The following is a 109,890-nucleotide window of genomic DNA, read 5'->3' as shown; positions in this document are numbered from 1 at the left end:
ACAGCAAAAAATTCTTAGAGCTATAGAGATAATCCTGTACCAGTGACGTTCACACCTGTTGGCAGAGCCCTAGAAGTCCCACAGGGGGGCAGAGAGTGTGTGCATCTGTGTTTGGGACAAGGAAGCAGGAGGGGAACGACACTGCTGGGCTGGCTTCAATCACAGCATCTCTGTTCCACAGGACATCTTTTCTGTTTCCCTCATGGGTCCCTCTGTAAGATTTTATTTGGAAGAAAAGAGGTTTACTGCTAGAAAGACACAAACCGAAAAGGAAAAGAAAACCATTTTTATCTCCACGTGAGGAAACTGAGGCTCAAAGAGGTATACCTAGTTGTCCAAGGAAACTAATGCCCCAACTGGAACCTGGGTTTCCAACTCCTAATCCAGAGAGCTATATTACTACCACGGGAGAAATGGGAGAGAACACCGAACACCATAATGCAAGCCAAAAGCAAAAACAGGACTCCATTCAGTCACGCTACATCTACCAGGGGCCAAGATCCCTGTGGGCTAAGGAAAGACCAGTCTTAGAACAAACTGGCATCTAAGACAGGGAAATTTCTGCAAACTCAGCACCCCGGAGTGAAGTCATTCTGGCATGAGGCAAGTGAGGAATTCACAGTGGCTGCCCACCTTCACAAGCTGCCAAGGGATGCACCAAACTCCCTAACATCAAAACAGGTGTGAAGTCCTCAAGTTAGGGAGGAAAGGGGACAGCTCTTCAGGGAGTAAGAGATTCATAATCAAGCCCAAACTCTCTCTCCCAGACCAACTGCAGACCTCACAAAGCTTTACAAAGGGGGTCCCGGAGGTTGACACTGTGGCTCCATTGCGGGGTCTGGAGCTCCCAACAAATGGCCAGCCCGGTCACAGAGCTGTAAGAGAGAGGAAGATAGACTCTCAAGCTCCCTGAAAGTCTCATCCTATTCCTGGCAGTGGGGCTGAGGGCCCCTCACTTGCACAGCAGCCTAAGACCCAGAAGCCAACAGAGTTCTCTAGCCCTGGTTTGAAGAGAGCTGATGAGGATGAGAATGGTGATGACAGTTTCCATCCATTCCATTTCCTGCCTAGTACCTCCCACTTGCAAGCAGTGCTTTTTGCATGCAGTTTACATTTAACCCTCCCAACTCAAGGTACAGTAGAGCTATTTCCATTTCACAGAGGAGAATGCAAGGCTCAGAAGGTTTTAAGTTACTTGCCTAAGGTCAAAGGTCAAGTTGGCGACAGAGCCAAAACTCAAATCCAAAGCCAGGCTTGCATTTTCTATCACAAGGACAAGCTGTTTAACCTCAGTCTTGCCATCGGACAAATGGTATCCTCTATCCCACCTCCCCTGGAGGGTTGTATTGAGGATCAAGTGAAATCACTAATCCTAACAGGATCTGAAGCTTCTGAGTCTACTACCTAAACTCAAAACAGCGTGGAGACCCCTGACCCCTGAGATGATGGAGCTCCAGAAGCCCAACCACCTCCCTTTGTTTGGTTAAAGCTAATGAGATTTTGTTGCCTAATAATGAGGTTTCTTTCTCCTAATCAGGCCCATCTTAGATATATGGAATATATACAATGGTGCCATTCTAAAGGCCATCCTGCGGGATGGTAAGGAGAAAACAGAAAGGATGCTCGGTTTCAGAACTGACACTCTCCTCATCCCCCTAGCCTCGAGTACTCACTAAGATCCAGCGTTCTCATCAACAAACCCTGCTCTGCCAACTCAGAGCTAGGGCAGCTGAACAAAGACACTAGGGGCAGACTACCCAAATCCAAAGGCATCTCAGGATCCTCTAAAGCTACCCAAAGGAAAAGGGGATCTTTCTCTCATGCTACAACTGCTCCTAAATTCACTTTCCCCAAAAAGCTCCTTCCCAATTACCCTGCCACTGTAGATGAAGACTTTTATACTGCTATGTTTGCTCTGGGCATTATATGGTGCTTCAACTTCAATTTCAGTATTGTAACTAGTCACATACATCTATTTTCACAAGATCTAAATGGCTAAGCACACAGGTTCCAGAATCAGACAGATAGATCTGAGTTCCAGCTCTGGCTGGAGACTTTAAGCAATTATGGAGTCTCAGAGTCCTTATCTATAAAATGAAGATACTTGTAGTACCAATCTCAACAGACTGTTGAGGGCTAGATAGGACAATACTGAGGGTTTAACATGGTGCAAAGCACATATTAAGTGCTCAATAAACACAGCTGTTCTTTCATCAGAGTGTGGACTGTTTCTTCACGATCCTCAGTAATTAGAACAGAGCCCTGAGTGTGATTAATGTTCTCTCCTTCTTTAGCTCACTCACTCATTTATAAGGGGCCCTTAAAAACTACCTTCTTTCATATTATACCTATCCCACAGCAGGGCTCCTGGGTCCGCCATCAACATGCCAGGTGTCTCCCATCTCTGTTCACATTCCCTCCACCCAGAAACCCACACTCATCCACCTGTCCCCACCCCACCCCATGTACCTCTGCATGCCCGTGCCAGATCTTTTAAAGTACAACTAAAATGTCACCGTTCTCAAGAAGCCTTTCCTGAGTTGCTTTCATCTGTCCCCCACCTCCCACCAACAATACACACCATGAGATGTAATTTTTCTTCCCTTCTGGTATATTCAGTTACCCTCCTTTACTTTCATTCTTACTAGAACCAACCTCACCTACCTTCCTATGTAACAGAGGGCCTCAGTACTAAACAAACGTCTGTTAAACTAACTTTACACAAAAGTCTTTGGGAGATTTGTGGTTCTTAACGTAATATGTCTTCCGAACATTTCTTATCCCTTGATGTTCACAAACTGGTTTGAACCAGCAAGACTCTCATGCTAGCTTCAGAGATTTGGCCAACCTAAAACACCAGTCCTGGTAACTCTGGGACACAGGGGAAACTGCACAGCTGACCTGCTCTTCAGAGGACTGTTGCCTTGCCTCCCAGATGTCCTAAAAAGACAAAGCAATTTCAGAGGTGAAGCATCTAGAGTTCTTTGGATACTACAAACTGTGCACATGAAGTACTTCTATAACATTAAAAAGCTTGGGAGAGACACCATCTCTGGCTCTTTTTTTTTTTAAAGTTTTTTTAAAACAAGTGAGTGAGCACACGTGCACGAGTGGGAGCAGCAGAGGGTCTTAGGTGCTTGTTGTTTATTTATTCGAGATAAAGAGAGAGACACGGGGAGGGGCAGACACACACACACACACACACAGAATCTGAAGCAGGCTCCAGGCTCCACCCTATCAGCAGAGAGCCTGATGCGGGGCTCAAATCCATAAACCATGAGATCATGACCTGAGCCAAAGTCAGATGCTTAACCAACTGAGCCACCCAGGCACCCCTGGGTCTTAGGTTCTTAAAGAAAGCTCTAAACTACCTTCAGCCCTAACACCCTAGTTCTATAAGTACTCAATCTACACCCCAAAATTTCTAAAACATAAAATCTCCAATATATACTCAGTAGCGTGTCAACAATGGTATCACACACAAGGTAAATTCTTCCCACTGCAATGCGAATCTGGTGGCTGTTAGTATTTTCACAGCACTTTTGCATTTACAAAATATGTTCACCTATATGATGATCTCATTTAATCCTCACATTCACCCCTGAGATGGATATTACCATTATTCCTAATTTACAGAGGAAGCAAATGGAGCTCAGAGGCATTCACACAGACTTCTCCAAGATCACATGGCTAGTAAGGCCAGAGTCAAGACTCAGGGCAATTATTCCCCTATAGTAGACACCATCCTGAATTTCAAATTCTGATTAAGTATCTCTCCTAGATAATTCAGAGTCTCCCCAAGTCCATCAGTGTACTGACTTGGCCCCTACTGCCTTCTGCCTCACCACCACCTCCCCACTCTTCCGCCATCTATCAAAACTCCATAATGGGTAGTGTCCAGGTATTAGGTAGAATGTACTGTAGATTCAACCACTAGAGTTTTAACTTAAGTCCACCACTAGGTGGAGCTAATCCCAACAATCCTGGAAGCTCCTGGGAAGAGCAGAGGGGCCAGAGTTAACAGCGGCTCCCAGCAAGTTGTTTATAAGACGCAAAAAATAGATGGCATGGTACCGGCACAAGCTCTCCCACCTTTTTGAGGCTATGATCAGGGAGTTAAAAAAGAACAGTGCTTATGGCTCAAAAGCACTGAGTATCTGCAAACCCCTCTCTAGTTCCTGCCCCTGAGAAGACGGGCCATGTGACTGCACCAATTTACAGCCCAACCACAAAACAAGACACAGAAACTAAGACCTTACCCAATCAAATGTCAATTCATTAATATCAAGCCAGAATACAAAGGGAGCAGCTAAAAATACCTGTTAAATCACTCAGACTTAGATCAATCCACCCGGAACTAAGCATTCACTGACAAAAGGGAGAAATAAAGCCACATTAACACTGACTCACATCCTGCCCCAAAAAAGGGTCTGACAAATAAGGCAGAAGGGGGTCGGACATGGGACATCTGCAGCAGAGCAGAGGAACAAAGTGACCCTGACCTTGTTTAGAAGTTAACAAGAGACTTTATTTATCTCCTGGAAGTCCAATTTCATCTGTTGGAATAACTTCAAATTCCATCAGTAACTTCAATACTCATTTCTAGTACTAACTTTACAGTATCTGGAATATGATCTAGTGTACTCTCTACAGATGAACTGGAATATTCCTGAGGAGAACAAAAAAGATATCAGTCTCCAGTGAAACTATACTTGCCTTGAACTTATCAGGGAAATACAGCCACCTACATTCTAGCTTTGAGTTAGAAAACCCTAACTGATCTCTACAACTCAAATCTCTGCTCTCACATTGCTGCCTAAGAACTTTAATTACTTAGGAGTCTGCCCCAAACTATCTCAGTGCCAGTTCACCAATAAATTACATAACTATGAACTCTGTACACGTTCTTTTCTGGTTAAGGAGTCAAGAACTGAATGCTAGTTGGAACCACAAGTTTGGAAAATCTCTTTCCTCAAAGAACAGATAAAACTGTAAAGGACTGTGGCCCAAAATTACTCTAAAATTCATGTCAGATATAAATAAACTTTAAGAGATCATTTAGTGACATCGTTCTCAAACCTGGTGGAACACTAAAACAATCTGGTGAGATTTAAAATATATAATTTGAAGAATTATAATCTGAAATATATATTTCAAATATATGTATCTCAAAATATAATTTGAAAAAAATGTTAAGTAATAAATTTAAGTGACCCTATCTCCAGAGATCACCTAAAATGGCTCCAGGCATTATTTTCCCTTAAAAAATTAGCTCCCTAACTGACATGCACACAGCCAGAGTTAAGAACCTCTGAGGTGTGCACTGGTCCTAACGTACCTAACCAAGGTTCTACACTGGAAGCTTTCAGAAACTAAATTGACCCCCAGACCCCCACTCCATAACTAGTTTCAGAATCTCAGAGGAATTTTGTTTAAGTTTTCCATTTATTGTTGACCAACCAGGCACCTGACTTGCATCTGAGACCCCAATGATAACTAAATGCATAATTATCTTACAGTTAAGAGGCCAGGAGAGTGGAAGCTACCTGCTGAAGGGCACGCTGGCTTAGGGCTGTCCCGCTCCAGTAACTTCTCTGATGGATGTGTGCCACGGGCACACGCACACAGGCAACACTTTCACTGTCTTGATAGCCATTCTAAGGGCAATGAGACCAAATGCTTATTCAAAACAAACAAAAAAGGGCAGCTATCAAATTTGCAAGGAAAATTCCAACTAGAAGTCAGGATCCCACATCTATTTTATTCTCTGCTATATATTCAAAACCTTATTAAGTGCTTTTTAAAAAACTATTTTTGAATTTACTATATATAAATGAATGAATATATCAATAAATGAATAAGTGGCACCGACTTTGGGTCTGGCTATATTGAATCATCTGCACAATGAAGTATGAGAAATTAAATGTGTTTGACCTTGCACCCCTTTCGCTTACCAGGCTCACCATGAGAAGTGCACTCTTAGGCAGCTACTGCTCTCTGGAGTCAGGCTCCAGCAGGAGAGGCATGGACCGAGCGGAGCCCAATCTGAAAATGAAGCCTGGAGGCAAAGCCCAATTGACCCATTAGTTAGAGAAAAATAAATTTGTGGTAAGCCAGAGAATTATGGTGGTTTGTAATGTAACATTAGCAAAAGCTAATAAAATGGAACTTCAAAAAAAAGGTAGGGCACTTTGGAAAAAACTCAAAGTAATATACTATGTAAACTTAGAAGTATTTAAACAGGGGCGTCTAGATGGCTCAGCTGGTTAAGTGTCTGCCTCTTGATTTCAGCTCAGGTCATGATCTCATGATCTGTGAAACTGAGCCCCGAGCTGGGCTCCTTGCTGACAGCATGGAGCCTACCTGGGATTCTCCCTCCCTCTCTGCCCCTTCCCCAAGCACACTCACACTCCCTCTCTCTCTCAAAATAAACTTTTAAAATAAGGGGGGGTGGCGCCCGGGTGGCTCAGTCAGTTAAGTCTCTGACTCTCGCTTTTGCCTCAGATCATGATCTGTTTCCTGAATTTGAGCCCCATGTCAGGCTCCACGTTGACAGTGCAGAGCCTGCTTGGGATTCATTCTCTCTCTCTCTCCCCCTCTCTCTCTCTCTTCCTTTCTTTCTCCCCCTGCCCTACTCACGCTCTCTCTCAAAATAAATAAGCAAACAAATAAGTAAAATTTTAAAATCTTTTTAAAAAATGAGGACAAATACATCTTAGAATAAAGGAAATATTGTAATTGGTGCTTTCATACCATTATCCTCTCTTCGCCCTTGGAATATGTACCCTTCCTGGCATAAAATCCAGCTCAAAGGGTACAATTTTAACAAACTACAGAACATATTTCTGACACCTTTGGTAAAATACTGATATTTTGGAAAACCAGTGATGTATTAGTGTCCTACTGGCCTAAATATTGTACACCTTGCCACAAGCTAAGTCTGCAAAGGACTGTTTTAGATAACCCTTTTCCAACATCTAGATCACACTCCCTGAGTAGTGTCAGTCACCAAAGATAACATAGCAGACAAGTCAAACAGAAAACAGTATTTAAATAGAAAACAATGTTAGCTTCATCCATTTGCCACCCATTTCTTCTGATACGTGAAAGCCAAATTAAAAATATTTAATTAGAAACCATGTTAGCTTCAATCAAACCCCTTGTCTTTTTTGTTTTGATGTACAGATATTTCACTGACACAACTACATGACCTGCTTTATTTCATTCACTCATTCATTTATGAAATCGTGTACCATCCAATGACTATTTTTAAAGCCATCTCTCATATGTCAAACACTACTCTCAGCCAGGGATACAGCAATTTTCAGGATGGATCTATATGCCACTGTACTAAGAACAAGAGACATACAGTCCCTGCTCCCTAGGGTCTCAGAGCACGATCCAGGTACCTCTCCCTAGCATGGTCGACATGGAATAAGTACGACACGTTGGTTAAAACAGTAAAGCTTAGACCTGCCTCTTCCTAGCCCTTCCCAGCCAACCCACCCAGCCTAGCTCCAGAAGAGCATGGAATCAAGCCAAACATGACTTCACTTAGAAGACTACCAAAACGAGGTTACACTTTACTAACAGCTCTTAGTTTCGAAGATTCTCATACAGTTCAGCAGAACGCCCTTAAAGTAATGAATCATTCCTATCACTTAAAGAAAATGTGTCCCATGTTAAGATTCACAGTACAGGGGCGCCTGGGTGGCTCAGTCGGTTGAGCGTCCGACTTTGGCTCAGGTCGTGGTCGTGATCTCACAGTTCTTGAGTTTGAGCCCCATGCCGGGCCCTGTGCTGACAGCTCAGAGCCTGGAGCCTGCTTCGGATTCTGTGTCTCCCTCTCTCTCTGCCCCTCCCTCACTTGCACTGTCTCTCTCTGTCTCTGTCTCTCTCTCAAAAATAAACATTAAAAATTAAAAAAAAAAAAAAGATTCACAGTACAGAATCTGGAATCTGATGGAAGCAGTTTGGGTAACAATCTAGGAGCAATGGGTTCTCCAACTCGGCCGCATTCTAGAAATACACGGAAGGCTTTTAAATACTCACTGCTCAAGGTGCACTCCAGTAAGTTAACAAGGTCTGAAAAGCACTAAAACGGAAAACTTGAGAAGAAAACTGGCTGCTTCCCAATTAACCGATGGATGAGAGACAGGTGTGCTGCCATTCCCTCCCGACAACATGAGCGGTGGGCTTCCTGAGCGTCACCCTCGCTAAGGACCGCTATGCACCCACTTGGTTTTATTTATTTTTTTTTTTTTAAATTTTTTTTTTCAACGTTTTTTATTTATTTTTGGGACAGAGAGAGACAGAGCATGAACGGGGGAGGGGCAGAGAGAGAGGGAGACACAGAATCGGAAACAGGCTCCAGGCTCCGAGCCATCAGCCCAGAGCCTGACGCGGGGCTCGAACTCACGGACCGCGAGATCGTGACCTGGCTGAAGTCGGACGCTTAACCGACTGCGCCACCCAGGCGCCCCATGCACCCACTTGGTTTTAAAGAGAAGGAGTCTGCAGGGCACCTGCCAAACTCAGGGAAGAAGGCACCGACCTGAAGGCCAGAAAGGAAATTTTTAAAAGTACATAAAAATCAATAAATAAAACTTTAAAATCTCATCCCATAATTTGTTAGAAACTGATGTTACTAAGAGTCCAGTTCCCGCTCCTAAGTATCTAAAAAGAGGCGGAGGGAAAAGAACAACCCCCAGGCTGGCTTGTGAAGGGTTTTTTGTTTGTTTAATACATCTGAAAAGAACGCATGTACAAAGAATTGAGACATGTGAAAGCATTGGTTCGACACTAATGAATCTACAAGAATTAGGATTTGGGGAAGGCGGAGAAGATTACCTAAACATTTTTAAAAATTGGGAACTGCAACCAAAATAAGCAGATAAAATCCCCATTAACACTTATGAAGAGTCTTCATAAGACTCCATGATTTTTTTTTTTTTTTTTTACTAAACTAGAGAGCCTTAACTAGCTACTCTAGGGTTCCTCGTATGCGAAAGAGAAATAAGGGGATTCCCCTGACTGGTCCCCACGTTGTTAAATGTCCTCCCCACCCCCACCCGCACCCCCAGCTTCTTCATGAAGCAGGTCTGTCTCCATCCTCCAACTTGAAAGAGGATGTGCATCATTCCACAGACATCTGTCTTCTAGCACCACCCCTCACACTTCCTCGATCTACCAGGTCTCCGGCTGTGTTCTAGGAACACCGTATCATACGCTATTAAGCTGGACATCTACGCTGAGCATGTAAGACAATGACTGACAGGGAAAAAAACGCTTTTTAATTAGGTACTCAATCCATTTGGTGTATTTCAAAAGGTGCAATACTTTTCTTCATTTATCAGTGAACGAAGTTAGAAATTAACTTCAAAAAAAAAAAAAATCAGCAAATGGCAAACAAATTTCCTTGAAAGTCACAGTCACATATAGAGTGCATCCTAGAAAAGAGGAGGGGCAAGACAGGTTCCACCCGCTTTCATGAGTTTCATCAAGTACTAGACCTACTCAAGGGTGGAGAGAAAGGCAACTTTCAAAAAGGAGTATGTTATTAAATGAGGCATTTACTATACTCCTTCCTAAGAGCACCAGGTGGGGGACAAGTGTTCTAAACTAGATCTAGGAAGTGGAATGTGGAGTCAATCCATCCTCCTCCCCTTAAGGGCTGTCCAATGGTTACTGAATTTAAAAAACATGACTAAATAAAAACAAACCCCACACACACTCCCCCCCCAAAAAAAGAAAAAAACAAAAACAAACAAAAACAAAAACAAAACCCCTAAATGTCCCGGATTATTCTCCAGAGTGGATGGAGCCCGGGAGCAGCTTCAACAGCCCAAATTAGTCTGTTACAGAGTCATCACAAGCATGCCTTGCTTTTAAACAAAAACAAAAACAAAAAAAAAATTTTTTTTTTTTTTTTTTTGAAACAACAGAACAAAAACTAGTACTAACCGCTTTTCTGACAATACACAATTACTCAAATTAACTAGTACTGAGAGGGGGACGGGGACCATACCTACGGGCCTTGTCTCACACGAGTGCATGTGGGTAGGTGCAGGGCATTTGTCATTATTGCAAAAACGAATTTTAATTTTCAATCTTTAGTTTGATTTAACATTGCTTTTAGTACGACGCTGACACCAGCTGTGCGGAAAGGGCTCTGGAGATGTTCATAGCAGCACACACCTGCGGGTCTTCTTCGGTTCTGGAGGCTCCAGGGCAGCCAATATCGCTTCGTCAAATACATTCTTTAGGCCTTTCTGAAAAGGGGCAGAAAGAAAAAAAAGGGGCAGTCTGATTTTCAGTATACTGAAGCCAAAGATCAAATTACAAACATTCAAAGCCCTGAGAGTTGGCAAAGAACGAAACGTTAAAAACAACCCTGAATCTCCACACAACCCCCCACTTCACCAAGTTTTGTCCAGGCAGGACACTGGAAGGATCCAGCAATTCAGGAACAGAGGAGCAGATATTCATGAATGAGACAGTGGTCCTTTGGGAAAGCTTTCTGCAGACCAATGTATGTCACGAGAAGCAAACAAGCCACATGTGTCATTTGCTCATTCAATGTGAGCTGTGTAATGTGCCGCTACAACATTTCACATAAACACGAGTGAAGCAGCTCTGCATCCCAATGAAACAGCGGAGCATGGACCAGGACCGCGAGGGCTGGCAGTGGGCAGTGGGCAGCGGCATCCTTGTTACATGGAGGGCGCAGGCAGGGATGGAGGGAGAGCGGCTACTGCGGCTGCGTCAAAGACATTCACTCTGAACTCCCTGTATCCCACCAATCGGACAGAGCCAGGGGGCTAAGGAAGCAAAATGTGGGCACCTGATACATATGTAAAACTAGAACCAGTCGGTGCAACAGGAATAAAGCTTCATCAGGCATTTATACAAACAATTGTATATTTTTAATTTCAAAATTTGAAGGCAACCACAATTGTATGTTTCCCTCACAACAATAAAATCAGAAGCAGGAAAATATAAAGGTGGCAGCTTTACATCTCAACATTAACAAACCTTAAGTCAACTGTTAAAATGGATGCTATTCTTAAAAGATAGTGTAACAAATGGTTTCATAAAGCAGTAGCAGATACATTAATACCTTTCCCACCCCAGACTGACAAATACTCCACTACAGCACAGACAGCCAAAGCGATAGCAACACAAAGTTTCACTGCACAAAGGAAAACCAGACGAGAATCCTCCCTTCCCCGTTACACTCTACTAGTAGGCCACCCTTTTTCCATAGTTTGTCATGCAAGTACAATTACAATTGATCATAAGAGTAAAATGTTTGTGTTATTTTCTCCATCTAGAACTAAGAAGTGTTAAAACTCTTCTTATTTTTTCCAAGAGAACATTCTTAATGCCAGACCAAGTTCCCTTTTGCAATAGTATTCCAAACCAAAAAGCTCTAAGCATCAGGCAACTCAAGAAGCAGAAAGTTAAGCAAGTCCAACTTGACTACTAATCACAAAAAATATTCTATAAGATATTGCATTCTTGATCAAAAACTAATACAGAGGTTGCTCTCAGGTGGTGAGTACAAAGACGCAGAGGCTTTCAAACAGGATGGTTTTATTCCTTTGTTTTTAAATGCTCTTTCTACAGTAGTGGGACAGGAAGCAGCAGCAAAGAGGGGAAGGAGAAAACAGTTTAGAATATACAGCACTTCCTTTTGGGTTGAGTTTCCGGAGGCTCGAGGGCAGCTAGGATAGCCTCATCAAACACATTCTTCAGACCTCTCTACAAGACAGAGGGGAGGAGAGAGAATAGCAGCCAGGTTAGAGGATTAGAAAGACTAGCAGATACAATAGCAGTCCGGATTAAATGGGCTGAATTCACAGAAGCAATGCGCCTTGAGAAAAATAACTGCCACGAAGCTAAACCTTAAGCCCATTAATAGGAGAGTAGGTAACTAAATGGGAACTCCTTACATTTTAAAAAAGGTTAACCAAGCAAGAAAGCAATTTTTATGGAAATGTTAGATGTTGACTTCTAAAACAATCACGCTTTGAAATCGAATCTTACAACGTGTTAATGAAAACGCCAGGAGAGAAAAACGCATATGTAAACAAAAGACGGGGCGCACTGGATAAGTAAGCCTTGTAGAATTCCCCAGTATTTCCAATGAAAAGAAGGACACACACATTCTGGAACCAAATCTAATACGGTTTCAGGCTTCTGTGAATTCAGCCCCTGAATAACTGAAGGACACGAACGGCAGATGCACAGGCATGCTACATGTTTCTAGATTCAATGATTTATCTGGATGGGATTAATCAGGATTTCAGAGTAAATCGGTTTCCCAGAACAGTAAGGTTCAGGCATTCAGAAAGAGCGTATTTAATTGTTCAACAGGACCAACTGGGAGAAATTTAAAGAACAGACTCTAGAAACAGCATACACCTCAGTTATTCAGTAATGTTATTAGAGCAAGTAACCACCACCCAAGTCATAGGAAAACAAAGAACGGGGTCTAGAATGAGTTTCAGCAAGCAGTCCAATGCTTTAAGATGTCTGCATGGGTATCAGAGCATAAAGCATGGAGTGAAAACAAAGAACACTTTCAGATATACAGGGATTAAGACGCAGAAATACACTTACACCTCAGGCAGAACTCCAACGTGACAGTGTGACTCAGCAGCAATGGTTGGTACCTTGGGCCCAGGTCTAGACTCACCTAAACTCACCTAAATCTGAAGCCACAGGTTTACCACCCAAAGAGGTTTCACGTGTTCTTTAAGTCGGTTCGATCCCAAATAAAAATTTCTCCAAACCCCGGAACACAGCTCCAATAACGAGTGCCAGCCCCAGCCTACCCCAGGTATTTCCACCCCACCCTAGGCATCCCAGAGGACTGGCACCCATACACTCCATGAGGTACAAAAAAAGAATGAGAACATGAAGTACTTAAAAAGAAGCAAAGAGGTTTAAAAGTGTTCTTCCAGGTCTTTGACAAAGTAGGCACAGTCAACAAAAGTAAAGTTCCTATGAAATTCTTTCTACATGTCTCAGAGCAAACTCTGACGGTCACATACAAAAGGAAACAGGGAGGGTAGGAAGGGCAACGCCTTTTATAAGGGAGAAAAGAGGAGGACATCCATGAGAAACTAGGGCACCCCTTCCCAAAAAGCAAATCCTTTCTTGCTTATTGACAACATCAACTAACCCCCTACAAAACAAAACTAATTTTTGCTTTACCCACTATCTGATTACATGAAGCGGTCAGTCTTAGAGGAACCAACAAATAGAATCTGGAGTCCTGAGCTCTTATCTCCCAAACACAACCAGACACCCCATTTTCTATCTTCTCTTTTGACTTCTCCAATCTTCAAAATCTGGTAAGAAAAATGGAGCTGCTAAGGCCTTTTCAAATTCCTACTGTCTGCAGACTTATTATATAAACTTGTTCATAGTGTAAAAAATGTTAGATGGAAGCATCCAATTCTTTAAAATAAACTTCACCAGTGACCTAGAGTGGAGTCCACATGGTCTATTTACCTCCATTTCTCCCCAAAAGCAACCCATATTTAGAGAACAGGGGTATGCAAATGATGCATATAGAGTTAGTTATAACCTGACACACATGTTCCACATAGATCCTTGCCCAACACACACACACACACACACACACACACACACACACACACACACACTTCTGATGGTATCAAAACACAGAAGCATCAGGCTTTTTTTGTTTTTTAAATTTCAGTCGGTGCTACATGTGTGAGGGAAGGTAAAATCTTCTGACTTTAAAAGAACTGAACCGCCAACGAAAACTGGGTTTGGGAGAATGATTTTTGACCTTGAAACTATCCTGTGGAACATCCAGCTAAGCGTAACAATTTTATCTTTAAATATGCAAACTAGCACTGAATTGGAGATTATTAAATTATGTCCAGGCCATCCATACTAAATGCCTAAGTACATGCATAATAAGCAATTCTATAGGTCATTTGCCTCAGTTACAGAGTGCTTTTTTAAAAACTTGACAGAAAGTACAATCACCTACAAATGTAAGCATGATAAACGTAACTGGACTTAACGTAATTACAATAAACCTCTTCAGCCCTGCCCTATTTTAATGAGACACATCTGCCCCCTGTTCCGATGTCAAAGCACCAGCACCACCAGAATTTAAGAGTTCTGTGCTATCTCCGGAACCTCTCCCTCTGCCTCCAGAACAGTACTCAGAAGGGACGGCTGGTCAGGCACACCTCAAAGGTGGAGAAGACAAAAGCGCACAGGCCAGTCGCAACTCTCACTCTAAATATTCTAGCACCACTCCCCACCCTCAGAATCTGATGCATCCCATCAAACTAGGAGAGTAGCTCCGGTTAAATTATTCAGACAGGGACAGCAGAGGGACCAAGAGGACCACATGAGGAAGGAATGTCTCTAAAAATCTAAGAACAACTAGGGCACCTGGGTGGCTCAGTTGGTTAAGCGTTTGGCTCTTGGTCTCGACTCAGGTCACGATCTCACGGTTCGCAGGATGGAGCCCCTCATCAGGCTCTGTGCTTGCGGCACAGAGCCTGCTAGGGATTCTCTCTCTCTCTCCTTCTCTCTCTCTCTCTGCCTCTTCCCCACTTGTTCTTTCTCTCTCTCTCAAAATCAATAAATAAACTAAAAAAAGGCACGGACTCCCTACAACACATGCTTGAAAAATAGCCAAGGCAGCTTTCTCTGACATGAAAGTCTCAATTATTATGATTAATTCCCTATGTCAGTTGAATTACCCCAGAAACTGTAGCGTCAATGGTCAGAATTGACGAGAAAAGATCAAATACATTTAGATAAAAATTTAAGTGTCTGGGGGGAAAAATCATTCATATCCTCTCTTGTAAGTCTGTGCTAACCTGAAACTTTCCCATAAAATTGTTTTTTTTAACACAATCCCTGACCACTACAAATGATTCAGTACAGTATGGAAGCTCACCACCACAAGAGTTTCACTGAGAGATTAACACTTCTCTCCATAAACACAGAACCTCTAGCAAAAGAACATGCACTGGGAAGCTGGTCCTAATGGGACCTGGGCAGCTTTCGTAAGCACCACAGACCACTGTTAAAAATAACCCCCAAATCCTAATGCTCAGAAACGACCCAACTGTACACAAACATGGGGATGGCACAGTCCTCACCTGTGTGAGTGCAGAACACTCCACATACTTGACCGCCTTCAGGTCACGGGCCAGCTTTTCAGCAGTCTCTGGAGTGATAGGCTTCTGTTTGTTCTTGGCAAGTTTCTCAATCGTAGAGGGGTCATCTCGGAGATCAATTTGGGTCCCAACAAGCAAGAAAGGAGTCTTTGGACAGTGGTGAGTTATCTCAGGCACCCACTAGAGGAAAGGTATTTTAAAAAATACACCTGCATTAATCCACAAGCCTGTAAAGCTATTCAGGACAACTCAACAGAAGTTCTGTGACCACCTTTTTCAGGGCAAGAAAATCTGACCAACTCACCTTCTCCTTCACATTTTCAAATGAGGATGGAGAGACCACTGAAAAACAGACTAGAAATACATCTGTTTGTGGATAACTCAGCGGTCGTAATCTGTCATAATCCTCTTGCCCTGGGTGGGGGAAATTGGAGAAGTCAGCAACTGAATCTTGGTGTCCTCATAATTTCAAAATCACAAGTCGGTCAAAAGATTAAGCATGTGGCTAACAGTACACTGACCATTACTGAGAAAGCAACTTACTGATCTAATAAAATGTATGGTTTTTGTAAAATAATATTTGGTGAACATTCTTACTCAGCTAATTCTATTTAATATTTCAAGCCCTGAGAACAACAATGAATTCATTATACATTAGGTGTGTTTATTACCAATCTGTAGTTTTCAGTCTATGAGTCCATTAGCAACCCAACAACGATGTAATAAAAAAAAAAAAAAAAAACTGTTGCTACAGGAATGGTTAAAATCAATCCTACTCAAATCTGGTTAAGAAATAATCACATTGAGGGGCGCCTGGGTGGCTCAGTCGGTTAAGCGTCCAACTCTTGGTTTCAGCTCTGGGCATGATCTCATGTTTTGTGGGTTCAAGCCCTGTGTCAGGCTCCATGCTGACAGTGCGGAGCCTACTTGGGATTCTCTCTCTCTCTCTCTCTCTCTCTCTCTCTCTCTCTGCCCATCCCCCACTCGCTTGCTCCCTCTCTCTCTCTCTCTCTCTCTCTCTCGAAATGAATAAACTTAAAAAAAAAGAAAAAAAGAAAAAGAATCACAGTGAAACCATCTAAGGAAACAAAAATCTCAGTGAAACCCAGAAGACAAAATTCACTGTCCATCATGATTACCAAAGCACGCTCACAGGCTTAGTTAACGTGTAAGACCATCATGTGAAACTGAGAACACCCAGAAAAGATAACTCAGCAAGAATCAGTGAAGGCAAAATCTACATGAGAAAAATCCAGTTGAAAAGAGATTATTTTTATGGTCTTAATCACTGCTGATAAACTGCAAGGGGAAAAAGAGAACTATCTTGTGAAGAAACTGGACATCACCTTGACTGAGTCATTAAAATTACCAACACCAATGAGTAGCAGATGAACACTGTGTGCCCCTAGATGTAGATCCTGAGAAAGACACATCACGAATGGACTATTCCAACCAAAACTGCATAATCTGAACCTAATCATGAGGAAACACAGACCAAACTCAAAAGTGAGGAACATTTTATAAGGGGAGGAGAGAGAGGGATGGGCCTGTATTCTATAAAAATAACGCCATTAAAGACCAAAAAGGCTGAAGAACTGATCCAAATTAAGAAACGAAAAAGACATGACAACTAAATGCAATACATGATCCATTACTGAAAGCAAAAAACACTGGACTCAGCTCAACTAACAAAGTTGGAATACAGATAGATGTTGGATTCAAGTACCGTATCAATGTTAAATTTCCAGGAGCTATTTACTATTATACAAGAATATCTCCGTTCTTAGGAAGTACATACTTATTCAAGACTAAATGGCTATGTGTATGCAACTTACTCTCAAAAAATTCAGGGAAAAACAATTCATGTGCATACTACATTGAAAGAGAATAATAAAGCAAATAGGGCAAAAAGCTAATTGTAAACCTGGTTAAAGGAGGCTCCTGGTACTATTTATACAACTGTTCTGCAGGCTTAAAAATTATTTCTAGATAAAAAGTTTTTAAAAACACCTATACACATTTCCAAAACTGAAGGGAGGGGAGGAGTTGCCAGACTGGGTTTAATATTCCAATTTCTAAAATGAGCTACAGCAGGGGCATCTGGGTGGCTCAGTGGGTTAAGCGTCCCACTTCGGCTCAGGTCATGATCTCACAGTTTGTGAGTTTGAGCCCCGCATCAGGCTCTGTACTGACAGCTTGGAGCCTGGAGCCTGCTTCGCATTCTGTGTCTGTCTCTCTCTCTCTCTCTCTCTCTCTCTCTGCTCCTTCCCTGTTCACATGCTGTCTTGCTGTGTCTCTCTCCGTCTCTCAAAAATAAATAAGTAAATAAATAAATTTTAAAATGAGCTACAGCAATCCTGTGTTGTTGTTGTTTTAATTTTTTTTTAACGTTTATTTATTTTTGTGAGAGAGACAGAGAATGAGTGCATGAGCAGGGGAGGGGCAGAGAGAGAGGGAGACACAGAATCCGAAGCAGGCTCCAGGCTCTGAACTGCCAGCACAGGGGCACACGGGGCTCAAACCCTCAAGCCATGAGGTCATGACCTAAGCTGAAATCAAAACACTTAACCGACTGGGCCACCCAGGTGCCCCAGCAATCCTGTGTATTAAAAGAACATTTAAGTACTTAGTGGCCAATGAACTTAAAAATGGTTAAAACAATAAATTCTATATTATGGATATTTTACCACAATAAAAACATTTTTAAGGGGAGGGAGGGGGGAAGGAAGTTAAATATTCTGTATGCCAGTAAAAACTTTTTTTTTTTGCCAGCATTAAGAGAGAAGACAAGAATTTAGGGTAGCTAAAACATAATAATTAAAGATATTACTGCTATTGCCACTTGAGAAAGCAATACACTGTGAGTAGACAATAAAGGTATCTTCAGGACAATACAGAGATTAAATGAAGCTTAAGCAAAAAGGGAAAAGGGAGGAGGTTACAAATAAATAAAATCACCATTAGCATGTCTAATATTTACTGAATACTGACTAACAATTTGCTAGGGTCAGAAGCAAAGGCTTTAAAGGTATGCACTTAGAAGTGTAATTTTCACTTCTTAAATTACAATGTATAATATAAAATTACAGACATGGAAACACTTTAAAAAGAAAAGAATGGGCTTAAAACAAAATCAGCAAACTCCTTAATTCTATCTAAACTGCCTGAGCTTTAACACTGGCTGGAGCTTTGACACATCGCATATCAAAGCTCCAATAAAACAACAAAACAAAAAATAAATTTAAAAAATAAGACAAAACAATTAGCCAAGTCTTGTTTAAAAAAAAAAAAAAAAGTACAGGGGCGCCTGGGTGGCTCGGTCGGTTAAGCATTCAACTTCAGCTCAGGTCATGATCTCGCGGTCCGTGAGTTCGAGCCCCGCGTCGGGCTCTGTGCTGACAGCTCGGAGCCTGGAGCCTGTTTCAGATTCTGTGTCTCCCTCGCTCTCTGCCCCTCCCCCGCTCATGCTCTGTCTCTCTCTGTGTCAAAAATAAACATTAAAAAATAAATAAACAAAAAAGTACAGCTATTCATCCACCTTTCCTTAGCTCTATTCCCTATTCAAATGGAATGAATATATTTCAAAAAAATTAAGTCTAGCAAAGACTAAAAACGGCTTCATTTTTAGTCATGCAGCCACTGCAATCAATCCGTGTAAGTTTGGATTAAAAAAAAAAAAAAAAAAAAAAAAAAAAGGTGCGCCTGGGTGGCTCAGTTAAGCATCTGACTCTTGATTTCACCTCAGGTCATGATCTCAGTTTGTGACATCAAGCCCCACATGTGGCTCTGCGCCGACAGTGGGGAGCCCATTTGGAATTCTCTCTCTCCCTCTCTCTCCGCCCCTCCCCTGCTCATGAACACTCTCTCTCTCAAAATAAATAAACATTAAAAAATATATAGATCCAACTCTATATTCCTGAGCACCAATAAGAGCATCTACATGAATTTCCAATGTGCTACACTACATGTGTTATGTGTAACCAACCTTCTGCGCAGATGGATTGTAACAAATATACCCATTCTTTTTGAATACTGGGTCCAAAGCAGTGTTGGTCAGTCCGTTTATTTGTGGTATGCCTTCAAAGCTACATATCTTTCTTTTCCCTTCCCCAAGAGCAAAAAAAAAAAAAAAATCAGAAATGAAACTGTCCAATAAACAAAAAGTAGGCTACCTTACCTCTATTTCTCCCACAAGTGCTACAATTAAGGAAACACAATGAATAGGATCCCTTAAGATGAGCAAGATCTTTCACTATCCAAGCATCATTTATCCAGCTAAAATGTATCCTGTATCCTCTCAGTATGTCACAAATAACTATAATGCACTCCACAGAGACAAAGTTATCATTCAGCATCCTTTAAGATACACAACATGATCAAGAAAATTTCACTCTTGGGGTGCACCTGGGGTGGCTCAGTCAGTTGAGCATCCAACTGTGGCTCAGGTCATGAACTTGCAGTTTGTGAGTTCAAGCCCTGCATCGGACTCTGTGCTGACAGCTCAGAGCCCGGAGCCTACTTCGGATTCTGTGTCTCTCTCTCCCTCTGTTCCCCTCTCTCTCCCTCTCTCCCTCTCTCTCTCTCTCTCTCTCTCTCGCTCTCAAAAATAAAGATCAAAAAAACATTTTTTAAAGAAAATTTCACTCTATGTGTAAGTCAGGTTCTGACTACAAGTCTTAAATTATACCTACTCTAACACCACACCAGCTCACTGCTTAATTTCCAACACTTGCCAAAAAGCAGGGATACATCTCACATGGATTGCTGATCTTTCTCTTGCTTAGAATCTCCTATTAAAATTTTAAATTCAAGAGAAATTAACTCGGTTTGCACTGAAGATTCTGACCTATATGAAAGTCTGAAAGAATCTCATGGTATGAAAAATAAGAATTTACTGCCAAAAGCAACATTTTTAGAGAGCTCCAGCAGGACACTATAAACACAAGAAAGCAAATTAAACATTTCACAGTATTCACCACTACAGATTCAAACCTCAACATTTTTTTCTCCAACTGATTATTCAAAATTTAATGACATTTAATGATCCTGCCTCATCTGTGACATGGGGCCCATTCCTAAATAATTTTAGAACATCTGCTGGAAAACAAAAAAAAAAATCTGAAAATAAATGGGGACACCCTGGAACCTGAGATTCCTACCATTTTATGTATATCATCTCCAAAAATCTAGACTATTGCATATTAATGCAAAATTTACTAAAAACTCAAATTTTAGTCAAAACGGCCCTCCAAAGATTCCGTAATGGCACTAAACTAGAGACCGAGAAGTCTATACAAAACTCTGTGGAGAGCAGAGTCTTCCTGCTGATGTAATTAATCAGTAAGTGCAGAAAGCTTTCAGATATTAGAAAATGCCTCAATGAAAGAAAGGAGTTTGTTTATATATATTTTTAAGTTTATTTATTTATTTTGAGAGAGAACGCATGCACACAGGAGAGAGGCAGAGAGAGAGGGAGACAGAATCCCAAGCAGGCTCCACCACTGTGAGCGCAGAGCCTGATTCAAGGCTCAAACTCATGAACTGTGAGATCATGACCTGAGCCGAAATCAAAAGTCAGACACTTAACCGACTGAGCCACCCAGGCGCCCTAGAAAGGAGTTTATTTAAAAACAAAACAAAACAAAACAAAACAAAACAAAACAAAAACACAGAATCAGCTAAACCAGATCAAACTACTCTGACTTGTTCTGAGTATTATTCATCTGCTAAACAAAGAGAAAAATATTAGCTCTGCTCCAAAAACATCCAAGTCACTATTCTGATTTTTTTAATATACAAAGTGTATGAACCATAAATATACAGCTCCTGAGTTTACATGTATATGTATACACTTTTTAAGTATTTTTTTAATGTTCATTTATTGAGAGGGAGGGAGAGGGAGAGAGAGAGAGAGAGAGAGAGAGAGAGAGAGCGCGCGCCGCACGAGCAGGGGAGGGGCAGAGAGAGAGAAAGAGACACAGCATCCAAAGCAGGCTCCAGGCTCTGGGCTGTCAGCACAGAACCCAACGCGGGGCTCGAACTCACGAACCGTGAGATCACGGCCTGAGCTGAAGTCGGACGCTTAACCACCTGAGCCACCCAGGTGCCCCTACACTTTTTAAAATTGATTATTTATCATTCAGTCTCACAGAACCTCTAAGAGGAAACTAATTTAAACATTTTACATTTCAAGGTAATTAAGATCCAGTCAAGAAACTTGCCAGCTGTCTAGCTAACTGCTCTATCTAGCATCAAAGCCCAAGCTTTCTCTTTTTCATGGTAATGCCTGAAATGACTATAATAGAATTACAATGATTAACGTTCAAAAGTGAAGAGATCTTCCTGAAAACTGAACCTAAGAAAACAATTATAAACATTGTATATAAAAATAAAATGAATGGGGATGTGGAAAAACGATGTAAAATTTAATGTAAAAATAAACAAATCAAACTGACAAAGGAATTCCAGATAACATAAGCACACTAAAGAGGGGCAGGGTACAAATCCAAGTAGCTTCTGAACAGAAAACTTTGTCTGCTATCAGAATAAGAAAAAAAGAACTGCAAGCAAATCCTGAACACTTGTTTTCCACAGTGGTGTGGTATACAGCAAGTCTGAAACTATTTTATGTGTAGTTTAGGACTGAAGATGAGAAAATATACTGAAACCCTTTCTAGGAACCAAGCTTCGGACTACAGAAGGAAAGGAGAGGAAAACAGGAAACCGGTGAAGGCCAAGAGGACTCCTAGAATCGGTCTGAACTGAGGGTGTCACCAAAAACTCCTCATCCAGCTGCAATACGCTGCTGTTTTCCCCCAGCGGACGACCGATTCTCGGGACCAGATTCTGCACCGCGTCACGTCTGCGTGCACCGCCTCCCCTCTGGCCAGACCGCCACAGCAAGGAACACACTTACACTCCCACTTTGCAACCACCGTAGGAAAAACTGGCTCTGGCAAGAATTGTCAATGATTATTAAATCTAGAGAGAGGCTCTTTAATAAGACCAGAATATTCACACGGTTTTCAAGTGTCTTCTCACCAATTACCAACTACAGAACGAAAAACTCTAAACATATGGTAGAAAAACTGGACACCTTGACCAAATGATCAAAATTACTTTTAACAAAAAAGTAATACTTTAGGACAGACACAACACTACTCATTTGGTATTCCAACCAAAAATGCATATTCTGAATCCACTCGTAAGGAAATGGGCAAACTCAAACTGAGAAACATTATATAAAAGAACCGGCCTGTTTCCTTAAAAAATGCCGATGGCGTGAAGGGCTGAAGTTCCACACTAAAGGGTACTAAAGAAAGTAACCACTACATGCAATATATGATGCTAGATCAGAACGTGCTATAAGGCCATTATTAGGCATTGACTGTTTATTAAAATTTTAAATGTTATATAGAATGTTACATTTCCTCAATTTGGTAAGTATACCATAAGAGAATATCCTTGCTCTTAAGAGATACGTACACTGAAGCATTGAAAAGCAAAAGGGCATGATGTATGCCACCTACTCTCAAATGGCTTAGAAATAAAAACAAGGGGCGCCTGGGTGGCTCAGCCGGTTGAACATCCGACTTCACTCGGTCATGATCTCATGGTTCATGAGTTTGAGTCCCATGTCAGGTTCGGTGCTGAAAGCTCAGAACCCGGAGCCTGCTTCAGATTCTGTGTATCCCTTTCTCTCTGCTCCTCTCCCGCTCATGCTCTATCTCTCTCAAAAATAAATAAACATAAAAAAAAAAAAAAAGAAGAAAGAAAAACATTATTCATAGAGGGAGAGAAAGTCACAAATCATTAAGAACTGCTGAAACTGGTAAAGGTGTTTTTGCTACTAGCAACTTTTCTGTAAGTCTAAAATTGAATTAGGAAAAAAGTGACAAAGAAGAATGGGTGTCAAAATACAAAAATGTTTGACCAGGAAAAGGCCTTAATATAAAATACTGCAAATGGATCGCAAACATAACAGAGAAACTAAACTGTGCTGTGATCTGCCACACAACAGACTACTGTGTCACCGTGAGGACTATGACATACAAGTACAACATTGAGAGATGTCACCATATTGTTGTAAGAGAAAAAGGAAGGTACAGAGAGGGAGAAAAAAATAATAGTATCCCTTTTCCTTATGTATAAATACAATGACTATGTAGGAAGAGCTCTGCTTAGGACATACACTAAGACGTGACTGTCTCTGAATACAGATGCTTTTTCATTTTCTCCTTTTGTTTGTCTATATTTTTATTATTTTTACCTATAATAAGTAAAGCCTGCATCTTTGTAATAAAGAGTAAAATGTTAAATGCTGACACAGAAAGGAAATGACAGTGGGGTGAGGATTATTCAACATGGGAAGGAGCATATGATATAAACACGTTAAGTAAAAAAAAGCTAACTATAGAACAAAATACACAACAGTACAACATGTGAAGAAAAAACAGGAGAAAACAACTGTGAGGGGAACTCATAAACAAGAATTTAGTGTTGTAACCACAGAGACAGAAATAAAAGCTGTGAGACAGAGAGAGAGACAGCTCTGTCTCTTATCTTTTTTTTTTTTTAAAGTAAGGCTCTACCCCAACCTGAGGCTTGAACTCACGACCCCGAGATCAAGAGTCACATGCTCCACCAACTAAGCTAGCCAGGCGTCCCCCTATCTCTAACCTCAGATGGTATTAAATATATCTGTAAGAGGTGCACCCCAGTACCTCCCAAGCCCCTTATACATCACCCATTAGCTTTGTTTACAGACTCTGTATGAGAACTACAGTTCTCCTTTGTCACTTTTTGTTTCACACTTAGAGAATTGTAGCCAGAGGTGAGATAGGAATGCTATTAAAAAAACTGAGAACAGGGGCGCCTGGGTGGCTCAGTCGGTTAAGCGGCCGACTTCAGCAGATTAAATGTAATCGAACAGTTAAAGGAAGTCAAAGGGCATCTCATGGTGATCAAAACTTTAGAAGAAAGAAAACTAAGTTAATGGCATGACTAGAATCAGGAACAGGGACTCTAAGATTAAGGCCTCTGCAGAAGAATAGCAAGTCTCCTCTTAAGTGTGTCAAAGACAGAGACTCATTGTGGATGCCTACAACCCCAGGTCTCCAATGTCTGTCCAAACACACACACACACACACACACACACACACACACACACACACACACACACTCCCTCCCTCCCTCTCTCTCTCTCTCTCTCTCTCTCTCTCTCTCTCTCTCTCTCTCTCCCTCCAGCTTAAAGTGACCTTAACAGTGAAGTTGGAAACCCACAACTTGCCTGGGATGGTAAAAATCATTTCCTTAGTGAATTTTTTTTAACCCCTAGAAAGACTCAGAATCTAATATAAAGATGAAATAAGTCAAATACTATTATTGTTAATTTTCAGTTACATTTAGGAATAATCTATATTTAACACCCAGTGCCTACAGTATGTAAAATAATCTGCCATATTAAAGGACATGATAGGACACCTGGGTGGCTCACTCGGCTAAGTGTCCGACTCTGGATCTCAACTCAGGTCTTGATCTCAGGGTTGTGAGTTCAAGCCCCGTGCCGGGTTCCATGCTGGACATGCAGCCTAATTAAAAATAAAGAAAGAACATGATAGATTTGTTCACTGATTCCTGTTTAAAGTGTATAATTGGTCTATAACTGGTCTTAACCTTGGGATTTTTTGGTTGAAAAATGTTGTTTATAAGGTTATAAATAATGCTGTTTATGGGATGCCTGAGTGGCTCAGTCTGTTAAGCGTCTGACTCTTGATTTCAGCTCAGGTCATGATCTCACAATCATGAGATCAAGCCTCACATGGCTTAAAGATTCTCTTTCCCTCTCCCCCTGTCCCTCCCCCACAGGCATGTGCATGCTCCCTGAGAGAAAGAGAAAGAGAAAGAGAGAGAGAGAGAGAGAGAGAGAGAGAGAGGGAGGGAGGGAGGGAGGGAGGGAGGGAGGGAAGGAAGGAGGGAGAGAGGAAGGGCAAGTGAGCTGTGATAAGCTAAAACATAAATACAGGAAATCACAAGTTATCAGGTTTATTGAAGTTATGTATGTAAAAACTTGGGAATGTTTCACTTGTCGGGTCAGGCAAATTAAACTGATTAAAAGATAGCTTAAAACTGGAACCCAGGGGCGCCTGGGTGGCGCAGTCGGTTAAGCGTCCGACTTCAGCCAGGTCACGATCTCGCAGTCCGTGAGTTCGAGCCCCGCGTCAGGCTCTGGGCTGATGGCTCAGAGCCTGGAGCCTGTTTCCAATTCTGTGTCTCCCTCTCTCTCTGCCCCTCCCCCGTTCATGCTCTGTCTCTCTCTGTCCCAAAAATAAATAAACGTTGAAAAAAAAAAAAATTTAAAAAAAAAAATAAAAAATAAATAAATAAATAAATAAATAAATAAAAACTGGAACCCAAACATCCATCAACTTGTAAATTGATAACCAAATTGTGCTATATTCACAATATGGATACTACTCAGCCAATTAAAAAAAAAATTGATACAGATAGATGAACCTCAAAAACATTATGCTAAGCAAAGAAGTCAAACACAAAAGACTACATATTACCCGAGTGACAGAAAGCAGATCTGTGGCTGCCTGGGGCCAGATCAAGAGGGGACTGACTGTTACAGAGCATAAGGAAATTTTGTAGGTGATGGACCTTGATTATGGTGGAGGTTACATAACTATACAGTCAGCAAAATTAATCAAACACTTAAAGTGACTGAATTCTATTGTATTACACTTCACTAAAGGTACAAACAAAAAAAAAATACTGATGTGAAATTTGAAAATAAAATTTTAAACTAATTTTCAACCCCAAGGAGCCAAAAATTATCTTTTTTCTGCATGCATATTGCCACCAACGGCAATATAAACAGAAAATTTCCTCACCTATCATGAGATATGGGTCATTATTTTATTTTTTCTATTATTTCCAAGTTTCCTCCAGTATACCATTACTCATACAATTTTTAATTTGTAAACATTTTAAAGGTCTAAAACACCACAGAAAGCCACTGATCTCGAAACTGAACTGCTTACTACGGTGTCTCCATTTCACCCTCCCAACTAAATCTAGACAGTCCCTCAAAGTGAGCAGTACAAGATACTGCTTAAGAGCAGTAGGTCAGCGGGCAGGCAGGGAGAGCGTAACTCAAAAAGCGAAGCACCGAGGGGCGCCTGGGTGGCTCAGTCGGCTGGGTGTCTGACTTCAGCTCAGGACATGATCTCACAGTTCCTGGGTTCGAGCCCTACATCGGGCTCTCTGCTGCCCGCACAGAGCCCACTTCGGATCCTCTGTCCCCTTCCCTGTCTGCCCCTCCCCCGCTTGCACACATGCTCTCTCAAAAATAAATAATTAAAACTTAAAAAAAAAAAAAAAAAAGCAAAGCACTCAAAATTCCTAAATGTAAGAAGGTTACCTTTCTGAAATTTCTCTTTGGCTAACTAAGCTGATAACAACAGAGACTACAGAGACAGAAGTCAGAAATTAAGATGCGCAGCTACTGTTGAAACAAAGAGGAAACAGGAGCTCCTGTGTGGCTCAGTTGGTTAAGCATCTGATTCTTGATTTGGCTCAGGTCATGATCTCACAGTTTGTGAGATCGAGCCCTACATGAGGCTCCAAGCTGAGCGTGGAGCCTGCTTGGGATTCTTTCTCTCTCCCTCTCTCTCTGCCCCTGGCCTGCTTGTGCTCTCTCAAAATAAACACATAAACGTAAAAAAAAAAATTAACATTAAAAAATACATGCAAAACATTTTAAAAATAAAATTAAAATAATAATTAAAAAAAAGAATAACACTGAGGAATTGGGTATACTAAAGAAAGAAAGCAATTTATTCCTTTAATTTAAAAAGCTAACCACGTCAATATCGTGAGCTACATATCGGCTCAACTTCAAAGTATTTTCAGATACAGTAAACAATAACAAGCTATCTCTATAAGAAGCTATCTTATCTGCATATTATACAGACAAAAATCCTAAATATGCCTTCAAATTTCAGAGGCTGATAATACAGCTTGCCTAATGTACCCTGCTCTTGCCCTACTCTCTCTCTCCACACCATCCACCCAGGGAACTCCAAACTCCTATTTGCCATTCCAGGTCTGGGACTGTCCCTTGAATCAAGCATCAACCATCACAATATTCAATCCTGCTAACTATTAACAAAAGGCAAGTGGTTTGCTAATAAGCTAGTTTCCAAAAATGTCCACCAAAAAAGATAGACAACCGGCAACCGTTAATAGTTACAGACCAAAACATAAAAGACATCAAGTTTTCACCTGCAGTATCAAAAAGTCCAAGAGTATATGGCTCTCCACCAATCATAACTGTGACTGCATAGTTGTCAAAAACCTAAAAACACAAAAATACAACATTGTTAGTATGCAAGAGGATGGTCAAAACGGGACAGGGCAACTCCTAAGTAAAGGCAGTATTTCCTTCCTGAGACTTCCCCTTCTCTTAGTCTATATGATCCTTAGGTAACCAATCTTGCCAACCAACCCCTTGCATGAACTAAACGGTTCTTGGAAAAAGTGACGGGATGTACTCTGGGATGTCTACTCTACCCCAGTAGCCTGGATTAAAAGTCACAGGAAGGCCAGAGGTGTCATAAAAACAGAGTCCTCTAGCTATACAAAACGATCCTGTTCAATTTGCAATTTTGAGACAGTAAGTTTAGAGTTTACCTTAATGTTTATTCTGATTTCTAAGAAATTAATTCTTATAGACTATTTCATTTTGATCTGGAATTTAAATATCCTAGATCCATGATAATCTTTTTTCCTCTCAGGGTTTAAGACAAGAAGCACGTTGTTGTAAATAAGCCCATTAGAGAGAAATAAAGGTTCCCTCAAGGTCAAGGAAAATGTCCAAGAAAGGGCTAGCAGATTATTTGTTGAGACTTCATGAATAAAACTTATGTTACTGGGTACAAACCACATGACCTAAGAGATCTTCTGTGACTAGATGTTTTTATTTGCAAACAGACTGTACAACCCATGACAAACTCCATATATACTAATATTGGTTGTACTAAATTATCTGTGAAAATGGGAGGTAATAGTGACAAATGGGAAAAGACCCAACACTAATTCATGGATTCCTCTGAATTGACAAATAAAAATCAATCTTTCCAACTAGAAGGATGTTATATTTTCAGATCACCCCTTCTTTTCTAACTCTTAACTTTCCAGTTCATGTTTTAATGGATTGTTGAAATGTAAAAAGGAGTGGAAGCAAGGGCATAGGGGAGGTGGTAGTTAAAGGAAAGTTGGTTCTTGATAACAAGAACTAGGAAATATAATGAATGTGGTTAAGCTCTCCAACAACACAGGTTATTTTTCTTAAGTCATACCTAACTCTCTTCCAGAGATCCAGAAACACATATATATGAAAGCCCCTCTTAAATAGAACACTTCATGACCAAAGTCATAACAGACTCAGAAACTGTGTTTACGAGAAAATAACTTTAATGGACACTGAAACACCAAAATTCTGATAGCTGCCCTCATTCTGAAACAAGAGGTATGTATCTCTGAAAGTCCCCTAAAAGTCTCCCTCAATCTCAGAATTTCTTTTACTTACCATGTCCCCAAATGGGCCAACCCCAAAGTATGATTTTTGTATTTAATTATACCTTCAAATTCTCCCATTCCAAGAAACCTAACATTTCTTCCTACAGCCTTGACCTACCTCAATCATTGTGTCTACCTCGGGACATTACAGATTGTTAATTCTATTAAACATAATTACCAAAACTTTAACCTGTATTCATTCACCCTCTTAACAATGCTCATGTCTCTCAAGATTAACCTGAAGTATTCAGACATTTTCTTCCCTTTTACTTCCAAACAAATCCCGTATTAATCATGCATAGGTTCTTTATAACCCCTAAAATAGCTCACTTAACAGAGGTGGTCACTGCCAAGCCAGGCCAACCCTCGCTCACCCCCACCACTGAAGGAAAATCTGTGTTTAACATAATTATACCACTGGGTTGGGTCACCCAACCTGGGACAAACACTGGATCCCCAAACACATTCTTTCACAAGTATTACTCTAACTCTTCTCTCTCACGTCATGATCTTTATTATTCCATTTTCCCTCTACTCTTCTAAGGAGCTGATAAAAAACATTTGTGGGAGAGGACCCCAAAGGCTTCTGTTAATGTCCTCATAACCAAAACAGTTCTCTGCCCTTAAATACCAGTTTGCAGCTACATTATTGCTAAGCCAACAGCTCCGTGAGATTCTCTTCTGTCCTCTAAGGAGAGTAAGTGGAGACACATACTACTTTCTCTGAAGTTACAAGACCCCAAAAAGCATCCCAGAAGACCTCCAAGCACTGACTACTCATTGGCCAAGTTATCAAAAAGAAAGTCACTTCATTCCAAGATACAGAGCATACTTCCCCAAACTGAGACCACCGCTCTTTAGAATCTTGTCTATTGGAGTTTTGCCTCCCAGAACTTCTTGCACACCCGTGTCACCTTTTCAGCATTTTCACTGATTTTTTCAGCTATTAATTTTAAAGTGTATATAACATACCCATCAGAAGATCTTTAAAAACAGGACACAAAGGCAGACAACAGAGAAATCTTGAGTACACACACAGTTTTCAAAAGATATCAAAAGGGAACGTATTTCACCAACAGATGATGGAAGCCTTTATACTTACAGTCGGTACATACTCCGATGGAAATTTATTTGTTGTGTAGGATATCAGGAGACAGGTTTTACCAACGGCACCATCGCCCACAACAACACACTTAATTGTCTGCATTGCTGAAACAGTTTCGTATCCACTTTAAATATTTCAAATTCAATGATGACCTACAAAAAAGAAGAAAAATATTTGTTTCATTTGTAGTTGTGTATTTTTTTTTTCTTCAACTAGCAACAGGTTTGCTCATTCGGAGCAAGAACAGAACCAGCACCCCAACTGCTATGGCCGAAAGAGCCTAAAAAGAGAAACAGTGACTAGCTCAAAATCACAGTAATAAGTAAGAGTCAAATTTCTAAGTCTCTGATCCCTTTGTTTTCCATATAAGTGGGGTTTTTTTTTTAAATCCAAAGTAGTGTAAAGAGTAGCATATTTATTTCTATAATGAAAGAGAAGAGGCTATTTCAGAATGAGTCCCACGTAGAGTGTGCCAATAAGTGTGATTGTGTGAAATTTTTCCTTCAGTTGTATGTGCACACAAATGCACGTACATGTGTGTGCATAAACATGATATGTGCCAGACTGCAATAGGAAATCACTGCTTTAAAGAATGGTCCGTTTATCCAACCTTAAAGCTGTAACCAACAAGCTACAGAGTATCACCACCAACCCCTTGTAAAAGAAGAGCAGAACGAGGAACTGAACAAAGATCAGGATGATCCCCGGTCTCAGCACGTATTTTAACACCAGGTGGCCTAGTTACTAATTCAATATTCATGGCATGAAGAGGCCAAAACCTACACTTTTATAATGAAGAGTCCGATCACTCTACAGAATACTGACTTATAAACAGATATAATTACTTTAGCTTCTCTTACTGTAGTCCTTTCTAAGAAGCTATCGATTACAAAAGTACCAAAGATTTATATTTCATCAATTCCAAGATGCTTGTTTTCACATTTAAACATCTCTAAAATCAGGGGCGCCTGGGTGGCGCAGTCGGTTAAGCGGCCGACTTCAGCCAGGTCACGATCTCGCGGTCCGTGAGTTCGAGCCCCACGTCAGGCTCTGGGCTGATGGCTCGGAGCCTGGAGCCTGTTTCCGATTCTGTGTCTCCCTCTCTCGCTGCCCCTCCCCCGTTCATGCTCTGTCTCTCTCTGTCCCAAAAATAAATAAATAAACGTTGAAAAAAAAATAAATAAATAAATAATAATAATAAACATCTCTAAAATCTGAACATGTCTTTACTGAAAGTTTCTTAAAATCACTGCCGGTCATTTTTTTCCCCACATTTTGACATCTAAGAAATTAGGATAAATGACATCTTAGAGTCAATGAAAACTTCTAAGTCTTTCTGGGAGAATAAAAAAGAAACTTCATGCCCTGTATACCTACATTTTAAGACAAAGTCCTATTTCAATTATAATCCTGAAGGGGATGCAATTTCTTGTTGGCTAGAGGTGCCACCTTACTAAACACAAAAACGTCAGAACCATCTAACTCTGGGTTGGATGCCATGCCTATGCAGTAAGCATCACAACTCTTGATCATGAGTTACAAATGCCTGTTAACATCTCTGTATACAAGGAGTAACTTAAAGGAAATATACACTCTCCCATTCCTCATCAAAATCTTCCTGATTATATTTAACTTTATTTAACCTCCTTTTATCTTGTTCCTTCTCTTTTCCCTATAATGCACTAAAGCGGTCATACTAGTACAGCATTACTAGTTAAAGATCTTAATCCCTAAACTAAATCAAGATTTATCAAAATAATCAAGCACATGGGAGTACTAATTACAGAGAATTACTCCTAAAGAATGTCTTTTACATAAAGCAGAGGAAATAGAAACAGCTATCATCTTATGGTTCCTGAATCCACCTCTGAAAAAAAGAATAATGTTCTGCTAAAAAAATAAGGTCTTATGTAGAATTTCTTTTCCATTGACAGTGAAGGAAAGGTAAGCAGAGAGTTCTGTTCACTCTACAGACTATTTTCCAGGTGCCTACAAATATATTTCAAGTTCAGTTCTCAAATACCTTCTATTTCTCTTGACCATTATTACTGGGTGATCTTTTTTTTTGAGAGAGAGAGAGAGACAGTCAGTGTGTGTGTGTGTTTGCATGCATGCACAAGCAGGGGGAAGGACAGAAAAGACAGGGAGACTCCCAAGCAGGCTCCATGCTCAACGTGGGGCTGGATCCCAAGACCTGAGCAGAAATCAGATGCTCAACCACTAGGCCACCCAGGTGCCCTCAGGAGATTTTTTTTTTTTTAATGTAGAGTTTAATCATAAACACTGGCAGAAAGTAATATTTGACCACTGTGGCAGAGACTTCTACTTCTAGTAGGCCACCCAGGTGCCCTCAGGAGAAAATTTTTTTTTTTTAATGTAGAGTTTAATCATAAACACTGGCAGAAAGTAATATTTGACCACTGTGGCAGAGACTTCTAGTGGTCTGCCAATTCTTCCTTTCTTCTTTAGTAATAGAATTTTTAATTAAGCACATGGTCTCCAGTAAAAAGACTACACTTCCTCAATTCCTCTGCAGCTCGAAGTGACCACTGTGATTAATGGGAGTGGAAATGACTGATGGATGCAACTTTCGAGACTAGCCCTAATACCAAGGGGCACAGTCTCCCTGTTGCAGCCTGCAGGCTAGAATGCAGACATGATAATGACGGCTGAAGCAGCCACCACGGAACCACAAGACACAACTGAGATGTTAAGGATGAGTAACAAAATAGGAAGGGTCAGCCCTGGATTGCCTCCAGGACTTTTACACAAGAAAGGAAGAAACTTCTCTTTCATTAAGTCCCTAGTATTCTGAATTTCTCTGTGACAGCAGCAGAACCGATATTCTAATTACTATATTTCACAGACTCTAAGAAACCAATGATTTTTAAGTACATCCTAAATTTAGAGGCGTTAAATGTGGGAGAAAATGTCTCAGAATCACTAATTTAGTAATATCTAGATTTATCAAGTAACTTTACAGTAAAGCTGACCACTTTTGAGACTTTGTCTCAAAAACATCTAAGAAAACTGCGGTTTTCTTAGTAAATTTTAATTTTAATTGTGGTTGAAATCAAATGAATTGTCATCCCTAAATATGAAGCTCTTCATCTTCATTCAATAGCTGGCATTCTCTTTTAAGACTTAAAACCCATACTAACAAGCAAATACAAAATCAACAGGCCATTTATAAGCTTGAAACTTCTAGTGGAAGTTTCTTGAAGTTTTCATTAAGATTCCCTAGGGAGGGGCACTCAGCTGAGCATCATTATCTCAGTTCATGAGTCTGAGCCCCACCATCGGGGTCGCTGGTGTCCGCGCAGAGCCCGCTTTGGACCTCGATCTCCCTTCTGTCTCTCTCTGCCCCTCCCCAACTTGCGCACACCCCCCCCCTCAAAAATATACATACTTACATATATACATACATAAATTTCCCAGGGAATAAGAAAGAAGAAAGTGAGAACAAGAAGTTCCCATGATTAGAGCCATGAATATGACTGCCACATGAGCTAAATCACAACTATCACAAGCTGCGACGGAGAAGGTCGCAGCTGGTCTAAAACATTCCAAAGGAAAGAAGAGCTTTCATTAGTAACTGTATTTAAAAAGAACTTAAATCTGACCTGCACTGAATTGCTTTTTTGTACTATATTAACTATTTTCACAGCAGCCCATCACAAATAGATTACACAATAGATTGGTTCTTTCTATGGCAACCTATTAAATGCAGCACCTTTCTCTGATACCAGCAAGAATAAGAAAATGTTAAAAATGAGTTCATGGGGGCGCCTGGGTGGCGCAGTCGGTTGAGCATCCGACTTCAGCCAGGTCACGATCTCGCGGTCCGTGAGTTCGAGCCCCGCGTCGGGCTCTGGGCTGATGGCTCAGAGCCTGGAGCCTGTTTCCGATTCTGTGTCTCCCTCTCTCTCTGCCCCTCCCCCGTTCATGCTCTGTCTCTCTCTGTCCTGAAAATAAATAAACGTTGAAAAAAAAAAATAATAATAATAATAATAAAAAAAAATGAGTTCATGATGGCCACCAGAAAACTTTCAACTGTAAAGTAAAACATATGAATACAACACAATTTGTAGTACAAGAAACCTACAATGTAAGTATAGGAACAAAGGTAGCAATATTTCAAACAGGCTCATAAATCTCTCTGCATTAAGCACAAATTCATGAAAACTAATAACAAATTTTTTTTTTTGAAGTTTACTTTGAGAGAGACAGCACACACAGGAGAGGGAGGGGGAGAGGGAGGGGAAGAGAGAGGAGAAAGAGAGAATGCCAAGCAGGGTCCACACTGCCAACATGGAGGCTTGAACTCAAGGAACCATGAGATCATGCATGACCTGAGCTGAAACCAAGAGTTGGATGGATGCTTAACCAACTAAGTCACCCAGGTGCCCCTAAATGACAAATTTTCTGAGGGTGATCTTTAAGATTTTCCAATGGAAGGTAATGGATCCATATAACAGAGATGTGCTCTGCACAGAGTTTGGCTCAATCATTAAACAAACAGTACTACTTTGAGAACTTTTAGAAGTGTGTATCTTTTCCTGTCCCAGCAGGAGAAACAGGCAAGCCAGCTGGGACCTTCTTTGTGTGTCCTGCCTAAAAAGCTAGAAGGAATATCCAAAATACATAAACTATAAATAACTATAAACTATACACTATATATATATATATATATATATATATATATATATATATATACTATAAACTATTTTTATAAACTATATAATACATAAACACATAAATAATAATAATATTCTTAACTTTGAAGTCACGAAAACCCTGGGTTTTAATCTCTGCTCTGCACTTACTAGTGACCTGGGCAAGGTTCTTAATCTCTTTTGACTCAATGTTCTCATTTGTAAAACAGAACTCATTATGTCAACACCTTGCACAGTTGTTATGCAGATTAAAGAACATAAAAGGACCTCACAGCACATACTCAATATACATGAGTTCATCTACCAAGTGTGCTGGTTAAATCAATCCTACTTCACACCTATTTTCATCCAGTGGGTCAAAACTTACACTATACTTTCTTCTCTCTTTAGCAATTACCTAATGAAAACTCTTCACACTTTGCACACAGCAGGTACACCAAAAAACAGGTTAAAATGAACTGAATATACTTGCTACTTAGCTAATGACACACACACAAAAATTAAATGAGAAATCCACCCAAATGTTTCTTATTCACCTGAAGACTTCTGTATTATTTTTCTGTATTTCCTGTATCTTATTTCTATATTTTACAGAGTGGTTCCTAAAAATCAAGTTCTTTAACAGGTATTAACAAAATTAGTTAGGTATAAGAACAGACCTGATCACTATTGTGAATTGCCGAATAAATTTTTTTTTTTTTTTTTTAGTTTACAAACCATCACTGTGTACATGTTTGAATTTAGTCTCTAAACTAGCAATTCCAAAATTAGCAGACCACCAGAATTACCTGGAATGGATTAACAATTCAGATTCTCGGACCCTCACTCCACATCTAATAACTCAGAACTCAATACTCCCTATGTAATTCCAATGTACAATTAGGTTTGAGAACTACTATCTTATATGATAGCAAGATGAGGAATACCAGTAACACAAGAATCTAAGCTAAGATAAACATCACTGGCATTTTAGGTCACCTAGAAGTGAATTTCTTAAAGTAGGACAAGGACGCCTGGGTGGCTCAGTCGCTTAAGCATCTGACATCAGCTTAGGTCAGATCATGATCTCATGGTTTGTGAGTTCGAGCCCCGCATCGGGATTTGTGCTGACGGGTCAGAGCCTGGAGCCTGCTTCAGATTATGTGTCTCCCTCTCTTTCCTCCCATCCCTCGCTCTCTCTCTGTCTCAAAAATAAACGTTTTAGGGGCACCTGGGTGGCTCAGTCGGTTAAGTATCCGACTTCGGCTCTGGTCATGATCTCGTGGTTTGGGAGTTCGAGCCCCACGTTGGGCTCTGTGCTGATAGCTCAGAGCCTGGAGCCTGTTTCGGATTCTGTGTCTCTCTCAATCTCTGCCCCTCCCCCGCTCATGCTCTGTCTCTGTCTCTCTCTCAAAACACAAACATTAAAATAAATAAATAAATAAATAAATAAATAAATAAATAAATAAATAAATGTTTTAAAAAAATGTTTAAATAGAATAAAAATTACCAACATGAATTAACTGTATCAAACAGGCATTTTACATATTTAGTAATAAAAAACTCACATTAGATATTGAAAGATCATGAACCAAGACAGCTCAGAGGTGCTTCAATTACTGCTTCCATCTAAAAAGTCTTCTCAAATAATAATGACAGGAGCAAACACTTATATATATAGCACTTACTATGTGCTATATACTGTTCTAAACACATTACACATTTTTGTACATTTCATCCTCCCAACAACCCTATGAGGTATGTACTATATTATCCCCATTTTGCAGGTAAGAAAAGTGAGTCTCAGTAAAGTGAAGTAGGCCAAGATTTCTCAGCCAGTAAATGGCAGAACTGGAATTTAAACCCAAACAGTATGTCTGCCAAGTCCCTGCTCCAAGTCCCTCTCCTGAGAAATGACAGTGTTTTAAAAACAAACACGATCACTGCAAATGCAGTGGCAAGAATATACCTCTGACAGTTGCCAACACTGGGAAGAGGGAGGGAGAGGAGGAACCAAGAAACAGGAATTCAGTTCACTTCCTATTTCTTTACCCTACAGACAACTACTGAATTTTACTGGGGAGAAGGGAAGAAGAGAGAATCAGTAAGATTTTGCTCTTCCCCTTTCTATATACCCATAAATCTTCCATTTCTCAGGCTTTCTGACCTAAGCTCAGCAATCTGTTGGAAACTGGTTATGGGTCCCCTGTTGAAAGCACTGGATCAAGAGTCACCCTGGCTCTACCACTCCAGCTATGTGACCATAGGCAGGTTATTTAACTTCTCTGTGGCTATTTTCCCTTACCTAAAAATGAAAACAGTAGTAAGACCTTCTTCACAGGGTACATTGACTGAATAAGATAATACATGTAAAGAATTTAGAACAGTGCCTGGCACACAGTAAATGTTTACTAAATGCTAACTATTACTCTTGAATGATTAAAGGCACCTTTAAATCAATATAAATTTTAAAAGAGCAACAATTCCAACCTGCTTAGGAGCATATAATTTATTTTTATTTCCAAAGTAATTACAGTACTCATTGTTCTTACTACAAATGCAGTCAAATTTAGAGCTGTACTGCAAAAGTGGTCACTTTAATGAGTAAAGTTGCAATTTAATTAAGACTATACTACAAAGCATTTGACATGTATTACTAATAATTTCATTTATGAAAATGTCAGGGTGGCGCCTAGGTGACTCAGTCGGTTAAGTGTCCAACTTCGGCTCAGATCATGATCTCACGGTTTGTGGGTTCAAGCCCCGCACATCGGGCTCTGTCCTGACAGCTAGGAGGCTGAAGCCTGCTTCGGATTCTATGTCTCCCTCTCTCTGCCCCAACCCCGCTCACGTTCTCCCTCTCTTCCCTCCCCCTCTCTCTCTCGAAAATGAATAAACATTTAAAAAAAGTTTAATATAATAATAATTATAAAATAGAATGTCAGCAGATGACCCAGAGATGGGGAAGGAGCAAGCAACCAAGGAAAAGACTTGGGCTTTGCAGTACATACAACGCCAGCTTCAACAACGTAGAAATAACTAGGTCAGACAACGTCTGTATATCCTATGTTAGCTTCCTTTTTAAAAGTATCAACTCACTATAACAGCAAAGAGGCTATGCGGTACCAATTACTGTTTTGCTATCCGGAGTGGCCAGAAAAGTTATTCTACATCTTAAACACTCTACCTCTTTAATACTGAAGTTCAATCATATCAGCACTTAAAACTGGGGCTGGGCATAAAAAGTGATTCTGCCAGGGGTAACTGGGTGGCTCAGTCAGTTAAGCATCCAACGTCAGCTCAGGTCATGATCTCATGGTTCATGGGTTCAAGCCCCCGCATGTCCAGCTCTGTGCTGACAGCTCAGAGCCTGGAGCCTGCTTCGGATTCTGTGTCTCCCTCTCTCACTTTGCCCCTCCCCTGCTCATGCTCTCTCAAAACTGAAAATATTAAAACAAAAAATTTTTTTAATGTTTTTATTTATTTTTGAGACAGAGAGAGACAGAGCATGAGCAGGGGAGGGGCAGAGAGCGAGGGAGATACAGAATCGGAAGCAGGCTCCAGGCTCTGAGCTGTCAGCACAGAGCCCGACGCGGGGCTTGAACTCAAGGAGTATGAGATCATGACCTGAGCTGACGTCGGACGCTAAACCGACTGAGCCACCCAGGCACCCCCAAAAAAAATTTTTTAAGGTATTCTGCCAATCCTAAGAAAAATAAATTGTGAAATAAGGTATATCTTCTACATTCCTTCCCAGTACCCACTGCTCTATCTGACAGTGACACTAAAACCCAGATGCTTTGGAGGTCCAATTCCCTCTTAGGAATCTCAGGACTATATCCCCTTTAAGTTTTCTGGAGTCCTTGAGCTCTAAATTTAAAGAAGTTATAGAACCCTCTCTGTAGTATCATCATTGGCTGGTTGCCCAACTGAACTCCATCAGACAATCCAATCCCAGGGAAAAGATCTGTATGGGGGAAAGCTCCTAGCTAGAGAAGCCCCATGCCCTGTGGTTCATTCTAGGCACAAAGCACAAAATAGTTGCATGAAAAGATTTGAAGAGTAAGTTTTGCAAAAATGAGTATTCTCAATCAGATTAGAAAACTATGTCAAATATTAACAGTAAACAAAGTAAATGAAAAGCAAGTAAAAAAAAACAAAAATAAAATAAGTCAAGTAAAATTTTCGGTAATTTCACTGTGGTAAAAATAAGTATTTGGTCTTTCTCCTGGGTTCCTTGGTATACAGCTCCTAAAACCCCTGGAATTTCCTAGATGACAGGAGTGTCTTTTATCTTTCATAATGACTCCTTCCAATCACACAAGAGTTTATGCTAATGTAATTGAGGGCCACATCAGTTATAGTAGCATATGCAAAGCATAATTTTTTTTTTTAATTTTTTTTTTTCAACGTTTATTTATTTTTGGGACAGAGAGAGACAGAGCATGAACGGGGGAGGGGCAGAGAGAGAGGGAGACACAGAATTGGAAACAGGCTCCAGGCTCTGAGCCATCAGCCCAGAGCCCGACGCGGGGCTCGAACTCACGGACCGCGAGATCGTGACCTGGCTGAAGTCGGGCGCTTAACCGACTGCGCCACCCAGGCGCCCCATGCAAAGCATAATTTTTAAAACATCTGCCCACGTGATTAAGTAATCCAAGGGACTCAAAACTACACAGATGTATCCTATCCCATGTATTCACATGTATAAAGGTGTTCTAACGTATCACTTTGGTTTTGAGTCAGACCAAAAAGGATATAACTGACCGTATATGTTGAATTAAAAATACAGTATTGTTTAGAAAGTCCTACTCAAAATCCTATTACACCTCCATCATAATTACCTTTCTCGCCCAAAACAATACACTGTTTTTAAACCTTGAAATAGGGGTGCCTGGGTGGCTCAGTCGGTTGAGCTTCCGACATCGGCTCAGGTCATGATCTCACGGTTCGTGAGTTCGAGCCCCGCATCGGGCTCTGTGCTGACAGCTCAGAGCCTGGAGCCTGCTTCCGATTCTGTGTCCCCCTCTCTCTCTGCCCCACCCCTGCTTGTGCTCTGTCTCTCTCTGTCTTTCAAAAATGAATAAACATAAAAAATTTTTTTTAAATAAATAAAATAAATAAAATAAACCTTGAAATAAATGTTAAGCTCTAAATGAAACTTAAGAGAGATCAATTATATGAGTTCACCCAATATTACATAAAAGCAAAATAAATAATTTTATTTAGGATTGAAATACCCTTTCATGAACTAACTTAACCCCATCATTTTGCAGATATTCTAGCCTAAAAGCAAAGGACTTACCCCAACGCCAGATTGTTAACACCCACATATCTTGATATTCTTTTCCTGATATTCTTTGGACTTCAGGCAAATAAAGAACAAACCACATAAAAACAGTTCTTTTCGAACTTTAAAATTTGTTTTCAGAGTCCTCAGTAAACAGCTAATAATCTCACAAAACTTTGGCATTCAAAAAGTCAAAGTAATACAGCTACTGCTCAAAATTATTTGCCCTCATAAAAATCCCAAAGAAGCTTAATATGATCAGCAGTTTGCTTCAGTTCTCAATAAGTGTATCCATTCCAATTTGAATTAGAATTCTGTAAAATATCTTTCAACTACTAAAAAGCAGACAACCTTGTATTGGAAAAGACAGTCGCCCATGGGTCTCTCGTGCTCCTATACATCTAACTGGGTATGCTAAAAATGCAAGGTCCTGACCACCCCACCCAGGCCATGCTGTAGGGTTATGTTAGCAGCAAAAGACCTTGAAGAATTACAGTAATGTCTCCCGCTAAGACAAAGAGTAGGCTTACCTCCTGCTAGTTATTAAATAGCGGGCTCCCTAGGCGTAATGCTCCTCAGATGTGACACAAACCCCTTGCATCCCCGACATGGAAGTCTTGGGGCATAGGGAAGCAACACAGACATTGATCTGCTGCTGGCTGTGCCTTTACTACATATAAACGCTTTGTCTCTGACCCAGGAATCTCCTGTCTTCTGCCAGCATCCATAAAACAATACTGGGCTAACATATTAGCATGTAAGGAAAGTAAGATAAAGTCCCAGACTTTGTTTACTTGATTGACCGAGCTTTGTGAGATATAACCATTTTGTTGTGAATTTCAGTTTTTGTATGTAAACAGCTTAGTTTCTTAGACTAATTACTAGAGTAGGGATGAAGTAAGAATGTGCGGTCTTAAATATGTTATTACTCAAAATTTTTCCTTATTGAAAATCCTCCTGAAATAATTTTAAAGATTTTTTTTCCACCTTCTCCTCCTCACTCCCAAGCCAGCTAGCTAGCACATCTTCTCTAGAAATTGGTTGTTTTAGTTCATTTATGGTTCCGTCTTCTAGCTGTCTATTCTAACAGGAAGAAATTAGTGAAGGCCAGAATCCTACCATAAAGAAAGGTGGTAAGCAACATGACTCCCCACGGCGAGCATGTAAAAATGAGAGAAATTATGTATTATTAATTTCTTCTGCTTTAAAGTACTAAGGCTAATAAAAATCTTAACTTTTCAAAACATATTTTGTTCTATCCTTGAAAAGCTGTAGGTAACCTTATTTTCCCCCCCAAAAAATTCTTATTTACCCCTAGAATTAAATCATAGCAGAAATTTAAAGGACAAGGTCTCCATGGTATGTGTCCAAGAGCCTTGTTGTTGCTTTTCTCTTGCTGATTTTTGAGACTGGTGAAATTCGTAGATATTTTACCAAAAGACAGTCAAAGAAATCAGAGAAGGAGGCCCAGGCAGAATGTAAGTGATAACAGCACTGCTACAGCTTTTGTACTTTTCAGATGCTGCATAAAACAAAAATATCTTTGGGTTTTTGACAAATACGTAAGAGCATCTTGAGTTCTACATAGTTCTCTCACACAGAATGGCTGCAAAACTCCTAATATCTCCAGCTTTCAATTAAATACATTATTAACACACTCATTAAAGCAAATTATTCAAATTCCTCCATTTTCTGCCGCTTAATGAAAAAAACTGATACATGTGAAATCACAAAGTACATGAGAGAGAAGGGGGGTATCAAACTAAGGTTCTATGGGTCCTCAAATGATAAAAAAGAAGCAACTGTCGGGGAAAAGTGCTAGCAGGCAGGACTCAACGTCAAAGACTGCAAGTTTGTGTGGTTAACAGGTATTTTCAACAGTGCTACAAGTGTGTTGTATCAGCTTCATTTCTGAAAACGACTTCATTCCAAAATGTCTGATCCGATAAGAATGTTAAGTCCTTACTTTTACTATAATGTTGAGTTTTCCTTCCTCAAATTGGCAACAACAAAGGGATACTAGCCACAGTCATCCTTGTATACTGCACTTGGGACCAAAAAAAAACATTTAAAAATCCCATTAGTAAACAGTTAAATAAGATACGTAATTTTTAAATTTAACACTTCAAATAATTTGGTAAAACTGAAGAGTATGTAATAATGTATGAGTATTATTTAGTTTAGTTTTTTTTTTTTTTTTTTTTTTTTGAGGGAGAGACACAAAGCAGAGGAGAGGGACCGAGAGAAACAGAATCTTAAGGAGAGGGACAGAGAGAGAGAGAGAGAGAGAGAGAGAGAGAATCTTTTTAAGTTCATTTATTTATTTTTGAGAGAGAGAGAGAGAGAGAGAGACAGAATGAGCGGGGGAGGGGCAGAGAAAGAGAGAGGGAGAGAGAGAATCCCAAGCAGGCTCCATGCTGTCAGCACGGAGCCCAATGAAGGGCTCGAACTCATAAACCATGAGATCATGACCTGAACCGAAACGAAGAGTCGGGCACTTAACCGACTGAGCCACCCAGGCACCGGGAGAGAGCGAATCTTAAACAGGTTCCACACTCAGTGTGACTCAGGGCTCGATCCCACAGCCCCAAGATCATGACCTGAACCGAAATCAAGAGTCAGCCACTCAACCCAGTGAGCCATCCAGGCACCCCAAGAGTATTCTCTCAATTAGAAGAGAATAGAAATTACAATAAGATTTTCCCTCGAAATATTCAAAACTTGTAAATTTGGCGGAGGGTGCGGGGGACATCCAAAATTTCTTCTCCAGCAAGACAGATAGCATCAGCAGGTAAAACTACAGGGCTTTCTCCAGAGATCTTCTGTTCACAAGGCATTATCTGCTCCACAGTGAGAAAGTCTCTGGCGTGTTCTCTGGAACAGCATCCACTTCACAGTGTAAACAGGCACCAGTAGTATTGTGTGCAACTTGACTCCAAGAGGAAAAGCACAACTTGGCAAAAAAATAATTTTTGGATCTTAAAGCCAGGTGCAATAACACAAACTTTTTTTTTAATGTTTATTTCTGAGAGAGAGACAGAGAGAGAGACAGAGAGAGAGAACGAGCAAGGGAGGGGCAGAAAGAGAGAAGGACAGAGGATCCGAAGCAGGCTCTGCACTGACAGCAGAGAGCCAGATGCGGGGCTCAAACTTACAAATCGTGAGATCATGACCTGAGCCGAAACTGGACACTTAGCTGAGCCACACTCAGGTATCCCCAAACTTACTTGAAAGGTGATTTTATATTTCTTCTTCAAATTTTTATTTAAATTCTAGTTAATTAACATACAATGCACAACACCCAGTACTCATCACAAGTGTCCTCCTTAATCTCCATCACCCATCTAGCCCATCCCCCACCCACGGCCCCTCCATCAACTCTCAGTTTGTCCTCCATCGTTAAGGGTCTCTTACAGTTTGTTTCCCTCTCTCTTGTTCATCCCTCCCATATGTTCATCTGTTTTGTTTTTTAAATTCCACATATGAGTGAAATCATATGGTATCTGTCTTTCTCTGACTTATTTCGCTTAGTTGGTAAGTCTTGATCTACTTTTCCACATAGGAAGTGACTTCTCCACTCAAAAAGTAAGGTTCATGGGGCGCCTGGATGGCTCAGTCGGTTAAGCATCCGACCTCAGCTCAGGTCATGATCTCGCGGTTTGTGAGTTCAAGCCCCACATCAGGCTCTGTGCCAGACAGCTCAGAGCCTGGAGCCTGCTTTGGATTCTGTGTCTCCCTCTCTCTCTCTCTCTCTCTCTCTCTCTCTGCCCTTCCCCTGCTTGCACTGTCTCTCTCTCTCAAGAATAATTTTTTTTAACTTAGAAATTAAGGTTCAAGACTTGTAAATTTATTCATTCATTCAATAAACCTTTATTAAGCACCTAATATGTGCCAGCATTGTCCTATACATAGCCATATCCCCCTGTGCCTGGAACAAAGTTCATGTCCTCTTGGGGCAAAATCCTAAGTGAAGTATCCACACAATAAACAAGTAAGTAACACATACACCCCCCCCCCCAAAACACACACACCCTTCCTTTTGTAACATTACTGACACCCTCATATGCAATTTTCCCATTCTAATGTCTTAATTGAGGGCAATATTAATTCTTTTCTCTTAATGAAGAAAAGACAAGGAGATATTAAACACATTCAAAGTTCCCCTCAGTTTCATGCAAAAGAGATAACTAAGGACACCTAGCTGGCTTAGTATGCAGAACACGACACTCTTGATCTCAAGGTTGTGAGTTCGAGCCCCACATTGGGTATAGAGATTACTTAAAAATAAAAACAAGAAAGAAAAAAGAAAAGCAAAGAAAAGAACAAGAAAGAGAGAGGGGGAGGGAGGATTGATAACTAAAGATAAGGGCATTTTGCTTATCCCCAAGTCTCAAATCTGAATCTGCTACAGCTCTGAGGTCTAGACAACCTGGGGAAAAACAGGACCAAAATTGTTCAACTAGCTTCTATGCATCTTATTCTGCCCTAATTGCCAATACCTGTTACTATTTAAAGTATCCAATATGGGAGGGGGAGACGCGAGGGCCCGTGGGTGGCTCAGTTGGTTGAGCGTCTGACTCCTGATTTCGACTCAGGTCATGATCCCAGAATCGTGAGATTGAGCCCCGCGTCCAGCTCTGCGCTGAATGTGGAGCCTGCCTGGGATTCTCTCTCTCTCCCTCTGCTCTCCCCCACCTGGCTTGCTCTCCCTCTGTCTAAAAAATAAAAATAAACAAAATAAAATAAAATAAAAATAAACTAAGTATCCAATATGGTTTGGTACTTATTTCAAAGCCTAAGCCTTTATTCATATCACCTCTCCACCAAAAGCTAGATGTCTGGCCTTACAACTCATCCTATTTCTATCCTAACTTTCCACCCCCGGATTCAATCCTACCTTATCTGAGACACCTTCCCTAACTATGCAAACTATCAAAAACTGCCCCCACTCTCTGAACCTCCATAGCAAAGCCCTTCTTAGTTCTCTGCTCTAATGACACAGGCTCCTTCTTTCTATTCCTCCAAGATGCCTTGTCCTTCCCGCAGGTCTCTATACTTGCTAGTACTGCCCCTCCTGCTCTTAAAGCTGCTGACTTCTTCAGATCTCAGCTCAAATAATCCTCTGCTCAGAAAACCCTCCCCTGAGCACACTATCCATAGTAATACCCAGCTTCCAACCTCCTTACTTCTCTCAAGTTACCCTGTTTATTTCCTTTATAGTATAGTCATAAGCTATAATTATCTTGTTTGTTTTAATGCAGTAAAGGAGATATAAAAAATAAGGAAATCTCTCTAAAGGCAGGGACTCTGCTTGCTGCATTGCCAGAAAACAATTCAACACTGAGCACACACCAGGCCCTCACTGAACAAATAAATCACACAACTGAGTACTTGATCATGCTGGCTTTATTCACGCGTGCTTATTCTAATAGATCTTAAGCTCTCTGAAAAACTAGGCTTCTACTTCTTTACCTCCTTCCCAAGGTGCCTAATGCAGTATCAAGCATATATGAAGGGCAAGAAAAAAATAAAATTAAAAAAAAAACTTTTTAAAAGCCTTGCTAACTAAAGTTAATAATATGAAAAAGGCATGGCATTTTTAAAGACAAACAAATATGGGTTCAAATCTTAGCTCCACTTCAATGTGTGTGACCCCAGCAAGTTACTTCACTTCTACTCCTTAAGTTTCTCATCTACACAATAACATCTAACTTACAAAATTGCTAGAAAGAGAAATGACATCTAAAAAGCAACTAACCTATTGCCTGGCACAGAATAAACACCTAATATGGCATTCTCATCCCCAATTAAAACTTCCAAAAACCAAAATGGCCCTAAGATAAAGATCAGAACTACTACCATTAAAATGAAAGCATCTAAACACTATAATAAATTCAGAAAAATCTTCACTTCTACCTGACAGACTTATTTGCTAAAGTTAATCCTTTCTAAAATCCCCACACTCTGATCTCAAAGAACAGTTTAAGCTAAATGTCCTATTTGTAGTCAGAGGATTCAGAATATTACAGAAAGGGTTATAATCCACCTCTATTTTAAGAAGAGGTAAATTAACATAACTGAAGTATACAATTATTTATCGGGTCTCTAATATGCCCAAGGAAGACAACGTAAGCACAGAAGTCAAGCACAGAAGTGTTCTAGTCAAGCAGTCCTATACTGATATCCCCATTCTTGTGCAACTTTGGGCGAGCTAGTCAACCTCTTTTAGACTTTGTCTCTCCATCAAGAACACAGAAATAGTATTGACGTAGGTTGTAAGAATTAACGGAGTTACTCCTCTGTTCAGCACTTAACACTCAAATATGAGCTCTTTTTAATCGCTGTAAAGTAACCCAGATAATTGATTAATTTAGAATCTGATTATCTAGACAATCTTGTATAGGAGGCTGTGTTTATAACTCCATCAAAGTGCTATGTGAAAGCCAATCATGTTCTCTTCAAAACAAAATCTGGTTTTATGAGGCGCCTGGTCATGATCTCGCGGTTCATGGGTTCAAGTCCCACATTGGGCTCTCTGCTGACAGCTTGGAGCCTGGAGCCGACTTGGGATTGTGTGTCTGCCCCTCTGCCCCTCCTCCACTCATGCACACCAGTGGACGTGCGCTTGTGCGCGCTCTCTCTCTCTCAAAAATAAAACATTAAAAAATTTTTGTTTTAATCTGGTTTTAGATTAGGACATAATACACAAGGCAAATTTTTGCTTTCAGAACAACAAAACAGTAAGAAACAAGGCTTCCATATCTACGCCAGCACCTATCATAATTTAACATGTACATTCTTTGGCCCAGTAACTCCATTTCTCCAAATATGCCAAGAGGTAAGCAAAGGATATTTACCAGAGACTTGCTTACAGGAGCAAAGACAGGAAACTATCTACACGTGAACTAACAGGGGGCTGTTAAGTGATAACACAAAGGAATATTATGCAACTATTAAAAAGAATGAACTATAGTGCCTGTTATGGACTAAACTGTGCCCCCCCCTCCAAAACTTTGTATGTTGAAGTCGCAATCCCCAGTACATCAAAATATGACTGTATTTGGAATAGGGCCTTTAGAGAATGAAGGTAAAATGAAATCATATTGGTGGACCCTAATCCAACATGACTGGTGTCTTTATAAGGAGATAAGTACACAAAGAGGGAAGGCCAAGTGACGACAGTAAAAATCAGCCACCTATAAACCAAGAAAGAAGCCCTCAGAAGAAACTACCTCTGCCAACACCTTGATCTGAGGCTTCTAGTCTCCAGAACTGTCAGGAGATAAATTCTACTACTTAAATCACCTACTCTAGTCTTTGTTATGGCAGCCCTGGCAAACTAATACAGGGGAACATGGAAAACCTCCAAAACGTATTAAGTTTCTAAAACACAAAGTACAGGGCGCCTGGGTGGCTCAGTTGGTTAAGCGTCCAACTTCAGCTCAGGTCATGATCTCACGGTCCGTGAGTTTGAGCCCCGCGTCGGCCTCTGTGCTGACTGCTCAGAGCCTGGAGCCTGTTTCAGATTCTGTGTCTCCCTCTCTCTCTGACCCTCCGCCGTTCATGCTCTGTCTCGGTCTCAAAAATAAATCAACGTTAAAAAAAAATTAAAACACAAAGTACAAAACAATGCGTATAAGGTGCCAACTCATGTCTGAGTTTTTTTAATGGAGAGGAGATACATATATACTTACAGGTGCAAAGACACATAAGACTATCTGCAAAGGCACATGCAGGTGCAGAGACTATAATGATACATATGCTAGGTAACAGTGGTGGCTTCTGGGAAAGGGACAAGGGTAGCTGGAACAGGCAGACTCATTTTTCCTCCTGTTCTCTTTTGTACTGAAGTTTTCAGGTGCATGTATTATTTCTTTGGTTTTAAAAATGAAACCAGCTACTAAAATCAAAAGATCTCCAAGACATACTCAGTAATTAAGAAAAACACCATTCGAAAAAAAGGAAAAGAAAAACACCATCAGCAAACCTGGTCTAAGCAGTGAGCCCTGATAAACCAAACCCACCCAAATCCTCCATCTATTTCATGAGCATAGGCAGTTTTTTTTAAATGTCCTACACATGTATTTTAAGAGCCATACACATCATGTGTCTCAATAATTCCACTTCATGCCCTTAGTACTACAATGCCAAGCACTCAATTTGCCAATGTACTTCAACAATTAAAACATTTGTGTCCCCATTTAAAAAAAATAATTCCAGTTCCGGGACACCAGGGTGGCTCAATCAGTTAAGCGTTTGACTCTTGGTTTCAGCTCAGGTCATGATCTTAAGGTTTCGTGAGTTCGAGCCCCATGTTGGGCTCTGTGCTGGCAGCATGGAACCTGCTTGGTGTTCTCTCTCTCCCTCGCTCTGTGCCCCTCCCCTACTCGGGCTGTCTCTCTCAAAATAACTTTTAAAATAAATATAGTTCCACTTCAGATAATCTATCCAAAATGAAGAAACTACTTTAACAAGAAACAATGGAATGCCAGAACATTAAAATAGCTAATGCAAGAGAAAAATGTTAAGTAACAATACAGCACAGGATGAAATGCTATACATATTAAAAATAGTTGTGAAAAGTACCGACATAGTAACACAATACTATTAAAAACATATATTACCACTAACCGTTAAAACATTGTGCTCTAATGTGGGTAAAACAAAAAAAAAAAAAAAATGCAAAAAGAGTTAAATAGTAACTGTGTTGGCACATGTGTGGGGGGTCAGTTCAAGAACAGGACCCAAGCACCAAGCACGTAACAGATCTTATCCAATCTTCCCTGCATAAGGACTCAAGTAGGGACCCAGAGCATGTTACAATAGCCTTCTGTTCTTCTAAGAAACGACTGTTAATTATAAAAGTCAGCAATATATTTAAGTGCCTGTTATAGCACTACACTGGGTAAAAAAGAAACCCTGCCTTTAAATGCCTTCAAAACATTTCAGTAATTTACTGAATGCCTACTCTGTGCCAAACATTACGCTAAATAGCTTTACATACATCATATATCACATTATATATTTTACTGGTTATAAGCAGAACAGGGGAAACACAATGGCAGTCGTCTGGCTGCTACAAAATTACACTACAAACTGCAAGTGCCATATATTTTTTAAAAAGTAGTAAATATGGCACAGTGAGCTAAAACAACGTGAGAACAAATCTCTAGTTAAACGGAATCATCAACAGAAAGAGTAGAAGTAGTGTCAACCTGCAAAGTGGAAGAAACAAACAAAAAAACTGGAAAGTCCAAGTCATACAAATTGTGAAAGCTAAGCAGGAGTTTTAATTTAACCTGGGTGGGAAACGGGAGGCTACCATTTCTTACTCACGAAGAACAGGCTTGTTGTGTGCTATTAATCTTGTACCTATATTGCAAGGTGAATTGCCAAAGGTAACCAGATAAAGTAAACCAACTCAGCTAAGAAACTACTTTAGTAACGCAAGACTTAAATGAAGGATCTGCACCAGGGTAGTAGAATGGAAATAAATAAGAAATAGTTGATGGGTTTGGGGGTGGAGGATGGGTTTAAGAAGATGGTAAATTATGATGAAGTTCTTCAGTTTGGGAAATTAGAGGACTGGTTTGTACCACGAATGGAGAAATTAGAAGAAATCTTAAGGTCAGGCTATATGTTCTTAAAGCTCTAAGAAAATATGCAAAAGAATAGCCTTTTCAGAATCAGTACACAGTAATTTGGTCCTAAATCCCTCAAGGATGAAATCATGTGCCAGCCTGTATCAAAAAGCCCACATACAAGCATACATTTTTAGCAAAAAATAAGTCACTACATTACCAAGGCAACAACATACACTGTAAATGAATGACAAACTGAGAATCTTTCTTTTCAAAAATACCAAGGGGCGCCTCGGTCGTTCAGTCAGTTAAGCGTCTAACTCTTAATTTTCATCTCAGGTCATGATCTCACAGTTCCATGAGTTCAAGCCCCATTATCGGACTCCATACTGACAGCACAGAGCCTGCTTAGCACTGTCTTTCCCCCTCTCTCTCTGCACCCACCCTCCCACCACTGGTGAGCACATACTCTCTCTCAAAATAAATAAACTTTAAAAATAAATAAAATAGGGGCACTTGGGTGGCTCAGTTGGTTAAGTGTCCAACTTTGTTCAGCTCAGGTAATGATCTCAACAGTTCATGAATTCAAGCCCCAAATCAGGCTCTCTGCTGTCAGCGTGGAGCCTGCTTGGGATCCTCTGTCCCCTCTCTCTCTGCCCCTCCCCTACTCCTTCTCTCTCTCAAAATAAATAATCTTAAAAATATAAATACATAATAAATAAATAAAATGATATAAAAAAATACCAAGGGAGATGCCAATTTCCTGTGTTACATCTGATGAGGCAGAGAAGTACGTTCATTTAAATTCTCATAAATCTGTCTTATAAACCACAAGCTGTATTTTAAGTTTATTTATTTTTGAAAGAGAACAGGTAAGCACAGGAGGGGCGGGGAGAGACAGAGGCGGGGGGGGGGGGGGGGGAATCCCAAGCAGGCTCTGAGCTGTCAATATGGAGCCTGACACAAGGCTCGATCTCACGAAAGGCGAGATCATGACCTGAGCCGAAATCAAGAGTCAGATGCTTAACCAAATGAACTACCCAGGCGCCCAGAGAACAAGATTAGCAAGACTCTGAATCCAATTTTGATGGAGAATTTATTGTTAACGGGGTGAACTACAAAAGCATTCAACCATCTACTTCAAGGCATAGTTTGACAAAGAATAATAAGATGCTGTAACATCTGCACCAAAGTCCACGTTGATGTAGCATAGCTGGCGTGACTGCACATGTTTCAGTCTGGTTTTATCAGTAAAAGATCAAGAGAAATGACAACAAAGATAGAGCTGCAAACACTCTGAAAAATAACCAAGATATGTTAGCAACAAATCTGCCTTTTCTTTTTTTTTTTTTTTTTTTTTTTATTTATTTATTTTTGGGACAGAGAAAGACAGAGCATGAACGGGGGAGGGGCAGAGAGAGAGGGAGACACAGAATCGGAAACAGGCTCCAGGCTCCGAGCCATCAGCCCAGAGCCTGACGTGGGGCTCGAACTCACGGACCGCGAGATCGTGACCTGGCTGAGGTCGGATGCTTAACCGACTGCGCCACCCAGGCGCCCCCAAATCTGCCTTTTCAAGCACACTTTGAAACTGAAAGCAACACCATCAAAGCTCAAACTTCTTCCTTGACCATCAATTGTTTCTATGGTTAATTACACACATACACAGTATTTTGGGAAACTAAGCTACTAAAATGCTCCTCCAAATGCATTACAAAACACACTTGTTTAAAGATTTCATATAAACTTTAGCATAACAGTACTTGTTGCGATTAAAAGTGATTACAGTTGTCCCCTCTATCTAGAATGCTCTTGCCTGGATGGCTCATTCAGTTACATCCCTACAGGTCTTTGCTCAAATGTCATTCTGGAGTGAGAACTCCTCAATCTTATTTTAAACTGCAACCCCCTTGGCTCAGTCGGTTGAGCAACCGACTTCAGCTCAGGTCATGATCTCATGGTTTGTGAGTTCGAGCTGCGCGTCGGGCTCTGTGCTGACAGCTCAGAGCCTGGAGCCTGCTTCAGATGCTGTGTCTCCTCTCTCTGCCCATCCCCCACTTGTGCTCTGTCTCTTAAAAATAAATAAATGTAAAAAAAAAATTTTTTAATTGCAACCCGAGTTCAACCCAACCCTGAACCACTCCACTGTACCCCACCCCTCTGCCCTCCCCTAATCTTCCTCCCCTGCTTCATTTTTCTCCAAACACTAATCTCCAACTCGCACACTATTATGTAAACCATGAGAGCAGAGATTTGTTGGGGCCTATTTTACTCACTGCTATATCCCCAGCCCCTTGAACTGTTACTGACACAGAGCAGGCACTAAAAGGGTTGCTGAATTCATAAATTAATAAAATAGTATGGGTGAGAGATGCAGCAAGTCAAAAAAAGTGTTCTTTGCATTCAGAATATCCCCTTTAATGGATCCTCTAGGCTCCTAAACCTTCTTCTGTTACTATCTGGATAAAGAACAAAAATCAATTTAATTGCTACCCTTCTGAGAGGGGAAAATCATATTCCTAAAGCATAAGTCAAGTCCACAACTTGAACTAGCTGAAGAAGTTAATACTGAGTGTTTGAAGCCACCCAGTATTATTTCTAGGCAATACTCTGTCTTCTGTTCTGGGAATGCCCAATTCTACCAACTTTTTTTTTAAGTTGGCTCTACACGAGCACAGAGCCCACTGCAGGGCTTGAAACTCACAACCCTGAGATCAAGACCTGAGCTAAGATCAACAGCTAGACGCTTAACCAACTGAGACACCCAGACACCCCTCTACCAACTTTTAAACTGGCAGGAAAATTAAAAAAAATAAAAATAAAAAAAAAAAAATGGGGCGCCTGGGTGGCTCAGTCGGTTAAGTGGCCAACTTCAGCTTGGGTCGTGATCTTGCGGTCCGTAAGTTCGAGCCCTGCGTCGGGCTCTGTGCTGACAGCTCAGAGCCTGGAGCCTGTTTCAGATTCTGTGTCTCCCTCTCTCTGACCCTCCCCCGTTCATGCTCTGTTTCTCTCTGTCTCAAAAATAAATAAAATGTTAAAAAAAAAATTTTTTTTAAATAAACTGGCAGAAAAAAAAACTAAAAAAGCAGCATCATTAAGAATTATACATTATCACTTTGTGTTTGCAAGTATACCACAGTGAAATAGTTAATACACATCTTACACTCAGTAGTTTTAAAAAATGAAAATATGTCTCTAGTTTTGGAACAATCCACTTAAATTTGAATTAACTGAAGTAGTGTATAATGAACTTAAGGAATCACAAAACTGAATGAATCACCAAATCCCAAAAAAATTATCTCTAGAATTTAGGTCTTCAGTAATCTTTATCAGTGATTAGTTCTAGGAGCACCTGGGTGGCTCAGTTGGTTAAATCTCCAACTTCAGCTCAGGTCATGATCTCGCGGTTCCTGAGTTCAAGCCCATGTCAGGCTCTGTGCGGACAGCTCAGAGCCTGGAGCCTGCTTCAGATTCTGTGTCTCCCTCTCTCTCTGCCCCTCCCTCCCTCTCTCTCTCTCTCTCAAAAATAAACATTAAAAAATAATAAGAAAATAAAATAAAATTCCATTGACTGGTTCTATTTTAAAAGTTGCTTCTATGGGGATGCCTGGGTGGCTCAGTCAGTTAAGCGTCCAGCTCTTAGTTTCAGCTCAGATCATGATCTCATGGCTCCCGAGACTAAGCCCTGCATCAGGCTCTGTGCTGACAGCTAGGAACCTGCTTGGGATTCTCTCTCCCTCTCTCTCTCTACCCCTATCCCACTGGCATGCACTCTCTCTTAAAAATAAAAATAAACATTTAAAAGCTACCTCTATAGGGGCACGTGGGTGGCTCAGTCGGTTGAGCGTCAGACTCTTGATTTCAGCTCACGTCATGAGCTCACAATTTTGTGGGTTCGAGCCCCACATCAGGCTCTGTGCCAACAGTGCAGAGCCTGCTTGAGATATTCTCTCTCTCTCTCTCTCACAGACACACACACACACATACACACACACACTTTCTACTCCTCCCCCACTCATGCTGTCTCTCTCTCTCTCAAAATAAATAAACTTTATATAAATAAATGAATGAATGAATGAATGAATGAATGATAGGATCTGAGGTGGGAGGGTTTCTTGGGGGCAGAGATCTGCAGTATATATGACAAGGATGGGAAAGCAAAAGAAATGTCAAATGGTAAAATACAAAGAATGTACAGATTACTGTACAAGCTCCTAAAATCTGAACTTCTCATATATGTGAAAAATTATTTTTTAAAAACTTCGTAGAAATTCTTTGGATCACTGGAGCGCCTGGATGGGTCAGTCGGTTAAGCATCTGATTTCAGCTCGGGTCATGATCTCACCGTTCGTGAGTTTGAGCCCCGCATCAGGCTCTGTGCTGACAGCTCAGAGCCTGGAGCCTGCTTCGGATTCTGTGTCTCCCTCTCTCTCTCTGCCCCTCCCCTGCTCATCTCTGTCTCTCTCTGTCTCTCAATAATAAGTAAACGTTAAAAAAAATTTTTTTTTTAGTATTTAAAAATTAAAAAAATTCTTTGGATCACAAATAAAACAGTTAATGAATTCTGGGACTTTCAGAACATTAAAATGCTGGCTTTGAAACTACTGCAAGTTTTTCAGAATACTGGAAAACAATACAATACTCAAACTAGGAGGAAGTGACCCTGTTTCAGAAGTTTCCCTTGTAGCCATTGGACAATCACTTCCCTGGTCCCTAATATTGGTCTGTGTCTCCGTTCCAAAACCTTGTCCCAACATTAAGTTGAGATGGAGTTACTTGTCCATAGAGTCCCCAAAGATGTGTATATATAACATGCTCAGTTCAATCCCATCCGCAATTTCTAAGCAGCACCTCTTGAGTGGGGCTTAATACATCCTGAGTGGGGCAAGAACATCACCCATGGCCTCTGTTGAAGTCGTCACCGTTCACCTGCCCCAGGAACTTAAGAAATGTGTTCTCATTTTTCTATCCATAGCAAGCACTGTTTGGCCACACCAACAGTCCTTGAATCTAATAGAGAACAATAAGCCACCGGACACCACATCTCCCAATTCATTTTTTCAAAACTTTAAAGGATGTTCCATGGGAGGAGGAGGGGAATAAAAAGGCTCCACCAAACATGTTCAAGAAACACTGAATTAAACAGACTCCCAACTAACTTCTCTGAACCTTTAATAAACTTATATACATTATGAATTTCCAAGATGGGGATATAATAATTAGGGTTTCCAACTTGACGCCACCCCCACTGGAGACATCTCTCAGGTATTCTGAAACACACTAGAAAACAACACAAACCCTCAGAATGATCTAACATTCCCTTTGGGCCTGTGGTGAGCACAGCAAATAAATACTATGACCTAAAATAATTCAAACATTTCCATAGCTTTTATTTTGTACTATTTATACTGTCTGGACACTTTCTGAAACGAATAAGGGTATTAGATATTGATTTAAACCCCAGACTCTAATAGTCACAGGAATTCACTTTTTCCTAGTTATCTGATAAATGAAAATTTACATCCTAAAATCTAACAGTTTATTTAAAACATGTTAATCTTAAACTCCACAATAAAAATATGGCTTTCTGGGAAATTAATTAGTGATATATAAATGGTTTAATTCCACTTCAGAAAATTCTAAAATCAAGCTTTCAAATAACAGAGCTAGTGAAATAAATACCAGCTGCTACAGTGAAGCTGTATAATGAAAATTCCTGAAATCATGAGTAACAACAATTGCTTATTAAGAAACTTTACTGAACTACTTCCCATTCCTCATCTGCTTTTAAACAAATTTTAAAAGAAAACCAAAATTACAAATATACTTTTTTTTTTAATTTTTTTAACGTTTATTCAGTTTTGAGAGACGAGAGCAAGCAGGGGTGGGGCAGAGAGAGAGGGAGACACAAAATCCGACGCGGGCTCCAGGCTCTGAGCCGTCAGCAAAGAGCCCAACGCGGGGCTCGAACCCATGAACTGTAAGACCAAGACCTGAGCCGAAGTCAGACGCCCAACGGACTGAGCCACCCCGGCGCCCCCAAAATTGCAAATATCCTTAAACTGCCTATCAACAAAACAAGTGGATTGTAGCCGAGATCTTGCTTATGCTTTCTTCTACAGCCTATCTTCTTCTACTCCTTAACGCAAATTAACACAGTATTCTTGCATTCTACCTCCATCTCTCCCCCTGGTTTCGTCTGCTCTTCATTTGGTCTGTTCTCAAGCTCTTCAGTTTCCACAAGGAACAGCCAACAGTGATAATGTATTTAGCTGAAAAGGTCGGCTGTGGCTTAAAATCCAACACTAGATGGTTTCACACTGCCACGTGAAACAGAATGGACACAGGTATGCCTGACACTGCTCCCCCAGCTCCCTAGGGTCTGCAACAGATCTAGCCAGTCGAGAGCAGCCTCATCCATTCAATTCAGTGTGGCACACAAATACTTCTGTCTGCCTTGATTCGAAAAGAATTAGGAAACACTACAGTAAAGCATACACTACACAAGGATACTGCTGGTGAATTTCTCCTACAGCATATAGTTTAAGAAAAGTTATTAGAGAAAAATTCCATCTAGTCCTTTAAAAAAAGCACTAATTTTTTCCAGGATGGCAACTAAATAAGACCACATTTTAGTTATAAATGTTTTCCCTTGAGATTAAAGATATGGTTTATTTTAGTAAAGAAAATATTTCTTACATTTGACCAGCTAAATGCCAACTTTGTATTTCACCTGTTTTCATAACCAACAATTATATGAATTATCCTGATCATATGCTCTTCATTACAATGTTTTCAATAAAACCTCATTTCTTGAGTTCAAAAGTGTAATTGATAAACCAAACTAGAATTTAAGATTTAGTTATTTCCAAGTGGACAATGGCACTTAAAAACTTTAAACTGTTGATAGTGAGCACAGAAACAAGGTGATTCTACACAACAGGCAAGAAACTATAATTTCTTTAAAAGCCAAACAGATTTCACTCACTCTCAAGATTATGATCCTTGCAATAAATTCTGGTACACTGCCTAAGAGAAACCTGTTCAGGAGCCCCTGGGTGGTTCAGTCGCTTAGGCATCCAACTCTTGATCTCAGTTCAGGTCACAGTTGTGGGATTGAGCCCCTAGTCGGGCTCCAGGCTCTGCTTGGGATTTTCTCTCCCTCTCTCTCTGCCCCGCCCTTGCTGGCACTCGTTCTCACTTTCTCTCTCTCAAAATACATAAACTTTAAAAATAAATAAAAGAAACCAGGGGCCTCTGGGTGGTTCAGTCAGTTAAGCATCTGACTCTTGGTTTCAGCTCAGGTCATGCTCTCAAGGGTTTCGTGAGCTCAAGCCCCACATCGGGTTCTGTGCTGGCAGTGCAGAGCCTGCTTGGGATTTTCTCCCTCCCTCTCTCACTGCCCCTCCCCCACTCATTCTCTCTCAAAATAAATAAATAAACTTAAAAAGATTTCAAAAAAATAATAAAAGCAACCAATTTATACTTAAGTAGGGGGAAAACAGAAATAAAGCACACTACACTGTTTCTGAAATCCCTTAAGATATCACTCGAGCAGTCCTAACGAGGATGCTCCAAACTTTAATGTGCATAAAAATCACGTGGGTATCTTGCTAAAATGCAGATTCTGATTCAGTAGGGCTGGGATGGAGCTCCAGGTTGATCTTACACTGCTGGTCCATAGTCCACACACTGTATTTAACTTTACACCCTTGTTTACATCACACTGATTAAGACAGTGGACAAAAACTTAAAACAGTCAACAATCTCCATTTAATAATTTTTATGGTTTGGGGGCACCTGTGTGGCTCAGTCCGTTGAGCAACCAATTCTTGATTTCGGCTCAGGTCATGATCTCACAGTTCATGAGATAGAGCCCAGAATCGGCTGTGAGCACAAGAGCCTGCTTGGGATTCTTCTCTCTGCCCCTTCCCTGCTTGTCGTGCACACCGGTGCACTTCCTCTCGCTCTCTCTCTTTCTCTCAAAATAAACACTTAAAAATGGTAATAATAATAATTTGTATGGTTTCATGAGATTAATCTGGGGAAGGGATGGCTATTAAAATATTGATTTGGGGGAAAACTCAGCTTCTCAAACATGGAGCCTAAGAGACCTTGTAATAATGACAAGAACAAACACCTATAGAACACTCAGTATGTGCCATGGAATTGTCTTAAGTACTTCACACAGATTAACTGATTTGATTCTGGTAACAACTCTGTGAGGTAGGGATGATTACTGGACCTATTCTACAGAAGGTAAACCTGAGTCACAAAGACATTAGGTTGCACATAGATAATAACCCAGGATTAATTAATAACCCTGGATTTGAACCCAGGCAGTCTAGTTCCAGAGTCTAGACCTTTAATTATAACACTAGCAGTCTAGCTGAAGACACAGCAGCAGAATTAAGATGGCAAATCCAAATGACTTACTTTTGAAAAAAACAACGCAAGTGTTAAAGAACAGAGGAAGCAACAGAGGTGACAGCCAATTATTAGTGGATCCCAGGACTTAACAATACAGTTTTTTCCTATATTAGAAAATGTTCTGGACTTCATAACAGCTAAACATCTGAGAATATTTCTCTAAAATATTTTTTTAGAAGAAAACATCTGGTTTCATGGGGCACCTGACTGGCTCAGTCGGAGGAGTGTGCAACTCTTCATTTGGGGTTGTGAGTTCGAGCCCGACGCTGTGTACAGAGATTACTTAAAAAGAAACCCTTTAAAAAAAAGTTTTAAATAAAAAAAATAAACAAGTCAACAACAACAACAACAACAAAAACCACCTGGTCTCACTTCACACAACAAGCATTTTGAGACCAATGTTCCAGGGGCAACTAGTGAAGAAGAGTTTTGATATCCAGGACTTATAATAGCACCAGCAGCCGACATAGCTGAAATAACAAGTGATGAAAATTGCTTTAGCAAAAATATTTTGGACTGAAAGGATGAGTAACTAAAAGTAGAAACTGGTAAGGGACAAAGCACAACATGACCAGGAATCTGATACTGTTGAGCAGAGTGGAAAAAGTGGCAAAAATAAGCTGCTATCCAAACAAAAGAAACAGAGAAAAGAAGCGAACATTAAAGTCTAAATAATTTTTAGAAAAGGAAGAACTGGTCATTAGAAAAAAACTTTCTAAGCAATGGTGAACAGTCCACACAGTAGAGCTGCAGAAGATACTGGACTAAACAGATGGATAAGATCAAGCCAGAGCAGATTAGTAATCATCACTTCAATGGGCCCGAACATGGATATGGCTGACCAAGCACAAGTCTCAGGAAACACAGTAAACAAGTCTATGGAATATGCACAAAATGAAAATGTTAACCCTCAGACATCTTAAATTCACTTGTTTGACAAACATTTCTTGAGATCTGGTATATGTCTGGCACTATTCTAGGTGCTAAGGATATAGGGGTGACCATGCCAGGTCAAATCCTGCCCTCGTGTCACTTACATTCTACTGGGGACACTAAAAGATTTGAAAGAGAACACTGAATAAGGTATTATCATAAAAGCCTAGAGTGAAGCCTTTTAATATAGGAGGATATGTGAAAACTATTTATGGGACATAAGTTAACAAAATAGTAATCCCTCCTGCCCCCACAGAGGAAGCCCTTATAGACCTCTCAAAAAGACCCTAAGAACACTAAATAAATGCATCTAAAATGTATCTACAAATAAAAGTACAATCTGACTTTTACTTCCAAGAACACCTATAAATACCACTCCCAGACAGGCACAGTAAGTTGCACTTCAAAGTTTTCCAAATGTGACAGCTTCTGGATCAAAACATTTTATTAGTGTAACCATCTTAAAAATAACTAGAAGTACTTTTCTTTTTTTTTTTTTTTTAATTTTTTTTTTCAAACGTTTATTTATTTTTGGGACAGAGAGAGACAGAGCATGAACGGGGGAGGGGCAGAGAGAGAGGGAGACACAGAATCGGAAACAGGCTCCAGGCTCTGAGCCATCAGCCCAGAGCCTGACGCGGGGCTCGAACTCACGGACCGCGAGATCGTGACCTGGCTGAAGTCGGACGCTTAACCGACTGCGCCACCCAGGCGCCCCTAGAAGTACTTTTCTAATAGACCATAAAGTTCTAAACGGAAAAGTATCTGAAGAAAACAAATCTTGAAATTGCCAAAAAATAAATAAATAAATAAAGATTTGGTCTTGGTGGGCTTTAAGAATTTCACTGAAGTTTAAGCCCCCTGAGACTACCCTAGCTATAACAATGGCCTTAGATTCCCAAAAAATTAGATTTAACGGAGTATAGGTTTTTTTGTTTTAATTTTTTTTTTTAAACATCTTTATTTATTTTTGAGTGACAGAAACGGAGCACAAGCAGGCGAGGGGCAGAGAGCAAGAGGGAGACCCAGAATCCGAAGCAGGCTCCAGGCTCTGGGCTGTCAGCAAAGCAGGACACAGGCTCAAACCCACAAACGGTGAGATCATAACCTGAGCTGAAATCGGACGCTTAACCGACTGAGCCACCAAGGCGCCCCAACTACAGGTTTTGATTAGTATATAAAAACATCTCAAGAGGACGTGATACCTAATTTCTTGAAGAAATTGCTGGAAAACAGCTCATTTTTAATACTCAGTTAACTATCCATCTCTCATCTCTGTCTAAAAACTGTAAAATCAGGGGCACCTGGGTGGCTCAGTCGGTTGAGCGTCCGACTTCGGCTCAGGTCATGATCTCACCGTTCGTGAGTTCGAGCCCCGCGTCGGGCTCTGTGCTGACAGGTCCGAGCCTGGAGCCTGCTTCGGATTCTGTGCCTCCCTCTCTCTCAGCCCTCCCCCTGCTCACGCTCTCTTTCTCTCTCTCTCAAAAATAAGTAAACATAAAAAAAATTTTTTTAACTGTAAATTCAAACTGTTTTCCTATATTTAAAAAAAATGCAAATTGATGTTTAAACTTCTTAAATGTAGAATTCTCAAGAAATAAGGCAGCAGAAGGTGTTTTTAAAACAAGATACCACATGACAAAGTGTTTCAGAAGATCCCAGTTCAGTACCTATTCAATCCTCTCCGACACCTACACACCACAAAAAGTTGATTTAAACCTACCACTTCTTTTAAGTGTTTCTTAACAAGCAATGTTCTCTCTACACACAAGAAACAATAGGAAAGTACTTGTTCCAACAAGAACTACCCTTATAACAATGCATTACACAATGGGATCTCATTTGCTTTACAATGCTAACATTTTTCTGTGCTGTATCTCTGTAGTCAATGAAAGACGTACAGTTGGGGATGTACCTAATATTCTGGGGAACAAATACTGCGATCCCAAAAGTCTGAACATGGTACTTAAGCGTTTTTTGGTTAAAAACCCAAAATTCGTTTTTAACTACAAAATTAAATTGTCTAGCAAGCAAAGGTAAGGCGTAAAATGAACTGATTCGCTTTCGGCCACAAAAAAGCGCACGTGAGCCGGCTTAGGTCTGTACTGTGCATCACTTAAGTCAGGTGGGAGAAGTTAAACAGCCTGGAAGTCATTTTGGACCAGAGAAAAGCTCCCACAAATCCCTTCATTCGACTATAAAAGGATCTTCAAAGTTACTGCCTACACAAGTGGCTGTCGGTATTGTCTTTCGCTTTACTCTCTGGCACAAGCTCATCTTGAGGTTGCAAACCTCCCCGGCTTTTAGAGGCCTTTGAGACGGCCGAAAGATTCCACAGCCCCATCTATGAACATGATGCGTAAGGAAGCTGGCAGGATATGCCACTGAGTGCCCCAAACGAGGCTGCAAAAACGCTGTCTTCATTCGGTGAGTCCCTGACTTGTAGGAGTTAAAACTCTCACCCCTTATATTGCGATGACGTAATCCTCCACACTGCATTTCTCTTAGACTTAAAGGGGAGGAAAAAACAAACGAACAAAGAAAATTTCACCCTAATAAGAGGAATTAAGCAAGCGGCAGAACGACAGTTTCGAGAGGTGGTTAGGTAACTCCCTGAAAGGGAAGCTTCAGCTGAATAAGCAGGGAGAGTTGGAGAAGCAAACGGAAATGGTGCTAGGAACTCAACCTAAGGCCGGAATAAAGGAACCTGGGGAAACAGCTCCCAGGCCCGCCCCGCCGGACGGGGAGTCGGGCCGCGGGGCTGCGGAGGAAAGGGCGTCGCAGGCACAGCCCGGGGCGGTCCGCTGGCCGCCCCCTCCCCGGCCGCCACTTCCCCGCCGCGCTCGCGATTCCGCTCCCCTCCCCCCGCCCGCCGCAAAATGTCCGCGGCGGCGCCCGGCGAAGCAGGAAGTCCAAGCCCGGGCGCAGGGAGCACACCCGGCCCGAGAGCCCGAGCCACCGGCGGCCGCGAGCTGCTACGCGGTCCCGGCCGGCCGGCCGCCCACCGGTCCTCGGGGCCGGCGGAGCCGGACCGGGGGGGAGGGGAGCCCGGGAGGCCGGGATGGGTGTGACCCCTTCCTTCCGCCGCTGCCCGGTGACAGCCCGGCCCCGCCCGCGCCATCAGGCCGGCACCCCGCGCCCGGGCCGCGCACCTCTCGCGGCCGGGCTCCCCCGCCTGCCCCGCCGCCACCCTCTACCCTCTGCTCCCGGAGAGAACCCGGACCCGCGCTCGCCCGGACGGCGCCGCGCGAGCCGAGCACCCCTTCCCGCGCCCCGCGCTCCCAGGGTTCCCGGGATCCCAGAAGGCGGGGTACCCCCGCGGACGGGGAGAAGCCGGGGGACGCGCGGCGGGGACGGGACAGTGGGGGAGTCGCTCCCGCGGGGAGCCTCGGGCCCCGCACTCACCTCAGCTTCTCCGCCGGGGCGTTGGCAGCACTGCGCGGGGTCTCCTCGGCTGCCGGACAGGGGCACGCGCCTGACGTCAACACGCAGGCGACGCAGGGTTGGGTGCCCGCGGAAGTGGGAGGGACCCGCAGGCGAGCCCTGGCCGCGCGGTTGGAGGCGGGGCCTGCATTCATCGGCCGCCCCGGCGCGGACAGATCACCGCGCACGCGCGGGCCAGCGCGGCTGGCTCGCTGCTGGTTCCCTGCTAGGCTTTGCCCCTCTTTCTCCGATGGTCGTGTATGTAATGGTACTATAAACAGTCGTTGGCAAAGCGCTGCCACTGACAGTGCTTTTGATCTTTTCAACCTTCTGAAGCAAAGTATTTTTCCTATGTTGCAAAAAAGACGGAGGCAATGGCTCGCCTGAGGGGCAGTGTCTTGCCTGGGTGGTCTCCTGCCCACCTCCCTCCCAGGCCTGCATCAGGTCCTCCATGGCGCGCCCGCGCTTTCCATCTGACTATACCACACTGTCCCTTGCTCCAGCCACATCTGCAGTCTTTTGCCTTCGGGACTTCCTCCCTGACGCAAGGCCTCGAACTCCCTGTTTCCCGTGGTTGCCTCCTCTTCACCAGCCTTTGGTTGGTTGCCTCTCGGCCCTCGAATGTCACTGCCTTCCTGATCACCCCACCTGTTTGTCATCTGTCTTCCCTGCTAGTGTGCAAGCTGCAGGAAAATAGGAACTCTGTGTCTTAGTCTCAGATGTCTCCCAGTGTTAACGGGAAATCGCTTATGTTAGTAATAGTTCATTTATCGGTGACCACCACAGCTATTTGGCCAAAAAAGACCCCTATTTCCAATACGTCTGATATAATAGTCGTATTTTCTTTTGAGCCTTTCAGTTGCACAAGAATAACTAGATTTTTCAGTGTTTACGATAGGCATGGTGCTAACCGCTTTGCATGTAATAGTAGTTAATGTAATACACACAACTACTCTATGAGTTAGGGACTTACCCCCAGGGGTGCCTAGGTAGCTCAGTCGGTTGGGCATCCGACTTCAGCTCAGGTCATGATCTCACAGTTGGGGCTCTGTGCTGACAGCTCAGGGCCTGGAGCTTGCTTCGGATTCTGTGTCTCCTTCTCTATCTGCCCCTCTCCCAGCTCATGCTCACTCTGACTCTCTCAAAAATAAACATTAAAAAAAAGAAGAAGAAGAACCATTACCCCCATTTACTGATGCATGAACTGAAGCTCAGAAGTGTTAAGGGATTTGCCCAAGGTTGCCAAGCTAGGCAGTGGCAGAGCTGGGACTTGGACCCAAGAGACTGGTCCTAATTGATCACTACACTATCATACTACCCAGCAGGTTAGGAGAAATCAGAAGAGATAAGCTTCAGGTGTAGTCCTATCCCTACTGATACAAACTATTACCATCTTGGTGTATATCTTTCCAGATTTATAGAGATGGAGAGAGATGTACACACATTTACTGCACAAAACAGACTGTGCTCTGCCTTTCCCTTTCAAAACTACATTGTGAATATCTTTCCATCTCAAATGAAACATCATTTTTAAAGGCTGTATTCTCCTGTAAGGGCATTGCAATATATATCTAATCAATCTGCTACTGGAATTTGGGTTGTTTGGGGCTACTGTAACTTTTGACTGTTGGTAAATGCATAAGCTTAGTTTCATAAACTTGAGGAAAACTGGTTGTGTTTTCTCCCTCTGCAAGACTAGTTGGCGGTGACCTTTCCTTCATCCCGTCTCACAATCCCATGAATGTCCCCAGACGATGTCTGCCCTTTCCATGAGCAGCAATATCTTGATGGGGTGTCACCCCACTGCTTGGCTTTTCCTGCCTCTATTCTGAGGACAAGAACTCACTTGGCACTTTGTCTTTTGTGTTGTCAGGTTTTTGTGAAAATGACCCTCCCCAACCTTTTCACGGTCCCAAAAGGCGGTAGCATTTCTACTGGACCCCAGTCTATCCCTTCCCTTGCTGCCAGCCTAGACCCCAGCCTCTAGAGCCTCCTCCCTACCGCCCCACTGGCTACAGCCGCCCCGTACTAACAAGAGGAGCAGCCTGGGGGCTCTGGTTTCCCTTCCCCTGTGGTTACCAGCCCAGTGTCCATTCCTCCTTTTTCTGGCAACAGCACCGCCATTTCTGCAACAGCCCCTTCCCTGATTCTCAAATCCCTGTGGCTCTAGAGGAGAGGATTCTACCCCTAGTTGTGGGGAGAGACACATGACCTAGGCTTTGCCAATCAGAGAATTTTAGCAGCATTTTCAGGGACAGGCATGTGACCCAAGGAGAACCAGTAAGACTCAATTCTGGGACTTTGGTCAGAACTGGCCAGTTGATGAATCTCTCTGCTGAGGGTAGGATGTAACCATGGCACTGCTGGCAACCATCTTCCCACTGCAAGGCCAGAAACTGCTTGAGAAGGAGACCACAAAAGAGGGGGAAAACAGAGCAGGGAGATAGACAGTGAAACCAAGTCCCAGTGGCATTGTTTGAGCCCTTGGATCTAGCCTTACTTCAATTTTCAGTCACATTAGCCAGAAATCATCTCCAGTCCCCACCCGCTTCGGGTCCTACAGTGCCTCCATCCGCATTGGACTCCTGAACCCTTGTACGCCCAGGGGTCCCGACATTTCTGCAGCACGAGTCCTACACCCACAAAGGTAATATCCAATTTCTAGATGCTTCCTTTTGACAATCTCTGTTTGAATTCATTTTACACAGCACAACCTTCTTGTCTTCCTCGATCTCGGCTCCTTTTAAGTCACCTTCTGGCTCGGGAACCCTGGTGTTTTTTCCTTTGCCTTCAAAATAAGATTCAAAGTTCTTTAGCCGGGCATTCTGTATCCTCTGTGATCTGGCACCGGCTTGCCTTTCCAAAGTTATTTCCCTTGCCCTTCTGTATTAGTCAGGGTTGTCCAGAGGAACAGAACCAACAGAAAAAGCAGGGGGAAGGGGAGAAGGAAAGGGAGACAGAGACTGATCTATATTGGTCTATATCTATCTATCTAAAAAGATTTATTCTAAGGAATTAACTTGCATAATTATGGAAATTGACAGGATGAGTTGATTGTAGGATGAGTCAACAAGCTGAGACTCAAGAGAACTGATGATGTAGGTCCAATCCAAGTCCTAAGTCCTGAGAACAAGAACTGCTGTTTCCGCGACAGTTCAACAGCCAGCCAGCTCAAGCCCCCAAAAAGGCCAATGTTTGAATTCAAAGCAGGAAAAATCTCTGTTACTTGAGGGAGGGTCAGCCTTTTTATTCTAGCCAGGCCTTCAACGGATTGGATAAGGCCCACCACATTAGGGAGGGCAATCTACTCAGTCTACGAATTCAAATGTTAATCCTACCCCAAAACACCCTGACAGACAGGTGCACCCAGAATAATGTTCAACCAAGTATCTGGGGCTCCAGGGCCCAGTCACGTTGACGTTTAAAATTAACCATCACGGGGCGCCTGGGTGGCGCAGTCGGTTAAGCGTCCGACTTCAGCCAGGTCACGATCTCGCGGTCCGTGAGTTCGAGCCCCGCGTCGGGCTCTGGGCTGATGGCTCAGAGCCTGGAGCCTGTTTCCGATTCTGTGTCTCCCTCTCTCTCTGCCCCTCCCCCGTTCATGCTCTGTCTCTCTCTGTCCCAAAAATAAATAAATGTTAAAAAAAAAATTTTTTTTTAATTAACCATCACGCCGTCAATCACACACCTTGTCTGTGTGTGGGCTGAAGCAAGACTGAATTACCTAGTATCATACTAGTGCAGGTATGATGATTTCTTGCCTCCGTGCTCCTGCTCATGCTGTTCCCCTTGCCTAGAACACCTTTCCCGCTCATCCACCCTACCTATCAAGTCCCACTCTCTTTCCCGCCATGAACTGGACCTTTTGCCCACAGCGACCTTGTGTCCCTTCCCACCTCTGTGCTTCCGCAGATTCAGCAGTTCCCGTCCCCGTCTGCCAAACTCCTATCCTTCTCTCCTTCAAGGATCACCATTGACCTCAGCTCTTACACCTTCCCTGACAACCCCAGGCAACCAATCGTTCCTATTACACTTCGTATTTAAAGCATACTATATGAAAATCAGTTGTATCTGTGCTAACTAAACCATTAAGCCATGAGCAGGCAAGGATCTTAGCTTATTCATTTTTGTATCCTTTTACCTAATTTCCTGGCACACTGCCAGCCCCCAAAAACGTTTGATAAATAATGCACGGACGAGCACACTGCCACTTTCCACAGGGCCTGCCCTACTTTTTGCTGCAAAACTGACGTCTGCTTCTTCTGAACCCCCGTAGCAATTCCCTGAGGATTTCTTCAGACCTTCGCCCTGTTCTGTCATGTTATCCGCGCTTTCTCTGCCCTACCGGAAGCTCCGGGGGTGCGCTCGGTTCTGGGTGCACTTTTGCGCCCCTCACGGTGCTCCTCAGGTGCCTTAAACACAATGAGTGAGAGGTGTCTCGAAACTGCATTCTCAGCCAAATGCCGAAGACCACAAATCCACCACCATCTCCCCGGGGCCTGCCAAGATTTACTCAAGAAGACGAGGATCCACATTAAAGAGGTTCTCCTTTGTGGTCTTCGGTCTTAGGATTTACATGAGAAAGTCCTAATTGAAGACTTTCCGTGTGATTCATAGGTGATAAAACTATAAAGAAAAGTAAGGAAGTGATTATTATAAAAATTCAGCTGCTGGCTGCCTCGAAAGGAGGTTGTAATCTGGGAGGGATGGGGGCGGGCAGTGTTGGCAGGGGTCTATTTCATGACCTCGGTGATGATTACATGTGGATGTTTGCTTTATAATTATTCATTGTACTATACATTTGTTTTACATGCTTTTCCTCACGTGTCATATTTCATAAAAAATGAAGGTTGGAAATAAACAAAACAAAAATGAAGTCTCACTATTGTTACCAAGGGGTAGATACCTATCCTTAAGACACAGGCCTACCCTTCCATTTCTGATTTACCGGTTGGTCTTCCCCTCATCTGGCTGGTCATGGCCATGGCTCAGGTCACGTCAGCAGCCCCATTCTGCTGCTAGGATTCCGGACGTGCTCCCGATCCGGCCTGCCACACCTCAAGGGGCCAGGGCTGCTGTACCTGAAGCGATAGTCCATCAGCTCAGGGACCTAGACCCTTCTTGGAGTCAGAGAAAGGAGAGGAACTGACCAAACCTGTTTTCTATTTTCCTTTTTTCTAACTGGCCCAGGCTTGCCCTCTTCATCTCTGTTACACATCTCTGGTGGAGACAATCTGAGTCACTGAAGCAGGGTGCCTGAGATGGGATAGGGGAGAGAAAAGTCTAGAAATGACTGAGCAACTCCATCTGCATTGGTAGGGTTTAGTAAGAACCCAGAGGCCCATGGTACAGTGAAGTCTTAATTTCAAAACGATCGGAGAATCACTCACGTGAACCAATTGGTTCACGTTGGCATGTTGGGACCAATATTCAACAGTCAGTGAATGTTTTATGTGCTAGGCACCTTGCATGCAAAGATAACTGATATGCCCCTGCTTAACCTCTTCAATGCTTTCTCCTGGTTCTTGTCCACCTCTCCAATGTCCTCAGAACCATGCACTCACTCACTGGGCTCCAGCGATGCTGCCCTCTTTGAAACTTCTCAGACAGAAATGACCTTCCCGTGCCTGCCTTAGAGCCTTTGCACTCGCTGTCCTGAGCTCTCCTGCTCTGCACAAGCCTGCTCCTTTCCACCCTGCACATCTTTGCTCAAATATCACCTCTTTAAGAGGACCTGCTCCCCACGCAGCTTAGAGCAGCACTTCCAACCCATGACAACACCACACTGCTTTATTTCCTTCATAGCCTCGTCACTATCCAAAACAATCTCACCCCTTTAGTATTCTTACTATCATTCTCTCCCCATTAAAAAGTAAGTTCAGGGTCTTCTTTCCACCACTGGACCCTCGGTGCTAGAATGTAGTCTAATTACCTGTTGAAGAAATGCAATGAATGAAGACATAATCTCTACTCAAGGAGTTAAGGTCTCATAGTGGGACAAACAATAATCAAAAGTGCGAGGACAGAGGTATGCACAAGTATCTAGCAGAACAAGAAAAGCAGAATATTCAAAAGAGTTATACTTGGGGCGCCTGGGTGGCTCAGTTGGTTGAGCATCTGACTTTGGCTCAGGTCATGATCTCATAGCTCGTGAGTTCGAGCTCCATGTTGAGCTCCGTGTTGACAGCTCAGAGCCTGGAGCCTGCTTCAGATTCTGTGTCCCTCTCTCTCTCTGCCCCTCCCTCGCTCATGCTCTCTCTCTCAAGAATAAATAAAAAACCATTAAAAAAATAAAAAAAAAAAAGAGTTACATACTTAACAATTACTAAGTACTTCCTATGCTCCAGGCATTGTTCTAAATATTTAATATGTATTAACTCACTGGAAATTCACAAGAACTCTGGAATATAGAAACTATTATCTTCAACAAAAACAAGGCATGAAGAGGTTAGTAGCACTTGCCTAAAGTTGTACAGCTGGCAGGTGAAAGAGCTGAGGTTCAAACCCAGAGCTGATAAGGGAAGGTTTCCCAAGGGAGCAAGGTTTGATCTAAATCTAAAGGGCCAGGCCAGGCCACGCTGATCACTGCCAGAAAGAACAGGCATGTGCAGGTACACAGGCATGGAAAAGCAGGATGTCAGGGCGGTAGATGAGTCTCATACACATAATGTTGAACACAAGAAGACAGACACAAAACGATATACACTGTAGGATTCCACTTGGTTCAGAAACAGGCAATACTGCTCTATGCCAATAGAAATCACAATAGCTTACCTTTCGGGGGATTACTGACTAGGAAGGGACCTAGGAAGTCTTCTGGGATGCTAGTTATTCTCTGTACCTTCATCTGCAAGGTGGTTATAGGGGTATGCTCACTTTGTACAAATTCATCCAGTGATACAATTTCCAGGATGCATGTTATATTTAAATTAAAAAAAAATTAAAGGTCACTTCAACAATAGTATTGACCTAAAAACCAAACCACTTGTGATTTTTTTTTTTTTTAAGAGGTGTAGAATTTTTGTGCGTCTTGATGATGAGATTTAATGGCTGCAGATAAGAAAAGCAGGAGGGCACCTGGTTGGCTCAGTCAGTTGAGGATCCAACTTCAGCTCAGGTCATGATCTCACAGCCCATGGGTTCGAGCCCCCTGTCAGGTTCTGTGCTGACAGCTCAGAGCGGTCATACTCCTTTGAATTCTGTGTCATCCTCTCTCTCTGCCCCTCCCCCCCCCTCAAAAATAAGTAAACATTAACAAAAAAAGAAAAAGAAAAAAAAAAAAAAAAAAAGAAGAGCAGAGAGGAGGGGCACCTGGCCAGTTCAGACGGTGGAATGCGTGACTCTTGACCTCAGGGTTGTGAATTCGAGCCCCACTTTTGGTGTAGAGATTATTTGAAAATTACTTTAAAATCATAATTACTTAAAAAAAAAAAAAAGCAGAAAAGTGAGATAGAAGGAACGAGAAGCTAAGACCAGGATTTAATGTGTAGACATTAGAAATGGAGGGTTCAAGAGAGGGGCTCAGAAGACAGAACAAGCTCAAAGGGACAGGGGAGAATCACGGACTGAATCTTCCCCTAACCTAGCAGATTCAGCCACAGTAGCATGCATTGAATGTTTCTCTGCTTCTGGTGCTGGGAAGGGGTGAACCTAGCTGGGACTAAGGCAGGAATGAGACAGGTGTGGGAACGGAAGCTCAGAGAGGTCTGAGATCACACACTTCATAAGTGCTGGAGTTATCTTTGCCAGAACCTCCAATTTGTGCTAAGACAGGGCCAACACTTAAGCACTGGCCCCACTTGAGGGCGGAGTTTTGGCTCAGAGGAAGTGAAAGCAGCCAGCTTTGGCGGTGTTGGTGGCTTCCTGCCCAGGGGACACACCCAGCTTCTAAATCACCATTCTGGACCTTCACGATGTTGCTAGGCACCGGAGGGGCCCCACCAGCTTTCAAGCAGAGCCAGCCAAGGGCAGTTAACTTCGCCTCACTGCAAGGTCAGGTGCAGAACAGAGAGGGAAGCCAGCCACCCGGTGAAGGCTTTCCTTTTTTTGTTTTGTTTTGTTTACTTCCATCCCCAGCCCTCCCACCTGCCCCCTCCCATTGTCTCCCATGAATTCTAGTTATCTGTGTTCACTAGAAGGAAGAGCCTTCAACCAGGCGGGAGTCATGTGTCTCCTACAAAAATCAAACTGTTCCTTGAGGATCCATCATGGGCAGGCCCTGGGTTGGAGGCCAAGAACATACAGATTCCCTCTTGATGGAGCTCATGATCTGACTGGGGACAGAGTGGACGCTATACCACAGTGATACTTGGAATACAACATGACATAGGGGGTACACAACATACATTTTCTGACTGAACAGAACTAAAGAACTACAGCCAGGGTGTTAAAGGAGCTCACAGGAGGGCCTCTGATGTCAGTTCAATCCAGAAATCAGAGAAGGCTTCATGAAGGCGACCATGCCTATCTATGTCACAAAGAATGAGTAGGAGTAGGTTGGCAGATTGGGGGAGGCATGGGGAAAGGCATTCCAGACCAAGGGAAAACGTCCAATAAATGCCTGGCAGTGGGTGGAAAATGCTTAGCAAAATAGTTAAGCCATTGTCAAGTGCATTGAACTAAGCTGCCTGTGGAAACTGACCACACATGATGCTCCTGGAAGGGCCAGTTACACTTGAATGCTCCAGCCACCACCGCCATCACGGTGGACTCCTCATGGCCCCCCACACCTTGCAGAGTTGGCCTCCTCTCCAGCAGCCAGGCCCTGGCACCCACACGCTGCTCAGGGAGTAGCTGCCCAATAGAGGACGTACTTTTCCATGGCACCAGCCAGTTGCTAGGAATCTCGAATTACCTTGTGGTCCCAACACTCGTTTTCACCAGCAGTCATCTGGCAGGAACATTTTTCTTTCTTTTAAAAAAACAATTTTTTTTTAATGTTTACTTACTTTGAGAGAGAGAGAGACAGAGAGAGACAGCACGAGGCAGAGAGAGACGGAGACACAGAATCTGAAGCAGCCTCCAGGCTCTGAGCTGTCAGCAAAGCCTGACACAGGGCTCGAATTCATGAGCGGAGAGATCATGACCTGAGCCAAAGTCCAACACTCAACCCACCGAGCCACCAATAACTAGATGAAATTATTCTTTTGTGGAACTCGGAGTCCAAATAATCCCAGTGGGAAAATTAGGCACAGGAGACAGTTTACAAGTATTTGCCTCTGGCTGCTCTGCATTTTCCTCCTCCTTCCTCTCACAGAATTAAAGTGTTCAGGGTTCTTTGGAACCTGGCTCTAAATGGACTCAAAGAAATTACAACGTCAGGCACTGGGGGTAGCTGGGTCGTGCCGCTGCACAGAGAACGCGTGGGAATCATCTTGGGGAGTGGCAGCGGAGATAGGGAGTTGCTGTCCTCTCCAATCCCCACAGAGCCCTTGACACACTGGACTTAGTCTGCTCTTTGATATCCGGGCAGCGTGACCTCACGGCAAGGGCATGGGGCCGGAGCCAGATGAAACGGAGATGAACTGCAGCCTCTCCTCTTACTGGGTTTGTTTGGGGCAAAGAATCTCCTCTGTAAATTCACTTCCATGGGAAAGAGCTGGTACCGCAGGGTTGCTGGGAGACAGTGCTGGGCAACTGTGAACTGTATCAGTTCTGGTTTCAGGACATGGAGGTTGAGTCATGGCTCTGTCACTTACCTCTCTCAACCTCTTCTGCTTTGGAGGTTAGACGACATACCTAAATCCCTGACCTTACATTTTTTTTTTACTGACAGTGTAAGGCTAGGTTTTAGCCATACAAGGAACTACTCAGCGGCTGCTAAAATTAGTTTTAAATAAAGCCAATCTCTGTATGTTGATAGCAAAAGACCCCAAGACTTATTGGGTAAGAAAAATATATATAGCCTAAACGGACATGGTCTGCATTTTGTGTAAATAAAAAAAGGATATATGTGTTTGTGCACATACGTCTGGTATGTGCTTACATCTGTAGAATTCATATTTTTGGAAGGATATGTAACTGCTAATTTAGGGGAGAGACTTTAAATTTTCCTTTTAGGGATGCCTGGGTGGCTTAGTCAGCTAAGCATCCGACTCTTGATTTTGGCTCAGGTCACGATCCCAGGGTTGTGGGATCAAGCCCCAGGTCGGGCTCCACACTGGCTGTGGAGCCTGTTTAAGATTCTCTCTCTCTCGTTCTCTCTTTCCCTCCCTCCCTCCCTCTGCCCCTCCTTCTCATGCTCTCTGGCACACGAAGGTGCTATCCAATCCAATCAAATTTTCTTTTGTCCCTTTCTACACTGTTGGGAGTTTTCTGTCCACATGCAAATATATCTTTTGCTTTGAAAAATGGGAATTCCCTGGGAAGTGAGATTATGGACCATTTTTGTTTTCATACTTTTTCTGCATCAAATGAAACTAAAAAAATGTTACTCTACCTTGTAAGATAAATTGAAGAAAAGTCAGAGAAGAAACATCTTGCATGCAGGAGATTTTCAAGAGATGCTTGTTAAATTCACACTTGCAGACATGATGTAAAAAGCCCAAGACTAGGGGGACAGATATCCAAGGCTTAGACTCCAGCTCCACCATTTATCGGCCATATTGTGTTACTGGTGAATCTCAGTTCTCTCATCTATAAAGCAGGTGGATTTATACGAATAGGTAAAGTCAGATGACTGTATGGATTAAATGAATCATGAATGCATCTAGTCCAGATCCTGGTACACAGTAAACCATGTTAGTAGAATGGCTGGGGTTGGAGGTGTAATATTAATCTTTGTACCAAAGAACTTAAGATTTGTCAGAGTAGGTGACCTTACCCAAACACATGCAGGGGGTCTGAAACCCTGTTTTTTTAAAGTCGGCTCCACATCCAACGTGAGACTTGAACTCAAGACCCTGAGATTAAGAGTCACATGCTCCACCAACCAAACCAGCCAGACACCCCAATATGAAACCGAATTTATACCACTGTTCCTACAGTTTCCTTAATTCCACATTAAGGGTCATCTGTGGCAAATCTGTGATGAACTGAACTGTCCTGTTAAACTGGTAGTTCTCAACTAGGGGCAAATTTGCCCCCAGGAACATTTGGCAATGTCTGGAGACGTTTTTGGTTGTTTCATCAGTGGGGTGCTACTGGCATCTGGTGAGTAGACTAGGGATGCTGCTAAACATCTTATAATAAACAAGACAAGCCCCCACAAGAGAGAACCGTCTGGCCTCAAACTGCCAATGTTGAGAAAATCTGTGCTAAGGTCACTCAACTCAGGACACCTCAGGGCCATAAAATCCCTAAGGTGGTAACTTTTGGGTCCTCCTGTAAAGTCGGCTGTTTACTTACACACTGTATTCTAGATCGAAGCAGCTGAGAAATTGGTACTGGCCAGGAAATTCTTAACATCGGGAGTCCCTGATCCCTGCAGACTAATAGAAATACCTTCATGATGCTCCGAACAAACTGAAATATTGGAGATATTCTGACCCCGTCACAGTTACAAATTCCTTTGCCAATCTTAAATTTTACCTAGAGGTAGGAAAGCTTAACCTAAGGGGCACCCAGCTGGTTCAGTCAGCAGAGCGTGCGACTCTTGATCTCAGGGTTGTGAGTTCGAGCCCTACATTGGGTGTAGAGATTACTTTAAAATAAAAGGTTTAAAAAGAGAGAAAAGCTTAATTTAGTCGATAAAAGGCACAGCTCACTATTCTGTATGTTCTCTACTCCCCAAGAATTTCCAGGCTTTTTGGCTCAAGGTGGGATTCCATCCAGTGATCTGCTTAAGTTCAGTTGCAATCTCACTTCCCTAACTTGGCTATTTCCTCCCTTCTCTGCTGTTAGCGTATTTTTAAAATAGGAAACGTGTTTTCTTAGTGCTATCTCAAAACCAGATACCAAAAAGGGAAGACTAGTTTTACTTAAGCGATCCTACCGATATAGCTCGAGGTCTTCCTCTCCCCTCAAAAATTATACATTTCCTTAATTCTGGGTTTTATAGTTGTATCCTAGCTTCTAGACCAGTCCCATGGGCTCAGCAAGTTATTAAAACACCAGCAGAATAAACAGGATTTCCAGCTTGGAGCTAACGGGTCCCTCGACCAAAGATTAGTTTCTGAATTGGCACCAAGTTGGTTCCAGGAGCAGATGTACAAATCCAAGAGCCAGGCCACAGAGGCAGAAAGGTTCCTCAAGACTGGGTCACGCTCAGGAAAAGCAACTGCCCTTTAATGTCTGCCTGTCCCAACCACAGCGACTGCTCTCTCAGCGGTCAGCTGGGGCACAGGTCTCCACACACACAAAGCCAGGATGCCCTGTTTCAGGAAGAGCAGAAGAGAACAGTCAAACGGCTGTAGAGTGAGTTCTGAGGGGAGACAAACTATAGAACAGTGATGGAAATGGATCAAGAACAAATCAAACAGATCCGTGTAAGAGTTACCTCTTAGGACCTTGTTTTATCCATTTTTTTTAAGTTTATTTATTTTTGAGAGAGAACATGAACAGGGGAGGGGCAGAGAGAGAGGGAGACACAGAATCTGAAGCAGGCTCCAGGCTTTGAGCTGTCAGCACAGAGCGTGACGTGGGGCTCGAACCCACACACCGTGAGATCATCACCTGAGCCGAAGTCGGACGCTCAACGGACTGAGCCACCCAGGCGCCCCGATCCCTCAGTTTTAATTTAAATTCTGACTGGGGGTGCCTCGGTCCGGTAAGCGTCTTGACTCTTGATTTCAGCTCAGGTCATGATCTTGGGATTCTCTTTCTCCCTCTCTCTGCTCCCCACCCCCACTTGTGAACTCTCGGGCTCTCTCTCAAAATAAATAAACTTAAAAAAAATTCTGGGGTGCCTGGAGTCCCACAGCGGGTAAGCACAAGCCCCGCTTTCTCTCCCCCCTTCCCTCTCTCTTTGTGCCCCTGGCTCACTCTCTCTCTTAAGAAAAAAAAAAAAAAAAAAAAGAATTAAAAAAAAAAATCTGAATAACACAAAGGCATGGGCTGTTCCTATCTTATGTCTAGCTCACATCTACTCCTGATAATTGTCTCACCTTTCTCAAATGCTGAGTAAAGAGCTAAACTGGTAAATCACCACAGGACACTGTGATTAAGGACCAAACTTTAATATTTCAAGGGCGTCTCAAACGAGTTTACTGGATGGGGTTACAGAAGCTTCCATTCATGCCACCACAGCAAGAATCAAGAATTCTGAAAGTTGAAGCGATTAGCTCTTTGGATACATAACAATATATTAAAGCATGTCAGAAAGTGCAAAAAAGGAGGCATTCGGCAGAGCAAAAACAAGCAACAGGCTGATTGTCCTAACAGGAGGGTAGAGAAGCTCTTTCCGGAGCTCAGTCCCCGGAATTAGAGCTGCCTCAGCCAGAGGGAGGTCCAGACATGGGTTTTGACGGATTATTACAACTAGTCAAAGCCAAGCTCAAAAAAACCGAGGCTCACATTTCCCCATGACCGCGACCGGCTCTTGCAACAACAACAACGAGCACCTCCGGTGACTTCTCACGCGCAGGCTGAGCAAGGACCCGGCGGCAGGACTCAGCCGGTGATTCTGACCCCGGGCTGACATCTCTGGGCCCGAGCTCGGAGCTCCTCGGGCAGGACAGCCTGGAACTGCTCCTGCACCAGCATCTCCACAATCTGCTCCTTTGTGTGAATATCGGGTCTCAGCCACTGTCCAGCAAGCTCCTGCAGATGTCGGAGGACCTCCCTGGGCCCGGCTGCATCCTCATAGCGGAATTTCCTGAACCTCTGCCTGGAGGCTGCAGCGTTGGGACGATTCCTTCGTGGCATGGTCTCAAGGTCTTCGACAGAGTCTTCATCGAGGCCCTCTGGTGGAAGCCCGGAAGGCTCTCGCGGAACCTGGACCTGGGGAGCCGATATGAGGACAACTTCTGACTCCTCAGCCACCATCTCATTTGATGGTGGCCTTATTTTATCATTCTGGACTTCTCTATTTCTTTGTGTCTCTAAGTACCCTTCAGTCTCCATTCTGGGACTCTGGAAAAGGATGTCTCCGACTCCTAAACACAGAGAAAAGACAGGCTCAGCGAAACAGATCCCAGAGACTGTTAAAACCACCTTGATCTCACGGATCTGGTCCAGATCCAGGTTCCATCCGCTTTCCAAACTTAACAGGGTTTCTTAATAAAGGTCCTAGAAATTCTATTTTTCTTTCTTCTGGATCAATTGACACAACGGAGAAAAATGTGTCAGTGGTTTACCAAAATGAAGACTGTAGATTCTCAAAGCACAAAGGATGGAGAGCACTGGCCTCGCTAGCTAGAGAACCTTCTAGACAATCTTTCACCCATTTTCCCCGCATTACAAAGTATTTTACATTATGTTAAAACAGAGAACTATGTATGCATATGTTTTATAGGGGGGAAAAATGTTTAAAACCAGGGGTGTTTGCGTCCTCCAATGTCTTTTATGGAGTTATGTTATGACCAAAAGCAAGTTACGAGAAAGGACTAAACTGTAAGAGATAAAAGTCTGTTCATGTACATCTACCCTTCATTTACATCTACTCTGCGGTCTTTTCTACCCCACCTCCCCATCTCTTTCATGATCAAAGAGTAACAAGGTTTAAAAGCACTTTGGGAGCTACCATCAGGGTGGAGCCTAAGCCCCCTCTTCACAAAAAAAGAAAGAAAAGACTAGAAAAGAAAAGCTTCCACGTTAAGATTAAGATCTTAAGTTCCTCTACTCAGTGTACAGGAAACTGACCTAGTCAGAATCCTGGTAGTGCAGACTCCCAACTCTTGGGATGCTTATCAGCAAACCAGATGTAGTGGGGAAGGGGGGAGAGGCGTACCAAGTACCTGTAAAATGCCAGAAAAAAAAAAGGCTTTGCTTCATTCGGGTTAGGGCCCCAGTCCAAGAGAAGGGTTATTTACAGGAAAACCACAATCTATGTTATCTAAAGAGAGAGAGAGAGAGAGAGAGAGAGAGAGAGAGACTTCAAGTGACAGTACAGAAATGACCAAATAAATTTCTGTATCAGGGTATGTCCAATCGAAGAGTGTAACTCCTAGAATAGTGGTCAGTTTTCAAAGACCGTCTCTTTTTTCACGAACAAACTCCTTCCCCCAAGAACGAATCCCTCCTTAGTCCACGTGGCAGAAGTGTCCATGTTTAAAATCCCTCCCTCAATCTCTCAAACCAGTTTCCTGGGTAACAACTGACAGAGGCCAACAATCACCAACACTGACCAGCTGCTTCGCATTAACTAGTTCTCAGCGCCTAGTCACCTCTTCTCTAAACGTTCCATGACCCATTTTCTAGGAGCCTTGTACCGATTCTAGACCTTGAAGTTTGGATACTCCTGGAGTACACCTGTTCTTCCCACATTATCTGGGTTTTTGTTCAATCAACAGAGTGTACTCTCCCCAAAAGGAAGTTGTTACTAACGTAGAGTGAATGAGGATCAAAGCAAAATATCCCCATAACTCAGGGGTACCTTGGATAAAAAGGAAATATTTAGTCAAAGAAAGGTTGGATGGAATGTGAGAAAGCAAAATCCTGGGAACAACCTAACTGACCATGAACAGGGAAATAATTAAAGTATCGTCAACCACTCAGCAGAAAATACAGTGCAGCCTTATAAAGAATGAAGTCAGCCTGTGAGTGCTGATACATCCACACGTCCACGACACGGCACCCAAGATGCAGACCACTACGTGTAATATGACCCCACCTGAGGAAATTAAAATACATACACATAAGCATACATGGCCTGATCTATCCACAAACACCTTCAATTATATTTACTTCTCAGGGGCAGGGACAGAAGACAGAAACATTTTTCATTCCATAGCTTTCTATACTGCGTTCTTTTTAACTACAACCACGTCTTACTTTCATAACGACTCAAGAGGAAGCAAACATTCCCCTCCTGCCCAAAACCTTTCTGAGTAAAAAACCCCTAACCCACTTAGGAAAACACCCTTTCACTAATTCTTCTAGCTCTTAGCACCAGAGGTGTTTACAACCCGGACTTCTAAGAATAGCCTCCATTGTCAGGCCAGTTCTCAAGGCTGGCTCTGAAACACGGACCAACTCTACGCCTCACCCCGCTTATAAATCCTATCAGTTTTAGAAACCCAATGACCAGACACAATGCTTACCCTCATCAGTTAATAATTCCTATTTACTGAGCACTTACTTCCTAGCTGACACTGTGCTGAGCATTTCACGTTCTCTTCTACGTGATCCCCTCAGCCACTCTCAACTCTCCACACGACTCTCTACTGCCCCGGCCGTCTCTGTTAGCAACAGCAGCAGCCGATGTTATTTGTTGAATTTTACAGGCCAAACGCTCTGCGGAAGCTGTCCCTCATCCAAGCAATCCTCCCGATAACCCAGGATGACATTTTCATTCGCAAGTAAACAAACTGAGGCTCGACAAGAAGGGATTTGCTCAAGATCACAAGGCCAGGAGGTGGCGGGGCTACTCAACCGCGTAGAAAATTCCCGGCTTCTAGGCGGGGAGCTGCGTCGGGCTCCTCCCACCATATGGGCGCGGCTCAGGGGGCCTAGGTGGGGCCGGAAAAGCGCTTCTGGGGCTCCAAACCAGGACCTCCTCCTCCCGGACTGCAGCGAGACCCTGAGCCACGCCAGCCCGGACAGCCCGCAGACCCGCAAAGCAGGGCTTCCCCGCTCCGAAAGCGGCCGCCGCCGCCGCCGCGGCCCCCGGCTCCCCACAGATCGTGCGCCGGGGAAGGAGTGACGGGCGGGAGGGAAGAAAGGAGGGAGCGTTCACCTGCGCAGGTGCCACCTCGGAGGGCAGGGGGCAACGGGGGCGGGGGCGCCTGGCGACCAGACTCGAAGCCCGAAACCGACTCCGAGGAAAGGAAACCAACTACCCAGCGCAGAGCTTTGTAGCCCGCCGCCGGAACCGGAAGTGGCGGCCCGCCGGAAGTTAGAAGTGAAGGGGGGGGGATAGGGTAGAGGGGGTCTCTCTAGGGCCCGGTGGTGCTTCGTAGCTCCATGGTTTTAACCCGTGGTGGGCTTTGGGCCTTCTTCAATCCTCAGGCCTTCCTACCGCGTGGAGCTGTGGGTACTGCCTAGGCAGCCTCTCGGCTGCTGGGAAGTTCTCTGCTTCTCTGAGCCCCAGTTTGCCCAGCTGCAAAATGAAAAGAAGTTGAAACGGGAATTGAGACACTCCAGGAGCCGGCCCGCAGCTGACTCAGCGCCCCACCCTGAGGTTACACCCTTGACTCTTTGCACCACCCAGAGGAAAGAAACCAACATAGAGGGCTGGGTGGCTGCTGTTTGGAAACCGCGATCCTGTGTGGCGTCCCGTGCAATCACTCCACGTGAGGCGGTGGGCACAGTCTAATAAGTACCCCTGCGTCCGTGGACCCAGACAGAAGTGGGCATGTGCCACGTGGGTTTGTCTTTCTGTCCAGGGGAAGATCCTGTGTATAGAAAGCTCGGTCTCAGCCCTGTGTCCCTCTTCCCCCCCCCAAGACTTTCCAATTGCTGACGGTTAAGAATTGAAGTTTTGAAGTCACACTTAGCTGGTTTGAGTCTGGGTTTAGCCTGGAGTTGAGTCGGGGGCACACATGTTAAAATAGCACAGCATGTAAGAGGAAGTGCAAAGATGCTAAGGCAGCCCTTCCACGTCGTCGGTCTTAACCCTGAAGGGGAAGGGACTTGGCCAAGGACAAGGCACTCAGGTGGCCCAGCCGGCTCTCCTCCCATTTGCCCTATCCAAATGGGACATGCTAGGGAATTAAGAGGGGCACTCCAGGGGCGCCTGGGTGGCGCAGTCGGTTAAGCGTCCGACTTCAGCCAGGTCACGATCTCGCGGTCCGGGAGTTCGAGCCCCGCGTCGGGCTCTGGGCTGATGGCTCAGAGCCTGGAGCCTGTTTCCGATTCTGTGTCTCCCTCTCTCTCTGCCCCTCCCCCGTTCATGCTCTGTCTCTCTCTGTCCCAAAAATAAATAAACGTTGAAAAAAAAATTAAAAAAAAAAAGTTTCTTTAATGTAAAAAAATTAAAAAAAAAAAAAAAAAAGAGGGGCACTCCAAAGACCCCTCCCGGGTTATCACCACCTCCCAACCCTCTCTACCCCTCTCCCTAAACTCTCACACCCCCCACCTCACCCCACTCCCAACCAATGTCGCTGGGGAAGAGAAGATGTGCCTTTTGTCTACACTGCCACTGCTGGTTAGTAACCCCCTAGATTGCCAGGTTCTCCAGCTGGTGGTTGGATAACCAGGCTCCTTGCTATGGCCCCACCCCTACCTCCACCACTGTGGACCCTTCCCCCACTCACCCCTACAGGGTAGTTTCCACGTTTCACTCCCTCTCAGCCTTGGTTTCCCCATCTATAAAATGAGAGGGTTGGACTACATTAAAGACTTCCAGTTGTACACCCCACCCCATCCCATTCTTAGGTTCCCCGGGGAATGCTTCAGGAAACTGCTGGGGTGCAGTGGGGGTAGGGGATGGTTTAAGTCCCAGAGCAGCTCCGATTTTAAAGGTTTATAAATTTATATGAAAAGTTTATATGTTGTGGCTCCGTGTAAGATTATTGTATCACTCAGGATAAAATGTAAACTTTGCACTTTGCCCCACATTCCTCATCTTTCCCCATCCTCCTGTTCACTCACTGCTCCAGGCACAGTGGCCTTGTAATTATTTTGCAAACCCAGGAAGTTCATCGTCACCTCTTTGGTGACTCTGCTCGTGGGGCTCTTTCCTGACATCTGTTCATCAAGGATCCAGTTCAGATGTTGCCTCTCTCGAGCAACCTTTGCTGTCCCCCCTCTTCTAAAGGCACCCATGCAATCCCTTTATAGCCTGTCAATCTGTATTGTTATTATCTGTTTATTTTCTATTTCGCCCACTAGGCAGTGGCCACAAGGCCAAAGACCTTGACCGTCCTGTCCCCATGTCTCCAGCACCTGAAGCTGAGCATAGGCCGGGTGGACATCTGTTGAATGACTCAATGAGTGAGTGAATGAACAGAGAAGGCTTGAATTTTATGATAAAGCCAGCCTGGTGAAGACCACCAGGGACACAGGTATAGTTTAACAAAGTTAAGTTTATTGACTTCATGCCACAAGCATCCAGAGAAACCATGGGGTGTCTCATGAAAGAAAGGAAGAAACAGGGTTATTATTGTAGGATTTGGGGGAACTTTGGAATTTAGGTGAAATTGAAACGAAGCAGTGTTGACAGGCTCAAGGCAAACTTGGTCTTGTAGAAAGAGGTTAACATCTAGCTTGAGACCAGAAGTGGATTCATAGCTGTGTTTCCTTGGACACTGCAAAGTTAAGATAAATATGGACCGTTGTGTCCGAAACCTCTTGTCTGAAGCTCTGCACCTGGGGTGGTAATCCACGCTGCTTCTCTGTGTCAAATCTGGCTCTGACCCACTAGACAAGGGTGGGATTCTTCACCTCACTGACCCGATCTCAAACAGCAAAGTTCCTCAAAACTATGTCTTTGGTGTTAATTGACAAAAGAAAGTTAGATTCACATTGGACAGGAATCTCTTGACGTCTCAATCATCTGGATGTGAGGGCCATCCAGGGCTCCAGTCTTCCCATCCCAAGGTGACCCCAGCCCCCTGGGCTCCGCATCACTCTGAGCCTTCATAAGAACACTGAGTTAAGCCTCCAGCCCCGCTTGGGTGTACCTGTCAGATTCCCAGCCAGACTCTGGGCACATCAAGGGCCTGGCCCAAGTTTGGGTCATCTTCTTCTGCCCATGCCTGCCACAGAATACCCAAAGGTGCTCAATCTATGCCCATTGAATCCAGCTGTTGGTAAGTCTAATGAATGTAAAGAAAAAGAAATGGAAGGAAGCATACCAAAATGATAGCGGTAGCTGTGTAACGGGTGTGGGAATGTGAGTGGTTTTTTTTTTAAATCTCCCAAAAGGGAAGTTCCTAACATGTAACCAAGATTAATATTATGAAAAAGGAAAAGAGAATGGCGTTGCTGACTCTTCTAAGAAAAATGTATTGACATTTGAATGAGTTTTGAATGAGAACAAAATTGTCGACACATTTTGATTAAAGAGAAGGGAACGCAGCACCGATCCTTTATATTTTCCGAGGGAATTCAAGTATTGACATTGTGCTTTTTCAGAAGGTGGGTTTTCCTCATGATTTAGAAAACACACACACACACACACACACACACACACACACACACACACAGAGTCGTTGGCATTGACACTCTAATCATTACTCAAAAAATTAAATTATTGGAGCGCCTAGGGTGGCTCGTCAGTTCAGCATCTTTTACTCTTGATTTTTGGCTCAGGTCATGATCTCATGGTTTGTGTGTGAGAGCCCTGTGTCGGGCTCTGTGCTTGACGGCATGGAGCCTGCTTGGGATTCTCTCCCTCCCTCTCTCCCTGCCCCTCCCCAGCTCACTTGTTTCTCTCTCTCTCTCTCTCTCTCTCTCAAAATCAATAAACATTTAAAAAATGATTGATTATATGGTTTTTAAAGGATTTGAATTGTCAAGACTTGGAGATTAAAAAAAGAGCATTAAATTATTGCTGAAACTGTTGGCACTTTTAGGCAAGATTTCCTAACTCCCCGTTGCCCACACATGAGAAGGGTGTCGGCAGTTCTCGGCCCCATCCTGAGGCGGGGTGGAGGGCCCGTGACGGCCTACTTCCCAGCCACAGAGTGGAATTTTCCAGGTCTGAATGCCCTTTGTCCTAAAACTACTTTGGAAAATTGTCCAAGGTCACGGAAGGACCCACTGGGAAGAAGTAGATACTCAGCTTTTGCGACTCTGTTGTGCCTTGACAGCATGTGACTATTACATATGTCACCTGGCGCCATCTGTCTGACTCGACACAAATGATCACCACATGCCCCACTTTGCACCATTTTCTCCCCTCCTCCCCCCACACCCCTGTGATGCTGAGGTCTCTTCCCTGCTTGACTCCCGTTCCTCCCTTGCCCTCACGCTGGCCTTGCCAGACCAGTTCTTAGGCTTTTGTGGGCGCTGGAGTGGGGGGGTAAGGGCTGGAGGAGGAGAGTTTCTGTGGGAAAGAACTCAGGGTCCAAGAGTGGGTACGGAGAAAAGCAGGGGAGGGAGGGCAGTTGTCATGTGTGGGGACCGTGGGCGGGAAGAGAAAAAAAAAGAAAGACAATTTTAAGAAGTACTGTTGATACAGTTACTGTGGAGAGCAACTTGGCGATTGGTTAAATTGAAAATGAGCACCCCCTCCCACCCAGTAATTCCATTTCCTGGAATATACCCTAGAGAAACTCTTGTACATTCGCACCTGGAGATTTGTCCAAGGACGTTTGCTGAAGCGCTGTTTGTAATCGTAAAAATTGGCCTTGCTGTAAATGTCCATCCGTGGGGGGGGGGGGGGAGGAGGATAATAGTGTTGTGCAATAGGATCCTCTTCAAGACCAGCAGCAATGAACTAGAAATATATAAATTAGCATGGGCCTCAAGAAATAATGTTGGTGGGTGGGGGAAGGGCATTAAGGAGGGCACTTGTTGGGACAAGCACTGGGTGTTACATGTGAGTGATAAATCGCTGAATTCTACTCCTGAAACCATTATTACACTGTGTGTTAACTAATTTGGATTTAAAAAGAGAAAGAAGGAAAGAAACAATGTCGGGTGAAAGCACCAAGTTGCAGAATAATATGTACAGCATGAAGCTATGCCTGTATTTTTAAAAACCAAACAATGCAGTACATTGTATATAGATATTATATGGTTGGTGAAAAATACGTAGCAACGTGGAGTGGAAGGAGCGGAAGGATAAATACCCAATTCATTTCATCAGTAAGGATAAGTTAGGTCAATGCCACTGTAACCAACACCCCAAATCTTAGTGGCCTGTAACCACGGAGTTTATTTCCTGCCTGTGCTGCATATCCGTCAGGGGTCACTGCAGGCTTTGCTCCACGTCTCCTCACTCTGGGACCAAGCTGACCTACAGCCACCAGCTGCCATGGCAGAGGGAAAGAGAGCTCAGCAAATCGTCCCACCTCTCAAAACCTCACCTCGGCCAGAGCAGGCCACATGGCCAAACCCACCTCCACAGGGGCAGGCGAGAACTAGCCCACCGTGGGCCCCAAAGGAAAAACAGTGCTAGCTAGAGGACGCATTATCACAGCCATGAGGATGATGTCCTCTGAGTACTCAGAGAACAATGAGTAACATTAAAGGGTACAAAGACTAATATTAAAAATTATAAATATGTGTCCTTGCTGGGCTCGTGTTTGCTTTCATGGCATTCAGGAGGAACACGAATAAAGGAATTCAGTTGTGTGTGTGTGTGTGTGTGTGTGTTTCTGAAAGTTTATGTATTTATTTTGAGAGAGAGAGAGTGGGGGAGGGACAGAGAGAGAGGAAGAGAGAGAGAATCCCAAGCAGGCTCCATGTTGACAGCAGAGAGCCCGATGTGGGGCTCAAACCCACACACCGTGAGATCATGCCTGAGACAAAGTCACATGCTGAACCGACTGAGCCCCCCCGGGCGCCCCAGAAATTCAGTTGTCTGTATGTTGCTCTGGGCTGCAGGGCAGCAGCCTTTCGGACCTCAGCACCTGCACACTGGGCTCCGACCCCACTTGTGGCATCGTGCGTGCTTCTGCGTGGGCTTCTGCAGCAAGGGCTCCCAAAGTTGTTTCACTCACATCTGAATCCCCACCTCTGCCCTTGCCGCCAAAACAGGTGCCTCGTAAATGTTTAATGAATGATTCTGATGTGCTCATTTCTATCTAAATAGTGAGCTGTTTCAAGGCAGGAACCATGTCGTCTTTCCCCCCTGAGCCCTCCTCAGGAGCAGGAGGATGGCTCCTGTTGAGGCCATGAATGCTTGTTGAGTGAGCGAATGAATGAATGAATGACCACAGCCCTCCTTTCCTAGCCCACAGCGGGAGAAGAGAACACGTGGCCCATGCCACTCCACCGTGGGCCCCCCAAGGGCCTGGCAAGTTCACTTTTTCTACCATGTTTTCATGCTGCATCGAAAAGCCAGTGTGTGGCTGTATAGGATGACCGACTTCTTGGGACTCTCCTCCTTTTACCACTGCAAGGTCTGTGCCCTGGGAACCCCCTCAGTCCAGGCAAACTGGGATGGCTGCTCACTCGACACGGCAACTCCTTTCTTCTCTCTGGGCCTCATTTTTTTTTTTTTTTTTTTCCCATTCTCAAATGAGAGGGTTGTATCTGGTCTTGACTCTACATAACAGATCTAAGATTTTAGGGACAGCCTGGAAGGGAACAGATGAGTCAAAGAAGGAAGAAAGACTCACGTTGGGGTTTTCTGAGAGATCTTTATTTTTTACAAAGAACGTGCATTGCCACCAAGGCCTCGGTTCTAGTGGCTTGACATGACCTAGAAAAAAAGCCATAGAAAAAGGGAGGAGATTCAGCATAGTCTAGTTAGGAGCACAGATTCTGAAGCCATATGGAACCGGGTTCAATTTCCAGCCATGCCACGATTAGCTGTGTGAGGAGGGTGTCTTGACCTCTCTGAGCCTCAGTGTTTTTGTCTGTATAATGGGAGTGATCTTAGTACTCATCTCATGGGGGGGTTGATGAAACGACTAACTAAGGATGTTTAAGTAGTTTATAAATGTTATCATGAACATTATTAGCCCTCCCTGACCACTCATTCCCAGATAAGGTTTGTGCTTTCACTGGGGCCTGAACATCCAGTCACAGCTCTCCCCACGTTTCATGATGATTGCTCATGTGATCATTTCTTCACCGCGAGCAGCCCTTTGACACATCACTCTATCTTTCAGGACAAGCAAAGACCTGTATCTCACAAACACTTGTTGAGATAAGGAAGTTCAGCTGTAGTTCAGAGCCACTGAGGTCCTTGGGGCCACACCAGAGCAGAGAACATCCCCCAAGCCCTCTGGAATGTGCCCAGGGGCCCCTCCACTCCTGACCTTCTGGGATCCTTTCAGCCCCTCCTCGGGATCTGCTGTCCCGGCTCAGCCCCGGCACCTCTCAACATCTCAGAAGAACCAGCATGGGGGCCCTCCTGCTCGGCCTGTCCCGCTCACCTCCTCGATCCAGTCATTGAAGGCCGAGACTCGTGTGAACACCGTGGGCTTCTTGAGGGTGTTGCAGCCGAAGGCAGAAACGAAGCTGGTCACACCGTGGACCTGCCAGGAGCCGTCTGCTGTGGGGCAGTTAAGGGGTCCTCCAGAGTCACCCTGGAATTGCCAGAGAGCGGTGGGGAGTTGAGCTGCCATGTGTGGGATTGAAGGAATTGGTTGTGGCTCTGGGGATTCTGAGAAACCCCTGTGTTACTTGACCTCTCCAAGCCCCAGTTGGCCTGTTTGTAACAGACTAACATCTGTCCTACCGGATCTTGTAGGAATTAAGCGAGATGATAAATATATGATCTTAGCACAACCCCTAGCAGAGAGAAAGCAATCAATAAAGGGTAGTTCCCATAGTATTACCACGATAGTTATAACAGTATTCATCCTCACTTATAACACAACGATAGTACTGATTTATCGTAACTTCAGGACCGCGGAGTTGAAGGTGCCTTTAGAGATCACGGTGTCAATATCCCTTACTGGGCTGATGGGGAAGCCTGAGGACCGGGTCAAGTGATTTGCCCCAGGTCAAGGCAGCGTGAGCTGGGATGGGAAGCCAGAGGCCAAGGTGGTGTGTCTGGCCCCCACTGACTTCCTCCAAGTCCTGCCTGGCCTGGAGGCTGAATGGGGAACGGGGCCAGCAGGTGGGATTCCGCCCCTCCCCCCCCCCCCCCCCCCCCCCCCCCCCGCAGATGGCGGAGAGATAGCCCCGGGCCCCGCAGTTCGAGCTGACTCACGTTGCAGCCGGAGAGGATGTCCCCACCCGCACACACCATGGTCTTCTTCACGGAGCTGCCCCACCAGTCCAACTTGGAGCAGTGGTCATAGTCGACCACGGGCAGCAGTGCCTGCTGCAGCTTGTCCGGGAGGGGACCACCAGCTGCGGGAGAGACCGCCCTCAGTGGGGTGGCATGGGCAGCAGGGCTGGGGCTGGGACCCGGGAGTCAGGGCTGGGAGCCCCCGGGTGGGGTGGGGGAGGTTGAGGGAGGCAACCCTTCCAGCCCGATGGGGACTCGCCTCCCACCAGAGGGTCCTGCCTGCTTTGTCCACCATAACACCCCCAGCACCTGGCACACAGGAGACGCTGAAAAATGCTCAGGTGAACACATTTGTGTTTGGGAGGATGGGGGGGGAGGGGGGAGGGGAAGGGGGGGAGGGGAGGTGCCCCCGAAGGAGGACAAGTGCAAGGATGTGTCGTGGTTGCCTTCGACCCCCGGCCCCCAGTCCCTGTGGCCGGTGGGAGGGGTCGGTACACACTGTGGAGCCGGCCCCAGCCGCTGATGTAGCAGGGAGCCCCGTTGGGCAGGATGTCACCAGCGGGAGGGAGGCAGGCGAGCTGGACCGCGCCTCCCAGCTGGGCGCTGCGCGACAGCTTGATGAGAGCGATGTCATTGCTGGGGAAGAGGAAAGAGTCAGGGGAGCCTGGTCCTCCAGCCGGACCAAGCCCCACCTCTCAGCCTTTGCAACAGAGAGTTCGCCTCCAGGATGCCCCCGCTGCTCCTTTTCCTCCAAATCACAGGCGTTCTTAGGGCTGAGCAACTTTAGGAGGCTCCCTGCCCCCCGCCCCCTGCTCCCGGCACCCATGCTGACCCTCGGCCTTCCTAGCTGTCCTTGGCTCTTATACTATGGTCCTTACACTTCAGCTGCACCAGGATCCCGGAGGGCTTGTTAAAACACGGGTTGCTGGGGCCCACCCCAGGGTTCTTGAGGCAGTGGGTCCGGGGGTGGGGCCCGAGGACTCACATTGCCAACAAGTTCCCAGGCGATGCTGATGGCCTGGGGACCACCCTTCAAGAACCCCTGTTCTGGGTCTTCCTCTGCTTGCTTGTCACTCGAATCATCGTACCTGGGGTCCCCTTTCCTCTCCGCGTACCGCAGGAGTCCCGTGAGGATGGGTCGAGGTCACGATCATCATGGCCCTTCTCTCCTACACCGCACTTTCAAGGGTTCTGCACCCTTCTTTGACCCTCACCAGAAAAATGCTGGGCCCCCCAGACACATGATTTTGTACGTGCTTGAGGGCCTTGGGAAGCCCTGCTTCAGTGTTCTCACCCGGTGACTGCCTCCCTGTCCTTCAAACCACTCAGGAAGCCAGGAAAGTCACCCTCAACATATGGTATAATTGAGGCCCAGAGAAGGGCAGTGACTTGCCCAAGGCACCCAGCAACTTAGTGCTGGAGGCTGACTCTGGGTCCAGTGCTCCTCCTTTTTCCCACAGTGCTGGGAACCCAGGCTGCACTGGACAAATGTCTGTCGAACGGAGGAACCCTTGGATTTGGGAGCGGGGGTGCCAGAGGAGATCTGGGTTCAAGCCAACTAGCCAAGTGGCCTCGGGGGAGTTCCTGGCCCTCCCTGAGCCCTGCTGTCCTTCCACAGGGAGAGGAGTTTCGGGGAGATGCTCCTTCAAGGCTCTCCTGGCTCTGACCCTCAGTGTGTGGGACGTGGGCCCAGGCTGCTGGACCCAGCCCCGCTGTCACTGGGGGTCTCTTCAGAATTATCTTTGGGTCACAGAGAGACCAGTAACCTCTGGGTCCCAGGCCTGAGAGTCCACTCACCCACAGGCTACGCAGTTGGGGTTCCAGAGTGGGTGCACGAAGAGGTCCCCAGCATTGATGGGGATCACCTGTTCGGAGCCTTCCTCCTCAGCCCGGTTATATTCGCCCAACACAACCTGGTAAGTCAAGGAGCTCCTGCCAGTGGAGGAGGTCAGGTCAGTCTGGGCCCGACTGGGCTCCTTCCCTCCCCTCCCACAGCTACGCACCACCTGCCCGGTTCTCATGCAGGGACAGGGGCAAGTAAAAACACTTACGAGATGCAGTGGCCCGCGGTCATGACCCAGTCGGGGGCGATAAGGCTGCCGCCACACGTGTGGTGGAAGGCTCCACTCTTCTCGTACTGCAGGGAGACCTGGTGACAAGGAGGGAGGAGCCTAAGTGGTCTGGGCCCTACAATGAGGGCTGATATCCATGACTGTATAGATTGTGCACTGGACAACTCTAGAGGGCATCACTCATGCAGAGTGGCCTCCTCCAGAAATGTGCAGTGTTCAACCCACATGACTGTATCATCTATGGCTGTTTTCATACCACAATGGCAGAGTTAAGTCACTGCAATAGAAACCACATGGCTGACAAAAGCTAAAATATTTTACTCCCTGGTCCTTCCCAGAACAAGTTAGCTGACGATGCTGTAGACCAATGCCATCCAAGAGAACTTTCTGTGACGGTGGGAATGTTCTCTGTCTCGGCTGTCCAACGTGGTAGCCGCTAGCCATATGTGGCCGTTGAGAATTTGAATGTGGCTAGCATGGAGCAGCTGAATTTTTAACATTGTTTAATTGTAATTAATTTAAAATTAAATAAAGACCTGTGGCTGGTGACTACCGTGTCACGGAAGCAGGTCTAGCCCTCTGTGCCTCACTGACCTCTCTAAAGCCCTTCCTTCCTTTAGTGCTCTCAGACCTTATAACCCTGCTGTGTAATTTGAGGAGTCTAGTAATGAGGACCCCAAAACCTCCATCCCTAAACACAGTGCCCGAAATTCCACTGTTAGTGCACCAACCCTTGGGCCAAACATTTCCTTCTCTCCAGATTTCACTATTAACATGCAAACAGCCCAGGGAGGGTCACAGGTTGGATGGGCAAGACTTCCACGCCGAGTGGACTGTCCAAGGGTTTCCTGGCCTTGGCGAGCTGCAGAGGTTACCGGAAGCAAAGCAGTGGGGTCGAGACCGAATGCCTTGCAATCAGAACAGAGTGCAGAGCCCACGGTGAGAAATAGCGCAGCTGGCATTGGTCTTACCTGCCAGGGCCAGCTGTAGGGGGCTGCGTCCTCACCGTTGACAACACGGGAGGAGGGCTGGTAGGAAGGTCGGCCACAGCCCGAGGCTGGAAAGGAGAGTGCAGGCATCAGTGAGCCAGAGAGTCCCCCAAAGCAAAGAGGCCCGGGTCCCGATTCTAGATGCACCACAAGCTGGCTGTGTGACCTGGTGTAAGTGCTTCCCCCTCTCTGGACCTCCATAGCCACCCATGAACAGTGAACATCTGGACTAGAATAGGGGCCTCCAGAGTCCCAGGAGTCTAGGGATGGAGATGTGACCTCCTTCCATGGCAGGATTGAAGGGGCTGATGCACTTAGAACAGTGCCTGGTGCCCAATGAACTCTTAAGAAGTGATAGCTTGTTGTCATGAAAAGTGGTGGCTTTGGAGTAAGACTCCCGGGTTCAAAATGCAGCTCTGCTCCTAGTTCTGGCGGGGGGGGGGGGTTCTTTACTTCTCTGAGGGTCCATCTGTAAAATGGGGATAATAACAGAACTGATCACACGAGCCTGTTGTAAGGCTTATGAGAGATAATATGATGAGAAAAAATCCTTAGCATTCTCCCTGGTATATAGTAAGCGCTCAATAAACATTATCTGTCATTATTACTGTCAGTCAAGGGAGGCAGCTTGGAGGAGGTGGCCCTGAGCTGGAATATAATATGGCAGAAAAGGCTAGACCACAGGATACGGAGTGGGGTTGGGGGAGGGAGAGGAGAGTTGGAGGGCTAAGCAGAGGAACAGAAATTCCAACCCAAGCAGTCTAACCACAGAGCCCAAACTCCTCATGACTAGACTTTTTTACTGTCCCCACTGATGAGTCCCACCACAGTGCTTTGGGTACACCAGTCTTTCTCCTGAGCTCATCTATCCATGGCTCCCCCTCCATTCTTCTGCCCCCCACCAAATTTGAAGCCCCTACAATCATACCCAGGTATAAGCGGAGACCCCCCCCTCCTGTGGAACCAGGTGTTGGGTTCATGAGACCCGAGGTGAGTGACAGATTTCAAAGGCTCCTAGCCCAGTGCAGCACAGGCTGGGGTCTTACCAAGGGCCACAAGTAGGAGGGAACTCAGCAGCCGGAGCATCATGAGGTCTGAGATGATAGGAAAGACACGCTTAGCCTGGGGGCTCTAATATAGGGCAGAAAGGATACGTGGGAGGAAGGGCAGATTGGGCCCCATTCCCAGAACAGGTGGTAGAACGTCAGCTCTCTCATGGTCCAAGGCCATGGCCCCCACCTGCTGCACATGGGGGAATGACAGCCAACAGCAAGACCAAATTTCCCTCCAACCTGTGGCCACACAGGTGGCATTGAATGGCCAGCTGATAACAGGGGAGGGAGGAAGGAAAGTACTCATCACAACAAGCCAACCTCTTCTAGGGAAGAATATGGGCTCTGGAACTGGTCAGACCTGGGTTCAAATCCCAGCTCTGCCACCTCCAGGCTCTTGATCCTTGGGCATATTAACCTCTCTTGGCTTCGGGTTTCTCATCTCTGAGTCAGGACCCATATTAGTATCCACCTCAAAATTTTAAAAAATTTTCGAGTGCTTTTCTATATCAGGATGCTCTAGGGGATAGAGCCATGAACATGACATAGTCCCAGATCCCCTGGAGCTTGAGTCTAGTAAGGGAGACTATGACGAATCAACAAAAATAAATGAAGCCTACTTCGTGCGCGTGCGTGTGTGTGTGTGTGTGTGTGTGTGTAGAACAATACTAAAACAAATGCCTTTATTCTCAGCATCTGGCTTCAGAAATAGAACATTATAATTCCTCTGTGTATCTCAACTCTATGACATTCCCTTGCTTTCATTAGATTTTCACATACATATGTATTCCTAAACAATACATTGGTTTTCCTTTTAGCCCTCTATGTGAGTAGAATCACAGTGATTATTCATTTGTGATGTCATTTTTACTTTGTGTTCAATATTGGTTCCTGAAATTCACCCATGTTGATGCATGCAATTGATTTGTTTTTAGTATTTAGTAATCCATCCTTCAAATATTCTAAAATCAAAAAAAATTCAAAATCTATCCAATCTACTGTTAATCGATATTTGAGTGTTACTCATTCTTTGCTTTTATGGAAGTGGTTCACATTTATCTGCTCTATGCCTTGGATAAGAGTTAATGAAACATAGGATATGTAATGGTCCAGCTATACTATGTAACCACAAAGAGTTGATATTCTCATTAATAGGGAATGACGGGTCCTGTTATTCCACAGCTGAGTCAACTTTTTAATTGTCGTGTTTTTTAAAGTCTATTTATCTATTTTTGAGAGAGAGAGAGACAGAGAAAGACAGAGAGAGAGGGAGAGAGAAGGGGAGAGATCGGGAGACAGAGGATCTAAAGCAGGCTCTGTGCTGACAGCAGAGAGCCCAATGTGGAGCTCAAACTCATAAACTGCAAGATCATGACGGGAGCTGAGGTTGGCCACTTAACCGACTGAGCCACACAGGTGCCCCTTTATTGCTGCTTTTAAGTTTGCCCAACTGTGAGGTGTGAAATGGTGTTGCATTGTGATTTTAATTTGCATTTAGTTTATCACAAATGAGACTGAGCATCTTTTAAAATGTTCATTGGACATCCATATTTCATCGTCCATGCCTATTTATGTCTTTTTGCCATTCTTTTTGCCCCGGGTGGCTCAGTCGTTTAAGCATCTGACTTCGGCTCAGGTCATGATCTCGCGGTTCATGGGTTCGAGCCCTGCATTGGGCTCTGTGCTGACAGCTGGGAGCCTGGAGCCTGCTTCAGGTTCTGTGTCTCCCTCTCTCTCTGCCCCTCCCCCACTTGTGCTCTGTCTCTCTCTCTCAAAAATAAACATAAAAAAATAAATAAAATTTTTAATTCAATTGATTTAAGTTAGAAAGAAAACTGTTCATCTATTTCTCCCATCCCCATCCCCACCTCTTGCAACCAAGAGGTTGTATCATGACCTGAGCTGAAGTCAGACGCTTAACCCACTGAGCCACCCAGGTGCCCCAACACTTGTTATTTCTTATCTTTTTGATAATAGCTGTTCTAACAGGTGTAAGGTGATATCTCATTGTGGTTTGGGTTTGCATTTTGCTGACGATTCATGATACAGAGTCTCTTTACATGTGCCTGTTGGTCATCTGTAAGTCTTCTTTGGAAAAATGTCTATTCAGATCTGCCCATTATTTAATGAGATTTTTGTTACTATTGAGTTGTGTGAGTTCTTTATGTAGTTTGGATTTCAGCCCCTTATCAGATGTAAGATATACAATTATTTTCTCCCATTCAGTAGGTTGACTTTTTCTTGAGGATCCACCACGCACAGGCCCTGTGTTGGAGGCCAAGTACATAAAGATTCCCTCTTGATGGTGTTCACAATCTGCCTGGGGATCCAGACTGGACACTGCACCACAGAGGGACACTTAGAACAGGGCATGGCATATTGAGTATTCAATATATATTTGCCGAATGAACAGAGATTGAGAGAGAACTAAAGCTAAGGCCTTAGAAGAGCTCACAGGACAGCTTCAGTTGCTGATATATAGTCGTATTGGTTTATTTCTGCTTTGTTGCTTTTGTTTTTGGTGTCAGATTCAGAAAGATCACCACCAAGACCTAGTCAAGATGCTTACTGCTTATGTTATCTTCTAGGACTTTTATGGCCTCAGGTGTTACATTCAAGTCTTTAATCCACTGCGAGTTAACTTTTGTGTCTGGTGTAAGATAGGGGTCCATTTTCGTTCTTGTGAGTGTGTGGCTGTTCAATTTTCCCAGCACTATTTACTGGAAAAAACTGTCCTTTCCCTATTGTATAGTCCTGTGTCATAAATTAGTTGACTCTATGTGCATGGATTTACTTCTGGGCTCTCCATTCTGTTCCATTGATCTGTGTGTTTGTATTTATGTCAAATCCATACTGTTTTGACTACTACAGTTCCGTAATACAGTTTGAAATCAGGGAGTGTGAGGCCTTCAGCTTTGTTCTTCTTTCTCAAGAATGCTTAAGCTATTCGAGACTTTGGTGGTTCCACACAAATTTTAGGATTGTTTGTTCTATTTCTGTAAAAAAGATATATCATGGGAATTTTGATAGGGATTGCACTGAATCTGTACATTGCTTTGGGTAAGATGGACGTTTTAACAGTATTAATTCTTCCCATCTATGAGCATGGAACATCTTCCCATTTATTTGTTTTCTTCAATTTCTTTCATTAATATCTTATAGTTGTCAATATACATGTCTTTCAACTCCTTGGTTAAATATATTCTTAGTGTTTTATTCTTTTTGATGCCATTTTAAATAGGATTGTTTTCTTAACTTTTCTTGCTGATAGTTTGTTATAAATATAAAGAAATGCAACAGATTTTTGTGTGCAAATTTTGTATCCTGTGGCTGTATTGAGCTCGTTTTTTGATAGAGTCTTTAAGGTTTTCTGTATGTAATTAGGTTATCTGCAAAGAGTGACAGTTTTACTTCTTCCTCTCCAATTTGGATGCCTTTTATTTCTTTTCCTTGCCTGATTTCTCTGGCAAAAACTTCCAACACAATGTTGAATAAAGGTGGTAAGAGTGGACACCCTTGTCTTGTTCCTGATCTCAGAGGAAAAGGTTTCAGCTTTTTTACCATTGAGTATGATAACCACTGAGTTAGCTGTGGGCTTGTCATATATGGCCTTTATTATGTTGAGATATGTTCCCTGTATACCAGCTTTGTTGAGAGTCTTTATCATAAATGGATGTTGAGTTTTGTCAACTGCTTTTTTGCATCTATTGAGATGATCAATATTTTTGGAAGGACAAATTTTTATCCTTCATTTTATTCATGTGGTGTATCTCACTAACTGATTTGTGCATGTTGAGCCATTCTTGCGTCCCTAGAGTAAATCCCACTTGATCATGGTGTATGATCTTTTTAACGTATTGTTAAATTCAATTTGCTAATATTTGGTTGAGGATTTTTGCGTCTATGCTCATTGGGGATATTGACCTGTAATTTTCTTTTTTTGTGGCATCCTTGTCTGGTTTTGGTATCAGGGTAATGTTAGCCTTGTAAGATGTGTTTGGAAGTCCCCACCCCGCCCCACCCGCTTCTATTTTTTCGAAGAGTTTGAGAAGGATTGGTATTGATTCTTCTTTGTGTGTTTAGAAGAATTCACCTATGACATCGTCTGGTCCTGGATTTTTGTTTGTTGGGAGGTTTTTGCTTACTGGTTCATTATTCTTGCTAGTAATTGATTTGTTCAGATTTTTAAATTTTTATCATGATTCAGTCTTGGTAAGTTACATGTTTTTATGAATTTATCCATTTCTTCTAGATTGTGCAATTTGTTGGCATATGGTTGTTTATAGCAGTCTCTTATGATCCTGTATTTCTGTGGTACTGTTTTCACAACTCCTTTTTTATTTCTGATTTTATTTATTTGAGTCTTTCCTCTTCTTGTCTTGGTGAGTTTAGCTAAATGTTTGTCAACTTTGTTTATCTTTTCAAAGACTCAACTGTTTCATTGATCTTTTCTGTTGTCTTTTATCGTTTATTTTTAAGATGTTAATCTTTTTTAATGTCTACTTGTTTATTTTGAGAGAGAGAGCAGATGCACGCATGCCGGCGGTGGGGCAGAGAGAGAGAGAGAGAGGGAGAGAGAGAATCCCAAGCAGGCTCCGTGCTCAGTGTGGAGCCTGACCCAGGGCTCCATCCCACGACCCTGGGATCATGACCCGAGCCAAAATCAAGAGTCAGACGCTCAACTGACTGAGCCACCCGGGCGTCTCTTTTTTGTTGTCTTTTAAACCTCTATTTCATTGATTTCTGCTCTCGTCTCTGTTATTTCTTTATTTCTACTAGCTTTGAGCTTTGTTGTGTTTTTTTTTCTGGTCCCTTGAGGTGTAAAGTTAGGTTGTTTACTTGAGACTTTTCTTGTTTCTTGAGGTAGTCATTTATTACTATGTACTTTCCTCTTCGAACTGCTTTTGCTGATTCCCACAAATTTTGGTATGTTCCATTTCCATTTTCATTTGTCTCAAGGTTTTTTTTTTTAATTTCTCTTTTGATTTCTTCTTTAATGAACCCATTGAGTGTTCAGGAGCATGTCGTTTAATCTTTACATATTTGTGAATTTAGCAGTTTTATTCTTGTAATTTATTTCTAGTTTCATACGTTTTGGTTGGAAAAGATGTTTTATATAATTTCAACCTTCTTAAATTTATTACAACTTTTTTTGTGACCTAACGTATGATCTATGTTCCATGTGCACTTAAGAATGCATGTTCTGTTGCTTTTGGATGGAATGTTCTGTAAATATCAGTTAAGACCATCTGATCTAACATGTCATTTAAAGCTGATGTTTCCTTTTGATTTTCTGTCTGGACGATCTATCCATCAAACTAAGGGTGGTACTGGGTTCCTTTATTATTGTATTGCCATCTATCTCACCCTCTTTGTCCGTTAACATTTGCTTTATTTTTTTATAATTAAAAAAAATGTTTTAATGTATATTTATTTTTGAGAGAGAGAGAGAGAGAGACTGAGTATGAGCAGGGGAGGGGCAGAGAGAGACGGAGACACAGAATCCCAAGCAGGCTCCAGGCTCCGAGCTGTCGGCACAGAGCCCGACGCGGGGCTCGAACCCACGAACTGCAAGATCCTGACCTGAGCTGAAGTCGGACACTCAACTGAATGAGCCACCCAGGCGCCCCTGTTAACATTTGCTTTGTATATTTAGGTGCTTCTCTGTGGGGCACATACATGTTTACAAGCGTTACATTCTCTTGTTGGATTGGCCCCTTTATCATTATGTAATGCCCTTCTTTGTCTGTTCTTACAGTCTTTGTCTTAAAGTCTGTTTTGTCTGATATAAATATAGCCATTTTATTTTTCTTTTGGTTTCCATTGGCGCAGAATATCTTCTTCCATCCTTCTTCTATCCAGTCTTTCCATCCATCAGACTTTCAGTCCGCATGTGTCCTCACATCTGAAGTGTGATGGATGTTGTTTTTTGTTTTTGTTTTTATTCATTCATCCACTCTATGTCTTTTGACTGGGGAACTAGTCTAATTACATCTACATCCCTATTTACTGATAAGGACGTACTTACCGCCATTTTGTTCGTTGTTCTCTAGCTGCTTTTGTGGTTCCTCCTGTTCCTTTCTTCTTCTCCTGCTCTTTTCCTTTGTAGTTTGATTACTTTTTTTTAGTAGTATCCTTATATCTCTTTCTCTTTATCTTTTGTGTGTATACTCCAGGTTTTTATTTTGTGGTTAGCATGGGGCTTACATGTAATGGCTTGTATCCAAAACAGTGTATTTAAAAAATTTTTTTAACGTTTATTTATTTTGGAGAGAGAAAGAGACAGAGCGTGTGAGCTGGGGAGGGGTAGACAGAGAGGGAGACACAGAATCAGAAGCAGGCTCCAGGCTCCCAGCTGTCAGCACAGAGCCCGACGTGGGGCTCGAACCTACGAACCGCGAGATCATGACCCGAGCCAAAGTTGGAGGCTCAACCGATTGACCCACCCAGGCGCCCCTATAACAGTCTATTTTAATATGATAATAACTTAAGTTTGATTCCGTTCTAAAGCTCAACATTTTTGCTGATAGCAGGAAAATCATGAGTTTTGAGATGATAGGAAAGACATGCAGAGTCCGGGGCTCTAATATAGGGCAGAAAGGAGATTGGTAGGAGTGGTGGGGGAGGAAGGGGCAGATTGGGCCCCACTCCCAGAACAGGTGGTGGAATGCCAGCTCTCTCATGGTCCAAGGCCACGGCCCCCCCCCCCCCCCCCGCTGCACATGGGAAGTAACAGCCAACAGTAAGACCCAAGTTTCCCTCCAACCTGTGGCCACACAGGTGGCATTGAATGGCCAGCTGATAACAGGGGAGGGGGGGGAAGAAAGTTCTCATCAGAACACGTCAACCTCTTCCAGGAAGGAATATGGGCTCTGGAACTGGTCAGACCTGGGTTAAATCCTAGCTCTGCCACCTCCAGGCTCTTGATCCTTGAGCATATTACCCTCTCTGGGCCTCAGGTTTCTCACCTCTAAGTCAGGAGCCATATTAGCAACCACCTCAAAAAAAAAAAAAAAGTGTTGAGCTCTTTCTCTATATCAGGACGTTCTAGGGAATGGAGCCATGAACACGACATGGTCCCAGCTGCCCTGGAGCTTGAGTCTAGCAGGGGAGACTATGACAAATCAACAAAAATAAAGGCCATGCCTGATTGTGGTGGTAGGTGCTCTGAGAACGAAATGCGGGAGGCTGGGACGGGAATGAGAGTAACACATTTAAGCGGGGGGCCAGGGAGAGGGAAGTTCTGGCTGAGGAGACAATGTCTAATTGGGTCTTAAAGGGGGAGTAAGAGGCAGCCATGGGAGGCCCTGAGGGCAAAGCATTCCAGGTAGAGAGAACAACAGTGCAACGTCTGGAGGCTGGACTGGTTTGTCTTGTTCAAGCAGAGGGAGGTCAGTCTGGCTGGAGCAGAGCAAAGTGGAGAGTGGCAGGGGATGAGGTCAAAAAAGAAATGACTCCTGAAGCTGAATTCACATGTGACCCAGCACTTCCACTCATGGGTATAGACCCCCAAGAAAATCCTGCACGCATGCCCCAGGAGGCATGCACAAGAGTGTTCCCAGCAGCCCTGTCCTCAAGCCTCAGTAAGAAAACCCTAGACGCAGTCCGATGTCCATTATAGCAAATGGATGAATATATGTAGGGCAGTCACCGGATGGAATATTACTCAGCAGTCAAAAAGAATGAATCATGGGAATGTAAGCCGGTGCAGCCACTCTGGAAAACAGTATGGAGGTTCCTCAAAAAATTAAAAATAGAACTACCCTATGACCCAGCAATTGCTCTACTAGGTATTTATCCAAGGGATACAGGTGTGCTGTTTTGAAGGGACACATGCACCCCAATGTTTACAGCAGCATTATCAACAATAGCCAAAGTATGAAAAGAGCCCAAATGCCCATCTATGGATGAATGGATAAAGAAGATGTGGGATATATATATACACAATGGAGTATTACTCAACAATCAAAAAGAATGAAATCTTGCCATTTGCAACTACATGGAAGGAACTAGGGGGTATTATGTTAAGTGAAATTAGTCAGTCAGAGAAAGACAAATATCATATGACTTCACTCATACGAGGGCTTTAAGAGACAAAACAGATGAACATAAGGGAAGCAAAAATGATATAAAAACAGGGAGGGGGACAAAACATAAGAGACTCTTAAATATGGAGAACAAACAGAGGATTACTGGAGGGGTTGTGGGAGGGGGGATGGGCTAAATGGGTAAGGGGCATTAAGGAATTTTCTCCTGAAATCATTGTTTCACTATATGCTAACTAATTTGGATGTAAATTTAAAAAAATAAAACTAAGTGTTATGTTGAAAAAAAATAACATTTTATTACTACAACCTGGAGCTAGGTGGCTTCATGATGGACTATAAAACCAATAAAGCTTTCAGCATAGTATAATATGAAAGTGAAGGTAATACTATTTTAATAAACATTTAAGTCCATCTTAAAAAAAAAAAAGAATGAATCACAGTGACACGCCACAATGCAGGTAATTTCTAGGAATATCAATTTAAAAAAAATAGTCCCAGAAAAGTAAATGCTGTTTAATACCCCTATTATAGAGTTAAAAACAACTAGAATTTAAAATACACGTTTTAAGGAATGAAAATATTGGGTGAATAAAACTATATAAAAAGGGAAGCAAAGGCGTGATGAGTGTGGGGTTCTGGATAACGGTTGACTCGAGTCCGTGGTGGGGACAAGGAGGATAGGTTAGATGTGCTCAGAATTCTAGGCTTGCTTTGGTAATTTTTGGTTTTGTTTTGGCTTTCTTGAAGGTTAATTTTCGTACAATAAAGCTCACCAGCTTCAACTGCAAAATTAGCAAGTTTTGGCGAACATATGCATCCATGAAACCACCACCACAATCAGGATATAAAACATTTTTAGGGGGGCACCTGGGTGGCTCAGTCGGTTAAGCGTCTGACTTCAGCTCAGGTCACGATCTCGCGGTTCATGAGTTCCAGCGTCGCGTCGGGCTCTGGGCTGATGGCTCAGAGCCTGGAGCCTGCTTCCGATTCTGTGTCTCCCTCTCTCTCTGCCCCTCCCCCATTCATGCTCTGTCTCGCTCTGTCTCAAAAATAAATAAACATAAAAAAAAATTAAAAAAAAAAAACCAAAACATTTTTAGGGCTCCTGGGTGGCTCAGCCAGTTGAGCATCTGACTCGATGTTGGCTCAGGTCATGATCTCACAGTCGTGGGATTGAGCCCCACATTACAGAGCCTACGTGGGATTCTCTCTCTCTCCTCTCTCTGCACCTCTCTCCGCTCACATACTCAATCTCTCCCTCTCAAAATAAATACATAAGCTTTCCCCAAAAATCAAATAGAAGAATTCAAAAAGAGCGAGAACATTTTCACTGCCCAAAACATTTCCCTTCTGCCCAGTTGCTTTCTACCATCGCCACACCTGGCCCCTGGCAACCAGTGGTCTGCTTTCTGTTTCTTCAGTCTCACCTTTTCTAGAGTTTACATACAAACAGAAGCATACAGGATGCATCTTTTGTTTGTGCGTGCCTTTCATTTAGCGAAAGAGCAAAATGCTTTCAAGACGCATCCACGTCTGTATGCTAGATGAGCTAGCACAGCATTTAAAATAACTGTATGTCGAACTAAATTAAAGTAGCCCGTGAGTGGCCTAATGAGACCTGAAAGTGTATGAGATTATGATGAGAGAATGTCATAGACGGAGGATTATGATTAACCCAGCTCTGTTACCTGAAATCCAAATTGAGAGAGAAAGAATAAGAAAGAGGTGGGTAAGGGCCAGACTCTGTAGGATCTCTTAGCAGGTCCGGTAATAAAAGATTTGGATTTTTATTCTAAGCATAAAGAGCCGCAGGGGCGGGGGAGGTGATTAAGTAGGGCAAGGACCTGAGCTCTCATTTATACTCTCAAAAAAAATCTCTTTCTGGGAGTTGCTGCCAGTGGAGGATTATGGGGTAAGAGTGAAAGGGGCCAGTTGGAGCTATTTCGGTCATCCAGCGAAGCAGGTGGGGCCTTGGTGCGGTAGAGACGGAAATGGAGAGACCTGGGTGGAATTCCGGGTATATTTTGGAAATAGATCCATACCTGAGATCAGATCGGTGAACGGAATCCACATTAATTTGCAGAAAAGACTTAGCACATCCTTGCTGGCTGTTGTAAACGGCCTCCCAGCCCCGGGCCAGCACTTTGTAGGTGCTCAGTAAATGTTTGCTGAATAAGGCCAACTGGCTCGGCCGACTTTCCTGAGTAATCCCTGACATTCCCCAACGCCCTGCTCTCTAAGGGTTGCCAGACTCCCTCCCGCTAGCATTACTGACTCAGCGTAGAGCCCTCTTTGGGGGCTCCTACACTTCGGAAGCATGCGAGAAGGGCAACGCCCGGCTGCTTTAGGGATTCCGAATGGTGGGAGGTCAGGGGTGAGCTGGGCAGGTTGTCATTGTTGCGTGCACCCCCGCCATCGCCCGCACAGCCGTGTCTGCCTGGACAGAGCGTGGGAGCAACAGAAGCAGCTGTGAAAAATCCTTCAAACTGTGATAAAAATAGCCATGGCCTCCCTTACTCCCTGTTCCCTATGAGCCTGGACATGTTTGTTTGCTCAGCTTTGAAGCTCAGAGCCATTCCCCAGACCCTGAGCTCAGGAAGAGAGAGGCAAAGAAGGGAGGCTGCTGGGGAGCCGGAGGGGCGGGGCAGATACTCCTGGATTCAGCCACAGAACGTCTAAAACAGAGCCTGCAAGACGATCTGACTCGTCTCTTCTATCTGGCAGATGGGGACGTCGAGACCCGGAGAACAGCGAGGATGGCTCAAGGCCCCTGGTTGCTCACTGCTCGGCCTGGCAGAGGGTGACTGATGGATGGTCCAGGGAAGGCCCCCCACCCCCCCAGCTTCACACGATAAACCGTCCAGCCTCGATGCTGCCAGCTTTGAGCGGCTCCCAGCCCCTCTGTGGGCTCTGCAGGCAGACGTGCGGCCACCCTGGCCCTCTGCTTGGTCCCGAGGGAGATGGGCCACCTCCCGGCCCAAGCCCTGTCAGGACATCACACCTTCGGGGCCCTGTGGACACTATTCACCGGTGCTGCTGCTGAACCTCTGGGGGTTTCTGGCCTCGGAGCAGCTGGAGCGAAATCCCAACAGATGAACCTCTTCCTGACCCCTGGGAAATGTCAGATCTGCATACATTAGGTGGTGGCAAGCCATGTCCTGAGTGGGAGCGGGAGGTGCAGGTGTGCAGGAAAATATGGGAAACTGGGAGGGAGGTCGGGAAGGGGGAGGGGGCAGCTGAGACTGTTTCGTAGGGGGAAGCTGCTTCTGTCATTTTGGGTTCCTACCTGATGGGGAGTTCCATGAAGGGAAAACTTCCTCTTAGTCATCTTTGAAGTCCCAGAAAGGGGGACTTCTGGCCCATAGGAGGTACGTGCCTGGCGCATGGTAAGTACTAAACGATGTGCGCGTTACCTTAAAAGAGGCAAAGAATGAGTGAATGAAGCTAAAAGACTCTTCACATGCCTGACTCTTCCTACCCGGAGAGCGCAGTTGACCCTGACATTCGTGAAGGGCGCACCTGGAGGCCATCCCTCTATGTGTCCCAGAGATGCTCAGCAGCAGTGTGTGGATGATGGTTCTGATGACCAGCATTCTAGAGAATATTAATAGATGTTCCATGATAAATGAGCCCATGAGAATGGAGCCCCATGAGGCAGGGGCTTTTGTCTGATTTGTCCACTGTTACGGGCTCAGCTCTTAGGACAGAATCCAACGAGGACACAAAAAAGAAGGAAAGATCAGATGGGATTGGGAAACATGAGATCAAATGAGGTTTAAATGGTTCTTTCCTGCGGGACTTTTCAGAGCCTTTAAGGTGCCGGTGTTTACTGTTAATCACACATAATGATCTTTTTTTAAAAATTTTAAAATGTTTATTTCTTGAGAGAGAAAGAGAGACACGGAGTGCGAGTGGGGAGGGGGGGAGTGGGGGAGGGAACCCAGAATCCGAAGCAGGCTCCAGGCTCCGAGCTGTCAGCACAGAGCCCGACGTGGGGCTCAAACCCACAAACCGTGAGATCATGATCTGAGCCAAGGTCGGACATTTAACCGACTGAGCCGCCCAGGTGCCCCCACACATAAAATGATCTTAAGTCCAACTCTCTGGTGCCTCATTGCCCTGTAGTTCCTCAGTTGCCAGCCCCATCCCTCTAAGATGGGACAGCCTGAGGGAGGCCCAGGATCATGTAAGTGCCCCACGGCAATGGCACCAAGAAGCCACTGAGGGGACCCAGGACAGGAATGGCATGTAGGTGTCTCTTGCCCCAAGGAAGCCATTGCCTCAGCTGCTACCCGAGAAGATTGCTGGGCCATTGCACTGGTGAGGGCTGGGGAGCAAGGACGCCTTCTTCCCACAGCCAGTGCTACGCCTTTCTGGGGCTGAGCGAGGGTGGGGTGGGGAAGTGGTGGGGGGTGGTGAAGGGGACACTGGAGGTGTCTCCTTCCCCTGCTCTTACCCCGTTGCCCTTCTGGCACATACGCCTTCAACAGATATTTGTGGAACACCTACTCTTTTCCAGGCACCGTCCTGGTCACCAGCAATCCTTCTGCAAAGATGACAGGTCACAGCCAGCAGGGGTAACATGGCAGCAGGAATTGGGTGCCATTCTGCCGGATACCCTCCATCCGCTCTCCATCTGACCCCACCCTGCCCCGCCGGCTGGCCTGATGGATGGCATCGGCGGGCTCCTTTGTCCTCTGGGTTTGGTTCAGTTAGGGGAAGCCACCAGCAGAGATGGGAGGACAGGAAGAGAAAGCAGTTCGGGTAGCTATTCGCCAGCGCCCTTTCTGCAGGGCCTCAGCTATGCGATGGCTGCATTCCTCCACCAGAGGCCCTGGCTCCCAGCAGGAGGCCTCGTTTCCCACAGCAACTACCTCTGGGCTCCCTTAACTACCTCCTCTCTCTGTCCCTTCGGGCCCAGGGATAGTATCAGCTTCCCATTCTTGCTAACCTTGGGATGCTTCACCATCCCTTGGGAGTTTCTTCAACACTGTCTGCACTTTGATTAAAGATTCCTCTAGTACCCCTTGGGGTTGACCTCTGTTCCCTTCCCGGACCTTGGTGTGGCTGAATGTGACCGAGACCCCTAACAGCAGTGCGTAAAATAAGATAGAGATGTACTCTCTTCTAACCGCAGAGTCCAACTGCTTTGCTCCGTGAAGCCATCTGTTCTTTCTATCCCGAGGTTTCCAGAGTGGGCCCTCCTCTGCGAGGCATTTGTTATGGGTTCGGCTGTGTCCCCCGCAATTCCGATGTTCAGTCCTAACTCCTAGTACCTCAGAATGTGACCTTATTTGGACATAAGGTCTTTTTGCAGATGCAGTTAGCTCAGATGAGGTCATTTGGGTGGGCCCTACTCCAACATGACTTGTCCTTATAAAAGGGAAATTTGGACACAGAGACAAACACACAGAGGGGAGACAGCCATCCACAAGCCAGAGAGAGAGGGGCCTGAAGCAGCTTCTTCCACCATGGCCCCCGGAGGGAACCAACCCTGCTTACACTTTGATTTCAGACTTCTAGCCTCTAGAACCGTGAGCGTACATTTCTATGGTTCAAGCAACCCAGTTTGTGGCTTCGGGAGACTCACACAGTATGCAATGGCTCCTGCACCAAACTCACATTCCAGACAGAGAAAGGAAAGGGCAAGAATGTGCTCTGTCTTTAAGCACTTAACCTAGAATTTGCACACATCTCTTCTGACCAAGGTCACACATCAGCACGTGGCCTCCCCTGGCTGCCTAGGAGCCTAGAAAATGCCCTGTGTGCAAGGAAAAGGTCTGTTATCATGGGAGAAAGGGAGGATGGGCACCGGGCAGCTACCAGTCTCTGGCACCAAATGCTATAGACATTTTCAGATGCAAGCAGCGAGAAGCCCTATCCAAACCCTTGGGAAATGTCTCACAGGGTGCGACTTCAAGTCCAGACGCAGGGGGAGCATGGGAAGATACACCAAGGTCCGGGGTCACCCCTCCGCCACGCCAGTGGCTCTGCCCTACACAGGCTGCTGGCCTCCTCCTCAGGCTGGAAGGCAGATGGCTGTCAGCATCTGTCAAGGTCAAGCCAGAAAACAGAAATCTCAATTTAATTCAGGGAATTGGTTACCCAGGTGAGAGAAGTGCTGAGAAGCCAACAGGGAAGGTAGAAGAACCCAGAGATTAGCCAAGCTACTCCCAGGATGGGTGGATAGAGGGAGGGGATGCTGTTAGCTGGAGCCCAGGAGCTGGGGTAGCCCAGCAACCCAGGCCTGTCCAATGGGAGCCATGTTGGAGATGTAGAGAGAGAAATACCCTGATTTCTCTCTTCCTCCAGTCCTCCTGTGTCCTACCAGTGCCTCCCATTGACTAAACCCAGCTGGAAGCCAGCTGTCCTGTGTGCCTGGGAAATCTAGCCTGCAGGACTCTGTCTGTCCATCCCCCTGCTCAACCTTGACGCTGAGAAATAAACCCAAGGCTGGAGCTTCTGTGAGAGGGGAGGAGAGGGATGGAACGCGAGGCCTCCGCTGGGCGGGCACCTCAGAGCCCCAGTAGGCCTCTGAAGAGCCTTCAACAAGAGGACAACATGATCCAAGCTGTGTTTTCAAATTCTAGATCTTTCTGATTCTTGAGTGGAAAATAGTGTCAAGAAGAACAAGAATACCTTCGGAGAGGCCAGCTGGTACTCTACAGAAGTTGTCCTGGTAACCAGGATGGGTTCTGTGGATAAGTAGATGGCCGAGGACACGGGAGGGGGCTCAAGAAAGACAAAGCTTTCTTGACAAAGAACCACACAGAACATGCACAAACATGCCAGGTGACCCAATTCAGTGTCCCAGATACACAGCCACTACATGGGGACTTGCACAGAGCAGGCACTCACTCAATGCACATGGAGTGCAGATGTGTCCACAGCGTGCACGCATACACACACACACACATGCACACACAGCAGTGCCCCACCCACTATGGCTTGTCCTCACCTGTTTGGTGACCTGCCCTTCACATGGAATATACCCTGGAGAGTGCATATTCTTAGAAGGCTTTCAGCCACACTAACAGATGATGCCATCCAGAGACTTAAAGGGACTCCTGGGTGGCTGAGTCAGTTAAGCGTCCAACTCTTGATTTTGGCTCAGGTCGTGATTCCAGGGTCGCGGGACTGAGCCCCTTGTTGGCGTCTGCACTGAGTGTGGAGCCTGCTTAAGATTTTCTTTCTCTCTTGGGACACCTGGTTGGCTCAGTCAGTTGAGTGTCCAATTCTCGGTCTAGGTTTGAGACCTGTGACGGGCTCTGCACTGGCAGCACGGAGCCTGCTTAGGATCCTCTCTCTTCCTCTCTCTCTGCCCCTCCCCCACTTGCACTGTCTCTGTCTCTCTCAAAATAGATAAACTTAAAAAAAAGATTCTTTCTTTCTCTCTTTCCCTCTGTGCCTCTCTCCTGCTCCTGCTCTCTCTCTCTCTCTCTCTCTCTCTCTCTCTCTCTCCTAAATAAATAAATAAATAAATAGGACATGAATGTAAGGGTTTTCTCACCTAACCAGAAGGGGGTGGTGGGACAGTCACCACCAGTCGATTAACGCAGGGGCACAGTGATGACACAGGGGACCCAGGCTCTCGCAATCTCTGTGCTCTACAAGCCTCAGTGCATTGGCCCCTCCTCTGGGGCTGCCTCCTTCCTTGCCCCAAGAGCAGACGTGGAGACAAGGATTTGGGTGCGGGTAGTTGATGTCGGAGGTGATCCTGAGAAGCGTGTGTAGGGAGCAGGGAAGTAAGATGGGGAAGGGAAGGAGGCCAAGACAAGGCGTGATAGTGGACAACTGAGGCCTGGTCCCACAGGGAACTCGGGGAGGCAGTGCCTTAGAGGCGTCCCATCTCCATATGAGGAGGCTGCGTCCTCCTACTCGTCTCCCCAGAGAGCACCTGGTGTGCCCAGGGTTGGAGTACTCGCTCGCACATCTCCAGCACGCATGTGCTCAGAATTTGAGCCTGCACACGCACCCTCCCCCCAACACACATACGTGACTCATACGCACACTAGAGAGCACAACCCCCCTCCCCATTAAAACAAACATCTCCGCCTTAGTCTGCTTGGAATGCTGGAACAAAATACCATAGACTGGGTGGCTTCAACAACAAATACTTATTTCGCACGGTTCTGGGGGCTGGGAAGTCCAAGGTCAAGGTGCCAGCAGATCCAGTGTCCTGGTTTGCAGGTGGCCATCTTCTCATACCCTCACGTGGCAGAGAGCCGAGAGCAAGGGAGCGAACTGCCATGTGTCTTCTTGTAGGAGCACCGATCCCATTCACAAGGGCTCCACCCTCATGACCCCCTGGCCTCTCAAAGGCTCCGCCTTCTAATATGATCACACACGCTTAGGATTTCAACGTATGAACTTGGGGGAGACGAAGCATTCGGTTCATAACAATCTTTCACTGCTTCTTACTCTGGTTTCTGGTTGGGCCAGGCAAAGCCTAGAGCATCAAACATTTATGGGGCGCCTGGGTGGCTCAGTTTGTCACGGGTCTGACTTCTGCTTAGGTCATGATCTCACAGTTTGTGGGTCTGAGCCTCGCGTCGGGCTCTGTGCTGACAGCTACTTTAGATTCTGTGTCTCCCTCTCTCTGTCCCTCCCCTGCTCACACTCTGTGTCTCTCTCTCAAAAATAAATAAGTGATAATAAAAAAACCGTTTTTGACAAAAAGCCCACCCTTAGGAGCCTCACTTAAGGAGTGAATTCAGGGAGCCATGTCAGCCCCGCCCTCCGTCAGGCTGGGATTCCCTCTAGCCCCGGATGTAATCTCTCAAACTACCAGCAGGGGGCACCCAAGAGCCACGATCGCGTCTCAGGTTTTTTTTTTGTTTTTGTTTTTCTAGTAGGTTCCCTGGTTTGTGTAAGGGTCTGTTTGTCTCTGGGTGTGGTGGAGAGAGAAGATAGGTCTCAGGAGTTCCTCAGGAGAGTTTAGCTGAGTGTGATGGACGCACTCCTCACCAACGCTAGGGACTGCATCACCCGGGCTCCAGCGCTGCGGCTGACCTCACGATAGGCCAACAGATGAGTAATTGGATAGATAGATGGATGATTGGGAGAATAGAAAGAGGCTGACTCAAGAGAACAAGGTCAAAGAGAAGAATCAGGAAGAGGGACGGAAAGCAGACAGATGAGGGCAGAAATGGGGGAAAGGGAGAGATGCAGGGAAGGTGGGCAGGGGCGTTAAGGGGGGCGATGCTAACATGAGGCCTCGGTGCTTTGGCCGGAAATATCTCTTCTCCCGGAGGCCCACCCCCCCGCTGCTGCCCACCAGACTGCTCCCCCTCTTTCCAGGGTGACTGGGGTTGGCATCTTGTGCAGGATCCCTCAGTGTGGATCCGTCCCTCTTGTCCTTATGCTCCCACAGTTCTGGGAGATGCTACTTGGGACCTCTCTGGTCTGGTTAAAATATGGGCCGTGGAGTCAGACCCAGGTTTGGTTTGAACTCAAAGCTCAACCATAGCTGTGTGACCTTGGCCAAGAAACCCACCCTCTCACTCCTCAATTTCCTCAGCCAGGGTAATACCAGTGACTCCTTCACAGGGTTTTCATGAGCATTTGAGCTATAAAACACTTAGCACCGGGCTTGGCATATAAGAACCATTGAATAGAAAGGAGGTGGAAACTATCGCTCTTGGTTCCGGAGAGTCCCATCCTCAAATGATCTGCCTTGTTGTTAAGTAGTTTTCCTCCACCTGGGTTCGGAAACTATTATCATCAAAGTGAATAGTGAGCTGCGCTGGTTAATGCATGTGAGCTCCCTAAAATGCTCATCTCTGCTTAATTCATTTGTTAACAAGATTATCTGTTGCAGGGCTGCTCGAAATAAAATATAACTGGAAACAACCTAAATGTACATTGACAGGAGAATGGATGAATTGTGGTCTATTTGTAGAGTGGAATACTGAAGAGCGAAAATGATTGAGCTAGACCTACGTGTATCCATATGGATAGATCTCAAAAGCATTTCATTGAATTAAAAAAACAAATTATAGAATAATGCATTCAGTATACCATAATATATATAGCATTTGAAAACATGCAAATTGATGATATGCCATATGGCAACATGTAGGAACAGAATAAACAGGGAAAGCAACGATCGTCAGAAGTCAGGATGGTGGCACCCTCCCAGAAGGGAGGGAGTGGGGTTGGCAAGGTCTTCGTGTGGCTTTAACTGTATTTATTCGCTTATCTCTGAGTCCCTTGAATATGGTACGAGACCTTCTCTGTTTTGTTCTTCACAACAACCCTGAGCATGAAATATGAGGAAGAGGCTCAGAGCAGCAGAGGTGGGAATTGAACCTCTGAAGGGGTCTCCTGACCCCGGCTGCCCTCCCTATCCAGCAGGCTGCTCCGGTTTTTACTGAACCACTCATAGTGATCTCAGGGACAAAGAAAAGTGCCAAGGAGCTGGGGCAGAGCAGCTGAGCTCTGCTGGGCTGGACAAGGAAGGCAGGTACTGGCCCACTGGGTTCGGGGCTTGGCTCGTGCCTGGTAGGGGCTTGGGCCCAGGCCAACCCAGGGGAGGTTTCTCACCTTCTGGTCTTTCCTGGTACTCTCCTGGTTGGGTCAGAGGTCAGTGCTCAAGCCAGCAAGGTCTCTGGAGTAGGAGGTGGAGGCCTCCTTGTCTCTGAACTTGGCTCTCCTGCTCCTGTAGCCCCCCCTCCCCCCACTTCCCACCCCAGCACAAGCAACCTGGGGG

General features: G+C 44.1%; 3 protein-coding genes across 7 annotated transcripts; all 3 read right to left on the bottom strand.

Annotated features, from left to right (window-relative positions):
- Window positions 1–8,713: 8,713 nt before the first annotated feature.
- On the bottom strand, window positions 8,714–62,275 carry CDC42 (cell division cycle 42). 2 transcript variants are annotated; one of them, XM_025935296.2, is made up of 6 exons: window positions 62,166–62,275; window positions 29,869–30,023; window positions 27,471–27,543; window positions 15,487–15,596; window positions 15,165–15,362; window positions 8,714–10,271 (listed from the first exon to the last, which is right to left on the bottom strand). In XM_025935296.2, exons 2-6 carry the CDS (start codon window positions 29,971–29,973, stop codon window positions 10,182–10,184), a joined length of 576 nt encoding a protein of 191 aa, XP_025791081.1. In that variant the 5' UTR covers window positions 29,974–30,023; window positions 62,166–62,275; the 3' UTR covers window positions 8,714–10,181. The 2 variants fall into 2 exon arrangements, with proteins under 2 accessions (XP_025791081.1, XP_086572100.1); XM_086715974.1 differs by lacking the exon at window positions 8,714–10,271 and adding an exon at window positions 10,903–11,763.
- Window positions 62,276–75,282: 13,007 nt separating this feature from the next.
- LOC112870590 (SCAN domain-containing protein 1-like) lies at window positions 75,283–79,116 on the bottom strand. 4 transcript variants are annotated; one of them, XM_086715975.1, is made up of 3 exons: window positions 78,958–79,108; window positions 78,361–78,460; window positions 75,283–76,216 (listed from the first exon to the last, which is right to left on the bottom strand). In XM_086715975.1, the coding sequence occupies exon 3, from the start codon at window positions 76,182–76,184 to the stop codon at window positions 75,732–75,734; it is 453 nt and encodes a 150-aa protein (XP_086572101.1). In that variant the 5' UTR covers window positions 76,185–76,216; window positions 78,361–78,460; window positions 78,958–79,108; the 3' UTR covers window positions 75,283–75,731. The 4 variants fall into 4 exon arrangements, with proteins under 4 accessions (XP_086572101.1, XP_025789494.1, XP_025789511.1 ...); XM_025933709.2 differs by lacking the exon at window positions 78,361–78,460 and having other exon boundaries at window positions 78,958–79,116; XM_025933726.2 differs by lacking the exons at window positions 78,361–78,460; window positions 78,958–79,108 and adding an exon at window positions 78,323–78,341.
- A 6,338-nt stretch (window positions 79,117–85,454) lies between these two features.
- Window positions 85,455–91,257, bottom strand: LOC112862179 (chymotrypsin-like elastase family member 3B). The gene is made up of 8 exons (XM_086715973.1): window positions 91,126–91,257; window positions 90,062–90,147; window positions 89,070–89,167; window positions 88,816–88,950; window positions 87,518–87,654; window positions 86,998–87,140; window positions 86,216–86,368; window positions 85,455–85,536 (listed from the first exon to the last, which is right to left on the bottom strand). Exons 1-8 carry the CDS (start codon window positions 91,166–91,168, stop codon window positions 85,519–85,521), a joined length of 813 nt encoding a protein of 270 aa, XP_086572099.1. The 5' UTR covers window positions 91,169–91,257; the 3' UTR covers window positions 85,455–85,518.
- Between the last annotated feature and the right edge of the window lie 18,633 nt (window positions 91,258–109,890).

The sequence above is a fragment of the Puma concolor genome, chromosome C1, assembly GCF_028749965.1.
Source record: "Puma concolor isolate L17-30 chromosome C1, mPumCon1.1.hap2, whole genome shotgun sequence".
Classification (NCBI taxonomy): Eukaryota; Metazoa; Chordata; class Mammalia; order Carnivora; family Felidae; genus Puma; species Puma concolor.
The sequence above is the reverse complement of the archived record's forward strand: the minus strand, read 5'-3'. Positions and strand labels throughout refer to the sequence as shown.

Coding starts and splice junctions, on each gene's coding strand:
- CDC42 (XM_025935296.2), bottom strand. CDS start 29,973: ATGCAGACAATTAAGTGTGTTGTTGTGGGCGATGGTGCCGTTGGTAAA. Junction 27,544..29,868: donor CATCGGAGTATGTACCGACT/GTAAGTATAAAG, acceptor TTGTGTTTTTAG/GTTTTTGACAACTATGCAGT. Junction 15,597..27,470: donor TGGACTTTTTGATACTGCAG/GTGAAAACTTGA, acceptor TCCCCCACCCAG/GGCAAGAGGATTATGACAGA.
- LOC112870590 (XM_025933709.2), bottom strand. CDS start 76,184: ATGGAGACTGAAGGGTACTTAGAGACACAAAGAAATAGAGAAGTCCAG.
- LOC112862179 (XM_086715973.1), bottom strand. CDS start 91,168: ATGATGCTCCGGCTGCTGAGTTCCCTCCTACTTGTGGCCCTTG. Junction 89,168..90,061: donor CCTACAGCTGGCCCTGGCAG/GTAAGACCAATG, acceptor CCTTGTCACCAG/GTCTCCCTGCAGTACGAGAA. Junction 86,369..86,997: donor ACATCCTCTCCGGCTGCAAC/GTGAGTCAGCTC, acceptor TGGCAATTCCAG/GGTGACTCTGGAGGACCCCT.